At 38.9% G+C, this 144,179-nt stretch overlaps 2 protein-coding genes and 1 long non-coding RNA gene across 5 annotated transcripts in view; 2 read left to right on the forward strand and 1 right to left on the reverse strand.

Moving 5' to 3' along the window:
* Nucleotides 1-15,556: 15,556 nt before the first annotated feature.
* On the reverse strand, nucleotides 15,557-58,958 carry TMCO1 (transmembrane and coiled-coil domains 1). Of its 2 annotated transcripts, XM_069094688.1 has the most exons (7): nucleotides 58,678-58,953; nucleotides 54,860-54,937; nucleotides 44,505-44,564; nucleotides 41,596-41,642; nucleotides 40,582-40,649; nucleotides 28,170-28,314; nucleotides 15,557-16,221 (listed from the first exon to the last, which is right to left on the reverse strand). In XM_069094688.1, exons 1-7 carry the CDS (start codon nucleotides 58,745-58,747, stop codon nucleotides 16,123-16,125), a joined length of 567 nt encoding a protein of 188 aa, XP_068950789.1. In that variant the 5' UTR covers nucleotides 58,748-58,953; the 3' UTR covers nucleotides 15,557-16,122. The 2 variants fall into 2 exon arrangements, with proteins under 2 accessions (XP_068950789.1, XP_068950790.1); XM_069094689.1 differs by lacking the exon at nucleotides 28,170-28,314 and having other exon boundaries at nucleotides 58,678-58,958.
* Nucleotides 58,959-59,052: 94 nt separating this feature from the next.
* On the forward strand, nucleotides 59,053-68,181 carry LOC138166219 (uncharacterized). The gene is made up of 4 exons (XR_011169570.1): nucleotides 59,053-59,288; nucleotides 62,246-62,359; nucleotides 62,787-62,876; nucleotides 67,740-68,181. It is a non-coding gene; the product is annotated as an uncharacterized lncRNA (long non-coding RNA).
* A 25,001-nt stretch (nucleotides 68,182-93,182) lies between these two features.
* The window catches only part of UCK2 (uridine-cytidine kinase 2), a 110,465-nt gene continuing 59,468 nt past the window's right edge, over nucleotides 93,183-144,179 (forward strand). For both annotated transcript variants that reach the window (XM_069094690.1, XM_069094691.1), the window contains exon 1: nucleotides 93,183-93,589. In XM_069094690.1, the coding sequence (XP_068950791.1) occupies nucleotides 93,491-93,589 (99 nt within the window). In that variant the 5' untranslated portion in view covers nucleotides 93,183-93,490. The remainder of the gene's footprint in view (nucleotides 93,590-144,179) is intronic.

Raw genomic sequence — 144,179 nt, forward strand, 5'->3', positions numbered from 1 at the left:
TTAAAACCAAGAGTCACCTACCCAGCAAAACTGAGTATCATGTTTCAGGGGAAAATATGGTCATTCAGTGGAATAGAGGACTTTCAAGCTTTCTTGATGAAAAAATCTGACATCCAGACACAAGAAGCAAGAGAAGAATGAGAAGGTAAACAGGGAAAAGAAATCATAAGGAACCTATCAAAGTTGAACTAATTTACATTCCTACATGGAAAAACGATCATTGAAACTGATGAATCTTTTCTCAGTATAAAAATAGTTGAAGGGAATAGAAATATATATGTCTATATAGGAGGGTATATGGGCATATGAATACATATGTGAATGTGTGTATATATGTTTAAAGGTATACATAGAAGGCACAGGACCAATTTAATAGGAAGGGATGATACTTAAAAGATGAAATTAAGAGGTGACAGATGAATATAATGAGAGGAAATGGGTAGAGACAGAATGGGGTAAACTATCTCATATGGAAGAGGCAAGGGAAAATGGTTACAATGGAGGGGAAGAACGAGAAGGCAAAAGGGAATGGGTCATCCTTTATTCTCATCGAATTTGGCTTGGGGAGGGAGTGAAATACACACTAAATAGGGTATCTCACCCTACAGGATAGTAGCAGGGAAGGGGATGAAAGGGAAGATGATGGAAGGGAGGGTAGGCTGGGGGGGAGGGAAGCTGGAAGCACCCACTTTTGAAAAGGGATGGGATCAAAGTAGAGAATAGAACAAATGGGAGGTGGGATAGGACGGAGGGAAATATAATCAGTCTTTTACAATATATCCACTATGGAAATGTTTTGCATAGCTACACATGTACAACCTATATTGAATTGCTTATCTTCCCAGTAAGGATCGGTGACAAGGGAGGAAGGGAATGAATCTGGAATTCAAAGTTTTAAAATCAAATGTTTAATTGTGTGTGTGCGTGCGTGTGTGTGTGTGTGTATACTATTATATATATAGATAGAATATATATAATAGAATATATATATTATAGAATATATATAATATATACTATTAATACTATTTTACATGTAATTGGGAAATAAGACATACAGGCACTGGGTCATAGAGATCCACCATGCCTTACTGGAAAAGTTGAAGGGGTATGGGAGAGAGCAGATTGGAAGAGAAGATATCCTGTGGGACCTATATTTTTGGGTGGTGGGCAGGGGAAAAACGGGTAGAAAATTTGTAACTCAAAATCCTGAGAAAATGAATGATGTAAACCAGAAGTTAATAAAGCATTTGGGAAAAAAATGAACTTTTTAAGCAGAGTCAGGAAAACAGCAATGATGTAAATGGAAAGAGCATCGGCCACAAAATAACTGAAACTAGGTGTTACAGACTTGTAAAGAACAAATATAGCCCCAAAGAAGAGGTAAAAAGACATTCCTTTCCATTCATTTGCAGAGATGGAGTGGTGTGGAACCATCTATATGTAAAGTCAGAATTTTTCAATGCGTTGGTTAGTTTTGCTGAATTTTCTTCTTTCCCTTTTTCATTTTTTCTTAAAAAAATTCTTTGTAATAGGGAAAGTTTCTCTGGGAGGGTGACAGATACAAGGGGAAATCTAGGCAATGTAAAAACAAAGATAATATAATCTAGTTTTAAAAAAAGTAGTTTCACAAATACATAAAAATATTTTGGTAGAGAAATGATTTAAAAACTGCTCTGGAAAGAAAAAAATTTGTTGTTGTTGTTTTTTTACCTAAAATATTTCTTTAAGTCAGTGCTGTGATATGGCAGACAAAATAAAGTAATCTTAATATGATCTTGGGCTTCGTTGAGAGGCATAGGTTCCAGAAATAAGAATTCTGTATTCTATCTCTATATTCTGTCTTCATCAAACTTCATCTGGACTATTGTGTTAAAAACTGGTGGTACAGTTTAAGAAAGGCATTGATAAGTGAGAGCATCCAAAGAAGGGGTACCGGAATAGTCAATGGCTTTGAGTCCATGTCATAAAAAGATTGACTTTAAGAACTGGTGATGTTTAGTATGGACAAGACTCAGAGTGGGGGGCAGAAGGGGAATATGATAGCTGCTTTCAAGTGTGTGACAGATTGTCATGTGGAGGAAGAATTTGTGTGTGGCCCCAGAAGGCAGAACTTGGAGCAATTGGTGGCAGTTGCAATGAATCAGATTTAGGTTTTGATGTCAGCAAAAATTTCCCAACAATTAGAACTGTCTTTTTTTTTTTTTGTGGTGGCAAAGAATTGGAAACTAAGGGGATGCCCATCAATTGGGGAATGACTAAACAAGTTGCGCTATATGATTGTGGTGGAATACTATTGTGCTATAAGAAATGATGAGCAAGATGGTTTCAGAAAAACTGGGGAAGACATGAGCTGATGCAAAGGGGAGTGAAAAGAACCAGGAGAACATTGTACATAGTAACAATAATATTGTAATGATAATCAATTGAGAAAGACTTAGTAACTGATCGATACAATGATCCATCACAACTCCAAAGGACTCATGATGAAAAATGCTACTAATTTCCAGAGAGAAAGAACTTATGAATTCTGAGTGCAAATTGAAGCACATTTTTTCACTTTATTTTTCTTGCTTTTTTTTGTAATATGACTAATATGTAAATGTGCTTTACATGACTTTATATATATATGTGTGTGTGTGTGTGTGTGTGTGTGTGTGTGTGTGTGTTGTATTTCTTGCTTTTACAATAGCTGGTAGAGGGGATGGAGAGAAGAGAATTTAGAACTGAAAATAAATTTTTTAAATGAGATAAAAATGCAATTAGAGTTGCTGAGGACCTCAAGTCATTCCCAAAGTTTACTCCTTATGCATCAATGCCTAAACTGACTGAAAAGTCCAGACAGAGACATCTGGAGGTTTTGTTTTCAAAACTCACAAGGCAGAAATCTCCAAACCCTTCACCTAGAATGGAAAAGAATACATACTGAGGTTAACAACCAAAACCTATTTCATGGGGTTGTGAGAAAAAAATTATTTATTATATTGTTTAGGAAAAATCAGTATATTGTTTACAACCAACTTTGTGATTCAAGGTTGTTCACACTCAGAATGTCTCCAGACCTCAGTAGTTCTCTAGGAATGCTGGAGATGACAACAAGGTATATTGGGTTCCCCAGGTCCTAGATCTACCTCCAGAGCATTTTTGTTTTTGGTCCCCACACCCCAAGTCTTGGTTTGGTTCCACTCAAACTTGGGTTTAGGGTTCCCCTGTGCTTTGGCTTCACTCAAATTTTGCTGAATGAATTTATAGTTACTCATATCTATTTCAATTTACCTTGCTTTCAAGTTGACTTGGCAACTTTGCTTAACTGTGTACATATGGTTTATGTGTGGGCACCCTTGTCTGTAATGTAATGTAAAGCTTTGTAATGGTATCCCTGCCCCTTGGCCCCTTGATTGGCTTAAGTGACTCTGAGAACCTTCCCTGATTTAAAAATATACTCTGCTTCCTAATAGGCTGAATGTGGTCACATGGAGCCTTTGGCAGGAGGCTTGTTTTTCAGGAATGCCCACACCTTGTTGCTTTGTGATTGGGCAGTGGGTCAAGAGGGCTGTGACATTCTCTGAGCCAGGAGAAGGCTATATATACCCTGATGTGAGGTTTTGCTTTGGGGCTCACTTTGGGAAGAATTGTGTGATTTGTCCAGAAAAGACTCTGGGCAACCATTGAGCCCACCCCCCCCCACCGCCCCCCCCCCCAGCTTTGAAAATCCAGGTGTTAGTGCTTCCCTCTCTGATAACTGACTAGGTATGGATATAATGGTCAGACAGCTGGAAGCCTGTCTACTGATCTGTTTCTCTGTATTTTTTTTTTTGTCTGCTTGTAACTTCTGTTTGTATTTTCTGAAGTTCAGGGTGCTGACTTCCCCCTGAACCAGGTAAATGATATATGTTTGATTGAAGTAAGCTTGTTAACCCATTTTGAGTTGCTTTCTTTCCTTTAGAAAAGCAGATCTAAGAACCTGTGTTGGCAGCCACTCTGGATATGCTAGGGTGCTTGCTGCTACAAGCTTCCAGAGCCTTTTTAGCTCCCTCTCATCTACCAAGTGGCCTAATAAATTTCTTCATAAAACCATTTCAGATTCATGGGTGTGTTCTCATGAATAACATGCATTGCTTTCCCCTGAAATCCACCTGGCATGCTGGCTTCCCTGTTTCTGTAGAAGACACCACCATTCTCTCTGTCACTCAGGTTCACAACTTCAGAATCACCCTGACTTCTCACTCATCCTTCTCCAATATCCAATCAGTTGCCAAATCTGCATCCACAACAACTCTCATGTCCATCCTCTTCTCTCCACTCACGAAGCCACAACCCTATTCCTGGCCCTTATCATCTCTGATCTGGACTGTTCCAGTAGCTTCCTTATTGGTCTCTCTGGTTCCAATATCTCTTCACTCCCATCCATCCTCATCACCAATGCCAAACTGATATTCCTAAAGCACAGAGCTGACCATGTCACTCCACTGCTCAATAAACCACAGTGGCCTCTTATTGCCCCTTCTCGACATTTAAATGTCAGTGTAATAGAAGGTCACCAATGGAGCATCCCAGGGATCTGCCCTCAACACTGTGTTGTGTAATAGTTTTGTCAATGATATAGATAAAGGCATACATGGCCTTTTCACTGAGTGTGAAAGGACTGAGTCCTTTTCAGCCTAGCTCTGACCTACCTCCACAGGCTGATTTCACATTACTTCCCCTCATATGCTCCATACTCCAGCCAGATTGGCCTACTGCAATGTTCTTTCTCCTTGCCTCTGCTTCTTAGAATCCCTAATATAATTCAAGTGTCAACCCAAGTGCCACCTACTACATAACTGCCACTGTTCCCTCACCAAATTACTTATATTAATAAGTAGTTATTTGTATGGTGCTTTAAGTTTGATAAAGCAACAAATATCTTTTTATCTTTGCATTAATCTTGGGAGGTAGGTGCTATAATTACCATCCCCATTTTGCAGTTGAGGAAACTGAGATAGACAGAGATTAAGTGACACGCCCAAGGTCACACAGTGCCTGAGGCCACACTTGAACTCAGGCCTTTCTGAGTCCTGGTGCAGTGGTCTAGGTACTGTGGTGTCACCTAAAGGTAGGTATCTATAAATATTGTTTCCTCTCAGTAGACCATAGGTTCCTTCAGATCAGAAACTATTATTTATTATTTTTGTACCATGCCTAGCACAGTACCTTATGCACACAGAAGATGAGTTTTTAAAACTTGAATTGAGTGAATAGCTGGTATAACAAAAAGATCTCTGGACCGGGGTGGATTCTGATGATTTCTAGTTGTGTGATCCTGGATCAGTCATTACACCTGTCTCAGCCTCCCTCAGTTCCCTTGGATATAACAATGGAATGATACTATTTGTCTGTTTCATAGGCTAATATAGGGAAAAAATTTTTAAACCTTATTGTTATAAAAAAAAAACAGTGAATAATTATTATCTTTCAGTATATTAATTAGCCCTGAGGCAAAGCCTGTGTTTCATGCTTGGGATACTGCTTTAATTGCTATTTCTGGCTTCTTTGTCCCATCACAATTCAAGGAATGTATATTTTAAGTTAGGTGATACCAAAAGCTATTTTTTACTATCTAATGATTAACTGAGGGAATGACGAAGGTCCTGCTCTTCCAAGCATCACTAGAAAGTTTCCTGTATATTAATAGCTCCTATCAGGAACTGCTGGTGGGAACAGCTTCTGTTTGTTTTGCTCTACTCAAAGCAATCCCTTGTTACCCTGTGAAAACTCCATCACACCTGTGAAAATTCCCTCTGTAACTATGGAATTAAGCTCCCAATACTTTAATTCTACCATATTATGACAAATAATTTGTTTCCACCAGATTTCCCTGATGGCCTAGTGTCCCCTTCCTGTGGTGCTCATTGTGTTCTTGGCTGGTATTTCCCAAATTTCCGGAGATTTATATAATGCCAGGCATATCTAGGAGGACTTGGCAAAATTTCCTTTGGGACATGTGATAAGAGTGGAAAAGGCATTAGATTGAGTCAGAAGTTCTGACTCTACAAATCGCTTGCTATCTGACCTATGCAAGTGTTAAATCTTTCTGAATCTCATTCCTCTCATCTACATGAATAAATGAAAAAGTGTTTGTAGCACATGCTCTGGAGCTTACTTTCCCAATTCCACTCCAATTACTAAGTAGAGTCCTCAGTACTGGGCTACTTCTCCCTTCAGTGTTTTAGAGTTAACCCTGAGGGAGGGAGAGATGATTTTCTGGTTCCAAAGTGCATGAGTCCCCACTGGAGTGCTTTATATGATATATATATTGACATCAATTAGACAGATTTAATTAGCTTTTAGAAAAGATTATTTACTAAAGTGGTATAACAAGAATAGTTAGCATAAAAGATCCCCCAAAAGTCTGTGGCACACTCTCCTACAAATGTAGGCGGAATGTAAGCTTCCAGAGGAAGCTTAGAGTTCTCTTGTTGTAAAGGGGTTACTCACAGGTCCCGGTTGTCAGAAGTCTTTTCTCTCCTGATGATGTCTCCCCTAGGCATGGTCAAAATTTCAGCAGGAATCATTGGCACCTTGAAACTTTTTTTCCTCAGTGCATCTAACCTGTCCTTGGCTCCCAATGACACAAGCTTTTACTGTCCCAGGATGGTGCTTTGATGCCAGTGAAGCCAAAAGGTTCACAAGGTCATTCTCTAGTCAAGAGAGGGGAAAGACAGAGACTTTTTCTCTTCTACTGCCCACCCCCAAACAATCCAGTCTAGTCAAGAACTTGACTAGACTGCTGTGTTCTCCAACTTCCTACACAATCAAATGCTAGACTGAACCAGCTATTTTATAGATGATCCATAGGCTATAAAGAAGTTTCTTCAGCTAATCCTAACATAATTCCTCTCCATCTAGCTGAGATTATTTTGACTGACTGACTTAATCAATAAAGATGATGGAGGCCTTGTTCACATCTAGCTCATAACTACAACTGACTCAAGATCTGGTTCCCTCTCACATTAAGTGCTATGTGGTAGGTCTGTTCTAAATATTGGGAACATAAATACAAAAAGATACCTTCAGTTCATGCCCTCTGAGGCTAAACTGATGTTTAGAGAAGTCAACCGATATTCCAGAAGCAAAGATACCACTGATTTTATCATTGAGCTAAGAAGAAAAGGTGGAAATTAGTGTTGATTGGGAGAGAGTATACATGTGAAAGCAAACATGGGGCAAGATGGCCTAAGTGGATAGCTGGATAAACTGTGAAGTTAAAGTATGGTATGAGGTCTGGGGACAGATAGATATAGTAGATTAAGTGGAGTAGTTTGTACTCAGTAACCAATCTCTTGAAGGAGAACTAGGGTCCAGAATGGGAGCACCCCCGCAAAATGTGTATAATAATTTTCCTACTTCTTTACAACTGAAGACCTGCAATGAATATTTTTATACATATGGGATCTTTTCTTCTTTTCTGTATCTCCTTGGGGTATAGGTCTTGAAGTGGTATTGCTGGAACAACGAATATGCACAATTTAATGACACATTAGGCTTAATTCCAATTTACTTTCCAGAATTGATGGACCAATTTATAGCTCCACCAGCAGTGCATAAATGTGCCAGTTTTTCTGTAGTTCCTTCAATATTTGTCATTCCCTTTCATTATCAATGTTGGACATCTGAGGGGTATGAGGTGTAACCTCAAAGTTGCTTTAATTTGCATTTATCTAAATATTTTGTAATTTGGAGCATTTTTTTACATGGCTATTGATAGCTTGTTTTCTTCCCTTAAGAATTTCCTATTCATAATCCTTTGACCATTTACCAATTGGGGAATGGCTCTTATTCTTACAAATTTCAATCAGCTTCTTATATAGCTTAGAAATAAGACCTTTGTAAGAGAAACTTTCTGCAAAGATTTTTCCCCCCAGTTAACTGTTTTCCTTCTAATCATAGTTACATTGTATTTTATTTGTGGAAAACCTTTTTCACTTTATGTAATTGAAACTGTCTGGTCCTCTCTATTACCTATTTAGTCATGACTCTTACCCTATCCATAGATTTCAAAGGTAATTTCTTCCTTGTTCTTCTAATTTATTTAAGATATGTCTTTTTACATCTAGGTCATGTGTTCATTTGGAGTGAATGAACACTTATCTAGGTGTATAGTGTGAGCTGTTAGTCTGAATCTAATTTCTGCCAGATTGTTGTCCAGATTTCACAGAAAGTGTCATCAAATAATGAGTCTTTGTCCCAATAGCTAGGTTCTTTGGGTTTGTCAGATCCTAGGCTACATAAGGTCCATTTGCTTCTTCCCTTCTCAACTTTTCTATTTTTTAGCCAGTAATGAATTGTTTTGATGATTTGTAATAGAGATTGAGATCTGTTACTGTTAAGCCCTCTTCCTATAGGGACCTTCACAGGGTCTGTGGTTAGATTTTGGACAGTCTGAATTTGAATGGGAAAAAAAATTGCATCTTTATCTAAATATAGTTGTTTTTTTATAACCCTGTATATTTTAATTTATACATTAAAAAACATTATTCTGAGAAGAGGTCCATATGGGCTTCACCAGACAATAGTCACTTAAAATAGTCAGATCAATATTTGCTAAAATTTATATATGTATTTTAGATAACACCATGAAAGCAAAACAGAAAGGGAAAAAAAAACCCAACTTCTCCCCACCTTCCCTCTCCATCTTCCAGTTGCTTTATTTAGTAACAACTGAGGAGGGCAAGAAGTAAGAAAATGGCATAAAGAGGAACTGCTTCTCCCTCAGGAAATAAAAAAAGGGGGCAGAACAGAATTATTTGGGTTAAGGTCCCTTAATGTCCAGGGGACTTAAGGTCACCATTTCTGTTCCTACCATAATGAGTCTCATTAGGGAGCTGAGTTCCATCTTTAACTTATGGATACCACCACCAAATCCTGTTCCTGCTCATTTCTCTGCCCCATGTTTCCTTAGCTTCTCATGGTGCTTCCCCTGAAGCTGTTAATCTTGCTTCAGCCTTTTTAGAAGTTCATTAAATATTTCCAGGTCACATGACGTACAATAGGGAGCACTATTTTCTCCAATGTTCATGACCTCTCACACATTGCCAAAATCAGAAAAATGCATAGGAGATAAAGCAACAGAGATAAATGTTTTAGTTATCGTCATGGCCTTTGATACCAAGAACCCAAATGAAATCTAAGCCCAATGAACTAAGAACAAAGAAGACCAGTGATCCCTAAACCCTAATGCATTCACTCAGTACCCCTTCCCCAATTACTCCCTATGCTCCAGCAGCAGACATGTACAAGTAGACTCAAAGGCTTACAAGAAAATTCAATTGTGGGGGGCGGAATCAAGATGGTGGAGACTTCCGCGGGGCTCTGGCTCCCACCTCCTCCAATTCATGTAAAAGGTAACTCTGAACAAACTTTGGAGCTACAGAACCCACAAAATGACACAGAGAAGCTGACCTCCCACTGAGGACAGCCCGGAGCAGCGCTGAGAGCCAACCCTGGCCAGGCGCCTGCCTGATCAACCACCAGCTGGAGGGGCTTCAGATCACCAGCAGCTGTGGCGGTTTCCAGAATTATCAACACATAGATGAGACACAGTGAGAGGTCAGTGCAGTGCGGACTTTGGGATCCAGTAGTTGGGAGTGTGGTTGACCTCTGACCCCAGAGTAAGGAGCCACTGACCCACCTCCACGTGGAAGTTTCAGCTCCTGGCCTGCAGAGTGTAGGGGGACCAAGCCACCAGTTTGAGGGGTAATCGCTCTTGCTTTAACCTACTTGGATCTTGATTGCTGTCTAGGGTGGAGGTCCTAGGATGTGTGACCAGCTTGCCAGAGCATGTAGAGGCTTCAGAGAGGGCACCCAACTAATACCTCTGGCAGCTGAGAAAACCCCAGCATTTGGGAAAAAAGCTCCCCTCTCTGGTGGCAGAGTCCTACTGTGGCAAAAAGCCCAAAAGTCAAGTAATTGAGTGGCAACATGAGCAAATGAGGGAAGCAAAGTAAACAGAGCAACCCAACTTTACACTCCTATTTTGGGGACAAAAAGGATCAAAGCATGGAACAGGAGGAAGACATCAAAGTCAGAACTCCTGCACCAAAAGCTTCTAAGAAAAATACGAACTGGTTACAGGCCATAGAGGAGCTTCAGAAGGATTTTGAAAATCAAGTAAGAGAAGTGGAGGAAAAATTGGGAAGAGAAATGAGAATGATGCAAGAAAATTATGAAATGAGAGTCAACAGCCTGACTGAAGAAAAGAACACCTTAAAAAATAGACTAACTCAAATGGCAAAAGAGGCTCAAAAAGGCAATGAGGAGAAGAATGCCTTAAAAAGACGTATTTGCCAGATGGAAAAAGAATCTCAAAAGCTCACTGAGGAGAATCATTCCTTCAGAATTAGATTGGAGCAAATGGAAGCTAGTGACTTTATGAAAAGTCAAGATACTATTAAACAAATGAAAGAATAGAAGGAAATGTGAAATATCTCATTGGGAAAACCACTGACCTGGAAAATAGATCCAGGAGAGATAATTTTAAAATTACTGGACTACCTGAAAGCAGAACCTAGAAATCATCCTCCAAGAAATTCTCAAGGAAAATTGCCCTGATGTTTTAGAACCAGAGGGCAAAATAGAGGTTGAAAGAATCCACCAATCACCTCCTATAAAAGACCCCAAAAAGAAAACTCCTAGGAATATTATAGCCAGACTCTGAAATTCCCAGATCAAGGAGAAAATATTACAAGCAGCCAGGAAGAAACCAATTGGAATATTGTGGAAACACAATCAGGATAACCCAGGATCTGGCAGCTTCTACACTGAGGGGTCAAAGGGCTTGGAATACGATATTCCAGAGGTCAAAGGAGCTGGGATTAAAACCAAGAGTCACCTACCCAGCAAAACTGAGTATCATGTTTCAGGGGAAAATATGGTCGTTCAGTGGAATAGAGGACTTTCAAGCATTCTTGATGAATAAATCAGAGTTGAATAGAAAATAGGACATTCAGATACAAGAAGCAAGAGAAGCATGAGAAGGTAAACAGGGAAAAGAAATCATAAGGAACTTATCAAAGTTGAACTATTTACATCCCTACATGGAAAAAAGATAATTGTAACTTATGAAACTTTTCTCAGTATAAGAATAGTTGAAGGGAATAGAATAAATATATATGTCTATATGGGAGGGTATATGAATACATAAGTGAATGTGTGTATATATGTGTACAGGTATACATAGAGGGCACAGGACCAATTTAATAGAAATGGATGATACTTAAAAAGTGAAATTAAGAGGTGAGAGAGGAATGTAATGAGAGGAGATGGGGAGAGACAGAATGGGGTAAACTACCTCATATAGAAGAGGCAAGGGAAAATGGTTACAATGGAGGGGAAGAATAGGAAGGCAAAAGGGAATGGGTCAACCTTATAACAAAGGGAATTTGGCTTGGGGAGGGAATGAAATACACACTAAATAGGGTCTCTCACCCTACAGGAGAGTAGGGGGGAAGGGGATAAGAGGGGGGATGATGGAAGGGAGGGCAGGCTGGGGGTGGGGGGAGTTGGAAGCACCCACTTTTGAAAAGGTACAGGATCCAAGTAGAGAATGAACAAGTGGGAGGTGGGATATGAGGGAAGGAAATATAGTCAGCAATATATCCACTACAGAAATGTTTTGCATAGCTACACTTGTACAACCTAGACTGAATTGCTTACCTTCCCAGTAAGGGTGGGTGACAAGGGAGGAAGGGAATGAATCTGTAATTCAAAGTTTTAAAATCAAATGTTTAAAAAATATATATATATATATACTATATTAATATTATTTTACATGTAACTGGGAAATAAAACATACAGGCACTGGGGCATAGAGATCCACCGTGCCCTACTGGAAAGTCAGAGGGGGTATAGGAGAAGATATGGGAGAGAACAGATTGGAGGAGGGGATATTTTGGGGTAGTGGGTAGGGGGAAAACAGGGAGAAAATTTGTAATTCAAAATCTTGCAGAAATGAATGATGTAAACTAGAAGTTAATAAAGCATTTGATTAAAAAAAAAAAGAAAAAAAGAAAATTCAATTCTATTCCTCTCTAGTGGCACAGAAATCCAAAAGGTAGAATCTTGCTCAGGCTGTGTGAAAGCAATGCACCAGTGCAACATGTCCCCAAGGGGTGTGGAGGGGGGGGGGGCGGAGGAAGCTGAACAGGACATATTTGTGGCTATGTGACACTCCACTAAGCCTAAGGGAAAGAGCCCCGGATAGAGTTGGGGCCAGTTCTGTCTCCTTGGAAGTCATCTTGGTGCAGAGACTGAGACTGAACCTTGCCCAGTGTTGTAGGAAGTTGAGACAGCTTTGAGATCCAGCCCCCAGGGAAGGAAGAATGTCAGAAAGTGAATAATAGGGGGGAAATGAAATTACTAAAGATCACAGGAGGAAGAAAACTCAATTAAAAACCTTAAACATAAGAAGATAAACCAAGGGGCGGCCAGGTGGCACAGTGAGTAAGAGTGCCAGTCCCAGCATCAGGAGACCTGGGATCAGTTCCGGCCTCAGATACTCAGCACCCACACAAAAAATAACTGGCTGTGTAACCTTGAACAAGTTACTTAACCCCGATTGCTTTAAAAAAAAAAATAAACCAACAGTGAAGATATTAATAACAGAAAGGAAGATGGTCTATAGAGTCTAGAAATTTGTGAATAAATATTGAAGACAAAGGATCAACTACCTGATGAAGCAAAGGACCTTGTGGAATAACAAGAGGTTAGAACCATGGCAACATGCTCCTGAATGATTTAAAAATAAATACAAATTTTGAAAGGAGAATTTATGGCCTGCACAGCAGAAATAACTTGCTGAATAGAAAAACTCAATCCAAAGTGGTAAGCCACTCCAAAAAAAAACAGGAGAAAATAATTGAGTGGGAATGCAAATACATAGAATTAAAAGAATCTCAAAAGAGAAGCAAAAAGCAATAAAGTTAAAAGAAAGTGTGATCCCTATTAAAACAAAACATTTGTATCAAAGACAGACTGTAAAGAGAAAACCTGAAGATTACTGGGTTCCCCCCAAAACATGACAAGTCAAAAAACCTAAATACTATAATGTGTGGAAGAATACAAGTGTTTAAAACTTCTGAACACAAGAAACAAATTGTCGATTCAAAGAATCCACAGATCATTTCCAGGAAGAAAAAAATCAAATGCTTGTAAATGCCAAGACACACAGTGGTTAAATTTAGCAATTCCACTGACAGTCAATAAATCCTTCAAGCAATTAGGAGAAAGACCTTTAAATATTAAGGAAACTCAAAGGACACAAAACTATTCTGCGCCCACCAGAAACTGCAGGGGAGAATAGAAAAAGGTGTTTTGAAGAGGCATAGAGCTTAAGATTCAATCCAGATGTACCTTCTTTGAAAACTGATTCCAGCTATTAACAGAAAATATGATTTATTTTCTTTTAAAGAGGTATTTGAAATGTTCCTAGAAAGAAAAGCAAATTTGAAGAAACGATTTGCTTCTCAAACACCTCAGACAACAGAAATACAAGAAGGGTAAGCAAATACAGAAATCAAGGGAGAAGGGAGGGAATGGGGGAGAAAGGAAGGAAAGAAAACATTCCTTCAAATTAGCCTTTCTCACTTGAGAAGGTCTATTTAAAGTGGAAGAGGCTGATTGCATAAAGCTCTCCTGCTGGCTCTAATAGCTTCTTCCTCCTTACAAATCCCCCATTAATGATCTCTTGAATTGATTTTTGAAAACTCTAGTCACACAAATCAGCATGTACTCAGTAAGATCAAAAAGACAGCCTCTGCTTTCAAGCTAAAAAAAAATCATATCAATGCGAATTTTAAAACAATTAGACAGTATGATTTAATTAGCTTGTAAATATGACCCAAAACAGAAAATGGTTTAGTGATCTTGTAGCACTGTACTTGAACACAGGAAACCTGGGTTCATATCTTGGCTCTGCCATTTGCTAGATGTGTAACCTCGGGAGAACTGTAGAATATGAATTAGTTTTGGAAGAGAACTTAGAAATCATCTAGTTCAATGCTCATGTTGGGGAAATACTCCTACTAATCAAATACTTACCCATAATGGCTCCTGAGTCCCAACTGGTATGTTTTGCATTTACACAAAATCAGTCACCACGAAGCTATTAACAATTAAACACAAAGTATTTGCCAAAGGCAAACGCAATAATAATCACAACATTTACTCAATAGAAGGTAAAAGCAGGAATAATCAAAATGTCAATTCTTCCCACCAACTCATTAGGTCCTATGTTCTTACAACTTTGCTGACTTGATTTTGGAGTAATATGTTTTGCTTCAACATTGGAATTTGGGGTTCTGTCTCTTTCACTCTACTTTTTGCCCTAAGAATGCTAACTGATCCACCCTATGAGGTGGGGGAAAAAATGTGTCAATTGACTGCCACAATGTTCCACTCACAATCTTTGTGACTTCTCAGACTGGCTACTACTATGTGTAATCTCCCTTACAGAACCCATAAGCTCTAAATAGGCAGGGCCTAGTTCCCTTTTGCATTTGTATCTCAGTTTGCCTTCCAGGAAGGTCTATGTGGTATTGATGCAAAAGCCACCTAATCAGATTCAGGGGAGGAGATCTTAGTGGCACTAGAGAAATGAGACTGGCATTCATAGATTGTGTACTGCATAGGATCACTCTTAGAACCTAGATGATGTGCTCAGGTTCCTGTTTATATGTCTTATAATACCGATAGAGTCATCAATTCAAATTCTCAAACCTTTGCTCTTCAAATCTGCCCTACTCATTCCTATCAGCTTTCTCACGTGAAATAGCATTCTACATGAGTTAGGTTTCATAAAAGCCTTACTGGCATGGCTTCTCCTTACAAGGTATAAAAGTATTAAAATAAATGAAATCAGATGGTGACATTGAAACATTCTTTATCCTCAGCTAGTTGTTCTTTGAGAAGATGATAAAGATATTTTTTCTGAGATTTAAAACCTAAGCTCTGTCAGATGTTAGCATTTTAAAACTAGTCTTCTAGGTTGTTTACATGCACAGAATGTAACTTCCTCCTTAAGAATTACAACGCAAATACAATTGGCAGAAAAGTCCATTTTAATACTAAGAGGGTCAAGTCAAGCACCCTGCCCCTTATCTAACTATGACTCTATTCAGTTTCAAGAATGAAAGGGGGACTTCCAAAGAGGGATTTTCCTAAATTAAAAGACCACAGCTCAGTAGAAACTTTGAAACACAATCATAAGAATCAAAAGAAACAAAAAAGGGGGTACATATAGTTCTACGAAATGGGGAAAATCTCCTTCATGAAAATCCAGCAATTTGCAATTAGGCTTGAAGGCATGAGTGGTACCCTTTAAAGCCTGCTAGGTTATAAACCATTTGACCTGATGCTCATCCTCACAAACTCCCATACTGTGCCTGCTCAGTATGGTGTTCAAAAGAGGGGAAATGTCATAAAGGTTAGGACAAACCAGTCAATTTGTTTTATTCCTTTTATACCAGGATTCCCACTATATGCAGTTATGCATATGCATTATTAAAGATGACATACATTCATAAACATGCCAAAACAAGGTGTATTTATTAGACTATAAGATTATCTTATGCATGAAGTGATACAAACTAGGTTCTCCTTAAGATTGGTAATCACCTAACATCACAGCTGTGGAAAAAAATTATCATAAACCCAATTCTTTCTTTGAGTGTGCTTAAATGTAACTGATTGTTTTCCGTTCCTCTCCCCATGACTTCATGTCTAGCCCATTTCCATGGCATATGGCACATATCAGAACTATGAACTGGCCATACCAAAAATATTCTTAGAATATGACAAGCGTAACATGAAAGATTCCTTGTTTCTCAATCACACACATAGTACTTAAACTTATCTAACCAACATACACATATTTTAAAATTTTCAACTCTAACAGACAAGTATAATTATTAATCTTGTCTGCTGAATGATCTTGTCATTCCAATCATGTACAGAGGCCTTAGATTAGCTCAGAAAGCTGGGATGCGGCCTTTGAGACTAACAGTGCCTGCTGCTCAGGACGAAATAGGAGCAGTTTGATTTGAGTGTCTGAGTAAGTAGGAAAGGAATGAAAAAGCTTTGGGCTTGGTCTCAGGAGAATTTTCCAGCCGGAGTTGGGGGACCCAGAAAGCCCCCTGCTTGCTTGGTGGCAGCCCGAGAAGGAGCAAGGCCAAGCATCTTTTGAATGTTCTGTGGAGATAAACAAAAAAACAAGAAATTAGGTTTGAGAATGATACTTTTGGAGGCTGAGTACTACATTATATACTTGATTTCCAGATGTAGTCAAAGATTGTCTGTAGCTAGCACAGAATGTGTTCAAATGTAGGCAAAACCCTTAGCATCCCCACTATGAAGTTTCTGCAATGGGCCTAAAGTAAAAATGCCCTAGAAAATACAGTACTTCCTAGAGTGAAGAATGGCTGTTTCCAGTACCAACTAGTCCCATGCTGTTCAGATTTTAAATACACATCTCCTGAAGCTTCCACAGATCACATATTTATAACTGGAAACCATGGACCTCTAGAGCTAAACCCCCTCATTTTACAGAGGGGGAAAACAGAGGCCCAGGCTAAGTGACTTGCCAAAGGTCACACGGGTGCTAAACTGTAGAGCTGGGATTAGAAGCAGGGCCTCTGGCTTCTAATTTGATGTTTTTTCCCCCACACACTAATTGGCTACATCTCGTCTTACGTTTATGCTTTCAACTCATACAGACAAGTACCTGAATATGAAATATTTCCTGAGGTGCTTATTTAAATACTATGTAAAGTGAGTTCCCTCTTTCACACATATATGCATTACTTTAGAGTTGAATAATGCTTTTAATGTTTTTTATTTGGCTGTTCATAAATGGTAGTGTGTGTTATAATAGATTCCTTTCATGTATGGGTTGGCCACTGAGGTCCCTTGCAACTCTCCAAATATTGTGACCATGAAGCTCTTAAGAAGAAATTTTAAAGGGAGGTACAAGAGTAAAAGGAATAATCACTGTGAGAACCCAAGCTACCTGTCTCTAGCAAAGGTGTACACAACACTCTAAACAACAAAAAGCCTACGATGTATGCCTTTCCCTTAACTTCTCTTCGTCAACTGTTAACTCTCCCCAGTGCCTATTTTGTACCTAGCACATGCAAGAAAACTATAGAGCATGGTCCCTTATTCTCATAGTTTACAGTTTAGTTAAGAAATGTTCACTTAAGGAGCAGCTAGGTGGCGCAGTGAGTAAAGCGCTGGCCCCAGAGTCAAGGGGACCTGAGTTGAGTTTGGTTCCAGCCTCAGAAACTTAACACCCACACACAAAAAAAAAACTATCCGTGTAACCTTGGGTAAGTTACTTAACCCCAACTGCCCTCCAAAAGGCAAAAAAAAAATGTTCACTTAAGAAATAAAGTAAATTTTTAAAAGACATTTAAGCGTAAGACACAATGAAATGCAGCCTCTAATTTTGTAAAAAAGGTACCAGAACAAAACAATTCTCTAAACACAACTCTGCTACCCTCTAAATCGTAGGGTCAATGAACTTAAGGAAGTGGAGGGCAAAGGATAAAGGAAAAAATATTTTCAAGACCCAAGACTCTAATAGTAGGTGACTGACCAGTTACTAAAGAAAGTAGCAGATGATTGGGAGAGCACAGCATTGTCTTTTCTTGCTGTCACTTCCCCAGAGATCAGTACTACTCTCAATAACTGGAATGTCCCCAGAAATTATAACTCAAGCTGCAGTTCACTTACACATTACAATTTTATCCTTTAGAACAAAGCTTGTCTTGAATTTCTCATAAAATAGCCTAATAAAAACCCAGGCTTCTGCCAATGCCATGATGCTTGTGCCTTTGCTGAAAGCAAATTTCTTCACACTTGCCAGTCATTAGTGATTTTTTTCTGTCATGCAGAGATCCAGAGGAGATCTTATCTGATTTCACAGTAGTAGACATAGCTCTTACTAAAAAAGTACCTTGCAGGGTACACAGTACAAGCAGCACCCCCTGAATGAGCTTGCCTAAATTCAAATCAATAATGCCAGTGGCCTGACACTAGAGTTAGGGAAGAAAAGAGCTCAGAATCTGCAAATATGGAAAATATTTGGGGTTTAAATTTTAAATCACCCAGATCATCTCATTCCTATATGACTGCTGTGCTAGCTCTTCAAAATGCTTTCTGAGATGAATTTTTCAGTTTTCTGAATAGGTAGATTGAGGTTAGTCCAAAAAGACAAATGGAAGGAAAAAAAACTATTATTGATATCAAACTTATAAAAATAAGCTTTCTTTTTCACATAAGAAAGATGATAAAATAGAGAACTTAAAGCTAATTAATTAAAAGACAGGTGAAAAATGATAAGGTAAAGATGTTAGGGCTCTAAAATGACATTAAGGCAAAGTTTATTTTGAATTATAAGGAGACCTATGCCTATTTCTGCGTTTTCAGAGAGGCCATCTATAATCACTAGCAAATAAAGCTTTTCTGACCAGGAAAAAACAAAGGGAAAAAGACTTCCTGATGATCAACCCTTCCACTAAGTAGGAAATCTAGACACACTCCTCAACAGGATTTACGTTCCTTCCTCTCTTGTGAAGGGTGAGAACAAGTTACCAACAAAAGGAAGCTATTAGTTGCAAACTGGGATATTTTGGGAAGACACTGTAACCCAGGTCATGGGCGATAAATACATTTCATTCTTTTATTTTTTAGTCATTTAGATAATATTCATCTCTTACAACTTTCAGTTCTACTTGTTAATGCAAAGCTCTCTGGCGCTGTGGTCTTCTCTAGCATTTAGCAGTCAGCTTTTGCTTCTAATTAATTATCCTTCCTTAGTGGTTTCATATAACATATACATATAACTTTATTTTCCATGTCATACTCACTTTCAACCTACAGTTTTCCATGTGTCAAAATATTAACCATATCTTCCACAAGCTTCCTGTGGAATCAAATAACCTGGAATCTCAACTCAGTTGGAGCCACCTTGTTAAATCAATAATTAAACTACATTTTTATCAGCTATTACTATCATCTGTTTTCATCAGTTGTCTTGCAGACAAAATGCTCAGTTATTCATGATCATTTCAATATACTTCATGAGATAGATTTCAACATTTTTTGGTTCTCTAGGAAGGAACAAGAGATCAGTATGAAGAACAGGTACACCGACCTGTACTTCCTAAGCACCACTAAGGCTACGCTCAAAGTAACCACCATCCACCTCCAGTTACATTCCTACTAAGTAATAAAGGCCTCTAAGCCGTACCCAGGATTATTCAAAGAACTAATGTATCTGTCTCCTTTGCTATTATGTGATATTTGAGACCATCTTCAATACCATGGTAGCCCACACACTGAATAAAACCCAGAAAAAGGAACTCAAACCTTCAAACTCATTATCATTATGACTTCAAGAATTACTTAGACTCAAATTATCTGTCTCCTGAATAGGCACTAAACTCTCAAACCTGAATGCTTTTCCTTCTTCCCCATCTTCACCTCCTAATTTCTTACATATCTTTTAAAATCCAACTCAAATTCCACTTTCTCCAGGAAGCCTTCCCTGATCTCTCCAGACAATGCAGAAGATAGACTGAACTTAGAGCTCTGGTATGCAGGTTCAAATCTCTCTACCTTGATGGGAAAAGGAAGGCAAGAAAAATGAGAATGTGATCTGCCTCTCAAACTTCACATAGCACTAGGTCTTATGGCTCTTTAATGGGGTTATTCATGTTGATGTCTTATCCCTTAATGAAATATAAGCTCCTAGAGGGTAGGACCTATATATCTCATTTAAACTGTGAATATTCTTGGTGGCTGGCACAGTACTTTGCACAGAGAAATCATTTAGTATTTATTATACTCAGCAAGTCTACATCTATGTTCTGAACTCTTTGTATCTAAATGAAATTTGAATAGTTTAAATTTTTAAAAATTATCTATCTGTATCTATATATCTGTCTACCTAGGAAGACAGACAGACAGACACACATACGTGCTTGCACACACTGTTGTAGCAGACACATACTGAAATTGATGATTTAGGACTGAAATCTTGAACTGAAGAATATGTGATTTCCTGGGACAGGCATTAATAGCACCTCTACCATTAACTTGATGGCTGAAAGATGTGATAATATTCTCAAGAGAAGAGATCTCTTTACGTATACTGGTGTCTTATGAACATGTTCTGTTAAAAATCAGCCTAATCTCAAAGAATATAAGTTTACTTATTTCTAGGAAATAGCTGTTGAAAGCTACTTCACCAATATAATAAAAATACTACCTTAATTAGTTGACAGATTTAATGCTATATCATTGAAATGCCGAAAGAGTACTTTTATAAACCTAGACCAAAAAATTTTTAAATTAAATTTATTTTAATAAATTTAAATACTGGGGCGGCTAGGTGGTGCAGTGAATAGAGCACCGGCCCTGGAGTCAGGAGGACCTGAGTTCAAATACGGCCTCAGACACTTAACACAATTACTAGCCCTTCAGACTGTGGGCAAGTCACTTAATCCCAATTGCCCTCCAAAAAGCAAAAAATAAAATTAAAAAATACTGAAAAAAAACAGGAATTATAGGAAGTGTGTAGCACTTCTAGACTGAAATTATACTATAAATGTATATTTCTATACTATAATAAGGTTTTTATCTGTCATTTCATTTGAGCAACGAAACTATGAGGAGCTAGCTAGAAAAACAAATCAGGGAACAAAGTATGTAAGGATGATAAGAAACAATATTTGATATCTGATAAAGCCAAGAACTTAATTGGGAAAGACTCCCTATTTTAAAAGAAATAATGGGAACACTGGAAAGAGATTTGAAAGAAAATAGGTTTAGTTTAGATCACTATCCTACATTACAACCACAAAAAGATCAAAATGGGTACATGATCTGAATGCTAAAGATCTTACTGTAAAAAACAAAATCCCTAGATATATCAGATATTTTTCATTGTCATGGCTTGAAGACAATCCTCAAATAAATAAGATATACAGATGATCACAAAAAATAAACTGGAATTTTAATTACATGAAATTGAAAAGCTTTTACAAAACTAAATCAACAAAATCAGGATATAGAAAGCAGTCAATTACAGAAAAAAAAACCTCTGAATCAAATGTCTTTGATAAGGGACTTATAGCCAAAATACAGACAGAGAGGTAAGGTAAGATAGATAGATAGAAAGATAGACAGCCAGATGGACATTAAACCACCACCACCAATACATACATACATGTGTGTATGTATACGAAAATCATTCCCAATTGACAAATTATCAAAGGCTATAAGAAATTTCAAGAAAGCTGTATACAAAAGATTGCTCTCAATCACTAGTACTGAGAAGCAAATTGAAATAATTCTGAAGTTTCACGGCAAGGATGACAAAGGATGATAACATTTAGTGTTGGAGGGACTGTGGAAAGAGAGACATACTGTTGGTGGACTAACACTTTCTAACACTGGTCCAACCATTCTGGAAAGCAATTGGGAATTATTCTGAGAAACTGACTAAAATGTCCCTACCCTTTGACCCAGAGAGCCCACTACTAAATATATACCCTTAAGTAGACAAAGAAAGAAAGGCCCTGAATACACCAAAATATTCCTAGCAAGATATTTTGTGGTAGCAAATTACTGCAAACAAAGTAGATAACCACTGACTGGGGAATGGGTAATAAATTATGCTTTGTGAATTTAATGGATTATTACCTTGCTACAAGAAATAATGACTTTGGAGAACGAGAAAAGTATAGATATAGGAAGACGATGAAAAATGATGTAAAGAAAACCAAGAAAATAACAAACACTGAGTACTCTAAGAGCAGCAACAACAAAAATTGAAAATGAATACTGTATAATTGGCAGTTAAGTGGCACAATGGATTGAGCTCTGGGTCTAAAGCAGGAAAATCTCAGTTCAAATTCAGCTAGATGTGCAACCCTGGGACTGAACCTCTATTGGTCTTCATTTCCTCAATTTTAAAATGAGGACAAATATAGTACCTACCTCACAGGCTTTTGTCAATCAATGCAGTGATTTGTTTTGCTGACTGAATATTACAAATCTATTATAATAATTTCCACAAATGGATGCCATTAATCCCACTTAAGCTAAAGTAAAATCACATAGCAAAAAAAACAAAAAGAAGAAAGCCTCTTAATTCAAAAGTCTTGAGAAAATAGGTCTCTTTTATTCGAGATTTTTTATAACTGCCCTGAGACTGACTTAACACCTCTAATGGAAACTGGCATAGCTACCATATCCTTGAGAGGTCTCTTAAATTGACAAAAGGAAAACAGTCATTATCTGAAGGTCAAGGCAAGTTAATCACTGAACTTTAAGGAAGTAAACAAAAGCCAAGGAGAAAAATAAACTAAGAAAAGGTAATTAGGTTTATTTTTATATGAAATGTTACCATCTCCCAAAATATAAGAATAACCTTCCTGTTCTGCACTCAGCCAAACAAAACCAGCTAGCCTTTTAACTGTCAAAAAACAAGGAAAGAAAGAAAAAGATGCAAAAAAACCATTAGCAATTCTAGATTCAAAAATCACTATTTTTTTACAGGTTTTAGTCACTTAGGAAACTCTACCTTAATAAAGGAACTACTGGCTTTGGGTGAAAAGAAGGATTTCTTTAGTGTGAAACCTTAGTCTGCATTTGTTTTTGAGCTTTAGTTAATTCTCCTGTAAATGAATACTCTGATAAAAAAAAAAAGTTTTGAATGTCTTAAGCCTCGCCTCCAAATCTGCTGTTTTTAAAAAGTAACTGTGCTATGGGTAGGATAAAACTGTGATTTCAGAATGGGCCTTTTCATATGAGCCTATCAAAGAATTACTACCACCAGAATGGTGATGTTTCTGAACTTTAGAAAAAAAAAAGTCCCATTAAAACCACTTGCCTCCCATAAAAGCTACTAGTAATGAAGATGCCAGTCTAGTTTACATTACAATTTCATCAAGTAAACAAGCAAATAGCATTTATTGATTACTATGTCCCACACATTCACCCCAACCTTAGGGGTTATTTGGTGAGCCCTGTGTTCCAGAGAGCCTCAAGACCTACAGAATAGTACCATCAATGCCCAGAAATGAAAGAAAAGAGAACTCCAAATCAATGCCTTGGTTCTCAGGACTAAAGCACTTTGTAAACTTAAAAACTCTAAAGAAACACAAGCTGTTATTATATTTAGCTGAGCATGATGCATAGCAGTTTTATCTACTTTTAGTTTTTGGAGAGATCATACAACATCAGGAAGATGAAGCACATTATCTTAGCTACATTTCATTATAATTTGTTAAAAAGTATTAGGTTAGGGGCAGCCAGGTGGCTCAGCAAGTAAGAGCACCGGCTCCAGTGTTGAGATGACCTGGATCAAATCCGGGTTCAGATACTTAGCACCACACCCAGAAATAATAACTGGACGTGTAACCTTGAGCAAGTTACTTAACCCCTATTGCTTTAAAAAAAAAAAAAGTATTAGGTTATAAGTCACGTACCCCAAGACCTTCATTTTAATACAGCCTCCACCTCCCATTGTGTAACCAATCCAAGCTGACTGCCATCCCTTGGGAACACCTACTCTTCAAAGTGCATATAAACTGAATCCTCCACCATTAGGGATCTCTGTTCTAAAAGATGGCCAAATGACTATCCTTTTATAAATAACATGCTGGCCTTATTAATAAAATGATTAAATTACCCAGAAAAAAAAGTATTATGTTACTGTTTCAGGATCTGCTTTAAGATCTGTACCTAGAATCATCACAGATCTAGAGCTGGCAGAGACTTCAAAGGATATTAGGATCAAGTCTATCATTTTTAATAATAGCATTCTGTCACACTTCAACATTTACAAAGAGTTTTACATGTCAGCTTATCTAATCTTTTCAACAACCCTGGAAGGTAGGTTCTATTATAACCTCATTTTACAGATGATGAAGATGAAACAGACAAAGGTTAAGTGTGTTGCTCAGGATCATGGAAGTAGTAAGGGTCTGAGGCTACATCTGAACCCAGATCTTCCTATCTCCAAATCCAATGCTCTAACCACTGCATTACCTGAAACTGAGACCCAAGGAGGCTGGTCACATATTATTATCAAGGAAGGATTTGAATCCAGATCTTCAAACTCCAGAGCCAGTGCTCTTTCCAGTGTACCTCACTGCCTCCTAATTGTACTAAATTTTTGAACCTAAGTGTAAGACTTTACATCTATTTCTAATTAAATTTCATCTTACTAGATTCAGTTCTTCTAGTCTGTCAAGACCTCCTTGGATCCTAATTCTATCATTCATGGTCTTGGTTATTCCGTTCAAGCTTTTTGTCACATTTTATCAATGTCTTCATCCAAGTTATTGATAAAAATATTGAACTAAATAGAATTTAGTATTTAGTATCCAGAATCTAGTAACACTTAGAAATCTGTTTACAGTGGCATCAACCTAGTAATATCTATGCACTGGGCCTAGTAATTCAACTGGTTCAAAATCCACTTATCAGAATTATGGTATGCAACAACACAATGTTGGACTTCAAATGTCTTGATGAAATTCAGATACACTACATTTCCTGGACCTACTAATTTGGCAACTGTTTCACTGAAGGAAGTGAAGTTGATTTATGGGATCCCAAAATTTCAGAGTTGAAAGATCCTCAATAGCCATCTAGTTCAAACTCTACTCTAAAGGAATTTCCATTTTATCAGCTGGACAAGTGATCATATATCAACTGTCCAAAGACACCCAAGAAGAAACCAGCCACCTACAAATGCAATCCATTCCACTTTTAGACAGCTCTAATTGTAAGACAGTTTTTCTTGAAGTAGAACCTGAATTTGCTTCTTTGAAATTTCTTCTCATTGCTCCTGGTCCTGCCTTCTAGGTTTAAATAAAATTAAGACTAATCTTTCTTCCACAATATCCTTCCAAATACCTGAAGATAGCTATTATGGTGCTACTCCCCCCAATTCTTTTCTTATGCAGGCTAAAAATCCCATCTTCTTCCAATTGATTCTCAATAACACTGAGTCACAGCCTACTATCATTCTGGTTGCCCTCCTCTAGATGCTCTTGACCTTCTTAAACTGTGCTGCCCAGATAGGGAGAGGAACTGTGACTTCACTGGTACAAGAAATTGTCACCTGAGGCAACTTTCTCTACCTAATGCAGGCTGGCAACTTCTCTGCAACTTACAGTCCTAAAGAATTGCCCAGGTCACTGAGAGGCTGTGACTTTGCAGGTAACTTATAGCCAGCATGTGTAAGAGGCAGGATACAACAGGTTTTGGTGGCTTCACAGGCCAACTCTATCTACTGTGCCAAGCTGCCTCTGTATTACCAGAACAGAATGCCATTCTCTAGATGTTGTGGGACCAGGACAGAGTACAACGGGACAGTATTGGGGGGGGGGGGGGGGGGCTGGGGGGGTAGGGGGGGGTGGCTGCCAGTTCATTCTACTAACTCATACTAAGTTTTTGTCCACTATAATTCCCAACTCTTTTACACATGTCTAAGCAAGGCTGCCCCATCCTATAGTTGGATGGTCTGATGTTAGTGAAGTCATGCTGGCTCTTAGGGTTTGTGACTTTTCTTGTCTAAGGGTTCACAAACTATTCAAATAGCACTCTAGCTGATAGGGCCAGAGATTCACATCATGCTTATCAGGTGTACAGTTTGTGGAATCCACTGTGCTCTTCTGCAAAAATTGAGAAAGCATTTGTTCATCTCCAGGATTACTCAAAGATAAACTACCCAAGGTCCTTTAACAACCTGGGATGTAACTTTAGTGTAAAGCCAACTGGATCTAGCATCAGGAGAGAACTGAGCTCAAATTTGACTTCTGACACTAGTGAGCTGTGCAACTGTGGGTAAATCATTTAAATTTCATAAGCCTCATCATCTTCATCTGTAAAGTGGGGGGACCTTCCTCATTAGGTTACTGGAAAGATCAAATGTGACTGTGTGTGATAGTAATGGAATATAAAGTTCCCCCTGCATTGGCTTGGTTTTCAAATTGATTGTGTTAAAACCCAGAGCTTGTTAATCCCACCTGTGGGATGGACTTGACTTGAAAAGAGAGACACGAACTGGGAGGAGCTGGGGACGTAGATTTAGAGAGACAAGAGAGAGGCAGAAGAACTTTTTGGAAGCAGCACCTCCTGGAGGCAGAGAGAGAGACTAAGAGAATTGCTGGGGGCCACCTTGAATTGCCCTGGACTTTTGAGACCTGCCCCCTGAGCTGCCAAGGACTGAGGAGACATGGCTGTTTTGCTGGTACTTTGTCTGTTTTGATGTTATTTTGCCAGATTTGTCCACTGGTAAAAGACAGTCCTCCTGTTGAAGAAGTCCTGGAACCTGGCTGTTGGGTAAGAAGCCCTGAGACTGTCCGGCAGACAGAGAGTGAATACTGTCCACTGGTGAAGGACAGTGCTGTTGTAGCAGGGGTCTGGGAACTTTTCTGTTGGTTCAGAAGCCCTGAAGAAGGATTTTCTTGTTGTATGTTTACAGAAATCCTGGGAGAGGGTTTTGCTAATGTTTTCAGGGGTTCTAGGACTGTTCTACAGACAGAGGATGAATTCATGAAGGGACTGGCAATGTATCTTGTGGCCTTGCTAAGCCTTGTCTCCCCAGGAACTAAGATTGCTGAGAACTTGCCTCCTGTCGAGATGAAGAAAAGACCTCCATTTGGGTATTAAGTGCTGTGCTTAAACTTGATGAAACTCTGGGGTAGATTCAATTGTGATCCAGGGGTGGGGAACTTTTGACCTTTTTGTGTTCTATGGTTGAACAAATGAATGTACTTTACTTAGATTGGAAACTAATCTCCATTTGAGAAGAGGGGCTTTGTGGTGGACTAAATGAAGGTACAGCCTAGGGGTGTAATGGTATTTAGAACAGGGACTTTGTAATTGATTGAATGATTGGAAGGTCCTGGGGGTGGGGTAGTACTTGGAGATTATTTAATCACATTTAGTAAATGCAGTATTTTGAATGATGTCATGTTTTGACCTTCTCTGTTCTTGGTTTGTCACTGAATAAAATGGAGAGCACCTATGCTGGTATTCTGAACCTCGGGAAGTTGCCTTTCCTTGGCATTACATTACATTGTGTGTATTAAGTGCTCTGTAAACCTCAAAGTATAGCACCTCAAAGTGCTACACAAAGGAGGAAACAACAATTACAGATTAATTAAGCCTTCTTATATTATACAGAAAGTACCATCTAAGGCATGGGGGACAATAATTTATTTATTTGGAAGGAACAGGATCATAAGCTCATAGCTCATTTTGTAGATGAGGAAACTGGGGATAAAGAAGATTAAGTGACCAGCTCATGGTCATAGAGGTAGTAAGAATCAAAAATAGAATATGAAATCAAGTTCTCTGACTCCAGAACTGGAGCTCTTTACATCTTATTATGCCACTTTTGACTTTAAGAGGCATATAATCTGGTTGGGGAAATGAGGAAGGCATGTGCACAATTGCAATATGTGTTAGAACAAGATAAACGTGCAAAGTCAAACCAAGAGGTATAACAGACTTAGAGGACAGGAAAGAAGTAAATCAAGAAAAAGGCTTCATGGTGGAAGCTAGGTCTTAAAGGAAAGGAAGGACTTAAATATACAATCAAAATACAGTTTCACAATATTAACCTAGAATTCCACATACTGTTGCACATCTAGGTCTGTAGCAATGAGGTACACACTGCTAAACACAGAAAAATCAAAAGGCAATTGGAGGTATGAGTTATTTTATTTTTCTTTTTGGAGGGGGGAAGGCAGGACAATTAGGGTTAAGTGACTTGCCCAAGGTCACAAGGCTAGTAAGTGTTAGGTGTCTGAGGCCAAATTTGAACTCAGGTCCTCCTGATTACAGGGCCAGTGCTCTATTCACTGCACCACCTAGCTGCCCTGATGTGAATTCTTATTACGGATTCAGAATTCTTTAAGGACTTTAGAGGTCATCATATCCAACATCATCATTTTATAGATGAGGAAAAGTTACGCCAAGAGAAGACAAATGACTTGCCCAAAGTCACTAGGATTAAATTCTGAGCTGGGATTTGATCTGAGTTCCTCTTACTCCAAATCCTCTTTTCCCACATCAAAATGCCTCCAATAATGTAAGTAGTAAATGCTCACCTGTCTAATAGACATGGTACAGAGGATATAAAGGAAGATGAAGGAACAGTCTGTATAATCTTCTCCCAAAAGATTTCGATGAGATAATCCTTGGATGTAGGAAAGAGGAGTGAAAGGAAGCTTGGCCACCACCCTGCCATCAAATCTAAGAAGGAAAAAACAAATTATTGTTATTTTTGGATGACAGATGAGATTCCCAGTTCAGATAAATTTTTGGGACAGGAATAACACTTAGGTTCTTTGATCTGTGAAATACAAAAAAAAAGGTGACCAGAGGTAAGGACCTAAATAAATGCAAAGATAAAAGGAAGGGTTTGGATTATTCCCATCACCCATTCCCTCAACCATGAAATGAAGCAGTTCATGAAAATCTATTCCTTCAGAGCGTTATCCAGCACAAATTATATTTTCCAAGTCCTACAGATCAGTGTTACAAATGTACTCCAAGAGAAGAAGAATATCAGTCCTAAGGATAGATATTTCAGGTACTATATGTATTCCTGAGACAAACAGTACATAAATGACAGTGGTTATCAGGCAGGGGAAAGAAGAGAAAAACAAAAAAATACCAATGGGAAGTTGCTGCTCATGGATGAGGTATTTTTGCTAGCAGGAAACTAACAGATGTTAATAGTAGCTGCAAAAAACACACACATTGCATCTTAGAACTAGAAGTAACTTAATTGAAACTTCTTTATTTTGATAATGAAGATGAGGGATGGAGCTAAACAAACTGAAAGTGTCCTTTGGAGAAAACCAACTCCAAATTATAAAGCTAGAAAGGATTATAGGTATTATTTAGTCCACTAACTTCATCATTTGACAGATGAAAAAACTGAGGTCCAAACAATTCATTCCTGGCCACAGAGACAGGTAGCACAGCCTGGTCTGGATCCCAGGTCTCCTGATCCCTAGTTCAAAGTTTTTTCTACCACACTACAGTATATAAAATTAGGAAAAGAAATAAAACATTCCAAGATAATTAAAAAACTTATTAAGGAAAACCACTACAAGTCAAAATCCCTGGTTTAGGTTGTAGGCTTATTATCACATTAAGTAAGCTATTCTAGAACTCTACACCCCATTTTGTTTTCATGTAAAGTAGGTCATTCTTCTACTATATTTCCCAGGAATGATGAGAGAATTAATACTCAGAAAATATATTTTCCACCTCGTCTCCACTTTTTGCTTTGCTAAGTGTGGCAGTAAACAAGGTGGTCGATTTAGAAATGGATAGGCTTTTAAAAAAAAAAGTCAGCTAGTCCAATCCCTCATCTAATGGACAGGGGTTAAAAAGTTGAAGCAACTTGGTGGAGCTCACACAGGTAGTAAAATGGAAGATAGACTGAGATTTGGACCTGGGGCCTCTAACTGTAACTGCTTCTAGTCATCAAATGGAAGAAACATCCTTCCCCAAATGCTCCATTTTATAGCAATATGATAAATGGAGTATCAAGTACTAAACAAAACTACCCAATTTTAGGAACGAGAATTCATGGAAATCAAAGATGGCAAGGAGTAGAATGATTTTTCCTGGTCTGAAGTAACAATAGAGGAAAATACAGAAGTTAGCAGCTTCATTACACATACCAAGAGTTTGTTTTCCCTCAGAATAGTTTGGAGTAGCTCTCAAAAACACTACATATTGAGGCAGTAGGTGTAGAGGAGGAAGAAAGGAAATAAGGAACAGCAATATAATCCTCCTTCTCAGAGACAAAAAAAAAGGAAGATGACCTTGCTGGTCTTTGTTACCACTGCAATTTAATAGAATCACAAAAACGTGTACTTTTGCTTATAAAATTATTACCTTTGAATAACCATCAAAAAACTATTTCAATGAAAAGTGGCACACATTCAGTCTGGGATGTTTTTCCTATTGCATTTTCTAGTTATCGTTTCTAAATCGCTAGAGATCCCTCATACATGTTCCTTTCTTACACAAAGAAAAGCAGTTCACTTATGAAGTACCCTCTCTTACATATAGCAAGCAATTTGGTAGATGAAGTTAAAATGATTATTACCTTCTCTTTATAAGAACTTTACCACAGGGACGGCCAGGTGGCGCAGTGAGTAAGAGTGCCAGCCCCGGCATAGGGAGACCCGGGATCGGTTCTGGCCTCAGATACTTGGCACCCACACAAAATAACTGGCCCTGTAACCTTGAGCAAGTTACTTAACCCCAACTGCTTTAAAAAAAAAAAAAGAACTTTACCATAAAAAGTATTACTTTCTCTAGGAGGGAATATTTAGATAGTACTACAAGTAAGAAACAAATCCCAGCACCAATTACACAAAGAAGTTTCTAACTGAATGTCCCTTTCCTAACTATGGCTTGGCTCAACAACAGAATGGGGGAGATGGAGAAGATACAGTGGAAGAACATCTCTATCCTTTCCATACAATTAATCACCCTGCATAGGGATAATAATATTTACTATAGCTTCCAAATTTGTCCACATAATCCTATTTAAGAAAAGGAATAGCTGTAGGATATGCTTCTACAACACACTCTACTGTATTCTACTCAACATTCCTCACACAAAGATAGGGAGAAGAGTTCAGTGTCCACAATCCATCTGGTCTATGACTTTCTCTCTAGAGATTATAAAACGGATAAAAAATAGCAGTAGTTGTGGTGTTAACAGGGACATAGTTGCCTGGAAAGTGCTCTGCAAACCATAAAGCTGCACATAAATGTTAGCTATTATTGTTGTGACTATTATTGAATAGTATAGCTGAGATTTGAACCCATGATCTCTAATTTTAAATCCCTACACAAAATAAATTTCTTGCCACTTTGGAAGGTGAAGGGAGATGTTGCAGAGGAGATCCAGGCTTTTCATAAACAAGATGGCATCTGAGGTGTTTTGTAACCCTCTCAAATTCTATGAAAACTTAAATTTATGTAGGAAAAGTACAGAACAGTAGGTAGACCAGGAGGCTCCAGTGAAATTATGATGATTCACAAGATTACAAAGCCCAAAATGTAACATATTAACAGCCTTATTTCTTAGGCTGTGGGAACGACTGAAGAGGAAATAATTTATTCTCCTTGTAACTTCCTATCTCAAAATTAATAAAGTTTTTGGTCAATGTGACAGCACTGTCTACACAGGTCAAATAGATTTTCTATTTCACTTTACCTACGTGAGTTTTAGTCACCTCATCTGTAAAATGACATGGCTGAACTAAAGGATCTCAATAATTCCTTCAAACCCTGAGATTCGATGTTCTGTGATGCTCAGACCCCTTCCAGATTTAACATCCTGTTGTTCTAATTATAAGATTCTTTTCTACTGGACGGGACATAAGACACAGGACGGACATTACACTTGGTCAAAATAGACAGGTGACTACAGATTGAAAGGCTTTGCAAAGTTGTCCTTGGTCACAAAATTTTCTCTTTCTCTCTAGACAATCTTCCTTCAAATTCCCACAAAATCAAATTTTTTTAAAATCATAAAGATATTAAATAAAATATAATCATTTTCTGTTAAGATCCTTAGCTACTAAACCTAAACTCAAATTAGTTTATAAATTTAGCCTCCAAGGCAGGGCAGTGAGAGAATAAGACACTAACAAATGATCTCATTTGATCATCACAACAACCCTAGAAGGCAGATGCTATTATTATTCCCATTTCACAACTGAGGAAACTAAGGCAAACAGAGATTAAATTATTTGTCCAGGGTCACACAGCTAGTACGTAAAGCTGAATTTGAACAAGTATTCCCAACTCCAGGGCCAATGCTCTAACCACCTATCTGCTTCTCAAAAAATTAAGCAAATAGTTAACACCTGTAAAATAATTTTAAGTTTTACAAAGCATTTTACATATATTATCTTATTGGATCCTCACAACAGCCCTGTGTGGTAGGTGTTATTATTTTTTCCATTTTATAGAGGAAGAAACTGAGATAGACTCCCAATTTATCCAGCTTTTATACCAGTACTTGCAAGAAAGAAAAGTCAGATATATAAGAAAGCTCATCATGTGATTTTCCCCTCAAAGTATGACATCTGTGCTGCTCTAAAACTCCCACTGCCATCAGATTTGTTCCATACAATTTATTTCCTTATGGCTTACCTTCTTTCAATGGACTGCATAAGATCTGTTGTTTTAATATTGGTCCAACAACCAAACCAACCAATAATTCACTTAATTCCTCTTAACGTGGCTTAAAATCATTTTAAGTGCTCTGGACCACACAAAAATGTGATTGATGACTCAAAAACATTGATTAAGCTTATTACCTCATGCCTACACTATCACACCTGGGTATTCTCACCATCCAATATAGTCCACCCTTCACTCAACTACCAAAGTAATCTTTCTAAAAGCACAGGCCTGACCATTACCTCCTTATCCAACAAACTCCAGGAGCTCCCAAATACAGAATCCTCTGCTCGGCTTTTAAAGTTCTTCATAACCTGGTTCCCGCCTGCTTTTCCAGTTTTCTCACACCTTATTCTCCCTCAAGTTCTCTTCAATTCAGTGACAATGGCCTCCTTGCTATTCCCTTGCATACAACACTGAATCTCCTAACTATATTTTCACTGGCTATCTCCCATGCTTAGGAAGCTCTCCCTCTTCATCTCTAACTCCCTGGCTGCCTTCAAATATCAGCTGAAGTCACTTGCATCTTCTTCAATCTTAGTGACTTTCCTCTGAGACTGCCTCCAGTTTATCCTCTGTATATCTTGTTTGTATATAGTTATTTGCATGTTGTCTCTCCCAATTAGACTGAATTCTTAAGAGACCCAGGACTAGTTTTTGTCTTCCTCTGAATCTTCACATAGTGCAGTGTCTGGCTTATATAGGCATTTAATAAATGCTGACAAATTTTATGTTGCATTAGCTGATAATTCTTCCTAGTTTTTTAATGAAATTATGTATTTCACCATTTCATATGGCACAATAACGTTCTATTGCATTCATACAGCATAATTTGTTGAGTCATTCCTCAATAAAATACTTCCTTAGTTTCCCTTTTTTTGGTTACCACAAAAAGAGCTTCTATCGTTTTTGAACATAGATCCTTTTCCTCTCTGATTTCTTTAGGATACAGGCCTAACACACAATTTGCTAATTTTCTGGTCAAAGTTCCAAACTGCTTTCTAGAATGGCTGGACCAATCCATAGCTCCACTAGCACAGCAGGTTCAATAGTATACCTGTTTTTACAACAATCCCTCCATCATGTCATCTTCCTCTTCTTCCCACCTTTGTCAATCTAATGGGTATAAGGTAGAATCTCAAAGCTGATTAAGTGTACATTATTTAATCATTAGTGTTTTAGAACATTTTTTCATACAATTGTTAAATGCTTAAGATTTCTTCCCCCTTCAAAAAATGCTAGTTTATATCTCTTGACCATTTATCTACTGGAAAATGGCTCTTAGTTTTATGAATTTTAATTAATTTTTCCTGTATCTTGGAAATAAGACCTTTATTAGAGAAACTCATTTCTTGCTGTCCTCATCTTTTTCTTTTTTTCTCCAACACTTAGCATAAGATCCAGCACATAATAGGCATTTAACAAATGGTTATTTATTGCAATATTATTTTTCAGTAAATTATGATTATGAGAAATTTGGAGAAATAAGGGAATATTTTTGAGAACAGATGCAGCATGGAAATAAGCAGAACCAAAAGCGCAATATATACACAGTAACTGGAAGTAAACGGAAAGCTCACTAAAAGGGAGCCAAAGAGAGTTAATTGAAAAATCAATATTGCTTCAAAGTGACAGAAAAGAAACAAACCTATATAGTCTTCCTCAAAGCAGAGTCAGGGGACTACCCAAGCAAAATGTCATAAATGTTTTCTAACATATCTAATGTTTTGGATGCTTGCCTAACTGCTTTTCTTATTTATGAGAGAGTTCAAATGGAGAAGGGAGGATCTCCAGAAATGACTGTGATATAAAAGCAAAAATAATTAATTTTATACACACACACAGGATCACAAATTTAAAGCTGAGGAGCTTTAGAAGCCATTTAGATAAAATCTCTTCTTTTACTGAGGAAGACATTAAGGCACCAAGAAGTTACATGAACTGCCCAATGTCATACAGGGAGGTAACAGAGGTAAATCTTGAACTCAATTCTCTGACTACAAATTCAGCACCCTTTACCCTGCACCTCCTCACAGTATGATGTAGGTGAGATTGTAATTTGAACTAATTTGATAGATGCCTGCCCTGAGAGGGGGCCTATAAAGTAAATGCTTCACTTCAGGTCATGATTTGATGCAGTTCAAGGTCTTGTATCAGAATAGGTCGTACAGTATCATGATTCAAAGGTGGTTTTGGATATTTTCTTAAGGTTATAAATAGCACAAAGTACATAACATTGTTTGAATTTTCCAAAAATAACTTAAATGAGGTATATGGCGTTAACCTTTGGATCTACTCAATAATTAGATACCCAATCATCTACTAACCTACAGTTCCCACAATTAATGTGTCCTAATAGATTAGGAACGATGTAGATGAAGTATCTTGCATTTACTATGGAGTAAAAGTTTATTAGGTTTTACTTTTCTGGACTGAGAATGGAAAGGGTAGAGAATGGAAATGACTTATCCAATGCCACAAAATGAGAGCCAGGATTCAAACTTGGAACCTTGATTCCCCAACTAGCATCATTTCTATTATACCCAAGTGTCTGCCCAGATGACTGGCCACAATCACAAGCTTACACATCCAAAACGTGTTTTTAGGAAATTCCATTCTCAGGCCATATCTAAAATATCACATTTAGTTCTGGAGGCCATATTTTATTTTATTTTATTTGCTTTTTTGGAGGGGGGAAGGCAGGGCAATTAGGGTTAAGTGACCTGCCCAAGGTCACATGGCTAGTAAGTGGTAAGTTTCTGAGGCCACATTTGAACTCAGATCCTCCTGACTCCAGGGCCCCTGCTCTATTCACCGCACCACCTAGTGCCCCCAGAGGCCATAGTTTAGAAAAAAGTGATAAGGGAGATCATACCATTTAAGGGTTGGCTCAAGGAATTAGGGATGCTTAATATGCAAAAAAAGATTATTTAAGTTAGACAAAACAGACATATCTTCAAGTTTTAAAGTTTTAAAATGTGGAAGGAATTAAGACTTGTTTTGCATGGTCACAAGCAGAGAAGCAGACTTGGAGTAAATGTAAGGAAAACATTTCTAACAACACGAGCTTTCCCAACATGGAATGAACTGCTTCAGGACATAGTGGGTTCCCCTCAGTAGATATCTTCAAGCAAAACTTGGATGGCCACTTGTCAAGTACATTGTTTAGGCACAGGTCAGAACAGAAGGCCTCTTAAGACTTCTTCTTGTGACATTTTTCCTCTGAAATTCTTCTTCCTTTCTTCCAAAATTCTGTGATTCTGCAAAAGGTCCCAACCTACCTATCCGATATTAATTAAGACTATTCAAGACACCTTCCAGTTCAGTAAGACTGGTGCTTTCACACCCTATGTTTATTCTTACCCTTTATTCATGCTATTTCTTCCATCTGGAATGCTCTCTAGTTAGGCAAATTCTACCCATCTTCCAGGTCCCTCTTCCTCCAAGCCTTCCCCTAATTATCAGAGACAGACACTCTCTTTCTCCTACCATAACTCTTAGAATTCCAAAGAAATTTAATTTCTTTGTAGTCCTCATAAAAACTGTGCAGTTCTGAATAAATAAAATTTGTTTCCTAATTGTTTCATGTTTTCAATCTTCTTTCCCCAACTAAATTTATAAGCTTCATCAGGACAGAAACCATATCTTATTGATTGTCTGGTATCCCCTCTGTATCACCCAGAACAATTTCAGGTATAGTAAGGACTTGATAAATTTGTATTGTTGATTGATAAATGTCAATGTAAGTGTCAGCAACAAAGTATAAATAAACTAAGTGGACCAAAAATACTTCAAAGAGCACCGAAGTGACTTTAAAACTTTGAAATACAAGTAATATGGGAAGCTGGCTCAAGAATCATTTTGATGATGAGAAAAGGAAAATACACTCCAGGATGAAGTGATTTAATAGAGATTAAATAGGAGAGAGTCTAAGCAGGACCCAAGTCATTACAGAACAGCTAGGCATTTCCATAAAAGATAAACTGATGTAATCAGTGATATGAGATAGGTTCACTGGGAGAATGGTATCAAAGCAAAAATCATTCTTTACTAGAATTCTCTAAGCTCAGATATAAATACATGGAAAAGGTTTTGCAGAGATTACATGGCTGTCACGAACATGGAAATAGCTTAGAAAGAAAAAACAAAAAGAACAGATAAGTGGATATTTCATTGATTGGAAAAGCAAAACAAAAGGGTTCCTAAGGGATTGATGACAAAGCTCATCTTAAAACAACTGATAAAGAATATGAATTTTCCAGGTCTTTAGATAAAAATAATTTCTTCCATATAAATGAAATGTTCAATCAATGGAGATGAAACATGGTCAAAGCTTTCAAGGTCAGGTGCTTCATTGTTTCCAAGAGTGAGATAACAAATACATAGAAATAAAAATTAATTCAAACTACATTCGTAGAAGGACATCTGAGAACCTATCAGTTACTATCTAAAAATGAAACCTGAGTAATTCACTAGATCTGATGATACATGCTTAACAGGCTACCAGTTAAGAAAAAAACAATAGGATAATAACAGCAGCTCATATTTACATAGTGTTTAAGGTTTGTGAGACACTTTCCCAATATCAAGAATGGACAAGTATTGGGGCAACCAGGTGGCTCAGCGAGTAAGAGCACCGGCCCCAGCGTCAGGATGACCTGGGGATCAAATCCGGGCTCAGACACTTAGCACCCACCCAGAAACACCTGGCCGTGTAACCTTGAGCAAGTTACTTAACCCCAACTGCTTTAAAAAAAAAAAAAAGGATGGAGAAGTATTGGGGCAGCTAGGTGGCGCAGTAAATAGAGCACCAGCTGTGGAGTCAGGAGGACCTGAGCTCAAATGTGACCTCAGACACAACACAAAAACTAGTGGTGTCACCTTGGGCAAGACACAACCCCAACTGTCCCTCCAAAAAGCAAAAAAAAAGGAATGGAGAAGTAGATAGTGAAATATTATTATCCGCATTTCATGAGGAAACTAAGACCAAGAGGGGTTAAGTGACTTCTTTAGAGTGACACAACTGGGAATCAAACCCTAATCTCCCATACTCCCAAGTTTCATTACAAAGGTGACTGAAAATAAAACAGAACATTTTGTAACAAGTGTTACAAAGTGATACATCTGTATCCAAAACACTTTAAGTGACTGTGGTTGTTCCACTTCAACAGAGGTATAATACACCTAAAGAAACTAAAAATAATGGCTTAACATTTATATAGCCCTTTAAAGTCTGCAAAGTGCTTTTCACCAAAATACTATGTAATCTTATCTTCACAACCCTGGAAGGCAGATGTTATTATTATAGTCCCTATTTTAAAGATGAAATAGCTAAGAGAGAGACAGAGGTTAAATGATTTGTCCCTGGCAAGGGGTTGATTACTTTAGAAAAGAGACTAGCAATGAGGATTCATCAATTTGCAAGGGGATCAGAACCTATAAAAATGGTGAAGTCTGTGTATATGCTGAATAAAGACTTATTTACAAACCTGTAAAATACCAGAACTAGAGGAGTACACCTTAAAACTTGAAAGATAAATACAACAAAAAAGTGGCAGAAAAATATAATCCAAACTATACTAATATAATGTTGGACTGAGATAATATAATAATATAACATATATAAAAAGCATAATTATAATATATAATTGATGGTAAACTCCTAGAACTCGATGCGCTAAGAAGTGGTCAGGCCTGAAGATACAAATAAGTTCGCAACCAGTTTTTAAAAATTCAGAGCGCTGAGTCACAGATAGAGTAGTTAAGGAAACTATGTTTAAGAGATATAATCCTAACCATTTGAGGCTGTCATTATGGGGAACAAGTTATCCCTTGGTACCACTGATGGACACAGAATACTGAACTCTCTTAGAGATCATGGTCTGGATCTGCATGAAAATTATTATTCTTTGTAACATAACTACAAAAGGGATGTTATTCTTGTCTCTAGACAGAACTTGATTATTACACAGAAACAGAAGTTTAAAGGTGATGTATACTATAGAAAATCTGAAATTATAAAAAGAAGAAAAAGGTGACAGGCATTCATTTAGAGCTCAACTTCCTAAGAATACCACCAGCCAACTACAACACTATTTTTACTGTACTGGCTTGGAAAAGGTATGGTAGTATCATTGGAAAAACAGATCTCTGCTTCCAACCAAGATGTTATCCAGTTCCTATATCCCCACTCCAGCAAAAACCTAAAAAATCAGACCAGAATGAATAATGATCCAGAAATCCAATGAAAAATTACAGTTCGTGAGAACTTCCACTCCAGAACTGCAGGAAAAATCAGCCAGGTGCTCATGGACAAGAAGTAAGGGAGCTGTCAGCAAAGCCGGTGCCAGCACTGCCCCCCCATGTACCCAGAGATGGAACAAAGACATTTGTAGACTCTTTATCTTTAAGTCAGCAAGTATGTATGTGTAAGGGTGGGTGGGGAGTCTTTTAAAGAAAGCTCCAGGAGAGTAATGAACTCACAGTGGAGACCATGGAAGCACAGGGAATAAGTGATATACTAGTGTTCATATAAAGACAGCTCAGACCCAAGGGCTCAGGTCCCTATAACTCTGGCCTAAGTAACCACAGAGGGTCCTGAAGATTCAGTGTTCTGAACCTCAAAGATTCACAGGGGTCTATACTCAGAAGGTGGAGGTCAGAATAGAAATCCAGTTGACCCAAGTAAGGTCAACCATGCCACACAAAAGGGCATCAGAATGCTGAACCCAGCCCTGGCACAAAGTCCAGTGCAGACTGGAGAGAGGAACAAACATTCTAAGATACAGACCACTATAAAAAATAATTAGAACAGATCCAAAAATCTAGCCTGGAAGAAAATAATACTAAAACACAATTGTAAATAGAGATTCAAAGGAAAAATAAAATAGATTTTCTATAAGGACTACATGAATACCTAGAAGAAATTAAACAAGAGATTTTTTAAAATGAAATGAAAGTTCTAAAGGAAAGAGAGATCACAGAAGAGAATATTTCAATGGGCAAAAAATCTACCTTATAAGCAAGAATAACTTACTCTGAAAAGCTAAGTATAATCCTACATGGAAAAATTTAATGGAATACAGGGCTTTCGGGCATATCTAATGAAAAGACTCGGGCTGGGAAGGAACTCATATAAAAACACGAGAGTCCAGAAAACCCCAGAAAGGTAAATTTATTTGAGCAAATTGGAAGAGGCTATATGATGATGAAGGGCTAACATTTTAATAGAGGGACACCACCAAGTGTCTTTTCAGAACTATGTCTTCAAAGGATATTTAGAAATTAAGAAAAACAGAGGACCAGGATGTAGACTGTGTTTTGAGAGCTTTTAGCAGGGAAAAAGGCTGGTAAGAAGAAGGAGGGAGGTTGGGCACTACCTCATCTCTGACCTAGACAAAGGACATTTAAACATATGTATCCAGAGTGTGGTGTAGAACTAGGTGAAATTCAGCAGGGAGAGAAAGAAGGTGGTTTGAGAGAGAAGATAATACCAGGGAGAGAATAGCTGCCAGTAAAATCTACTTCCAGATCCTGAAGTGAATGGAGCAGCTAGGTGGCCCAGTGAATACAGCACTGGCCCTGGAGTCAGGAGGACCTGAGTTCAAATCCAGCCTCAGACACTTAACACAAAAACTAGCTGTGGGACCTTGGGCAAGTCACTTAACCCCAACTGCTCTCCAAAAAAAAAAAAAATCCCCAAGTGGAGATGAATAGAAAACAAAAAGAACTGGAAATGAAAAAGACGCCCATCAACTTGAAGAATGACCGAACAAATTATGGTACTGAATGTAATGGAATATTATTACACTGTATGAAATAAGGAAAGAGATGATTTCAGAGAAAATAGTTTTTTTTTCTTTTGGTTTTAATTGGGATGGGAAAAGTATCAATGGTGATTTTTTTTTTAAAAAAGAAGAAGAAAAAGGGGGCTATTGAAACCTTTTTAAGTGCATGGAGAAGAGAAATTCAGAAGGAAGCAAAGACACACTAGACAATTATGAAAGTAACATGTTGGATTTATTATATGCTTAAAAAGGCAAGCAGTATGAGAAAAGAAATTCAAGGTTTCATATACAATCCTCTCTTTGTCTCCTGATTTGTATACAGAAATGCTCATTTTTTTGAGTGTTTAAGTTCAGAATAAAAAATCATAAAAAAAAAACAGTTCTGTGCCCCTGTTTATATTAACATGGCTTTATTACTGTTGAATAAAATGGAAAAGTTAAAAAAAAAAAAGGAAATGCATTTATTTCCATACAGTTAGGCAAAAACACTTAGAGAAGGATTACTTACATGGAGTTAAACATTCCCATCAGGGCAGTAAAACAAAAGCCAATAGCAAACATAGATTTCATTCGAACCTGCAATGAGAAATGTCACAAACAGTTATGTACCCTGTGGGCAATCACCAAGGAAAAAAATACTACAACTGCAATGAGCACAAATTTCAGTTTGACAAGGTTTCAACTGTCCATTAAATAATGGATCTCTCTCATCTAAAATAACATGAATTTCAAGCAAAAGGAGAATAAGAAAGCTGGTAAGGGTTCTTCAGCAAGTTAATGAGAGCTGGCATCGCAGCTCAGATTTCTTCTCTTAAAATCATATTAAAACCAGATTAGAAAATCAAGCATACAACAGAACTATTTAATAGCCACTATGTTCATCGTATAAAGAAAGGCTTAAACATGCTTCTCCTTAAATAAAGGATAAATGGGTGATGGAATCATCCTTCTTATCATCCTGGAAATGTTAGACCAAAAAAAAAATCAATGAGAACAAAGACACCTATAGTAATGGTCCTCAATAGGCATCAGTGAAGAATGAAACTATAACATTCTCCAATTCTCATACTGACAGGACATGAGGGCAAGGAGGTACGAAGTTCAGACAGACAAGAGTGCTTCACTATTTGATAACACAAGGAGTCTATGGGAAAAAGAGGCAAGAATCATGCAAGGAGAACAACTGATGAACCGTGAGATGGACTAAAAAGAATACTATTCAGTAACATATCTTCCATTTTGAACTAAATGACCAAAAGCATGAAAAAATTTACAAAACTGCCATTGCAGACTGAAAAAACAACATAATCCAATCATTAAAATATAAATTGATAGATAGATGAATGAACGAATAAATACATAAATAAATGAATGAATGAATAAATAAGGTAGCTGTAGAAACCTGCATAAAAGGCAAGGAAGAGTGGGGTTCATGATGTGGCATGAAGCCCATGAGTAATATTTTTATGTACGTACATACATACATACACACACACACATTTTTAAAATATTTATATCTTACCATTGACAGATCCCTGTTGTTATTCTTCAGTTTCTCCTCCTGCCTCTCTGCAAAGAATCAAGGTTAAAGTTTAGACACACCACATATAGTATGTTCTCAAATACTTCATCAGGAACATATAGTAGTAACTTGGCCTGGTTTCCAAAACTACAGAACCATAAAAGCAAACTCCTTTTTTACAACACAAAGTGCTTATCCTAACTCTGTTGATCTCCTTTTTCTCCCTGATACTTTCCCCTCTTAGTTTTTCATGATAGGTTCTCTTTCTACAGACATATGACCACTTCTTCTCAGTCTCCTTTGCTGGATCTTCACCCAGGTCTCATCCACTAATGTTGGTGACCCACAGAGCTCTCTTCTCTTCCCTCTCTACTGCTTCACTAAGTGATCTCATCAGCTCCCATAGATTAAATTATCATCTCTAAGCAAGTAACTCTCAGGATCAATTTATCCAGCCCCAACCTCTTTGCTGACTTCTAATAACCCATCTCCAACTGCCCAATGGACATCTTGTCCCTGACATCTTAAACTTAACATGTCTAAAACTGAACTCATTTTCTCTTCCCACAAACCCTCTCCTCTACCTAACTCTTCTCTGTTACTGTCAAAGCCACTACCATCCATTCACTCACCCAGGTTCATAATCTAAGTGTCATGCTTAACTCCTCATTCTTTCTCACCCACAATATTCAATATGTTGCTAAGAACTGTCAACTTTTACCTTCAAAACAACTCTTGAATATGATCCCCTCCCTCTTCTGATATTGCCACTACCCTGGTACAAGCCCTCATCACTCACACTTGGACTAATGCAACAGCCTACTGTTTGGTTTCCCTGACTCAAATTTTAGTTATTATAGTCCAGCCTCTATTTAGCTGCCAAAGTCAGCTTTCTAAAGTGCATGTCATCTCCTCACTCAACAAAATCCACTGGTCCCTATCACTTCTAGGATAGAATATAAAATCCTGTTCGGCATTAAAAGCCTTTCATAACCTGGCCCAAACCTTGCCTTTCCAATCTTCTTACACCTCACACCCTCCAACATATGCTGTGAAACAGTGACCCTGGTCTCTGCTGTTACACAAAACATTCTTTCTCCTGACTCTAGGAACATTTTTTTTCTTTGAAAAGTTTCCAGTTTCAAATGCTCTCCCTCCTTCTACCCCTTCTCCCAGCATTGAAAAAGCAAGAAAAACAAGGCCCATTATACATATGGCATGAAAAACACTTTCACATCTGACAGCTCATGATATCTTCTACAAGAGGCCTTTCCCAACTCCCTTAATTCTGCTTCCTTCTCATGACACTGCTCTTCCTCAGTGCTCTTCTTAATGTGTGACTGCTGGAAATTTCTCAGTCCCTTCTCCTGCATCATCCACATGCTAGTTCCTCATGGGGAGGTACAAGAGAGAAAACTCTAGGATCTGCACAGAGCCTCTTTCTCTTCTTTCTTGATGACCGCATCAGCTCCCATGTGTTTAATTATCATTATCTCCACCTCTTGGATTCTCTGTATGGCTTCAGGTCCCAGCTAAGATCCTACCTTCTACAAAAAGCCTTTCCCAATCCCCCTCAATTCTAATGCCTTCTCTCTGCCAATTATCCTGTCTATAACTTGCTTGTACATAGTGGTTTGCAATCTGTCTCCCCCATCAGACTTCTTGAGAATAAGGGCTATTTTTTGTCATTCTTTGTATCCTCAGTGCTCAGCACAGTGTACTTACTAGGTTCTCAATACTTAGTGACAGATTTGAGTATATTTTCTTGAAATACAAGAGCTTAGGGCTAATCCAAATTAGTTACAACTACTGGAATGGGTATTCCCCACAATGATTCAGGTCATAAACCTTTTACCCCTTGGCTGGTAATCTTTATGAATCATGTAACCAAAAAAAAAAAAATTCATCACCTAGAAACCAAACCTTTCAGAAACAAGGCTATTCACAGAAAAAAGATATTCAGTCTATCACTGGGTCCATAACTGAAACCATTCTCTTGGTAAGACTCACTAGAACCTGCACTCCTCACTGAATGCCACCAAGTCCAATGTGAATGGGTCTTTGCTACATATAGTATGCAGTCTTTCATTAAATTATATGACTTTACTCATAAGAGGCAATAAGGATAAAATACACAAGAAAGAAAGAATAGATATGTGTTCAAATTCTGGCTGGGTAGGTTTTTAAGTTATTATGAGAAGAGCATTAGAACCTGCTTTTATTGGACCTGGGGGCTTCAAAGTTATCACCTATAACTACTGTCATTTAAAATACTGATTAGCCATTCTTTATAGTTGTTTAAACTACCCTATATCTTAAACCTCTGGACTTTAAAACATGCATCCTCAACAGAAGCATTGAGTCACTCACCAATTTCAGTTTTATCAAGTTCTCCAACCCAGGCAGTGAGTGACCTGCACTGTTAGCAATATTCAAACACATCCAGCTTCCCTTAGCCAGCCCCACTCCCAAGTATCATACTTCAGGAATATCACAGATAGGAAAAGGCTGGGGCCTTTGTTCTGAATAAGACAATCCAAGCAACTTGCTATGGCTGAACTGGAGAGGCAGTAGTAATGAGTGCAACACCACTTGTTGGGCAAGATGAAGCCTCCAGGACAGCTTTCACCTCTGGCTCAATCCCATCATTAGTTAAGGACTATAGAGAGCACATTAGTATTTCAGCAAAACCAAATTAGAAGTGACTACAAATCACAATTTCAAAGATAAATGAAATTTACTTGAAGCAATCCTATAAAGAATTTTCAACCACATGCAAAAACCAAAACTAACACCTTTTCTTCATTAAGATTTTAAATTTTAATGGTCAGAACAATTCTGTTCATGTATCTTCCCTCCCTTTTCATCTCTGAAGCATTCACTGTGCCCAGACCTTGGTCTAATCTTACCTATTTTCTTCTTTTGCTGACGGCCAGCAGATTCTGTTATTGTTTCCTTCTTCTTTTCCACTGTAATCAACAAAGTAAGAGTGATTAATACAGAAAAGCAAAGACAGCTTACGATACCAAAGTAAACTATTAACTCTTCATAATCCTAATGACTAAAGAAATGGACAAAACAGCATTAATGACCAGACCATCATTTAATGGCTTCAGCTATAGTCATGAGTAAGTCAGTTTTCTTGCCACAGACAGTAATAATTTTGTAAGAATGAAAATAATTCCACAAATGAAAGTATTAGGAATAAATTAGTATCTTCATAGAAGTGACCATTATAATTAAAGTCCAAGTTTTGGGATAGTTTTCAGATGTCATGGCTAATCAGAGGAATTGTGATCAATCTACTGGAAAAAGCAATGAATTTGGAATCAGGCAAAAGTTCTAATTAGAGTTCTACCTTCTACTTGCTATGTCAAATAAACAACAGAGGTCTAACTGAAACAGATAGGACCCTTATCTTCTATCTCTATTTTCAAAACAGTCAGTGGCTCCAAACTGTCTACAGGATAAGATCCAAATTCCTTGTCATTCAAAGCCCTGCACAATATGATGCAAATCTACAATTCTAGCCTACTCTCTTTCATCCACAGTATGTTCTCATTCTCCCAGGCCTACTAGTCATTGCTCAATCTGATTCTACATTCTCTAAATCCCATACATTTGCATAGATGGTCAATTCAACTCAACACACCAGTCCCATCTTACCAATTGCCTACTAAACATCTCTAACTCTATGCTCTGTAGGCACCTTAAACTTGATATGTCTAAAATAGAATTTACTATCTTTTCTCCCAAACCCTCCCCTCTCCCTAGCTTCCCTGTTTTTATTGATGAGATCATTATCCTTCCAGTCACTCAGGTTTATAACTCTGAAGGCATCTCTGAATTTTCCTTTTCCCTCACATACAATCATTTTCCACATCTAGTAATTTTCCCTCAGCAGCCTATCGGACATCCATCCCCTCCCTTCTCTCCATTCACATGGCCACCACCTTTTGTTAGGCACTCCACCTCTGGCCTTGAACTAACTTCCTAACCAGTCTCTCGGTCTCTAGGCTCTTCTCTTTCCAATCCAACCTCAGCCTGGCTGCTGAATTGATATTCTTAAAGCATGTGTCTGATAATATCATTTTTTTTAATCAAGAAGTTCCAGGGGAAACTTTTGCTTCCGAGATAAAATACACACTCCTCCATCTTTTAAAAACCTGTCACTATCTGGCCCCACCCTCGCTTTCCAGACTGACTGCATTATCACTTTACAGGCTCTGCATTCCCACCAAGCTGGCCGGACTGCTATCTCCTCTACATATTAATCTACCTCCCGCCTTCGGGTCTCTGCACAATCCCTGGTCAGACTCCAGAGTCTCCTCCAAAACTCAGGTCCTACTGTCCCCTCCCGAAGGAAGACTGTCCCGACCCTCCCAGTTGCTAGTGACGTGGGCTCTTTCACCGTAGCAGAGTATGGATCCCTCGAGGACGTACTGTTTCCTTCTCATCTTTGTATCCCCACTGCCTGACATATGGTAAGTACTTAGTAACATTTACTGAATTAAATTCATTAAGGGTACATTATACAGGGCGGCCAGGCGGCTCAGCGAGTAGGAGCACCGGCTCCAGTGTCGGAACCACCTGGGGATCGAATCCGGGCTCAGACGCTCAGCACCACACCCCACCCAGAAACACCTGGCCCTGTAACCTGGAGCAAGTGACTTAACCCCGATTGCTTAGGGGCGGCCAGGCGGCTCAGCGAGTAAGAGCACTGGCTCCAGTGTCGGGACCACCTGGGGATCGAATCCGGGCTCAGATACTCAGCACCACACCCAGAAATAACTGGCCCTGTAGCCTGGAGCAAGTGACTTAACCCCGATTGCTTTAAAAAAAAAAAAAGAATACATTATATATTAGGTCTGATCCTAGGTTGCCTGCGTGCCAGGAATAGACACCATTCTACAACTCTCAGCTGAAACCCCCCTTTTCTTTGCACTCCACTCTGCATCTGCAGTTATGCATGGTTTCAATCCACGGTACAAGAGCCCCCACACAGGGAACACCTCCTGGTGGCCACTTGGTCCCTCCTTTCTGGGCTCATTTCATGTGTTGTCTTCCCCCATGAGATTATAAACTCCTTGAGGTGAGGGATTGTCTTTCTTTTTCTTATTCATTGTTTTCCTGTGCTTAGCAAAGTACCTGGCACATAGTAGGTGCTTGACAAATGTTTACTGAACTGAACGTTCAGCTCAGGTACAGCCACCTCCTTCCTCATTCCACTGCAGACTCTAACTAGCTACAAAAAACGATCTCTCCACCTTCTAATTTCTTAAAACACTCAGTTTGGATCTCTCCTTTGGACTTATTACTTTCTGCCCTGTTTTTGCGGCTGTTCAGGCGTTTTAACTGTGTCTGACATTGTGATGCTATTTGGGTTTTTCTTGTCAAAGATACTGGAGTGGTTTGCCATTTTGTTCTCCACTTCATTTTACAGATGAGGAAACTGAGATAAACATGATTAAGTGACTTGCCTGGGGTCACACAGACAGTAATTATCTGGGGTCAGATGTGAACTCAGGAAAATGAGTCTTTCTGAGTTTAGGTCCAACACTCTATCTACTAAAACACCTACCGTAGCTGCTCCTAGAGTTAACTGCACACTGGATTATACTGGCTCTTGTTTACCGTTTCTTGTTGAAGACAGAAATACTTAAGCAAGCTAAATTCAAAACTTTTGAGTTATGCCTTAACTGATCTGAAGACAGGTTAACACATGGGGCTGTAAGTTTGTACCGTATATGTGAAAATTTCAAATCAGTAGTAACTGTGATAAGTTTAGTAAAAGTAGTGTCCAAAAAAAGGTCTTGTCTCATTTCATTTAACACTGATTCCCATGTTTTCTTATTCATAGCTACTTCACTTGTACAATATAATTTCAAATAACTGTATTGAATCTAGAAAGTTTCAGCTAAGCCCTATCTTCTGAATGGAAAAGTAAAAATTCTGATTACAAGATTCCTAATTTGCTGTTCTAATTGCAAGATTTGTCTCAGTACTTATGGAAAAATGTATATCCCTTAAATGTGTATATCAATAATAGAGAGAAGGAGTAGATCAATGGGCGTACAACTAAAAAAAAGCTGGAAAAAGAATAGATTTAAAATCCCCTAATAAGTACAAAAAAATGAAAATCCTGAAAATCAAAGAAGAGATTAATAAAACTGAAAGAAAACCACTCAACTAACAAATAAAATGAGGAGCTGGTTTTATGAAGACAATAAAATAGATAAATCATTGATTAATTTTTAAAAATAGGAAAAAGAAACAGAAAAAGGAAAAAAAAGTATTATAAAAAATTAAAAGGGTGAATGAACCAACAATGAAGATGGAATTTAAGCAATTATTAGGAGTTATTTTGTCCATTATATGCCAATAAAACTGACAATCTAAGTGAAATGAATGAATGCTTAGAAAAATATAAATTGCCCAGATTAACAGAAAAGGAAATAGAATACTTAACTCTTGAAAAAAGATACTGAACAAGCAATCAATGAGCCCCCTAAGAAAAAATCCCCAGGACCAGATGTATTTACAAATGAATTATACCAATAATATATAAACTATTTGAAAAAACAGGTAAAGAATGAGTCCTACACTAAATTGTTTATATAACACAAATAAGGTATTGATACCTAAACCAAGGGGAGCAAAATCAGAGAAAGAAAACTACAGGTTGGTTTCCTTAATGAACAGCAATGCAAAAATTTTTAATAAAATAATAACAAGGAAATTATAGTAATATATCACCATCATCATACACTATGACCAGGTAAGATTTATATCAGGAGTACAAGGCTGGTTCAATATTAGGAAAACTATCAGCATAATAGAACATATCAATAACAAAATCAACAAAAATCATATGATTATATCAATAAATGGAGAAAAAGCCCTTGACAAAAAACAATACACATTCCTATTAAAAACACTAGAAAGCATAGGAATTAATGTAGCCTTTCTTAAAATGATTAGTATCTATCCAAAACCAAGAGTAAGCATTATCTGTAACAGAGATAAAATGAAGTCTTTCCAATAAGATCAGGATGTCCATTAGCACTACAATTATTCAATATTGTACTAGAATTGCTAACTATAGCAGTAAGACAAGAAAAAGAAATTAAAGGAATAAAAATAAGCAACGAGGAAACAAAACTTTCACTTTTTGTAGATGATATGATGGTATACTTGAAGAATCCTTAAAGAATCAACTAAAAAACTAGTTGAAACAATTAACAACTTGAGCAAAGTTGAAGGACAAAAAATTTTTTTAAAACCCCACGTAAGTCATTAGCATTTCTATATACTACCAACAAAACCCAGCAGCAAGAGAGAGAAATTCCATTTGAAATAACTGCAGATGATATAAAAACTTGGGAATCTATCTGCCAAGACAAATCCAGAGTTACGTGAACACAATTACAAAACTCTTTACAAACAAATAAAGACAGATATAAACTGGAGAAACACCAAAAGTTCATGTGTAGGCTGAGCCAATGGTAAGTGACAATTCTACCTAAATTAATTTACTTATTCAGTGATATACCAATCAAACTACGAAAGAATTACTTTAGAGAGGTAGAAAAAATAGTAACAAAATTCATCTAGAAGACCAAAAAGACCATCAAGGCAATCAATGAAAAAGATTTTTAAGGATTTTTAAGAACTGTTATCAGTTCCAGATTTCAAACTATATTGTTATTATTGTTGTTGTACACAGTAGTAAATAACCAGAGTAATCTAGTGTTGATAAACCCAAAGATCCAAGATTTTGGGGTAAGAACTCATTTGACAAAAATTGCTGGGAAAACTGGAAAGCAGTTGGGAAGAAACTAGGCATATACCAATATTTCATACTAGATACCAAGAGATAAGGTCAAAATGGATAAATGATTTAGATATAAAAGGTGATGTCATAAGTAACTCTGGGGAGCAGGGAAAAAGATACCTGTCAGATTAATGGCTAAAGGAAGAGACAAGAGAGGATTATGGGAATTAAGATAATTTTGATGACATGAATTAAAAATCTTTTGTACAAACAAAACTAATTCAGCAAAAATCAGAAGAAAAACAGGAAACTGGGGGGAAAATTTTACAGCAAGTTTTTCTGATAAAGGTCTTATTTCTGAAATATATAGAAAACAGCCAAATCAGTTACATTAAAAATGTTTTAAATCATTACTGATTAGAGAAATGAAAATTAAAATACTTCTGACACCACCTCTCACCTATCTGATTCATTAATGTGACACAAAAGGAAAATGGCAAATGCTGTGGGGATGTGGAAAAGTTGGGATACAAATTCACTGCTGGCAGGGCTGTGAACTAGTCCAACCATTCTGGAGAACAATTTGGAACCACACCCAAAGGGCTATAAAACTGAATATAACCTTTGACCCAGCAATACCACTGGTCTGTATCCCAAAGAGATCAAAGAAAAGGGAAAAGAACCAAATGTACAAAAATATTTATAGCAGCTCTTTTTGTGGTGGTGGCCAACGAACTGGAAATCGAAGAGACGCCCATCACTTGGGGAATGACTGAACAAGTTGCAGCATGTGACTGTGATGGAATACTATTGTGCTATAAGAAATGATGAACAGGATGATTTCAGAAAAAAAACTGGTGAGATTTATTTGATCTCATGCAAAATGAAACAGGCAAAAACAGGAGAACATTATACACTATAACAGCAAAACTGTAAGGATGATCAGCAGTGAAAGACTTAGGTACTCTGTTCAAGACAATTCCAAAGGATCCAAGATGTAAGATGCTATGCACCTCCAGAGAGAAAACAGAACTCTGGATGCAAAGTGAAGCATACTTTTTCACTTTATTTTTATTGTTTTGTTTTCCTTTTCTTTTGCAATGTGGTTAATATGTAAATATATTTTGCATGACTTCACATGTAAAATTGATATCAAATTGTTTGCTTTCTCAAAGAGGGAAAAGGATGGGAAGAAGAAAATTTGGAACGCAAGATTTTTTTTAAATATGTTAAATTTTTTTTACAGATAATTGGATAATATTTAATGAAAGAATAAGTTTTTTAAAGTTTTAGAATACACTAGCTGAACAGAGAAAACATGAAGAGAAATTAAGTTAGATCTCTTCAAGTCATTTCTATAGAAGCAACATCACTAATTATAAACATAATTAAAACCTTCAAATTTTTGTTCTACATAATTATTACTTTCAAGAGAAAAGCAAGAATACAATTACCCAGAATTTATCTTGGCTGCCTAAAAAAAACAGATTGAAAAAGGAGACTAAGGATTAAAAAAAATAACGATGCCATAAACCTTGTCTTCTAGCAAAACCAAGATCCTGAAAAAATCTTATTTTCAGGGATGAGTTCAATTAGCCCAGTGACTTTCAGATTCTGAGATCATGCTACCCTTCTAGTTAGGTGTTTATATGCTAGAACCCCAACCAGTACCTTGGATAGGCCTAATTAAGATGGAATGGACAAAATGAATATGAAAAAGAACCATTCTTTCTTTCACAAATGCGATCTAATACTTCTTGGAATCTTAAGGCTCCAGAGAACAATTTGAAAACTAGTCTAACAACATTATCTTGGCTCACTGTAGTTAAGAAAGTATATGTAGTGTCTCCTCATCTGACAAACAGTTCTACCCATAGTCAAACTACCACATGATCTGTTTTATAAGAATAATACAATTGATGAGACGTAGCATAGCATGCTAGATAGAGGGAATGCCATGAAGTCAAGAAGACATAGGTTCAAGTCCTGCCTTGGTTACACTATTAGCTGTGTGATCATGGACAAGTCACAAACTCTCAAAGCCCTAGAAGCCTTTCTAAGGCTACAAATTACTGACAGTTACCCGTATGTGTTGGTTTTTAATGGAGTTACCTAGATTAAAGAAATGATCAGGTATAAAGAAATTAATATAAAAGCAATCCTTCAATATTGTGGGACCTCATGTGAAATCCTGGAGATGATCCAAAGCAGGTAAATCTCGATCTCTTAACTTAGTATACTACCAGAAATGCCACAACTGTAATTACCAAAGGTGCTATACTAAAACAAGACAGTGGAAGCTCCAAATGTCTCTTGGGTACCCTAGTATTCAGTGAGGACTGATAAGCAGAAGGAAAAGAAAACTAAGTGCTGTTCCCACCTCTCAAACCTGGCCATATTTTGTGTAAGCTCCACATGCCGAATACTGACCTGTTTTCCTGTCTGGATTCAAAACTCTTTGTGATAAAAAAGATTAAAATGAGATAAACAGGTTTGTTACAGTAAGCTACATACCTAGATGAAAGACATTTGTTTAAAAGGGTTGTTAGTTTACCTTATATTGGTCCAATATGTATTTTCCTTATGTTAGATTTGTCTATTAATTCACACATCTCTTAAAGGAGAAAGAATTTTGTCTACTCAATTCTCTTCTCTTTAAATAATACTGGAAACAATTTTTTTAGAGCACCTAGCTCTACTCAATTAGTTTAGATATTCAGGCTTGGATAACCTACACCCCAATAGACTGAAAGCGCTTGTGGATACGACTGCTCAGATCAGCCAAAAGAGGTATTGTAGAACCAGAACTAGACCTGGATAAATGTGGTCCTCCTTTCAAAGAGGAGGACATGGATTCATCACTTTCTATATTGGGGGCTTGACTTCAATGCCCATACACTATTCATTTTAGTATTCATTATTAAAGGGCTGATTTATGAGCACCTAGAAAGAAAAGCTGTAACTATGATAGCCAGCACAAATTTGATAAGAACAAGATGTGCTTTGTGCTGCACGAACATAAGAAACATTACTGTGCCATAAGAAGAAAAATACAAGTTCAGAGAAGCACAGGAAACTAAAATAAATTAATACAGTGAAGTAATAAGCAAAATCAAAACTAGGACAGCAAAATATACAATGATTACAACAATGTAAACAGAACAATAACGAACAAAACTGAATGCTATGTAACTTCAGAGAACATAACAGCTAGCATTTATATAGTGTTTACTCTGTAAAGCAGGTGCTATTATTATTCCCATTTTACAGATGAGGAAACTGAGGCAAACAGCAGTTAAGTGAGTTTCCCAGTGTCGTACAACTATTAAGTGTCTGAGGCCAGATACGAAGTAACTCCAGGTCCAGAGTTAGCTATATTTATGACCCTTGTAATAAAGATAAAAAAGTAGAAGGGTAACAGTTAAGCAAACCAACTAACTGATGCTGCAGCATTGGCTGTAGCATTGTGGCATTGGTTGATTTGCTTAACTGTTGCACCAATTCTATTTTATCTTTATTACAAGGGGTGGCTTGCCAGAGTGGCCAGGGGAAGAGATATAATTGGAAATGAATGCAATGTAAAAAGCAACAGGTATCAATAAAAAATAAAGTTAATTTAACAATAAAAAAGGAACAAGGCAGACTCACCTCACTTTTTGGGGACAGGTTTTCTAAACTGGTAGACAAGGAGAAAGCAACACGTGATCTAATTTGATTTCTCTTAGGCATTTGCCAAAGTCTTTCCCAATATCTTCACAGAGAATCTGGAGAGATGTGGGTTAGGTAGTACAATGGACTCTGGACAAGGTAAGTGACAAGATCCAAAGAATGATGATAAATGGACTAACATCACCCTGCCAGGAAATTTCTAGTGCAGTACAAGGTTATGGTCCTGACCTTGTTCAGTTCAACACTTTAATCAAGGACCCAGTTAAAAGTATAAATGGTATCCTTATTAAATTTGTGGATGGCACTATGCTTAAAATAATAGCTGATATAGTAGATGAAAGAATGAAGATCCAATAACAGCGTCAAAGTAAAACAAGTAAGATGTAATTTAGTAAGGAAAAATTTTAAAGCCTACTCTTGGGTTCCAAACAACCAATTACCCAAGCGAAGTCCACATTAGGCATGCTTACACAACAGCTCATATAAAAAAGCCATGGGACTCTGAATGGACTACATGCTCAACAAGTCAAGAGTGTCCTTTGACAGAGGATCATCATATATTAATAATTAGAACAAGAAACGCCATACACCAATTAAAGATTTGCAAAGTATTTTTACTATACAATTTCATTTGAGCCTCATCCCAATACTACTAAAGGTTTTATCACCATTTTACAGATGAGGAAATGAAGACTGAGAGGTGAAGTAGTCTGCCATTAAAATAAAAGTGATTTACCCCTTGTCACAAAGACAAGCAACAGAGGTGAGATAAACTCTGATCCTGAGCCAGACGCTAACCCCTATACAACATCTCTGAATTTTGTTTGGACAGATATTACAACATAGACTGCAACCCTCCTATCACTTGGTGAACAGCCTTCGGAAGTACTTGAGCCAAAATTCATCAGTTGTACCCCGCCACAGTGTCAGATATCTTGCCAGAAACTGGAAAACAAAGAATGTCAGGCAAAAGTTTAGTACTGTAGCAGGACTCAGAAGACTGGAACCGCAAGGAAGGACTAATACTTGCCTGTCTGAACCTGGGCCTGAGACATCAGGCTAAGCATACGCTTGACATATTATGTCTTCTCATCTTCCACCATCCTGGGAATACAACTACTAAAGCTGGCATCACACTCAACTGAGACCATGGGAAAGCAGACCTCCTGCCTAAACTACCTGCAACCACACTTGTTAACTCCCTAGCATTTGGAGAGGGAAGAGCACACCAGAATACCTTTATTACAGTTCTCTAGATGGCAAATTTTCTAGGAAATGTAAACTTCCGGCTCCCCTAAGCCATGTTTCAGATTCTAAAAGCCCCCATCTCCTTCTTGATCTACTTCTCTGCCCATTCCACTCCATTTTCACCTCTCCTCTATCCTTTTCCTTCTCTGCCCCTCCTCTACTATACTGTCTGGAACCTCGACTCTATAACAGACTTCTTGGTGCACTTCCTCTGCACCTACATTGGCTGCTTCAGATCATCTCCATTGTTTGTTTTCCTTCAGACTTTTCTGTGTGTCTTAAGAATTTCATTCTTGGGGAGGCCAGGTGGCACAGTGAGTAAGAGCACCAGCCTCGGCATTGGGAGGACCCGGGATCGGTTCAGGCCTCACATACTTAACACCCACACAAAATAACTGGCTGTGTAACCTTGGGCAAGTTACTTAACCCTAATTGCTTTACCAAAAAAAAAAAAAACTTGTAGCAAGAAAATGGTTGACGGAACTTTTCTTACATATATAGTAGATGCTATGACATACATTCTATGAGCATTTAATACATTTTGAATGGAATCAAATAAGTAATGATACTCACATTTTTTGCTTTGCTTTTCCACTTCAGCTTTTAATCTCTTATACTTGTCCGTCCTGTAAACCAGCACCCAAGTTATGCCTGAAAACATCAAAAATAATACATTAAAACAATCATTAAACCTGTTAAAGCAACTTAACAGGATGTGTTGTCAGGATAAGTATCCATTTAGTTCAAACCTGGTAGGAGAAAAACATTGCAATACAAAGAGGAATGAGTTAATTTCTTTTGGGGGGGGAGGGCAATTGGGGTTAAGTGACTTGGCCAAAGTCACACAGCTAGTATGTCAAATGTCTGAGGCCGGATTTTAACTCAGGTCCTCCTGACTCCAGGGCCATTGCTCTATTCATTGCACCACCTAGCCACCCCAGAATGAATTAATTTTGCGTTGAGAACTTGTACTTCACAAGATATATATCCTTCCTACTTAGTAAAACCCTTAGTCTGAGGCCTCTCCTATTAAAAAAAAAAAAAGGGAAATGAACTAGAGAAGAACTGGACCATAAAAGACTAAACCATGGAACACGCATCTAAGTAATCTGGTTAAAGAGAGAATGGTAAGGGGAAATTCCACCTGTCAGGCTTGCCAGAGTTATGAGAAGACAGGAGAGAAGTTACTAGAAGACCCTTCTAAACCAATGACAAATTCCATTCCCCTCCTCACAAAAATAAAAAAAATTGTATGGTGGAAAAAAAGGACTAGAATTTGGTCCAGGGCCTGGGTTCTGGACGTAGGCCCGTTTATGAGCTGTGTGATGCTGGTGTAACACACTTACACTTCCCACCCTACCAAGTATATGAGTGCTTTTTTTTGCCACCATAAAAAGAGCTGCAATAAATATTTTTGTACACAAAGGACCTTTTCCTTTTTGATTCCTTTTATGTATAGGCTAGCAGCGACATAGCTAAGTCAAAGGATATGGACTATTCTAGTAACTCTTTGTGAATAGTTCAAGTCACTTCCAGAAGGGTTGTACCCATTCACACAGATTCACCAAGAAGTTATCAATGTGTCCATTTTCCTCACAATTTTTTCAACATTTGCCAGTTTCATTTTTTTTGGTCATCATTGCTACTCTGATAGGTAAGAGATAGAATCTGAGTTGCTTTAATTTAGATTTCTCTAATTATAAAAATATATATATATATATATATATATATATAGAGAGAGAGAGAGAGAGAGAGAGAGAGAGAGAGAGAGAGAGAGAGAGATGGCATGGATTTCCTTTAACTGCCTGATTCTGTCCTTGGCTCATTTATTAATTAGAAAATCTCTATTTTTTTTTTTTTGCAACAATTGCTTATATATCTTGGAAATGAAATTTTTTTCCACTTAACTGTTTCCCTTTTAATCTTAAAATCACTGTATCTTTTAGTGCAAAAACTTAAAGTCTATGTAATCTTCTGTGATCCTTTCTATTCCTTGTCTGATAATGAACTTTTCTACCATCCATAGATCTGATAAGTAATTTTTTCCATGTTTCTCTATTTTGTTTATTATATGACCTTTCATATCTAGATCCCATTCATTTGGAGCTTATCTCTGAATAGGTTTTAAGACGATGGTCTAAATCCAATTTCTTCCATACAGCAGTTGAATTTTCCCAGCAGTATTTGCTATATAGTGAGTTGTTAAGCCAGTAGCTGTGGTCTTTATGTTGTTTTTTTTTTTAAGCAATCAGGGTTAAGTAACTTGTTCAAGGTTACACGGCCAGTTATTTCTGGGTGTGGTGCTGAGTGTCTGAGCTCGGGATTCAATCCTTACTCACTGAGCCACCTGGCCGCCCCTAAGCAATTGTGGGTTAAGTAACTTGTTCAAGGTTACACGGCCAGGTGTTTCTGAGTGGGTGCTAAGTGTCTGAGCCCGGGGTTCAATCTCCAGGTCGTCCTGACACTGGAGCCGGTGCTCTTACTCTGGGTCTTTATGTTTATGGAATACTAGAGCACATGACTCCCAAGTGTAGCTGGAACCAGATTAGAAATGTCATTGGGAATTATTTAACAAAATAAATAAAAATACAATGGAAGATAATGTTAATAAATGGTTTTCAAAGTCAGTATGCAGGCAGCAGTATATATGGTTTAGTGGCCCTCAATTGTTTGACACCACTATAGCAGAATATTAGATACATTTGCTTCTGTATGTTATATATCTATATATAATTCAACTGATTGATCTATTTTTTAACCAGTAACAAACTTTTAATAATTTCCACTTTGTAGTATAGTTTTTTCTTTGGCAAAATAGTAACTAAGGGGATACCCATCAACTGAGGAATGGCTATGTAAGTTATGTCATATGAATATGATAGAATACTATTGTGCTTTAAGAAATGAGGAAACAAGATATGGAAAGATTTATACAAACTGAGGCAAAGTAAAGTAAGTAGAACCATAAGAACAATTTATACTATACTCATATTACAAAAATGAAAAATGTTGACAATTTTTTTAAATTGATAGAATTAAATGGATAGAACCAAAATAATTTCTATAACACTATAAAAGCAAACTTAAAGTTGTAAAAATTATAATAGATACAATAACCATTCATGATTCCATAGGACCTATGAAGAAATAAGTTATCCATTACAGAGAGGTGATGGATTTAAGGTGCAAAATTATATTTTTATGCAACTGCTGAGGTAATTTATTTTGCTTAATATAATAATATATTTGCATATTTGTTACATGAAATTTGTTTTTCTTTTCTTTTTTTTCCTAGTGGGGCTGGATGAGGGGAGGGGGTGCTACAGATGCAAAAAGTTGCATGCACTTTCAAATGAGGTCACTGAATTATCTGAATTTCTACTTTGTTACAAGAGACCTCCCAAAGTGAGGGTAATCTCTAAATGCAACGTAATAACAAAATACATCAACAGAACTTCAGAAAGAAAAAAAATAGCGGTTAGAGCATTAGATGAATCATAGATACAAATTACATTTCTCCTTCTTTTATATCCCCCTTAGCACACCCTTGTTCCATCTAACCTGGACTACTCATATTCTCAGAATTTCATTTCTTGCCTCATACAATCCTCTGTACCTAGAATTTATTATTATGGGTGATCCTGATGAAGATGTCCTATCGGAAACTAGAAACACCAGATTAAGACATAAGAGGCTGGAGCTAAAGATCATCTGTGCGTTGATATTAAATGCCTACACAAACGTAGAAACTCGGCCTCTCTGAATCCTTATCTTCCTTCCAGGCTCAGCTATTACCTTCTCCACAAAAATCTTTCCTCATCTCCTCCCTCCCTCCGGTTGTAAACGAGTTCTCTTCCTCTTAGATATTTCTAGCGCCCTTAAGTTGCTGGCCACCCATCACTTCCTACCTGTATTAAACTAATCTGGGTGTACGTAGTGACCTGCCAGTGATCGATCAATGGGCATCTGTTAGTCACCTACCATGTATCACATTCATAAACAGCATTAACATAACTCAGGCACTTTCGTACGTAAATTCCGTGGGAAGCTGACGCTCCCAAGACGAGAAACTGAGACAGGTTAAGTGACGTGCCCACGATCACACAGCTATTAGGTGTCGGAGTCAGGGGTCAGGCCTAAAGGTCTGACATCCGACCCTCGTACCCCATTTCATACATACTGTGCGGGTAAACCGTGCTCTCGAGGGAAAGTTAGTGTTGTGCACACAGTAGGCGCTTAGTAAGCCGTTAGTTAAACTGAACCCAACCGGTGAGGAGCCCCCTGCGCCGCTGAGGAGAAAAAGAGACCGAAGGGAGCTCTAGGTCCCAAGGCGCGGGGCAGGGGAGCCCCAAGAGAGCAGAGTGCGGCCCCCGTCCCCGTCCCGCCCTCACCCTCGGCCAGAAGCGCCGTGCAGACGGAGATGAAAACGATGAGGAGGGTGTCCGCGAACATGGTGCTCATCCTGCGCCACGGCTCCCACTTTCTGAGCCGCCCCCCCCCCCGGGGGGCGTGGAAACACCTGCGGTGGCTCAGGCACGGAGGCAGGTGAAGCGGGATCTCCAAGTGACCGCGACCCCCCGCGCGAATACAGCGACACCCCTTGAAACGGGAAGACGCACTTCCGCTTCCGGCTCACGGACCCGGATCCACGCGGAAGGACGGGAAAAAAGGAGACCTGGGCAGAGGAAAGGTAGGAAAAGGGAAGGGAGGGGAGGCTGGGCTTGAAAGGCAGCCAATCAGGGAGCGTTTTGTGCCGCAAGTCTGGCTGGAGAGATCTCGCGGGACTTCAGAAGGCTTAGGCCGCTTCCGGTACCAGTGAGGGGGCGGGGGGTTTCGGCTGCGTTCGTCTTCTTTTCCGTGACTCCCGTCCCCCTCCCACTGGTGACTCCTCCCTTTGCTCAGTTTCTCTTGCTGACTTCCACGTCACTGAGCTCAATCCTGCTTCCGGTTCCCCCAGTCATACCCTTTAGAGACCAGGGAGTCCCTTCCTCTCACTTTACAGGTGAGGAAACCGAGGCTCTCCAAGGAGGAGTACACACAGGAAGTTATTGACTGAGCGGGGCTAGAGCCCGGGGCACCTTGATTCTTGATTTGTGAAGCGCTTAGCGTGTGCCTTGGACCCCTTTTAGCAGTCAGTCTGGGGAAGCTTATGGACCCTTCTCGGAATAATTGTTAAATGCATAAGAAAACGGTATTACAGAAGAAACCAATTACATAGAATTAGTGATATGCATGTATATACATGTATACATATCCATTCATATCGATATATACGTATAGATGGTTCAAACCCAGGTTAAGAACTCTTGGCTGGCAATGAATAGTCAAGGTTTTTGAACAGGAGACGGGTGTGATGTTTTAGATGTGTGGCAGCCTCATTTATGGCAGATTGTAGATCTTGTAGTCGAGGAGGCCAGTGAGGGTATCATTTCACTTGATACGGGTAGGAAGTTATGAAAGCATAATGTAGTAGGTTGTTGGGGGGAGAAACACTTAAGAAAGAAATGGATCTCGGTAACAATGGATCTAGAAGAGGAAGGGGCGAAATGACAAGGCTTTTTCAAGGGAGGTGAAGAAAGGTGACACACCACTGCAAGCAAGTACTTGGGAAATGTAGTTGGTTTGGGAGGAGAATGGGAAGAAAAAGAATTATGTTTGCTACATAATTATTATATTTTGGTCATCCCGATGAAGATGTCCTGTTGGTAATAAAAGACTTGGGCATAAAGAGTTTAGAACTAGAGACCATCTTTTGTGTTGATATTTGTATTAATATTAAATGATTACACAAATGCAGAAAGTATGGGTAGCAAGCATCAAGATCTTAACACAAAAGCAAATTTGACCTTGATGGGATGAGAGAGACCCATGACTGACATATGATTCTTGTACTTTACCGTATTGAAAAGGAGGAGAAGGTTTTAAATAGGGGATAGGATAGAGATTAGCATTGTACATATAAAAATACACATACACCTATGAGAATCGTCAAGGAGAAGGGGAAACAGAAGTGATATTGTTACTGAAACATATATATTAATGATCAACTGCACAAGAAATTTAGGAAACAGCTTACAAGCCTGTCGTGGATATGACCTAATAGTGAGAAGGCATTCCATTTATGCACACACTGCAGGAATATTCTCTCTGGTAAGAGCAGAGCAGCTAATAATTTCTTGACTTGCTTAGCTTCCTCACCTTTCAAAAAGATAGAGAAAAAAAGGAAGAAGTGGTATCTGGATTGGGAATTATGACAATTTTGGAAGGGATGAACATTCCAGCTCTGAATTTGTGATGACAAAGAGGATGAAAACTAGACATAACTCGCTTGTGCATCCTAAGTTTTAGGTAAAACAGATTTTTAAAGGATTTATTATCATTCCCCATTAGTACAGTGGTTATACGTAGTGGGTACTTAATAAATGCTTTTTACTTTGAATTGAGTTATGAGAAAAGATATGTTTTGTTGGCCACCATTTGGATGTTTGGGGTGAGGAAGAATGCACCTAACCTCAAGTTTCTCCCTATCAGCTGTCTCATTCCCTGCTGCATACAAGTTGAAAGGACTGCATAATGACACTAGGACCCAAGACTTTTGATTTTAACTGTAGTTTTTGACTGCATGAGTGTTGTTTAAAGGTACCAGTGAATGAGTTCCCAGAGGGAGTCACTGTGCCATGTGATATAGCTCATTATCCTGCTGTCAACAGGATCTGGTTCCACATCTTCCTCCACCCCACTTCTAGCTAGACATCCTGTTCCACTCAGCTTTGCTATCTCAGTTCCCTCTGATGTCCCTTCCTATTGCTCACTGTTTCTGATCCCAAACCATAAAATTTTATAGTAGAAAAGGATTTCATAGATTATCCAATCCAACCCTTACCTGAACTCCCTTTACAATCTTTTATACTTGGAAAACTAGTTAAAGATCTCTAGGGGTTGATAGCAATCTCATTCTACTTTTCAGATCAATTTTTAAAAGAAAAAAGTAATTGATTTTATTATGTTTTAGGCATTTTCAGAAATTCTTAGGTTTCATAAATCCAATATTAAAATTTTTTTATCAAATTATTTCTCATTCAGAATAAGCCTAATTTCCTTTTGTGGAACAACACTTCAAACATTTGAAAACAGAAAATGATAACTGTACTAAGTCCTTTCTTTTCCAGGCTAAACATCCCCAGATTCTAACTGGTAGTATAACCAGTAGTGAATGGTCATCTATAGTTAGCTGATTGGAAGGCCCTCACAGTAAAAGAGATCAGTCAGAAGTTGCTTGATAAGCATAGAATCAGAAAAGAAAAAAAAAGGAAATTGTGTGTTGCCAAAAGATTTTTAGATCAATCAGATAGAGCATGTTTTTGTCATCCTTTTCTACACTAGGGCTAGTTTTTTCCATCTTACATTGCTATCAGCTAGTATATATATATATATATACACATACATATATATATATATACACATATAATGAAGGCTCATTATATGTAGAGTATTACCATAGACTTTGAGCTAATATTGAATTAGAAAATGTAGATTCATGTTCCTGCTTTGTCATTTTCCTCTCTGACCTTGGGGAAATCCCTTAACCTTTTGGGGCCTCAGTTGTCTCAGCTGTAAAATAAAGAGTCTGAACTAAATGAATTCTAAGATCTCTTACAATTCAAAATACATGATTCTATGAACTTGTTTAAAACAATATTTCCCGTTTGATAACTATGGGTTGTCACTACTAATAGTCAAGTACTAAGGTGCTAAGCACCTTCTTCTTTGGTCAGTGCTATAGGAACTATGCCATTCTTATTCTCCATATCCCTTTTTCTAGCTCTTTTCACTGCTCAGCAGAAAATCCTTCCATTACATCATTTATTTCATATATTATGATGTTACAATTTCTAATACTATTGCTCAGTTTATATTAATTTACATTTAGATGACTGTCTCCTTGATTTTTTTTTATAGAATCTCAAAATTAGAAAGGCCTTCAAGGGTCAGCTAATCCATGCTTGCCTGAATAGGAATTCCTGTTTCAGTATAGCTAACAAGTCATCCTGCAACCTCACTCTAGGACCTCAGGTAAGGGTGAAAATGTGACTTCTGAGGCAGTTCATTTCATTTTTGGCTAGCTCTAATTATTAGGAACTTTTTTCCTTATGTTGAACCAAAATTTTTTTGCTATTTTTTTTTTGGAGGGCAATTGGGGTTAAGTTACTTGCCCAAGGTTACATGGCTAGGTTTTTTTTGGTGTGTGTTAAGAGTCTGAGGTCGGATCCAAACCCAGGTCCTCCTGACTCCAGGGCCGGTGCTCTATTCACTGCACCACCTAGCTGCCCCTTTCTTTGCTATTTCTATCCATTGTTCCTAATTCTGCAAAATCAGATTAGGCAGAATTCAAATTTCTTTTTATGTAACAGTTCTTTAGCTACTTGAAAACAGCTGTCATGTGCCTGCTAGTATCATCCTGGTATAACTAAATATGCCCTATTCCTTTACCTGACCCTAGTGTGATACAGGCTCTCTCATAGGATCTGGAAAGGCCATTTCCCAGACAGAAAAATATGTGAGATCATGTCTACCCTCAAAAGACTTACAGGTAAGTTAGGGGAGATAAGACATACAAATAACTGTAATACAAAGCAGAATATTGGTGGTATAAATATTTTGGCATAGGACTTCAGAGGAAGCAGGAATCATTTCTAATGGATGTAACCAGGGGAATCTTCATAGAGGAGATGGCATTTGTGTTTGGACGTGAAAGTTGTATAGAATTTCTATTGTTGAAGATGGAATACTCATTCTAATTAGAGGGAATCAATAAAACAAACACTAAGTGCCTAATACTCTTGGCAGTCTGTCAGTTGAGGAGAATACAGATACAAAAATGTGGCAGTCCTTAAGGAGTATACATTTTACTGGAGGCAATATAGCGTGTTTATAGATGAGTAAATACAAAATATATACAAAACAGTTTGACAAAGGCACTAAAATGGGGGGGGGGTGAGGGTCGAGAAAGACCTCTTAAAGGAATTGGCACTTAAGTCAGTCTTGAGGTGAGCTTAAAGGTTTCAAAAGATGGAACTGAGGAGAGAGAAGATCCCAGAGACTGGGGGACAGCCTGTGCAAAGGCACATAGGTGACAGGTTATTGAATGTGGGTAAAGGGTAAATAGGCCGGTTTGGCTGACATGTAGAGTGTATTAGTGACAGTGATATGTACTTAGCCTGGAAAGATAGGCTGGAGCTAGTTCAGTTTTAATCTAGACATATTGAATTTCAGGAGTTACAGTAGGACTTCCAAGTAGAAATGTCCATCAAGAGGTTGGCAGGGTGATAGCACTGAAGTTTGGAAGAAAGGTCAAGGCTGGAGAGACATGAGTAAGAGTCATCTGTAAATCATATCTTAAGGACATTTACTTCTTGGAAGTTATCTTCAGGTCATGAATTCTACCTACTGTATACGTATTCTTTTTGCTGTATGGATTACTTTTTTTTTAAAACTGCCTATAAAAATAACTCACACTTAGAGATTATAATTTTCAAAATACTTTCTTCAGGCCAATAGTTTTATTATTTCATTTCAAAAAATTTATTATTTCATTCAAAAAACAGGCTTACAGAGGTTATGACTTACCCACAGTCTAATAAGTGATAATTTTTATGGAACTGAGCCTCATACACATACTTCTAGCTTTGGGCAGAACCACAAGTTCTATGAGTACTTTGCTACTACTTCACTGCCTCTTTATGCACTTACCATACTATGGTAATAGTTAGAACTGAAAAAAGTACAAGAGAAATCATCAGTATACGGACAGAGATTTAGGAGTTGAAGTTCTCTAAAAATGTCCAAGTATTATGCTTTTTTATGAATTTTCTGGGCTGAGAGAGAGGGAAGGAATAGAACAGCGTCCTCTTTCCCCTGAAAAATATCTGGTGACCTGACAGCATGGTAGTTTACTCTGCCTGTTTTGTGGCATTGCTTTTTATTCATTGGATTTCACAATTTACAGATAGACCAAATATATCATGTTTACTGAACCTACTTTAATCAGCCCTATTGCTCAAATATGAGTAGGCAGTTTTGTGTAAATTCTGTACAGATCTACAACCACCTTATATAATATTAATAATCTGCCGGTTTAGACATAATCTTTTGGATGATGATAAGGTCTCAGAATGAACTGGGAAAATAAATCGAATGCTTTTGATTCCAAGGTAACTGATGCCATTTATTGATGAATGCTTCAGCAACACTACCTTCAATCCCTATGGGTGAAATTTTGTCTGCTTTCCCACAGCTATGGTCTGAAAAAAGGATAAATTTATACATCATTCTGTCATTTAGATGCATTTAGGTAGCATTAGTCTTTCTCCATTCCTTATATGGAAGACTCAAGTGTCTAGCTATAGCCTAATATCTGTTGATAGATATTCCTAAACCTTCATAAGCACCCCTCTAGGCTCACTTTCCCATTTCCTCCTTGCATTGGCAGGTTGAATCCTCAGGAAACAAAACCCTGAGGGGTTGTTGCTTCTAATACTACCACTCATAATAATGTAATGGCTACTAAGAGCTAACATATGAAATTTACTATGTGCCAGACACTATGCTAAATGCTTTACACTTATGATGATCCTTATATCAACCCTGGGAAGGAGGTGCTATGATTATCTACATTTTATAGATAAAGAAACTGAGGCAGAGCAGTGATTTGCCCAGGGTCACACAGTTAGTGAGTATCAGAGGCCATATTTAAACTCTTGTCTTCCTGCTTCCAGGGCTGGTGCTCTGCCCACTCTGCCACCTTGCTGCCCCACAAACACCTTTTCAATATCCATCAACCAGTTGATATCAATTAGCTTTTACAAAAAGGAATTTACTAAGAAGGTATAATAAAGAGAGAAGTTGTAAAAATATTCCCTTCCCCACCACAGGCATACATTCTCTGCTTTAAACATAATCCCTGGAAAGAGTGGATACCATGTAAAAGCACAAAGATAGTGAAGCACAGGTAGGGACCATGTGGAACCAAGGGCTGCCTTGGGAGACCTTTAATTTCCTTGAGGAGCTTCCACCAAGTTCACCTCTAGCTAGCTCAGCTGAGCTGGCTTCATATAAGGTGAGTGTCTCACCTGGTGCTTGCCAGGCTTCTAACTACTCAGCTTCATGAATTCCTTCACACTGCTACTGAGTCTGGTAGCTGAGAACCCCTCCCATGGCTCTTCAGGCCTTTCAAAGTTCACATGCTCCTAATCTGGTTATTACCCTCTAGATCCTCATTCATGTATGTTGAGGAGGAAAAGCCAAAAAGAATAAATACAAAAGAACAGAGGTGCCATGTTTTCATGGATATATGGCAGCCAGTTGGGATAAAACCTTAGCTACTGCTGCTCCTCCCCCACCCCCACTTCACAGTTTTATTCCCCACTTGAAAGGTGCCTGGAAAGAGAGATCATCTGATGACACCTTTTGTATGTACCCTCGATTCCAACTCAGCAGCCAATTTAAAAGACTTTTTGTCACTTAACATGCAATAGTGGGTAGAGTTCTGGCCTTGGAATGAAGAGGACATGCTTCAGACTCCTGTCCAGTACTAACCATTTGACACCTGGACAAGTGAAAGCCTTTCTGAAGCTTAATTTCCTCATCTGTAAATTGAGGGGTAATGGAAGGAGGATAGCTTCAGTGGCCTCTAAGGTATCTTCTAGCTCTAAATCCATGATCCTACAATCTAAAAACATTCAGTAAGTAAACTCTCAGCTAAATCTAATTTGGGATTTCACAGCCAATGTATGGCAAAGGCAGCACTTGAACCCTGGGTTCTCTCTCTCTCTCTCTTTCCCCTCTCTCTCTCTCCCTCTCCCTCTCCCTCCTTCCCCCTCTCTCTCTCCCTCTCCCTCTCTCTATCTTTCCCTCCCTCACCCTCCCTCTCCTTTCTCTCCCTCCCTCCTATTCTCTCTTTTCTCTCTCTCCTTCCCTCTCCCTCCCCCTTTCTTTTTCCCCCTTCTGTCTGCCCCTTGTCCCCTCTCTTATCTCCCCTCTTCTTGCCCCACTCTCTCTTCCCCATTTTTCTCATTTACTTTTTCAATGTACATTCTTTCTTATAAGTAATTAAATGCACATAAACCTAAGGCCTTATTTTGTGCCACAAATTTAAGTGGACTGAGCATTAAAAATGAATTAAAGGACAGAGAGGTGATGGACTTAGAGTGCAGACTTAGACCCTTTTGGAAATGACCAGTGCAGGAATTTATTTAGCTTGATGATAAATGTATATATTTATAGCTATAGAGAAACATATCTAAACTTTATTCAGGCCTTGGGGGGGGGGCGGGTATTGGGGTAGGGAAAAAAAAAGAACAAAATAATAAAGGGCACAGCAGAGAACAAAAGAAAACTCACAAGAAAGCAAAGAATAGATGAATAATTCTCAACACGAATATTATTTATCATAAGCTTTCTCAAAATGAAATTTTTTTGTTCCATATTTTGAATCCTCTCTTATGTTCTGCTATGCACATGACATGCTTTTTTTTTTCTAACTTTGTATTTAAGTTCCAATATTTAAGTTTATGGAATGTTTTTGTTTATTTTCTCTATTTTTGTTCTGGCGTTTGAGTCTAAAATAAAATTTAGGTAATAAATAAATAAATAAATGTTTGTAGGGGCAGCTAAGAGGGGCAGTGAATAGAGCACAGGCCCTAAAGTCAAGAGGAATGAGTTCAAATCCCACCTCAGACACTTGACACTTAACTAACTGTGTGACTTTGGGCAAGTCATTTAACCCCAATTGCCTTGCCTTCTCCAAAAAAGAAAGAAAAAGAAAAAAACGATGATAAGTGTTTGTAAGGGTTGTTTTTTCTTCTTTCCCAGACGATGGAGAGTGGAGTTAGTGGGACAGAGATTAAAGGAATTTTTGTTGATTAAAAAAATAAAATTGTATTTTAAAAAGCATGAATAAAGGCACTATCATTTAAGAGGTAGGTAAAGTTGCATTAAGAGAAGCATGTGGACACTTCTGGGTCATGTGACCAACAAGATGGAGGCCTAGACATTTTCTCCAATCTTCATGACCTCTCAAAACTTCCAAAATAAGAATTATTCTCAAGAGGAAAAGTAATTGCAGAGATCTCCACAGACTAAAACACTAAGAACACTAATAAGGTACCACCCAGATGAACCAATGAGAGAAAAAACTAATCTCTAATCCTTAATGTGCTCACTCAACATCCCCTCTTTTACCAGTGCCCACTCTCTTAGAGGCTGCACAGTGGGACCCAAAATGTTTTTGTTTCATAGTCTGCTAAACAAATAATTCCCTTGCTGATGCTAGAATCCCTAACTTTGTTCTCATCTCATCATTTTGTGGCATGCAACAGATTTCAACTCTGTCCCTTCCCTCTTTTCCTCTCCTCGCAGTTGATAGGCATTTATTTATTTATTTTTTGTTTTTCAGTTCTTGGCCATCACAAAAAATGCTGCTATACGTATTTTGGAGAATGAGGACTTTTTTCTTATGATGACTTCCTTGAAGTATAAGCCCCAAAATGGAGTGTCTAGTTCAAAGGGTGTGGACATGTTACTTACTTCATTTGCATAGTTCCATTTTTTACCAATTTGCAGGCTGTGAGGTGAAATATTAGTTATTTTAATTTATATTTCTCTTATTAGTAATTTTTTCATATGCTTGTAAATACTTTGCAGTTCTCCATGTCCTTTGACTATTTATGTTTATTGTTGTTTTCATATCTTATATACCAAATCCTCATCAAAGAAATCTGATATGAATAATTTTTCATATTTGACCACTTCCCTTCCCCTCCTAAATGCATTAATGTTGTTTGTAAAGAAATTTTTTGATTTCAAGTAATAAAAATGATCTCTTTTGTGTTTTGTAATTGCCTCTCTGTCATTTGGTTAAGAATACTGTCACTATGTCTTAATATCTTCCTGGCTTTATCATTGCTATCTCTCTATTCCCTCCAGAGTCTGGGGAACTGTCATTACTTGTTCATGGGCCATACAGATACCTGGGCCTTTCTACTTATCCTAAGACTGAACTCTCTTTCATGTGCTACCTTCTAGCCTTACTTTCTTCTCCCCTAACCCTCCAGGCCATTCTGGAATATCTAGAAAGACCCACTACTACTATGGGTTTTCTTTCCCTTTTGTCTTCTCTCTTTGCTCCTTTCCCTAGCTGTGGCCACCTAGAACCCATTTGAAAAGGAACTGAGCAGTTCCTTGACTAATTACATAGCTTGGATAAGTTAGGGCTTACCATCTCTATTCCATCTGGTAAAATGAAGGACCACCAGGCCTTACCAGTTGCCCTGCCTCTATACCCTGCAGACCCCTGGTACATCTTCAGAACTTCTAGACCTTATCATCATCTCTGTTGCTTAATCCTTAGGGGTTATGGGCCTTCCTATCTGCCCTGCAACAGAACTTTCATTTATGTATTGTCTCCTCTTAATAGATTGTGAGCTCTTTGGGAGTAAGGATTGTCTAGCTTTTGCTTTTTCTATCCCCAGTACTTAGCACAAATGCTTGGCACAAAGTAAATACACATCAAATGCTTTTTTCATTTATTCATTCCTTTATTCATTTGTCCCAGACACCATCTGACGTAGATCTGACATAAGACCTTCTTTGGCTTGTCATGAATGTGAATTTTGAGCCAGAACAAAAGGTTATCTAAGGAGGTAAAGTCATTATTCTCTATATATCTGACCCACTTTTCTGAATTTATTACATATATCTGTCCACAGCAAAATCTTGTAGCTTTGATAACTTATTTAGGATAATAAAAAAAACCTCACTGTCTCCTTAGATTATTATGATTTTAGATGGCATTAAGTCAACATTATTTGTTACTGTTATTATGTAGAAAGAAGGACAAGGAATGATTACTGTGAATCACTTAATTCTAAATCAGCAGTGTAATTGTTAAGGTAAGCTCAAAAGTGATTTGAACATCCACAGGTTTGAGATTTGGTGGCCAGACTCCCAAGAGAGAATAATGCAGGATAGGGAATACAACTTACAACTTGCCTTACATGGTATTTGTCTAGCTATATCTAAATAGCTATTTTTAGTATTTATATCTAGATTCCTTACAATCATAGAAACTCTGTAGTTTGAAGGACGTTAAAGAAACTGTGATTGGTAGTCTGATTTCAAGAAAACAAAGTACTAAGGGGGCAGAGCCAAGATGGAAGTATAGAAGCAAGAAAACTCCTCCCCCCATAACCACCTCAAATACCTATAAAATTTGACTCTAAACAAACTTTAGAGCTACAGAACCCACAAAATGACAGAGAGAAACAAATCTACTGCTGAAGGCAGCCCAGCAGGCGGACAGGAAGGGTCCATTGCAGCACGCTGGGAGCAGAGCCCAGTCCCATGTGAGCCCTTGGTTTTATATTCAGGGTGGCCCTGAAAAGCCATGGCTGGAGGGACTTCTGGAGAATGGATCACCAGCAGCTATGGCAGTTTCCAGAATTATCAATCCATAAGTGCCAAAGGCAAAGTAAAAGGTCAGTGTGGATTTTGGGAACAGGGGGACCAAGAGTACGGTCTGGCCTCTGCCCCCAGAGGGAGAAGCAGCTGAAGTGTGGCATCCATGCAACTGCCACTGTGGGTCTTCTTCAGAGCTCCTGGCCTGCAGGTTGTGGGGGGACCAAGTAATCATTCTGAGGGGTGATCTCTCTTGCTTTAACCTGCTTGGATCTGGATCACTGTCTAGGGTGGAGGTCCTGGGGGTATGACCAGATGCCAGAGCCTGTGGAGGCTTCAGGGAGGACACCCAAGTAATAGCTCCACCAACTGCAAAAACCCTAGCAATTTGGGACAAAGCTATCTTTTCTGGAAGCAGAGTTTGATTTTTTTTTTAAGCAATTGGGGTTAAGTAACTTGCTCAAGGTTACCCGGCCAGTTATTTCTGGGTGTGGTGCTAAGTATCTGAGGACGGATTTGATCCCCAGGTCATCCCGACACTGGAGCTGGTGCTCTTACTTGCTGAGCCACCTGGCCTCCCCTGGAAGCAGAGTTCTACTGTGGCAAAAAGCTCAAAAGTCAAGTAATTGAGTGGCAACATGAGCAAGCAAAGGAAGAACAGCAATCCAACTTTGTATTCCTTTTTGGGAGACAAAAAGGATCAAATCATGGAATGGCAGGAAGACAATGAAGTCAGAACTCCTGCACCAAAACCTTCTAAGAAAAATATGAATTTGTTACAGGACATAGAGGAGCTTAAGAAGAATTTTCAAAACCAAATAAGAGAAGTAGAGGAAAAATTGGGAAGAGAAATGAGAATGATGCAAGAAAATCATGAAAAGAGTCAACAACCTGACTGAAGAAAATAACATCTTAAAAAATAGATGAATTGAAATGGCAAAAGAGGTCCAGAAAGTCAATGAGGAGAAGAATGCCTTAAAAAGCCAAATTTGCGAGATGGAAAAAGAATTTCAAAAGCTCACTGAAGAGAATAATTTCTTCAGAATTATATTGGAGCAAATGGAAGCCAATGACTTTATGAGAAATCAAGATACCATTAAACAGATCCAAACAAATGAAAAAATAGAAGACAATGTGAAATATCACATTGGGAAAACCACTAACCTAGAAAATAGATCCAAGAGAGATAATTTTAAAATTATTGGACTACCTGAAAGCCATGGTCAAAAAAATAACCTAGAAATCATCCTTCAAGAAATTCTTAAGGAAAATTGCCCTGATGTTTTAGAACCAGAGGGCAGAATAGAGGTTGAAAGAATTCACCAATCACCTCTTGAAAAAGATCCCAAAAAGAAAACTCCTAGGAATATTATAGCCAGGTTCCAGAGTTCCCAGATAAGGAGAAAATATTACAAGCAGCCAAGAAGAAACCATTTAAATATTGTGGAAACACAATAAGGATAACACAGGATCTGGCAGATTCTACATTGAGGGACTGAAGGGCTTGGAATATGATATTCCAGAGTTCAAAGCAGCTGAGATTAAAACCAAGAATCACCTTCCCAGCAAAACTGAGTATCATGTTTCAGGGGAAAATATGGTCATTCAATGAAATAGAGGACTTTCAAGCTTTCTTGAGCTTTCAACCAGAGTTGAATAGAAAATTTGACATTCAGATACAAGAAGCAAGAGAAGTATGAGAATGTAAACAACAGGGAAAAGAAATCATAAGAAACTTATCAAAGTTGAACTATTAACATTCCTACATGGAAAAACGATAATTGTAATTTATTGAAACTCTTCTCAGTATGAGAATAGTTGAAGGGAATATAAATGTGTATATGTGTGTGTATACATACATATATATGTCTATATAGGAGGGTATATGGGCATATCAATACATATCTGAGTGTATATATGTGTACAAGTATACGTAGACAGAGGGCACAGGACCAATTTAATAGGAAGGGATGATACTTAAAAGGTGAAATTGAGAGGTGAGAGAGGAATATAATGAGAAGAGATAGGGAGCAACAGAATGGGGTAAATTATCTCATATAGAAGAGGCAAAGGAAAACAGTTACAATGGAGGGAAAGAACAGGAAGGCAAAAGGGAACTTTACTCTTCAATGAATTTGGCTTAGGGAGGAAATGACATACACGCTACATAGGGTATCTTGCCCTACAGGAGAGTAGAAGGGAAGGAGATGCGAGGGAGGGATGATGGAGGGGAGGGCAGGTTAAGGGGAGGGTAGTTAGAAGTACACACTTTTGAAAAGGAACAGGGTCAAAGTTGAGAATAGAACAAGTGGGAGGCAGGATAGGATGGAGGGAAATGTAGTCAGTCTTTCACAATATATCCACTATGAAAATGTTTTACATAGCTCCACATGTACAACCTATATTGAATTGCTCATCTTCCCAGAAAGGGTGGGTAATGAGGGAGGAAGGGAAAGAATCTGGAATTCAAAGTTTTAAAATCAAATGTTTAAAAATATTATTATTATTATTATTATTATTACATGCATCTGGGAAATAAGATTTACAGGCATGAGGCATGGAGATCCATCTTGCCCTACCAGAAAGTTGGAGGGGGGGGAGTGGGGAAGATAAAGGAGAAAGCAGATTGAGGGAGGGGGTATACAGTGGGATCACTGTTTTGGGGTGGTGGGTAGGGGAAAGATGGGGAGAAAATTTGTAACTCAAAATCTTGTGGAAATGAATGATGTAAACTAAAAATAAAATTTAATTTAAAAAAAGAACAGTACTTTACACAAGGACTGGCAAGAAATATGTTTTATCAAATGACATGTATGATTCTTGGTTTAGGCATATATAAAGATAGGGATAAGTAGAGTTGCCAGATGTATAGGTAAGCAGAGCATGTCAGATGGAAAGCAACCTTGAAGTCAGTATTCTATTAACATGGTCACTCCACTAAGATCTTTCAGCACCCTCAAGTGACTCTTTAGAGTCTTAAGTTACAGATACTGCTGATCTCCAATCTTGAAGGGAATCCCCACAGCAAGAGTTTATCACACCAAGAAAATCCTAGGTCTGAACCCCCTTTTCCCATGAAAAGTTAATCTACAGATCACCCAAACTTTGCTTTGAATTATTTGAATGAACACTTTCATTTCTTCCCTATTTCTCCCAAATATTAGAGGAAGGAATTAGTGATAAGAAAGTGAAAACAAACATATTATAGGATCATAATACAGTTAGGTATGGATAAAACCTTAAAGGCCATGGAGTCCATCCCTTACCATTTTAAAGATGAGGAAACTGAGGCACAGAGAAGTTGTGACTTGCCTGGAATCCCACAGCTAAAAAACAAGGTGATTTTTGAATCCAGGTCTTCCTGATTCCAAACCTAGCATTCTAATCCAACTATATTATACTGCCTACATAGACCCAACATATAATAGTGGCTTTTCAAAGCACTTTTGGATTTATTAACTCAGCCCTGGAATAGGTAGGTAGATCTGGTATTATCATCTTCATGTGATAGATAGGGTGACTAAAACTTATGGAGATTAAATGATTGATTAGAGTCCAAATTATCTATAGAGCAAGATAAATACATTGTACAAAGGGGAAAAGTTGATTCTTGAGAGGTAGTAGCATCTATGTAATTGGAGGTGCATCTAGAGCCAGACCTCAGATAATTTTAAAATTGATACTTCTTATCATTAGTCCCTATCTATCTCTCCCAAGTGCCCAATGATCCATACCCCTCTGAAGCATTGGATCTTATGTTCTAACCCTGTGTTTTTCAGACTAAAACATACTATGGGTTAGTAAAATATGCAAATGCTCTACAGTGGACCACTACAATTACATATATTCTGTACTTCAGTAGATCTGTGATTTCATTGATATAAATGTTTCTCCATCGATGCAGATCACAACATATCCATATTTTTTTTGGGTTCTCTGCCCTTAATGTTCTCAAAGATCCTTCATAGAGGAACTATTCAATGTACTGAAGGCCTTCTACAGATGTTTATAGTTTGTAGGTAAAAGTGTACATAAGACTTTTACTGTTTGTCCATTAAAAAAAAAACAATTATACAAGGGATCACATATTTTGAAGAATGGACCACTAAAGTCATCTAGTCCAGTTCCCTTATTTTACAGATGAAGAAATTAAATCCTAGATAGGTTTATTAATGACTTGCCTGTTTTCACATAGGTAGTAAATGGAAGAACCAGGGTTGAAACATAGTTTCTCTGAGTTCAGATCCAGGATGCTTTCTATGACACCATGCTACTCTGTCTCTTTAGAAATATCTATTACACACTTCTTGTGTAATTTTTCATTGGTAATGTGTTGCAGCATACTTAATGCTTATCATGTACCTTTTCATTACACTTAAATTTAATTCTTCAGAACCTATTATTCCATGAATCACAACCATAAAACATTATTGGAAGAATATTGTTGGAAAGATGGGCCATTGACATTTTGTAGTGTTGGTGGAGCTATGAAATGGTACAGCCGTTCTGGGAAGTAATTTGTAGCTATGCCCCTAAATTCATTAAATTGTGTGTATCCTGTGACCCAACAATACTACTACAAGGCATGTACCCCCAAAATATCAAAGAAAATAAAGGACACACACCTACAAAAAATATTTTAGTCACCCTTTTTTGTAGTAGAAAAGAACTGGAAAGTAAAGGAATTCCCATCTTTTGTAGAATGCCTGAACAAACTATGACATGTGAATGTAATAGAATACTATTGTACCATTAAAAAATATGAGAAATCAGTTTCAGATGAACCTAGGAATACTTTTATGAACTAATTCATAAAGAAGTGATCAGAAAAGGAGATAAATTTATATAATAACTACAACAGCACTGTGAAAACAAAGAACATTGAAAGACAGGAACTGTGATGAATGTAATGACCAACATCTAGAGGACCATTGGTAAAGTATGTTATCCGCTTCTGACCAAGAGGTGATGGACTCAGGGTACAGAATATGTGTGTGTGTGTGTGTGTGTGTGTGTGTGTGTGTGTGTTTGTGTGTGTGTAGGACATGGCCAATGAAGAAATTTTATTTTGCTTGACTGTGGACATTTGTTACAGGTTTTAGTTTTATGTTTTCATTTTTGTTTTTCTCCCCATGGGAGGGGAGTAGGAAGGAGAGAAAATAGATTTTTGTTAATTGAAAAAATAAAATTTAATTTTATAAAAATAAGATGAATCTTTGTTTCAGAGAGAAGTTTAGGGTTATTAAAAGCACTCTACAATTGGCAGTAGTGTCAAAGGATGGGAATAGTCAATGTTGGAGGGATTATAGAAAGAAAAGAATACTAATGCTTGTTGGTGGAACTGTTTATTGGCACTACCATTCTGGAAAGTATTTTGGAATTAAAGAAATTTAATTAAAGAATTAAATTAAAATTAAAGAAAATGACTCAGATGTCCTTACCTTTTGATATTGAGATTTCACTGCTAAGCATATACCCCAAGGAAGTCAATCCTTCCTCCCCCAAAAAAGAAGCTACATAGATGACTAAATATTTTTTTTTGCTTTTTTTGGGGGAGGGCAATTGGGGTTAAGTGACTTGCCCAAGGTCACACAGCTAGTTTTTGTGTTAAGTGTCTGAGGTCGGATTTGAACTCAGGTCCTCCTGACTCCAGGGCTGGTGCTCTACTCACTGTGCCACCTAGTGGCCCCTGATGATTAAATATGTAAAGCAGCATTCTTTGTGTTAGAAAAGAAACAGAAACCAAGTAGAATGCCATCAATTGGCATATGGTCAGTCAGCTCAATAAACATTTATTAAACTCCTACTATGTGCCAGGCATTGAGCTGGAAATGCAGAGAAAAGCAAAAGACACTCCTTGCTCTCAAGGACCTCAAAATCTAATAGGGAAGACAACAAACAAAAACGGACAAACCTACAAACAACCTATATATGGGATGCATAAGGAATAAGGCGCAGAGGGAAGACACTAGGATTAAGAGGGACTGAAGAAGAATTTGTGTGGAAAGGGGATGTTTGCTGGGATTTGAAGAAAGCCAGGGAAGCCAGGAGGTGGAAATGAGAAGGGAGAGCATTCCAGGAATGGGAAACAGCAAATTCCTGGAGCTGAAAGTGTCTTGTTTTCAGGGGAGGTAAGGGAAATAAACATTTATAACGTCTGCTCTGTGCCAAGCACTGTGCAAGGTGTTTGTTTATTTTAACAAATATTATCTCATTTGAGCTTCACAAAAAAACCTCCAGGGTCGATGTTATTATCCCCTTTTTACAGTAGAAGAAACTAGAACAACAAATAAGCCAGTATCATTGGATGGAAGAGTCCCTGGGGAAGGGGTTAGGTATAGGTATAAGAAAATTAAATGGATAAACAAATTGTGATACATGAATGTAATGAAATATGACTGTACTTAAGAAACAGAGAATATTGGGGCAGCCAGGTAGCACAGCAAGTAAGAGCACCGGCTCCACTTGTCGGGATGACTTGTGGATCAAATCCAGGCTCAGATACTTAGCACCCACCCAGAAACACCTGGCTGTGTAACCTTGAGCAAGTTATTTAACCCCAATTGCTTAGGAGTGGCCAGGTGGCTCAGCAAGTAAGAGCATTGGCTCCAGTGCCAGGAAGACCTGGGTTCAAATCCAAGCTCAGATATTTAGCACCACACCCAGAAATAACTGGCTGTGTAACCTTGAGCAAGTTACTTAACCCCAATTGCTTAAAAAAAAAAAAGCAGAGAATATAATCAATACAGAGCAACATGAAGAGACTTATATAATACAAAATGAAATAAACAGAATAACGAAACCAGTATACACAGTAACTATAATATTAATAATAAAAGAAAAACAGCATAACAATCAAAACTGTTGTGAAATTATAATGACTAAACTTTGCCCCAAAAAAGAGATATGAGAAAATACCTTGCCTCCCTCCTCTGCAAATTAATTAAGGTTTTCTGTATATGGAACAATGCATACAATGCCAGATTTTTTCTAATATTTTGATTAGTTTCCTGAATTTTTGTCTTTTTTTTTATTATAAGGGATGGCTCTCTGGGAAAGGAGAAGAGAAATGTGTAGTGGAAAATGTAGGTAATGTAAAAACAAAGCATCTAAATCTTTTTTTTAATCACTGCACAATTTACCAAAGGCAATCCAACCTTTTGGATTGTTCAATTTTGGGTCCAGCTAATTGACTACCTGCAGTATCAATCCAAGTTATCTATCAATCAATAGATATATAGAGAAATCTATATGTATCACTATATGTGTATATGTGTGTGTATACATATATAGTATGTTTAATATAGTAAAAAAAAAATAACTGAGGCCAATCTGTTAGTTTAGGCTCAATATCATGGCAAAAATGACACTCTTATAGGTCATTCAACAAATGGAGGAAATTTATTTAACCATGTTAGGATAAAGGTATTTATCAAGGATGGACATTTAGACCTAGAAAGACTTACATGAACGGATGCTGAGTGAAGTGAGCAGAACCAGGAGAACATTGTACACAGTAACAGCAGCATTGTGTAATGACCAACTTTGATAGACATAGATCTTCTCAGCAATGCAATGATCTAAGACAATTCCAAAGGACTCATGATAGAAAATGCTATCCTCATCCAGAGAAATGGAATCTGAATGCAGATTGACACATACTATTTTCACTTTTTTGTATTTTTGTTTTTTCTTTCTCATGGCTTTTCTTTTTTGTTCTTCTTTCACAACATGACTAATACGGAAATACATTTAATGTGATTATACATGTATAGCCTATATCATGATGATTGCATGCCATCTTGGGGAGGGTGGAGGAGAGAGAGGGAAAAAATTTAGAACTCACAATCTTATAAAGTTGAATGTTGAAAATTAAAAATAATGAATCTTTTTGTTTTGTTTTTGGGTTTTTTTGGAGGGGGGGAGGTAGGGCAATTGGGGTTAAGTGACTTGTCCAAGGTCATATGGCTAGTAAGTGTTAAGTGTCTGAGACCACATTTGAAGTCAGGTCCTCCTGACTCCAGGGCTGGTGCTCTATTCACTACGCCACCTAGCCACCCCTGGGATGTCAGTTCTTAAACCCCAATTGTTTGTTGTTCAGAATTTTCAGTCATGTCTGACTCTCCATGACCTGATTTGGGATTTTCTTGGCAGAGATACTGCCATTTCCTTCTCCATTTTATTTTACAGATGAGGAAACTGAGGCAAACAGGGTTAAGTGACTTACCCACAGTCACTCAACTAGTAAGTATCTCAGGTCAGATTTGAACTCAGATTTTTGAATGAAAACTCTGAAAACTCAGATTTTCTTAACTCCAGGCCTAGCACTCTATTCACTGTTCCATCTAGCTGCCCCAAATACATATGGATAAAAATACGAAATAAATTGGGGATGATATCAGATTACAGAGAGCACTGAATGCTAGACAGAACCTTAGAGAAATAAGCCCACATACTTATAAGAAAGATTATTCTAAATTAAATTCAATCGAATTCAACAAATACTTTTTAGTGGCTACTATGTGCAAGGTATTATACTGGGTATTGGGAACATAAAGAGAGATATTGACTCTGGTCTTAGGGAGTTTAAAATCTAAGAAAAAGAAAGATGTTCAATAAATAACAGTGCTACATGGGTGAGTGTGATAAGTATCCCAGAGAGGTCCAAAATACATGCAGTGAGAAATCTGAGAATGGAGAGAGCACATTGAGCTTGTTGGAGGAGAGGAGAAAGGAAAAAGGGAAAGGAAGAATGTTGGAGAAGACTTTCTGGGAGAATTCAATCCATTTTTATTACCCAGTCAAGATGCTGGGGAATGTTCTATGTTAACCTTCAAAACATCCTTTGTTCCTCAATGATTCAGCACCTGGCTCACAGTCTTTCCTTTGTCCCTAACTCCTGCCCTCATTCTAGTTTTGAAATGCATATTGATACTCCCTTAAATACCTCAACTTCCCTTTTCCTCAGCTTACTCATTTTCCATTCCCTACTTACCTGTTCCTTCATTGATGTATACAAGTAGCCTCCAATTCTCCCTAATTTAAATTTTTTTTTACTTGAGACTGCCAAGTATAAGAACTGAGAAAAGAGCATCAGATGAAGCAGTTTAGAGGTCCTTTTCTCACCCTCTGTGTGAGTGTTCTGCAAGGCTCTGCCCTAGGTCCTCATCTATTTTCTCTCCATATTCTCTCACTCGGTGATCTCACCAGTTCATGTGGATTCAGTGGCCATACCACCCCTACACCCAGCATTCCGACCCTTACTTCTAAATGTTTACTGGATGTTTATACCTGATTAGATCTCATCTGTACCTCAGTATCAACATATCCCAACCTTAATTCATTATTTTTTCCTTAAAATCTTTCTTTCCTTTATATTTGAAGATCTTTCTCCTTGTTGCTTGCAGAATTTGTTATTTGTCATTGGATTTATTAAACTTAACCACTATAGGTCTTAGAGTTTGAAGCATAAGGTTTTGTTGTTGTTTTTCCCAGAGAAAAAAATCTGTGAATTCTTTCAGTTAGTGGTTTGTTTTCTATATTCAGAAGTTCTAGGCAGTCTCCTATTATTTCTTGAGTTATGATGTTTAGACTTTTTTATTCATAATTTTCTGAGAGTCTTACCATCCTTGAGTTATCTCCATGCATCCTATCTTTTAGATCAATTTGTTCTGTTCATGTAAAGATCATGTATTCTTTAAACATCATTGCTTCTTGCTTCTCTTCTTCCAGGTAGTCTTTCATTTTAGTATGTTTATATTCTGAATCTGTTGTTTTCTCTTTTGTTTCTCTGAAGAAACTGGCCATTGTGGATTCATATTGTGGATTCACTGGGGATTTTCTATTGTGTTAATTATTTCTGTTATGGAAGTCATCAGTTTTGCTATGTGTTCCCTTCTTCTTTCAAGATTCTTATTTATCTTTTAAATCATTTTGAAATATCTGTTTGTGGTCCCATACTCTCTTGGGACATTAGGTCTTGGTTCAGTTTCTTTGTCATATAATATTTATTTACAGAAGTTTGTAATCTTATGAATGTTTTGGTATTCATCTCTTCTGATTTTAGTGTCTTCTTTTTTACTTCTCTGCTTGTGCTCTAGGATCTTATTTAAATTTTCTTCCTCCTAAATCTTTGGCATTTTTAGTCTTTTTCCTTATATTTCTTATTTCTTTCCTTATGATGGGTTTATCCCTGAGGCTGGACCATAACCCTTGAGTCTCTCTTAATTCTAATTCATCTTCCCCTCAGTTACTAATCAAAGATGTCTCATACTCATCCCCCATTGCTAAATTTATTTTTCACAGGCCTTGTCTCCTGCCCCAAATTAAATCAAGTAGGTTTAAGTGCCTACAATGAATGAATCAATGAAAAAATGCATTTATTTAGTGCTTATTATGTGCAAAGTACTGTGCCAAGTACTGGGGAATCAAATAGAAAAATCTTTGCTCTCATGTTCTAATGGAGGATACAACATTAAAGGGAAATTTCAGCTGCAGGTCAGTGGAAACATTAACAAAGCAGATGGTCATTCCTCTTCTGGAGGATTGTCATTTCTACTGATAAAATCATGTCAATTTCTTTTTTTAAGGAGGCAACCAGGAGCGCTGGCCCTGGAGTCAGGAGGACCTGAGTTCAAATTTGACCTCAGACACTTGACACACTTACTAGCCATGTGACCTTGGGCAAGTCACTTAACTCCAATTGCCCTGCCTTCCCCTCTCCAAAAAAAAAAAAGGAGGCAATCAGGGCTGAATGACTTTCCCAGGGTCACACAGATAAGCTTCTGAGGTCACATTTGAACTCAGGTCTTCCTGACCCTAGGGCTGTTTCTCTATCCACCATGCCACGTAGCAACTCCAAAATCGTATCAACTTCAAATACTGAACCATTTGACAGGGCCAAGGACTTTGGTGGCAAGAACTTTCCTTTCTGAATCTTTAGTAACTGTGGTTATAGCAACTGCAAGAGCAATTACCAGGTTGCATTTCTACATGGTAGAAGGCTGTAGGTATTGGACTGGAAGCATTGCCTCTTATGTTCTGGGTTCTGGGCTGGCTCCATTGAGGTTTGAGAGGAGATGGTGGTGGTAGTTGTGAAGAGGTTACCCACTTAGAGGGTTAGGGGTGCTCTGGAGACCCCAAAATACCAACACACCAGGTCCTGCCGAATGAATTCAACTCAAGTCTTCTCTCAGCCAAAGAAAAGTAAAGTTTATTAAAAGTTCACTTGTATTGGACAGAGACTAAGTCTGTGCTAAGTCATTCTATGGAACTCTCACTATTCTATGGAGCTCTCACAAACATGAAGACAGGATGGGGTCTTATATACAGAAGGTTGTGGGAGGAATCTAGGGGTGATCTAGGGGAGGAGTTTGGGGAGGGTCTTCAGTAGGAGTTAATGAGGTCAAATTAAGGGTCGGAAGTAGCTGGAGGCTACAGACTATGGTGGGCTGGGCCATTTCAAGGGAATATTGGTATTTTGATAGGCTCAAGGGTGGGCAGTAGATGAACAATGGAGGGCTAGGCTTACTAGCTAAAGTTAGGAGTTAGCAGTTAGTAACTAGGCTAGAGGTCTGGGCTCAGCCACAAAGTAATGCTTATTGCCTCATGCAAATGCCTCATCAAATGGGATGATTTAATCAAGAGTCCAAGGGAGGTTCCCAGAGCCTGTACCTCATCAGTTGAACTTGTCTAGCATATGCCACCTCCCACTTTTCCCTCACGGTGCCTTGCTGCTTCATCTAGGTGACTTACTTGCCCTGTAGGTAGCAAAACTAGCTGGTAGCTGAATGTGATGGCTGGCCTATTCACCACAGGAGATGCTTCTCCACAACTGGGGGATCTAAGGGGCTGCTGGGACTCCTAGGCCTCCTGTCCCTATCTATATAGTAGGCTCTGTAGATACAAAGAAAAGGCAAAAAAGGTAACTCAAACTAAACCTGTCCCTATAAGGAGCCCGAATTCTAATGAAAGAGATAACATACTTAAACGAAATAAAGACATTAAATTAGAGAACCTTAAAGAAGGGATTGGGAAAATTTTCTTGCAGGAGGTGGGATTTTAGAGAGGGCATAAGGCAGTTAGGAGATGGAGATGAGGTTGGAGAGAACTCCAGGCATGGGGCACAACCAGGGAAAATGTATAAATTTGGGAGATAGAGTGTCTTATTTAAGCAAGGAAGTCAATGTCACTCTATCACAGAGTATGTGAAGGGAGTAAGGTATAAGAATTCCAGAAAGATAGGAAGGGGTCAGATTATGAAAAGCTTTAAAAGGCAAATAGAAGAATTTAATTATGTAGCAGTGTGACATGGTCATACTTTTGCTTTAGGAAGATCAACTTAATAGCTGAGTAGAGGATAGACTGACTTGAGATAGGTAGGCAAACCAGAAGGCTATTGCAAAAGTTCAGGCAAGAGGTGATGAGGGCCTGTAGTGGAATGGAGACAGCAGCAGAGGAGAGAAGGGGTTCATAAGAAAGATATTGTGAAGATGGACTTGGCAACAGATTCGATATGGGGTGTGAGAGTGAGGAGTTGAGGATTTGAGGCTCTATCTTTATTCTAGTCTCCTTTTCTTCAGAATTGGAATAGCCTTTACTACTAGTCCTCTGCCTTATTTCCCTTAATTCAACTGCTGCTTTCTGGAGGGTTGTAGGAGGTCAAAATAGGTGTTCTGTGTGGCAGAACTCTGTGGCCTTCAGATTGTCGAAAGTAGGAGGCCACAGATCCAGCAGAATATTAAAGTAAGAGGGGCGGCAAGGGGGTGCAGTGAGTAAAAGCACCAGCCCTGGAGTCAGGAGGACCCCAGTTAGGTTCTGGCCTCAGACACTTAACACCCACACAAAAAAACTAGCTGTTTAACCTTGGGCAAGTTACTTAACCTCAATTGCCCTCCAAAAGGCAAAAAAAAAAAAAAAGAATATTAAAGTAAGGTTCAACATTGTTCTAATTCAGCCCTTCATTCCCTATCAACTGTAGTCTTGCAGTAGCCTCCTAATTGGTCTCTTTGCCCCAGGTCTTTCTCTTTTCTAATTTGTCTTTCACATGGTAGCCAGAAAACAAAATCCTGAAGTACAAATCTGACTATTTTCCTCTCCTGATCAGAAAGTACCTAGTGGCTTGCTACTTGCTTTAGGAGCAAATATCCTTTGACATTTAAAGATCTTCGTTTAACTTCTCCAAAAAATTGAGAGAAAATAGATGGGAATACAGATAAAGTATGCTGAAATAAAGGACAATCTTAAAAAGAGAATCAAAAGGCAATACTTTCCCCCTCTTAATATTTTTTCCAGTTACATGTAAAGATAATTTTCAGCATTTATTTTTATAAGATTTTGAGTTCCAAATTTTCCTTCCTCCATCCCCTCCTCCCTCCCCAAGACAGCAAGCAATCTGATATAGGCTATACATGTACAATCACATTAAACATATTTCCACATTAGTCATGTTGTGAAAGAATCATCAGAACAAAAGGGAAAAACCATGAGAAAGAAAAAAAAAGAGAAAATAGTATGTTTCAATCTACATTCAGACTCCATAGTTCTTTCTTTGGATGTGGCTAGCATTTTCCATCATGAGTCTTTTGGAATTGTCTTGGGTCACTGTATTGCTGAGAAGCACTAAGTCTATCAAAGTTGGTCATTGAACAATGTTGCTGTTACTGTGTACAATGTTCTCCTGGTTCTAAAACAATACTTGTTAAACAACATGCGATCTCTATAAAAGCTAAACAGTTCAATCAATCAATCAACATTCACTTCTAACTCTCTCTCTTTCTCACACACACACACACACACACACACATCACTTTCATGTTGTAATACCAGGTTACAATAATTAGTTCATTTTAAGTCTCAGGACAAGATAATGTCTCCTAAGTTCCAATTAATTCCCTTTTCTGTGGGCATTGATTCTGTGCTGGCTGTAAAACTCATCATGGTCTCAGCTCCTAGACTCTTGGATTTCACTTGGCTCCCTGTCCTGATCATTCAAATCTCATGAGATCATTGTCACCAGATTACTCTCCTTCATATGCAAAAAAAAGCAAAGGATATATTCATGGGCTATATATTGGGCCTTTGTGAACAGGGGCAAAAGCTTCTTCCCTTACATCGTCTCTCCTTTCTCTTCTGAGCACTGGTGGTCCAAGTTAGGATCCCCTCAGAGAAGAGGTTGGTAGCCAAGTTTTTTTTTTTTTTTAAATATATAATTTATTTATTTTTAGTTTTCAACATTCACTTCCATAAGATTTTGAGTTTTGAATTTTCTCCCTCTCCTTTTCCTCTCTCCCATGCAATCTGATACAGGATCTACTTATACATTCATATGAAACATATTTTCACATTAGTCATGATGTAAAGAAGACTTAGAACTAATGGGAGGAACCATGAGAAAGAAGAAACAAAACAAAACAACAAAAGAAAAAGAGAGCAAATAGTATGCTTCCATCTGTATTCAGACTCCCTAGGTTTTTCCCATTTTTATGATCTCTTTGGGATACAGACCTAGAAGTGGTATTGCTGTGACAGAGGGTATGCACAATTTTATAGCCCTTTGGGAATAGTTCCAAATTGCTCTCCAGAAGGTTGGGTCAGTTCACAATTCCACCAATAATGCATTTTCTTTTTTTTTTTTTTTTGCCTTTTGGAGGGCACTTGGGGTTAAGTGACTTGTCCAAGGTTACATGGTTAGTTTTGTGTGTGTGTGTGTTAAGTGTCTGAGGCTGGAACTGAACTCGGGTCCTCCTGACTCCAGGGCCAGCGCTTTACTCACTGCGCCACCTAGCCACCCCTAACAATGTATTTTCATGTTCTAATTTTCCTACATCTTCTCCAACATTTATCATTTTCTTGTTTTGTCATGTTAGCAAATCTGATGAGTGTGATGTTACACCTCACAGTTGTTTTGATTTGCATTTCTTTAATCAATAGTGATTTAGAGCATTTTTTCATATGACTATAGATAACTTTAATTTCTTCCTCTGAAAACTGACTGTTCACATCCTTTGACCATTTATCAGTTGCGGAATGACTTGTATTCTTGTAAATTTGATTCAGTTCTCTATATATTTTAGAAATGAGGCCTTTAGGGGCGGCCAGGTAGCACAGCAAGTAAGAGCACTGGCCCTAGCGTCAGGATGACCTGGAAATCGAATCCGGGCTCAGACACTTAGCACCCACCCAGAAACACCTGGCCGTGTAACCTTGAGCAAGTTACTTAACCCCAATTGCTTAAAGAAAAAAAAAGAAATGGGCCCTTTATCAGATATACTTGTTGCAAAAAATATTTCCCAGCTTTCTACTTCCCTTCTATTCTTGGTTGCATTGGCTTTGTTTATGCAAAAACTTTTTGATTAATGTCAGGATTGCTACCCCTGCTTTTTTTTTTTTTGTTTTTACTTCAACTGAAGCACAATGTATTCTGCTCCAGCCTTTTACCTTTACTCTGTGTGTATCCCTCTGCTTCAAATGTGTTTCTTGTAATCAATATATTATAGGCTTATGGTTCTTAATCTACTCTGCTATCTACTTCCATTTAATGAAAGAGTTCATCCCATTCACATACACAGTTATGCTTACTATCTTTGTCTTTCTCTCCATCCTATTCTCTCCTCCCCCATCCCTGTTTATGCTTTTCTCTCTCTTTTCGCTCTTTGCCTCCTCACTACAGTTTTGCTTTCAACCATTGCCTCCCTCAATCTTCCCTCCCTTTTATCAGCCCTTCACTTTTTTTCTCTTTTAATCTTACTACTTCTTCCCTCCCTTCTATCCACTTCTTCCCTTTTATTTTCCCTTTCCCCTCCTATTTGCTATAGGGTAAGTTAGATTTCTATACCTGACTGATTATGTTATTCCCTCTTTGCACCAAATCTGATGAAAGTAAGGTTCAAATAATGCTTCTCTCTCTCTCTCTCTCTCCCTACTGTAATGGGTTTTTGTGCCTTTTCATGTGATACAATTTATCCTTGTCTACTTCCTCATTTCTTCTTCTCCCAGTACAATCCTTTCTCACCACTTGATTAGATTTTTTATCATCCCTTCAAAGTCATCTTATAGCCATGCACTCTGTCTATGTAAACCCTTTTAAATGGTGAGATAACAATACAGTTCTCAAGAGTTACAGGTGTCATCTTCCTTTGTAGGGATGTAAACAGTTTGCCCTTATTAATAACATATTGTTGTTTTTTCTTTCCAGTTTACCTTTTTATGTCTTGAGTCTTATATTTGAAGATCAAATTTTCCATTGAGCTCTGATCTTTTCATCAGGAAGGTTTGGAAGTTTCCTATTTCTTCGAATATCCATATCTTCCCCTAAGAGATTATGATCGGTTTTTCTGGGTAGTTGATCCTTGGTTGTAATTCAAGGTCCTTTGCCATATACAACATCATATTCCATGCCCTTCAATCTTTTAATATAGAAGCTGCAAGGTCCAGCACAATCCTGTGGTTCCATGATATTTAATTTGTTTCTTTCTGGCTGCTTGCAGTATTTTCTCTTTGACCTGGTAATTTTGGAATTAGACTACAATATTTCTTGATGTTTTCAACTTGAGATCTCTTTCAGGAGGTGATCAGTGGATTCTTTCAATGAGTATTTTATCTTTTGATTCTAGGACCTCAGGGCAGTTTTCCTTGATGATTTTCTGAAAGATGCTTTCCTGGCTCTTTTTTCATCATGGTTTTCAAGTAGACTAATAATTTTTAAACTGTCTCTCCTGGATCCATTTTCCAGGTCAGTTGTTTTATCAGTGGGGTATTTTATGTTTTCTTCTATTTTTTTTCATTCTTTGTTTCTGTTTGACTGATTCTTGATTTCTCATAGTGATTAGTTTCCATTTGCCCAATTCTAATTTTTAAAAAATTGTTTTCTTCTATTGGATTTTGCACCTCCTTTTTGATTTGGTCCATTTTACTTTTTAAGGAGTTCTCGTCAGTGAGTTTTTGTGCCTTCTTTTCCATTTGGCCAATTTACTTTTTAATGACTTGTTTTCTATGGTCAATTTTTGTCTTTCCTTTTCCAAGCTATTGACTCCTTCTTGCATACCTCTCATTTCTTTTCCTAATTTTTCTTCTACCTCTCTTATCTGACTTTTAAAATACTTCTTGAGGGGCGGCTAGGTGGCACAGTGAATAGAACACTGGCCCTGGAGTCAGGAGGACCTGAGTTCAAATCCGGCCTCAGACACTTAATGCTTACTACTAGCCATGTGACCTTGGGCAAGTCACTTAACCCCAATTGCCCTGCCCTCCACCCTCCAAAAAGGAAAAAATAATACTTTTTGATCTCTTCTAAGAAGGCTTTTTGGTCTTGAAACCACTTAATATTCCCCTTTGAGGTTTTGAATATAGATATATTGACAATGTTGTTCTCTTTTGAATTTGTGTTTTGATCTTCCCTATCCCCATAATAAGAATCTATGGTCTTTGTCTGTTTCTGCTTTTTGCCTATGGTGTTTACCTAATTCCTGGCTATTTAGAGTTGAGCTCTCCTGCTGGAGCCTGGGACCTGGTCACTGGCCTTGTGTGCTGGGGCCTCAGATGCTAGCAGCTGGAGGCTGTAGAGGTCTGGCAGCTTACCTGGTGCTAAGCTGGGGTCAGCAACACTGGAGCTCTCGGGGTGGGAGTAGGGCGTCTGGACCCTGGTGGATACCTGTTCACCTGGGTCTTGCACTCTAATGTTTGGCTGCTGCAGGATGTCTGTCAGCCTGGGATTGTGCCTTTGGGAGTTGTGCCTCTTGCAATTGTGCTTTCTGGAGTTGTGCTGAAGTGCCAGGAGATTTGGCTGCTGGAGAATGCTGGCACATGTGGTGGTTTTCTGACCTGGTATCTAATGGTTCCCCTGCCTGTGCTGAGGCACTTAAGGAGGAGGAGGGGGGGGGTTCCTGGTGTTGGTGCTCACCTGCTCTACTACCCTTGGGCTCTAAACTTCCCCCGGTTTGCTTAAGTGGGGCTTGCTGTCCACTTACTGGGATGCCTCCCATCCTGTACCACTTCCCCAGAGCAAGAGGGGTCTTTCCTGTTAATCTTGCAGGCTTCCTTGGCCATAAGACTGCTGTATCCCATCTTTCTTCTGGCTCAGCTATTCCAGGGTTTTTCCTGGGGCAATATTTTCTGGGCTTTTAGAGGTCAATAAGGGAGAGTGAGAGTGACTTACTTTTTACTCTGCTGTCTTGGGTCCTATAGGCAGAAGCCAAGATTACTACCCTATGACTTCTTATCTTAAAGATTTATCCATTTAGTAAGTTTGATTAATTGGCTGATGCCTTTGTGTAGACTTTCTCCCTGGCTTGGAATGCACCCCCTTTTCTCCTTGCTTCCTAGAATCCCTAGCTTCCTTCAAAGGCCAGTTTTAATGCCACATGAGGCCTTTGCTGATCCCCTCAGACAGTAGTACCTCCTTCTACCCCTAAAAAATTACCTTGTGTGTATTTTGTATTCGTCTATATGTGCACATGTTATTACCCACTATAGAATGTAAACATTGGGAAACTTAATCACGAGTTGTCTGTTGTTGTTAAGGTAGAAACAAGTAAGAAATAGGTAAGAAATGAGCACAAGCTGTCTGTAGTCTTCTCCTTCCTTCCTTCTTTCTTTCCTTTCTTCCTTCCTTCTTGCTTAAAATTCCTGTTTCTATATTTTGATTGACTCCCAGATGTATGTTGTAAACTTCTGTGTCTCTTTTTCAAAATAGTTAGCTACGAATTGCATAAGGTTTTTTGTTTTTTAAAGCAATCAGGGTTAAGTAACTTGCTCAAGGTTACACAGCCAGGTGTTTCTGGGTGGGTGCTAAGTGTCTGAGCCCGGGATTCGATCTCCAGGTCTTCTCAACACTGGAGCCGGTGCTCTTACTCACTGTGCTACCTGGCCACCCCTGCATAAGCTTTTAACAAGCATTTCAGTTCTCTTCTAGGCCTGATTGCTGTTCACAAATCACAAAGTCTTATTGCTGTTCAATTTAGGGTCACTGGAACAATAATGTCAAACTCAAATAGAAATGGGGGCCACTGAGCTGTACAGAAGGATTCCTGTAGGCCACATTTTGACTTAGAAAAACCACATATTAACAGTATCTATGTTCTATTGTATTTTTATTTATTTTGTTAAATATTTCCCAATGACATTTTTATCTGATTCAGGCTGCACTTGGGAGAGCTGAGAACCATGAAGCCCAAGTGCATTTGATATCTTTGTCTAAGGGAAAAGGTTTGTAGCCAAGATTATAGATATTTCACTTCTTACCTTAAAAATTTCTCTATTGGCAGCGGCTAGGTGGCACAGTGAACAGAGCACCGACCCTGGAGTCAGGAGGACCTGAGTTCAAATCCAGCCTCAGACACTTCCTGTGTACTAGTGGTGTGACCTTGGACAAGTCACTTAACCCCAATTGCCCTCCAAAAAAAAATTTCTCTACTCACCTTCAATCATAGTAGTCTAGCTGGGTTATTAAGGTTCTAATCACTACCATGATTTTTAAAAGTTATTCTGAATTTAACAAACTCTGAGCATTTCTTGTTTTGTACAGTACAAAAGTTATTTGCATATTGTCTTTTCTGTTAGACTGTGAACTTCTTAAGAGCAGGCTAAGCTCTTTGTTGTTGCTGTTGTTTTCTTTGCTTATCCCTTCTCTGAATTCACTTCTCTTAGTACCAAGCCTACTAAACCAGAAAGTCATCTACCTGAGAGCCAATGTGGCTTCAGAAAAGGTGGAGAAACAGATATGATATTTGCTGCCTGACAACTCCAGGAGAAATGCCGAGAGCAGAACAGAGGTCTGCAGAAAACATTTGTAGATCCAACCAAGACCTTTGATACTGTTATTTGTTAGGGCTTATGGAAAATTATGTCAAAATTTGGTTGCCTGGAGAAGTTCATCAGTATTGTTCATCAGTTCTATGACAGCATGCTTGCCTGGGTTCTAGCTAATAGACAATGCTCTCATGCTTTCCCAGTCACCAGTAGAGGGAAACAAGACTGTGTGCTTGCTCCCATGCTATTTTTAGCTTGATGTTTTCAGCCATGTTGTCAAATGCTTTCAGTGAGGATGAACATGGTATCAAGGTCAGTTACCACACTAATTCTTCAACTTGAAAAGGCTACAAGCATAGACCAATGTGGAAGGAATGTTGGTACATGATTCTCTGTTTGTAGATGATCGTGCACTCAGTGTAGCCTCTGAAGCTGAGATATAACAGAGTATGGATCAATTCTCTGCTGCTTGTGCTAATTTTGGTCTACCAATTAACACCAAGAAAACACAGGTGCTCCATCAGCCACCACCACACCATCCATATGTGGAATCATTGGTTGCAGCAAATGGAGAAGTTTTGAAAGCTGTGGATAAGTTCACTCACCTTGGTAGTGTACTTTCCAGGGATGAACACATTGATAATGAAGTCGACACACTCATTGCCAGAGCTAGCTCAGTGTTTGGGAGGCTCCAAAGGAAGGTATGGGAGAGAAGAAGTATTAGATTGATTACCATGCTGAAGGTCTAGAGAGCCATTGTGCTGACCTCATTATTGTATGGCTTTGAAACCTGCACTATGCCAGGAAACTGAACGCTTACATTTCTGAAGATTACCTGGCAGGATAAGGTTTCAGGAACTGAGATCCTTTCTTGAACTAAACTGCCAAGCATTCAAATTCTGCTTCAGAGAGTGCAACTCTGATGAACTGACCATGTTGTTCAAATGCAAAACTTAAGCTTGTCAAAAAGACTCTTTTTAAATTTATGGGTTTGTGGTTTTTTTTGGAGGGGGGAAGGCAAGGCAATTGGGGTTAAGTGACTTGCCCAAGGTCACACAGCTAGTAAGTGTGTCAAGTGTCTGAGGCCAGATTTGAACTCTGGTTCTCCTGACTCCAGGGCTGATGCTTTATTCACTGTGCCACCTCGTTGCCCTCAAAAGACTGTTTTATGGAGAACTTACACAAGGCAAGGATTCACATGGTAGTCAGAAGAAGTGATACAAGGACACACCCAAGGTCTCTCTTAAGAACTTTGGAATTGATTGTGTGACAAGGGAGACATTGGCACAGGACCACTTAGCATGACATGCCCACATCAGAGAAGGTGCTATGCAAAGCAGAACTGAAGCCAGTTCAAAGGAAATGCAGGATGTGCAAATTTAGAGAATCCAACCCAAATGATCACTAATTGTGTGCGACCTGTTGCAGAACATTCTGAGTTAATATTTGGTCTGATCAGCCACTGTCAGACATGTTGAAACTTGACTAGTATAGTGATGTCATTTTGGTCCTTTTTGAGAGCAAAGGACAACAACCAACCAACCAAGCCTACTTAGCACATAGTAAGTGCTTAATAAATCTTGTTGATTAGAATAGAAAAAAGAAGATTATATATATAACTGTGAATCACTGTTATATGTTATATATACAGCTTGCTTTTCTTTTAAAATATATAATAAACTCAACATGTAATTTTTGAAGCTGTTCAGCTCTTCTGTGATTCTTTCTAGCCTTTCTTCACATCTTTTCTGTTCCAGTTAAGATGTTAATGGATGTCAGTCAGTCAGCTAACATTTATTTAGCCCTGCTCTGTGCTGTGCTTTCTGCTAGGTGCTGGGTAGACAAAGCAAGGCAAAAGACAGTTCCAGCTCTTAGGAGATCAGTCTGATGACTGATAATATGCAAATAACAATGTTTAAACTAGGCTGATAGTAATAATTTATTAAACACCTACTATTTGCCAGACATTGTGCTAAGGACTAGGGATACCAATGTGGAAAAGAAGCCCTGCCCTCAGGGAGTTTACAATCTAATCAGAGAACACAACACTCAAAAGAAAACTGAGAGGGGAGGAGGAGGAGGAGGAGGTAGTAGATTAGGGGAAGGGATGGGCATGGTGGAGAAGCCACAGAAGGTTAAAATGAGTGTAGCCAGGTGCATATCTGAGAAGGTTATGAAGGATTTTAAAAATCAGAGGATTTTATATTTGATCCTGGAAATAATAGAGAGCCACTGCAGTTATGGGGGATGGGATGGGAGAAATACAGTTAGACCTGTGCTTTAAGATCAGTTTGACAGTTTAAGGGACGATAGACCGAAGTGAGGCTAGACTTGAAGCAGGGAGACCAACCAGCAGGATATTACAAATAGTGTAGGCATGAGGTGATGACAGCTTGATCAGGGTGGTTGCAGTGTCAGAGGAGAAAAAGGGATGTATGAGAGAGAGATTGTAAAGGTAAAATTGACAGGATTTCAGGATTTGGCAACAGATTGATGAGTCAAGGATGACACCTAGGTTTCCAGTCTGGGTGACTGGGAGGTGGGTGGTACCCTGTGATAGCAATAGGGAAGTTAAGAAGAGGGAAAGGTTTTGGGGTAAAGATAATCCCTTCAGTTTGGGCTATGTTGGGTTTGAGATGTCTACAGGATGTCTTACAGGTTAGGAGAGATGTTAGGGCTGGACCAGAAGACCTGAATATAATCTGTGTAGAAATAATAATTGAAAGCATGGAAGCTGATGAGATTTACAGGGTGAAATAGTGTCGAAGAAGAAGAGAAGAGGGCCCAGCTCACTGTCATGAAAACGTAGAGAGAGTATCAAAGAAAAGAGGGCCACTGACAGGGGCAGAAGCTTCAGAGTTCAAGAACTAGGATTGAGAAAAGGCCATAAGAGTCTTGGCAGGCCAGCATTGCTATAACCAGAGGAATTTCAATAATGGGAATCCCAGGTAACTAGGTAGATTGGTGGCAAAGTTGTTTTGTTTTGGGTTTTTTTTGGGGTGTGTGTGTGCTAGAGAGTGGAGTTGAGTACTTTAAATGGAACCCTTCCAGAAAGCTTAACCTTCAAAGGGGGATGGGGAAACTGGGAGTTTCTAAGAGTGGGCAAATAAAAAAAGCCAAGAAGTGACATAACTAGAAATAAGCAAATATTTTCAGAAGGCAACTGTGGTTTTGTCCAGGATGCTGCAGGTATTCTTATTAACCCTTTGCTTTGTTTTGTTCTTGTGCATTTGATGTTAATTAGGTCCCAGTAGTTAGAATGGGTTCAGATTAAAGGATGGCTCACTTTTGGAAATACCTGCATTGTTTATTTATTGTAATAATAATAATAATATATGTATGTATGTATGTGTGTGTTACACATTGTAACAGTACTATGTTTACATAATGTCTTTCTGCCTTTTTTTTCTCTTTACATCCAGGTCAGGAAAATAAACATTTATTTCTTTTTCTTGTTCACTCAAGGCGTGGTTAGATGAGGTTAAATTAAATCAGGCTTTCTGATGAGGTGTCAAGCAAACACCTTTCCCAGAGACTTCAGTCAGGTAGAGACCTGGGATGCAGGGGAGGGGTTCGAGACCAGCCCCCAGGGCTGGGAAGCTTTCCTCTGCGGAATAAAGTGATAAGATTTTCTTTTGGATTGGAGCGGCTGTATCGCGATGACCTCTGGCTGAGATGTGAACTAAGTTGGGGCGGGTGGTGGGCGAGGAAGGCTTTTGACTCATCCGATAAAGCCAGCCTAGTTGGAAGGTTCAAAAAGACCTAGGAGAGAGGAGGAGGAGGAGGAAAGGGAGGAGGAGGAGCCGGAGCAGCAGCAGCAATACCAGCAGCTTCTGAAGCTGCAGCAGCAGCAGCCACAGCAGCGGCAGAACAATAACACCAATTAACACTAAGTGGTGGCTGAGAGAATAAGAGGAATCCAGACGTGGAGAGAGGCAGTGGGATAACCAGGCAAGCAACCAGACAGCAGTCAGGCGGGTAGGAAGGAAGGGACTGGCTGGAGCCATGGCCGGGGACAGTGATCAGACCCTCCAGAACCACCAGCAAACCAACGGAGGGGAGCCTTTTCTGATCGGCGTCAGCGGAGGCACAGCCAGCGGCAAAGTAAGGGGCTTCTCGTGTTTACCCCCCCTCCCGCCATATTTCCAGCCCCTTCTTAAGACCCCTTTGGTCTGGCTTCCCCTCCCCCCGGCGGCGCGTGTGGCTGGGGGAGGGGAACTGTGCTGTGTCAGTTGCAGCAGGGACCGCGTGGCTCTTCAGAACGCGGTGTATCTGTTTCCCGGCCACGTTCCAAAAGAGATACTTTGGCTTCCATTTGCATCGGAAGCTCTCTTTTGCGCCCCGGTATCGGGGTGACTTGTGAAGGCTGGGAAAAAGACCCCGGTGCAAGGCTGTGGGCGGTACTGGGGCCACAGAGCACATGCCCTTTTTCCTAACGGCGGTAACTCTTGGCCAGGGTCATTCTTTTTGGGGATGTTGTTGAAATGGACCCATTTTTAGGTTTATATGGTTTTGGAAAGCCGTCGTCGGTGAGGGAGCTCAAGGGGAGATCTGTTTTGGTCCCCCCACACATTCCTTTTCTCGGGCCTTGCGTTAATCCGCGCGCCGGGGCTGTGCAGCCCTGGTGCTGCCATGGGCGGAGTGAGGCAGGAAGCTAGCCTGGGAAAGCTGCTGTGGTGGCGGGAATGGGGGGCAGGGGAGTAGGAAGGCTTGGCTTTTTATCTGGGTGTGATTGCAGATTTTGAGATAAAATACCAACGGAGCCAGATGTGTGCACTCCTGTGTGCAATGGCAGATGAAAAAATGTATTTAGTGGTAACTGTTTCCCCCCCCCCCCCCCTTAATATTACTAATTTGAGGAAGAAATGTGGTGGGCTCTGTGGGTAAAGTTGGACACGCCACTGCTTGGTCTATTTGGGCCGGGAGATGTTCTCGTTTATCACACTGTGGTTGTATTAGGAGGTCATCACTTACATACTTCCTTAAATCCCCGCGAAAAGCCAGCAGCTGGCTTTGTTTTATCCAAAAGGTCTGAGACTTATGGGAAACAGCAATTCCCCAGCCCTGACCACCAGGTTACTTGTCCTGCAGGTGGAGACCAGTGGTTCGTTTACAGTTCCAATCACAGTTTGTACGCCTGTCTTTTAAGATGTGGCTACTAGTTTCCTCCACAATTAACTACCTCCCAACTTCATTTGCAACAATGGAACCCCAGCCTCTTCCCTTTGAGTGCGGTATTCTAGTCTGGGTGGGGGCTGGACGGCGGACTCTGGTTGGCGCCATGTGCTGTGAGCAATGAGAGTGTCACTCTTTGGTATGCTTCACCAGTAACCCCTCCTCCTTCCATTTTGGTCTTTCATTTTTCCTTCCAAACGTGGAGGTAGATTTCTTTGGATTTTGAGCCCCTAGGAATGGGAGCAGTTGCTGTAGAAGAGTTGGGGCGTTCTTCTAGTCTCTGCTCTTCCCCAAGGCAACATTTATTGCAGCCACTCCTTAAGCCAGCCCCGAGGCCCAGGCTCACTAGGTTGAAAGGAACACTTGTACTCTCTTTTCACAGGGTATTTTATAATTATACACAGCCAGACCTAGAAAGGGTCCTTAGAGATCCTCCAGAACAACCCCCACATTTTACAGATGAGGAAATTAAGATTCAGATGGAGGGAATGACCCTTTTCTTTGTTCTGAACCTTCCCCACAAATTTAGTTTTGCTTTTGTGACAGATGATTAGGCCTGGTATAGTGGAAGTGCTGTGTAAAAAGCACTAGACTTGATGTCAAGCAGCTGGTTTGGAGAATCCTGGTTCCAATAGTTATTTCACCTCTCAGCCTCGGTTTTCTTATCTGTAAAATGGGCATAATGATATGTGCCTTACCTCTCTCAGAGGGCTGTTGTCAGGGAAAACATTTTTAAATTAACTTTTATTATTATAATATTATAGAAATGAGAATATTGTTATCATTAGAATATAGTTTTCAATTTGTATTTTAATATTTAGATCTGTAATGGGAGAAGCATCCTAAATAATCCACCAAAAGATTTCATGGAAAACTAGAGGCGGGAACTGTCTTTGTTAAAAGTGCATAGCACATTCTGGGTGCTTTTTAGTGATTAAAGCTAATTCAGGAGCAGAAGATTAGGATTTTTCTAATATATTCTTATAGATTTATCTAATATTTCTTCATTACATTGTATTTTTAATTCCTAGTTTACATTTATTTTTTACCTTTCTGCCAGGGAATTAAAAGATGTTTATAGACTATGAATATTTTGATCTAGTTGGAAGGACATGAGATGGATTTGATGGATCTTATTTGAACTAGGAAGAGTAAGGAAAAAAGTCTGGAAGATAGGCTTCTGGAAGAAAGAAGGCCAAATTGGCTCCTTGGTATAGTTGTATAATTTGGAAGAATAAAGAAGAAGGAAAGCCTCACTCTTAGGGTCTGGTGAAAGGCCTGGCTGCTGGGGGTTATTTGAGAAGGCCTTTGTTAGGCTCCTCTTGTGTATGGAACACTGTGCTAGGCTCAGGGGGAGAGGGAAAGTTTGTGGGCCTGGTATTGCCTTCTTGTAGCATACAATCAAGTGGTCAGTGCAATAAGATACAAACTTGGGCAAGTATAATAATGTTCCATGCTTGTTTTGAGCTCTGGAAAAGTGAGAGGTTACCACAAGAAGGTAGAGAGAGTTGAATAAAAGCAACTGCTGTCTGAGGTCTGAGATGGGATGAGGGACTGGGGAGGAGGTATATGCATGAGGAGGGAGTGAAGGAGGTAGTGGGAGCATTCTAGGGGGGGGGGGGAGGACAAACCTCATTGTGGCTTCCCTGGAGGAGGTTTGAGGGAGGGAGCCTCTTTCTGGCACAGACCTGGGCTGTGAGGAAGTGCCTGCTGTAAAAAAGACCTGGTGAACTATGGAGTTTGGAGTTCCAAGGAAAGTTGCATATGACTAGAAAAAGTCTGATTTGCAACACTGTGGCACTATTTTGTTGGTTCTTATCTTTATCTAGGCCCTGCTGTGAATGGACTTGGTCTTTTTTTGCTTCTGTTGTGGCTGTGGTATCTCAATGTTGTGAATGTCTTTGGTGCAAGTATTTTATCTCAGACTACACTGTTTTGAACTGTGAAAGCAAAAGCAGTGATTTGTGGCTCTCATGTCCTTTAACCTCCTCCAGATTCCCCCCTTATTTTATAAATTAATGAGTCAGAATCCCAAAGTGTCTGTCACCAGATAACAGAGCTCTGTTCAAAAATCCATGAAAAAGTCGTGTTACTGAAGGGGACAAGAATTTAGTTCAGCAAGGTTTTATTTTTATTTTTATTTTTTTGCTTTTTGGAGGGGCAATTGGGGTTGAGTGACTTGCTCAAAGTCACATGGCTAGTAATTGTGTCAAGTGTCTGAATTTAGATTTGAACTCAGGTCCTCCTGACTCCAGGGCCTGTGCTCTATTCACTGCGGGAATGGGGAAATTGAGCTATAGGGAAATGAACCAAATGACCCCCATGGTCAAGTTAGTTTTCAGTAGCAGAGACAGAATTAAAAATCAAGTTTCTTGGGTTCTATCGCTGCTTCTGTTCTTGTGAAACCCCAACTCACAATTACTAGATTCCATCAGCCTCCTTTGCTTCTACTTGTGTGATGTTGAAGAGAACTAGAGGAAATCATAAAATCATGCTGAGTCCACTACAGATTTGTAGTATCTAATTTCAGCTAGACTTTTACTATGGCTAAGTAGTTCTGCTTTTCCATTATTGATTCTCACCATAATAATAATAATGATCACCATAATAACTTCTAAACTTCTTCTCAATCCACCTCACACTTCACTTAGAAAAAAGAGCCCATTCACTGGGAGTTCTCTCCTCATCTTACATCCCCCATTGATGTCTTTTTCATCCTAGCCTTGGAAGAATTGACCTTTCTCCTTCACAGGCCAACCTGTTTACATGTGGCCTTGACCCACCCCCTCCCTCCAATATTCTCCTGGGCAGATTGACCCCAATGTTCAATATTCACTCTGTTTTCCTTCCTTGCTATCTACAAACATGTCCAAGTCACCCCATCATTCAAAACCTCTCCAGATCATGCCATCCCTGCATCCTCCATCTTTCTTCCCCTTCTCAGCTAACCTTGAAAAAGTTGTCTACATGTGGTTTATCCACTTCCTGCCTCTCTTTTCTAAATTCTTTGAAGTCTACCTGTCATTCAAATGAAACATCACTCCAGAGTCAACAATGATCTCTTAATTGCCAAATCTTAGGTTCTTCTCCTGCTTGATTTCTCAAGATTTGTCACTGCTGATCTGATACTCTTTCTCCCATGAGATTTTGTGACACTGCTCTTTTGATTCTCCAGTTTAACTGATTTTTCTTAAATTTCCATTTCTGGATCTTTATGTCATGTTCTCTAACTGTGGGAATTCCTCAAGGTGCTGTCTTAGGCGTCTTTTCTCTCTATATTATCTCACTTGGTAAGTTAATCAGTTCCGGGTGAATTAAATTATTATCTCTGTAGAGGATTCCCATATCTATATATCCAGCCCTCCTTCTGCAGCTCCAGTCCTAACTGGATTTTAGGGCCTATTGTGTACTAGATAAAGTGCCAAGTGCTAGGCATACAAAAAGGGGCAAAAGACTGACTGCCCTATGGAAGTTCACAATGTAATGGGAGAGACTAAAGGACTATATATAAGATAAATTGGAAATAAAAGTGGGAAGGCATTACTAGAATTAAGAGGGGTTGGGAAAGGATTTTTGTGGAAAATAGATTTTAGTTGGAACTTGCAGGAAGCCAGTAGTCTGAGATGGGGTGGGAGAGCATTCCAGTTTTGGGGAACAGCCAGTGAAAATGCCAGAGCTGGGAGATGAAGTCTTGTTTGAGGAAGAGCAAGGAAACCAGTGTCGCTTGGGTTCCAGAGTATGTGGAAAGTATATAAAGTTTAAGATCAGAAAGGTGTAGGGTGGGTATGAGTGGGAAGATAAGTTATAGAGGGTTTTGAATGCCAAACAATTTTGTACTTGATCTTGGTCGCAGTTGGGAGCCTCTAGAGTTTATTGAATTGGGGGAGTTATATGGTTTGACTTTCACTTTAGGAAACTCCATTTGGCAGCTGAATGGAGGATGGATTAGAGTGGGGGGACATTTGAAGCAGGCAAACTCCAGCAACAGGCTCTGTATTGCATGTTCAAAACAGACTTCATTTTCTTTTTCCCCAAACTACGCCTACTACACTCCTCCTAGACCCTCATGTTCCTCTTCTCATCATCCATATCCAATCAGTTTCCAAATCTTGTCATTTATTCCTGCATAATATCTATTTTATATGGCCTCTACATTCCACTAAGCCACCATTCTCAAATTCTCATTACTTCAGAACAGGGATTATTACTCAGTCTCTTAATTGGGCTCCCTGCCTTGAGTTTCTCTTCTCTAATTCATCCTCCCATACAGCTGCCAAAGTATTCTTTATCAATTGCAGGTCTGATCCTGACACCTAGTTTTCACACCCCTACCCCCAAACTCCTCTGTCTGATAGCTAATAGGACTCACAGTTTGGCCCTATCCTCACTTTCACAGTATCCCCTTAATGTGGTTCAGCCATATTAGTCTATTCTTTATTTCTCCAATCTATCTTCCATTTCCATGGCTTTCAATCGGCTGTTTTCCCTGCTTGGAATGCTTTCTCTCCTTATTTCTGGTTACTACTTTCAGGATTCAGCTCAATAAAGGCCTCTTCTGGAGGTCTTTTCAGTTCTCAGCTGCTGTTATTGCTGCCTTTTCTCCTTGTATTTACTTTGTATGTATCTTGTACATGTATATATGTTTGTTGTCATATATATGTATGTATGTTTGTGTGTATATATATGTATATATATACACACATAAAAAATCTCTATATCCTGTATCTATGCTTGTAAGTTTGTTATAAGCTCTTGAGGATTCTTTTTGCTTTTTTCTCTTTATACCCTTGATAACTCAAGTGTTCAGTACATTAAAAACCTTTAATGTTAGTTGATTGTTTTTTAAATTAAAATAGGTTAAGTGTTTGCAGCAGGTCCCTACTAGTTGGGTGGGGGAGGAACCTGGAAGGCTGCCTGGAGGATGTCTCATTTAACCTCCTTTTAAAAGCCTGTGTAGGTCGTAGTAGTGGAATTTTCGGGTGGAGGTAGGTATTCTGGAAGAATAGTATTTTGAGAGGGTGCTTAAGAAGACATTTATATAGTTAAGAGAAACACAATTTGGGATAACCAAGTTACTGTGCTACTGAATCAACAAGGCATTAGTAAGTGCCCTCCAGGTGCTAGGCAAGTCAACTAGGCCATTCCCTCAAGGCAACTAGAAAACCACTTGAATATATGTAGCTAGATGGTATGGTAGAGGTAGTTAGCTTGGTCTGGAGTCAGAAAGACTTTCCTGAGTTCAGATATGGTCTTAGACATTTACTAGCCATGTGCTCCTGGGCAGGTCACTTAACCCTGTTTTCCTCAGTTTCCTAAATGGGCTAGAGAAGAAAATGGAAAACCACTTCAGAAACTTTGCTAAGAAAACCCCAAATGGGGTCATGAAGAGTTGGACAGGACTGAACAACAAAATGAGTACATATGAATATAACACACAATAAAGAATAGATGCCAGATTTTAGGGGTGGGGGAGCAGGGGTCATGGATGTATACATCTCCTACAGAAGATGGTTCTTGTGTTTGACTCCCCAAGGAAACTAGGGATGTTCGAGCTTGAGGAAAATAAGGTGTTCATTTCAGGAATGGATATATCAAAATGAATATCAAAGGCACAGAGATGGAAGATGGAATATTATGTGTGAGGAACAGCAGGGTGGCCAGTTTAGATCATAGTGTTTGGAGAGAGGAGTTGTGTGCAGAAAGATTAGAAAGGTGGAATGTGTCCAGGTTGTAAAAGAGTTTTCAATATCAGAGGAGTAGATACTAGAGGTACTGGGAGCCTCTGGAATATAAGGAGTTAGGAGGGTGGGAGGGGGAAAATGACAGGGTCACACCTGTCTTTTAGGAAAATGACTTTTGCAGCTGCATGGAATTAAATTGAGGGGAACCTTGAGTATATTTATTACTGCAGTATAATACATGAAAGGGTTTTGAACTAGAGGGATTTCTTAATGAGTGAAGAAGAGAGTTGTCACCATTTCCTTCTGCTTATTTTATAGACAAGGAAACCGAGGCAAACAGTGTTCAGTGACTTGCCCAGGGTCAATGACTTGCCCAGGGTCAAGAAATAGCAGTGAAGCTATTACCAAGTAGGATCAATCAATCAATCAATAAACACTTCTTAAGTGTCTCCTATGTGCCAGGCATTGTGCTAAGTGTTGGCTATGCTAAGTATCATATAGAGAATGATAACATTCTCAATATCTCATTTACAGTTTTAGTTCTAGAAAGGACCTAAGTGTCTTATCCTGCCAGGTAATCTTCAGAATCTTCCTAAAATAGTTTAGTATTTAACATTCATTTGAAGAGTTTGCCTTGGATTTTCATTTGAGCCTTTCAGGGTTCTATAGGTATTAATTAATCTATGTTTTATGGATAATAAAAGTAAGACTTAGGGGCTTGCCCCTGGTTATACAACTAGGAGTGGCTAGGCCATGATGAGAAGCTAGACCTTCCCAGCTCCCAGACCAGCCCTCTTTCTGTTAGACCCTGCTGATCTCCCTAAAAGAACTTCAGAGTCTAAGGGATGTGGAAGGCCAAAGAGTTTGCCCTGCCATTTGTAGCATCAATGCAATATTTACAGCACCCATGATCACGATGAAGACCATGACTATAAGTATGACATGACGTTCTAAGGCAAAATATACCAAACTCTCCAGACAGAGGATAGAACTGAAGCATTTATTTAGACACCAGAAAACTGAATCCCAAAACCAGTAAGCTGATTCAATCATAATACCAAAGATATTCAGAAGCCATAATAACACTGAGAGCCACAGCATCCTTCCGCCTTCCCATAAACCAGTACAAGATCAATATTTACTCACAAACCTGTCTATCTCCTTGCCTGAGTGTCCTCTCTCCCCCACCATCTGACTAGCTCTGACTGCCAGCTTCCTATGGACTCTGCTTCCCTTCAGCAAACTCCTCCCACTACAGGCTCCATGTGACTATATTTAACCTATTAGATAGAGTTTATCTTCACAGCAGGGAAGCTTCCGGTGGGCTCTGTTGCACCCTTCAGCAAATTCCCTTCGTCACAGGCTCCATGTGATTATATTCAGCCTATTAGGAGGCAGAGTTTACTTTCAAAGCAGGGGAAGTCTTCAAACTCCCCCCTAGGTTTATTAAAGGGCAGGGAAGATCTTCAAATTCTCGTTCTCATTCTCATTTAGCCTCTGAAGACCTCTAGTGACAGGGACCTGAACACTTTCTGAGCAGCCCCTCTCACTTTTAAACAGTTTCAGTGGTAAGACATTTTTACTTTTCATTCAGTTTGAGTCCTCACTTCCACCTGATATTTCTTGTTCCATTGACTGATGGACTGACTGACTGACTGGTGTTTAGGGCCAAGTAAAATGGTTCTAATCTTTCTTCCATATGGCAAGCTTTGACTTACTTGGAGACAACTTTTATTTTCTCTGAGTTTTTCTTTTCTTCAGGCTAAACATATTCATTTCCTTCAGTTAACCTTGTGAAGTGTGGCTTGGGTTTCCAATCCTGTTGCCAGTCTAGTTACTTTTCTGGATACACTCTATTTTGTCAATATCCTTAAATTTCAGGTCCCAGAATTGGTATATATTAGCTTTGACAAGAAGCAGATTGAAATTGAAGTGTTTCTATTACTGAAGCTTAACACCACGCTCACTTATTTTGGTGGCCGTGTTACCCTCTAGACTTGCTGGGGCTTGCGTGAAAACCCCACTGTCTTTCTCAAGTGCACTTCTGTTTGTTCCCAAATCTGAGTTTTGTAAATAGCAGAGGAAAAGAGGAATCATGTGCAGTCAGTCCACTGATATGTACATTTTGACACTGTCTCCAGGTGACAGTGAATTAGTAGCCACTTCCTGGAGCTCCTTAAGCCAAGAGCCCCTTGGCTCTCTCACTTCCCTATTCCTGGCACCTTGATTCAACTCTCCAGCCCTGACATGATTGCACACTCTATTCACCTTCCGTATTAGGAACTTGCTATATCATATGACTGACCCTTGAAACTATTCCTTGGCCTTCCTTCAGGGAGCTCTCCAGAGAGTTGGTAGTATAGAGTATAAGATTGGTATAAGGCATGAGTTCTTCACCTGGGTTCCACAGGTCATTTAATGGGACCCCACACCCCTAATCCCCCCTCTGATAGATTCTGTGCACCTGTGAACTTAGATGGGAAAAATATTACACCTTTATTTTCATGAACTTCCAACTGAATTTTAGCACTTCCTTCAATGTGGGTCTAGGCAATAAATAATATAAATAATTCACCTGTTTACCAAAGCGGGTTCATGACACAAAAAGAAACTTGCTGTAAGAAGCAAAATGTTGACTGTTGGTTCTAGGAAATGCAGAATAAGGCCAGTGGGACTTGTTGAAAGAGTGGGCTCTCTGGCATTTAGGCAAATTAAATTAAAAGGTGAAGCTCCCCAATTTGCTGGTGTTTCCAGTGCTATCTGGTAGGGACTGAACATAGAATCATCCCTCTTGAGTGGAAAGGGACATTATTCCAACCCCATCATTTCACAGGTGAAAAAACAAATTAAAAGGCTTGCTCAGCCCCACAACACATGGCGGGGACTTCAAATTCAGTGTTCTTTCCGTGATACCGACACTATGTTACTTCCCTGTTTTGGTTTAATGTGAAATAGAATTGTCTGTATGCCAAATCCTCTTGTTTTATGCTACACAGCTGAAGCCCCTTTATAACCTAATTTTTTTAGATTAGTCTGAATCTTGTATTTGTTTGTGTATGTATTATGTGTGCATGTATATATACAGATACATTCAGTTTTTTAATCTTACATGTACTTAAGAAATTGACTTTTCAGGGACTGACTGAATTTCATTTTAATTTCATACTCTTCTGTCTTAAGTGGAATTAGAAAGGTTGAATAGTCATTGCCAGTAAACCCCCTTGCTCCATCCACTGCCTGTGGTCTGACTGCAGACAAATTAGCTATGGAATCTTGTAGACCTGATACCCTAGATCTGTCTGTTGCTTCAACTTGGCAGGCTACTTACAGATCTGGAATTCTAAGTTTTCATCCTTAGATTCCACATAAAATTTTCTAATGTGGCTATGGCATTGTGCCCAAGGATGTTTTTGCCTGGCTTCTGGGTGCCTTTCTGTTGCTTATCCTCATTAGTTCACCCCAGAGAATGATATTATTTTCATCCTTCCCTTTCAGGGAAGGACGTACTTCAGGGCTGGTACACAGGCCAGTGTTGCTCTTAGAGAAACTCTCCCCTTCAGCCTCATGTACTTTGGAGGCTATAGAAGGAGAGTAGGGGATCCAGAGGAGGGTTCCAAAGATTGACCTCCTCCCTTTGTATTTGGGTAGGTCTGACTTTTCATTGTCTCTACAACTGTGGGATCTTGGGCAAGTTACTGGACCTCCATTCCCTATACTTTGACACAGGGTTAATCTTACATGAGCTCCAGGATCTTTCCAGTACTGAATGCATGCTACATTCTTCTTAACTTACTCATGAGTAATTTGGTAGTACTTTAAAAAGATCAGTTTGGACAGGCCTGGGAGCTGCTTCAGATGTCATCTTCTCTGTGACATCTTCATTTCCCATTGGGCTTCTCCACCAGGCCCCCTGGCCAGGTCCCAGCCCCACACTTTTCATCTTTCTTTGGTGTATTGTCTTTCTGTTATGTGTAAGCTGCTTCTTTTAATTAATTTTAGTTTTCAACATTCATTTTTATGATATTTTTGAATTCTAATTTTTTTTCTTCCTCCGTCCCACCTTCCCAAGATGGCATGCAATTTGATATTGGCTATACATGTACACACACTCACATTAGACTTATTTCCACATTAGTCATGTTGTGAAAGAAGAATCAGAACAAAAGGGAAAAATAATGATTATGAGAAAACAAAGAGACAATACTATGCTTCTATCAGCATTCAGACTGCATAGTTCTTTCTCTGGATGTGGATAGTGTTTGCCATCATGAGTCTTTTGGAGTTGTCTTAGATTCTTGCATTGCTGAGAAGAGCTAAGTCTATCAAATTTAGTCATCAAACTGTGGCTGTTACTGTGTATAGTGTTCTCCTGGTTTTTCTTACTTCACTGAGCATCAGTTCATATAAGTCTTTCCAGGTTTTTTTGAAGTCTGCCTGATCATCATTTCTTAAAATGCAATAATATTCCATTACATTCATATGCCACAACTTGTTCAGTCATTTCCCACTTGATGGGTATCCCCTTAATTTCCAATTCTTTACCACCACAAAAAGAGCTGCTATAATGCTAAAAATATTTTATACATGTGGGTTCCCGTTGGACTTCTCCACCAGGCCCCCTAGCAAGGGCTCTGCACCACACTTTTCAGCTTTCTTCGGTGTATTGGCTTTTTGTTGTGTGTAAGCTGCTTCTTTTGATGAATTAATTTTAGTTTTCAACATTCACTTTTATAATATTTTTGAATTCCAAATTTACTTTTTTAATTCTAAACTTACTTTTGCATACAAAAATCTTTCAGTAATTTCCTATCCTACAGGTAGGTAGGACACTGGGAGGGGGAGCATGGTGTAGTAGCAGAACACAGGACTTGGGATCAGGAAGGACCTAGTTTCACATTCCATCTCTGGCATATTACCTGAATTGACTGGCTAAGTCATTTAAACTCATGCATTATTTTTCCAGAAGTACTTCAAAAGCAAAACTGGATTTTATATTTATCTTGGAGGTAATACAGACTTCATAGTATTTGTGGAGGCAGCCAACCCATTCCACTTTTGGGTAGTTTTTTATGATTGTTAGGAAATTTTTCTTTATAAAGAAGAATAGAGACCTGCCATTTCAGTTCAGTCATTTTTCAGATGTGTCCATCTCTTCTGTGCCCCATTTAGGGTTGTCTTCACAAAGATACTGGAGCCATTTTCTTCTCCAGCTCATTTTACAGAGGCAAACAGTTAAGTGACTTGCCCAGGATTACACATCTAGTAAGTGTCTGAGGTTGGATTTGAACTCAGGTCTTACTGACTCCATGTAATGTAATGTAATGCCAAGGAAAGGCAATCTTTCCAGGTTCAAAATACCAGCATAGGTGCTCTCTATTTTATTCAGTGACAAACCAAGAACAGAGAAGATCAAAACATGACATCATTCCAAATACAGCATTTACTAAGTGTGATTAAATAATCTCCCAGGACTACCCCACCCCAGGACCTTCCAATCATTCAATCAATTACAAAGTCTCTGTTCTAAATACTTCTCCACCCCTAGGCTATACCTTAATTAAGTCCACCACAAAGCCCCTCTTCTCAAATGGAGATTAGTTTCCAAACATAAGGTCAAAAGTTCCCCACCCCTGGATCACAATTGAATCTACCCCAGAGTTACATCAAGTTTAAACACAGCACTTAATACCCAAATGGAGGTCTTTTCTTCATCTTGACGCGAGGCAAGTTCTCAGCAATCTTAGTTCCTGGGGAGACAAGGCTTAGCAAGGCCATAAGACACCAGTCCCTTCATGAATTTATCCTCTGTCTGTAGAACAGTCCTAGAACCCCTGAACACATTAGCAAAGCCCTCTCCCAGGATTTCTGTAAACATACAACAAGAAAATCCTTCTTCAGGGCTTCTGAACCAACAGAAAGGCTCCCAGACCCCTGCAACAACAGCACTGTCCTTCACCAGTGGACAGTATTCACTCTGTCTGCAGGACAGTCTCCAGACCCCTGCAACAACAGTACTGTCCCTCACCAGTGGACAGTATTCACTCTCTGTCTGCAGGACAGTCTCAGGGCTTCTTAGCGAACAGCCAGGTTCCAGGACTTCTTCAACAAAAGGACTGTCTTTCACCAGTGGACAAATCTGGCAAAATAACATCAAAACAGACAGACAAAGTACCAGCAAAACAGCCATGTCTCCTCAGTCCTTGGCAGCTCAGGGGGCAGGTCTCAAAAGTCCAGGGCAATTCAAAGCGGCCACCAGCAATTCTCTTAGTCTCTCTCTCTCTCCACGAGGTGCTGCTTCCAAAAAGATCTTCCGCCTCTCTCTAGTGTCTCTCCAAATCTACCTCACCAGCTCCTCCCAGTTCAGGACTTTCTTTTCACATCAACAAGCCCATCCCACAGGTGGGATTAACAAACTCTGGGTTTTAACACAATCAATTTGAAAACCAAGCCAATACAGGGGAATCTTTAATTGCCATTACTATCACACTCCATGGCTGGCGCTCTGTCCACTGTGCCACCTAGCTGCCCCACCTGTACCATAGCATAATCAATAAACATTTATTAAATACCTGCTCTGTGCCAGGCACTGTTCTAAGTACTGAGATTACAAATATGAAAAAGACAGCCCCTTCTTTCAAGGAACTTATGCACAAAGGGGAAAGACAACACAAAAGAAAAGTGAAAAATGGGAGATGGAGAGGCCAAAGAAATACACAATGAATGAAGCTGGATGATTGGAAATGTGAGATGTAGGAATATAGGATACAGATTCTCCACTCCCCATCCCCACCCCCACTTCTGCAACATTACTAAGCTCCTTCTTGGTCATTCATAGACTGGAATGCTTCCAGCCTCATGGTCAGGACTGCCTGGTCTACCTTGATTGTTGCTCTTCCATTTTGATTTCCAAGCTTCCCATTTGCTACTTACTGATCTGAGCTGCTCCTATTACTAGATGATGTCTCAGCTGAGCTGGTGTCACCTGTAGAAATCTGCTCTGAATCTAATCTGCCTGGGTGCTAATCAACCCATGTTTAGCAAGTTTGCTAGTCTGATTTATTTATAGTCTTTACTTTCTCCTCCCCATTTCTTCCCTGGGCACACAAGCTGCTGGCAAAGACTTCTTATCCCCTCCTTGATGAGAATTCCCTAAACCTCATTTCTTACTTGGGTTAGGGCAAATGAATTCTGTTTTCCACCCCCTGGTAACAAAATGAATTGTTTTCAGCTCTTGTTTCTAACAGCTAGCTGTAGGGTCATGCATATTCTTCTTGATAAGCATCTACCGTGTTTCCCCCGATAATAAGACCTATCCTGAAAATAAGCCCTCCCCTTAGTGTGTAAGATTCCTCTAAAATAAGCCCTCCCCCGAAAATAAGCCCTATTGAGGTTGCTACTGTAGTGAAGGTGATCCCCTGCGCTACGTGCTACACACTACATTACGGTACCCTCTGTATGCACCGTCCCCACCCCGGTGAAACGCACACCGCGCTCCAAGCTGCATCCAATCAGAGCTGCAGCAGTGAGCGCGTCATCCTATTCTTCCCCAGTGATTTGCTTATTGAATAAAGGTACATTTTTTTGTTCACATTTACCTGTTTATTAAAATTGCTGTCAATGTTCATTAAAATAAGCCCTCCCCTGAACATAAGCCCTCTGGTGTTTTTCTGTCCAAAAAAAAATAATAAGACAGTGTCTTATTATCGGGGAAACACGGTAGGAGACAAGTTGGCTATAATTAGGTGGGTTGGGTAGAGCTGGCAACTACTGGCATTGCATTCTTTTTTTTTTCTTTGCTTTTTGGGGGGCAGTTGGGGTTAAGTGACTTGCCCAAAGTTACACGGCTAGTGAGTGTTAAGTGTCTGAGGCTGGACACAGGTCCACCTGACTCCAGGGCCGGTGCCCTATTCACTGTACCACCTAGCTGCCCATGGCATTGCATTCTTGCTGATTATAGCAAGGGTCCCAAGCCTGTCTTTTACTTATACAAAACCTACATTTACCTCTTATAACTTCCACTTGTTGCTCAGTTCTGAGGCCAAACCTTTCACATTCTGGCCCCTCAAATACTTGACAAATAGAAATTCCACTATATTCCACTATAGTGCAATGAAGAAAACATTGGATTTAGAGTTAGAAGAACTGGGTTCACATTCCAGTTCTGTCTCTTACTCTTGTGCCTACCATTAACCTCTTTTTGGGGAGGGTGATAGGATCTTTCAAACATTGAAAGTTTTGTAAAGGATGTTGATAAGCTCTTAAAAAAAGCAAACAAGATAGTTAGGGACCTGGGACACTAATAGGTGAAGGACCTATACATTTAGCCTGGAGAAGAGAGGACTTGGGAAAACATAGTTATATCCCCAAATATTTTCAAATGCTGTGAAACACTTAAGAGATTTGATTTATTTTGTACTTTTAGAACCCAAGATCAGTGGTTGGAAATCATAAGGAGGCAGATTTCAGTTCAGTCAGTATAAGGATGTGCTTTTCTATTAATTACAATTATCCAAAAATGAAATGGGCTCTCTTAGTATAATGAATTCCTTATTACTAAAAGTCTTTACACATAGGCTGAAAGACCACTTGTCTTCAAATTGTAGAGTTGAAGGATTTGTCAGCTTGAAGATCCTTCTTTTCTATTTCTTTGATTCTTCAATTTTATGGTAGTTGTAGATTTGCCTCTCCATGATGTGACATGATGTGACCTCTCAAGGAGGATTGGTAACCATTTCTTTAATCAGAGAGAATGGCTTTGTATAGATCTTCATAATGAATACAGATAAACTCAGAGGATTGCTTGACTTGCTAGTTGTAAGCTCTTGAACCTAAATCACAGAAGTATTGATTTCCTTTTCCTCTTTTTGCTCCCCCTGAAGAGGTTACCCATAAAGAGGGTTAGGGTTGCTCTGGAGACCCCAAAATACCAACATGCTGGGTCCTGCTGAATGAATTCTACTCAAGTCTTCTCAGCCAAAGAAAAGTAAAGTTTATTAAAAGTTCTCTTGTGTTACACACAGAGTGAGTCTGTGCTAGGTTATTCTATGGCATTCTCACACACAGAGGAAAGATGGGGTGTTATATACAGAAAGTTGTGGGAGGAATCTAGGGGTGGTCTAGGGGAGGAGTTTGGGGAGGGTCTTCAGGAATTAATGAGATCAATGAGTGATTAAGGGTGGGAAGTTGCTGGAGGCTACCTGGAGCTGACAGACAGTGGTGGGCTAGGTCAATTCAAGGGTGGGAAGTCTGGTAAAGAGGTTTGGGCCCAGCCACAATGTAAGGCTTATAGCCTCATGCAAATGCCTCATCAAATGGGACGGAATTAAATCAGAGTTAAATCAGAATTAAATCAGAGTTCAAGGGGGGTTCCCAGAGCCTATACCTCATCACCCCCATCCACATCTTACCCAGGTTTTAGAGAGGTTAAAGACCTGGTCTCTGGTTTTGCATCTGTGGTAGAGCAGAAACTATAATTTAGGTCTCTTGACTCAGCCCATTGATTCTTCCATTGTTCTGTATGGTCTCTCTTGTTCATTTACTTGTCACAGATTTGTGCTTTCATAAAGGGCATCCTTGAAAATAGAAAGTTCTATCTAATATCCTTGAGCACCTATAACAGTAGTCCATCTGAAAAAGGCACAGATTGAGTATTTAATGAGAGCCTAGGCTTCAGAGATGGAAAAAAAAAAGCCCTTAGAAATGTAGTCCAACTTCTTCATTTTACAGTTGAGGAAAGTACTTGCTCAAGGTCATATTAGGAAGTAAATATTTGGGCTGAAAATAACTCCATTGTTGATCTGTGGAAATCTAGGGGGAAATTCCTTTGCATGTGAGAGAAGGGAAAATGATTCAGGGAGAGGGAGTAGAAAACTTTAGCAGCTTTTTAACCAGCTTTCCTTATAGGAAATTTCAAAGAACCAATTGAAGCTGCATACCCAGTTCAGGTGTGTCTTCCCCTCAAAGCCATCTGTACAGAATCCTGTCAGCTGAAAATGATCTCTCTCTCCTGGAATCTTATCCTACTTCGGATCTCTCCTTTCTGATTTGTCATCTCAATTTGTACTTTATTCATCTACCACCTGTCTTCAGCTACTAGAGCAAGCTCCTTGAGGGCAAAGGTGTTTAATTTCACCTTTATAATCCAAAGCATCTAGTAGGTGTTTAATAAATGCTTAAATGGAACCATGATAGATGTTGAGATGGTAAGGTACCCAGAATATTTCTTTCTTCAGGAGACATTTTCTTGCAGTGTATTTGTTTTTAGAAACTCCCCAGTAGATTGCAAAATTTGATGACCTTTTGTGGTTTTTTTGAAGTTCCCCTGGCTCTTTGCCTTATGGTCACTGTCCAAACCCTATTCTTTACATCCTGACTCCCCCCTCCAGTATTAGTTGTGCCATAGCTTTAATGGAAGTCTTTTGTTGGTCTGCAGATGCCAAAGGGGCATTGTCTCTTTCCCCTAGAGGAAGCCACATTTGTGGGCAAGATTGGTTTTTCCCTGAACCCACTCCATACACAGAATACTCTGTGACAAGTGGTGGTATCAATTTTTGACTACAAATTTACTCACTGACCAGGTGAACCTAAGTCCAAGTGTTGGTAGATGACTTAAATTTGACAGATCTGGGCTGCCATTGGATTCTCTTACAAAATCAATTGTGGTCTATTAAACTAGAGGAATTAAAACCCCTCAGTAACTTCCAGTTTATGTCTATTAATACCTTCTTTAGCCTACTTAGAAAAAGAAAAAAAGACTTTGACAAATTTTCTTTTCTTTCTAAATTTCTGACTTAAGAGATCTCAGTTAATAATCATTTCTTTTTTCCATTGATCCTCAGATGTGGCTGTTTGTTCTTATGTAGGTTTATGCTGTAGCTTTCTCATTCTTTTTGTCAATGCAGTAGACCTCGATCATCTCACAGAGGAAGTTAGGTGGTGCAGTGGATAAAGCTCTGGGCCTAGAGTCAGGAAGACCTAAGTTTGAACCAGGCCTCAGATATTTAGCAGCTCTGTGACCCTGGGCAAAATAATTTAACCTCTATTTGCTTCATTTTCTATAACTGTCCAATGGGGATTATAATAGCACTTATCTTTCAGGGTCGTTGTGAAGCATCCAGTGAGGTGATGTTTGTAAAGGACTTAGCCCAGTGCCTGGGCTAGTAGACACTTTAAGAAAGAGTTTGTGTCTTTGCCATTATAGGATAAATTCCCCAGGTACCAGGTTACTGTGTCACCTTGAATGTTTGAGTTCTTGACCCAAGTCACAGAAGCGTGCTGTGTTCTAAATAGGTCTTGTATTACTATAACTATAACTTTAACTTGAACAGAAGTCCTCAGCACTGGACAGCACCAGCAGCAGTGGGGGACTCACATAGAGCAGAGGTGTCAGACACTAGGCCCACCAACATTCCTAAGTGCAAATTGAACCAGTTTCCATTGAGAAAGACTTAATAGAACAAAACAATGGCCCTGGGTAAAGGGCCCCATGGCATAGAGGGAAGCCAACATCAGGTCCTATCACCTCAAGGAAATTCAGAATTTTATCGGGAAGATATTAACACATGAAAATACAATTAGCAGTAGTGTATACTGAGTGTAAAATGAATGGTGTAAGCTGTAAAGGGACTGAGAAATTTATTCTAGTTTAGACCCTTATTATCATCTGTCCTGAACTGTTTAACAGTTGAGTCTAGTCTTTTCCCCTTTCAAGTTCATTCAACATATAGTTGTGGAAATAATCTAACAAAAGTATAGGTCCAACTGTATCACTCCCTTGAGAATTTGTAGTGGCTCCCTTGAGGATAAAATGCAGACTCCCTGTTTGATATTTAAAACTTGAACAGTCTGTCCCTGGCAGACCCTTCCATATTGGTTCACACCACTCCCCTTTATGCCTGCTAAACTGACCTATTTGCTATTCTTCAAATTTGTAATTTTATCTGTCTTGGTCCTATCTGTCTTTGTACAGGTTGTCACCTATGCCTAAAGAATACTTTTCCTTTATTCTGCCTCTTAAAAAATCCTTAGCTTTCTTCAAGGTTCAAGTTGGGTGCCACCTTCTGGGAGAGGGGACTTATCCCCTTGAGTTAGTTGTTGGTACTCTCCTCAAATTGTCTTGTATTTAATTTGAGTAAGTATATCCCCTGTCCTCCAGAATAGTAATAGAAAAGTTGTCAGCTTGAAGGGCATAAAGGTGGAGTTTTTCATTTTTCCCTTTTGTGGTCAGCGTCTAACAGAGTGCCATGCATATAGTAGACATTTAGTAAATACATCTTGAATTAATGATAATTGTGGACCAAAGGGATTTGAAAAAGATGGCATTGAAATTTGACAGACTTGTGGGGAAAAAAAATGTTGAATTAAAATAGGAAATGTTCCTCAGATTACTAGAGACAGATATTTCTGTTGACTTGTCAATGTTAACTGATCTGCATGAGAATCAAAACAAACAAGAATACGATATTAAGTGTGTGTAGTTTATCTGGGTAACTGCTACTTAGCTATAACCTCTATAAAGGGACCATCATTACAAGGGTAGAACCTTCTATACATATTGTATTTTTTTTATTATTGTTGAAAATGTTGAGTTGTTTCAGTCATGTCCAATTGTCCCATGTCCATGATCCCATTAGAGTTGTTTTTTTTTTTTTTGGCAAAGATACTGAAGTGGTTTGCCATTTCTTTTTACAGTTCATTTTATAGATGAGGAACTGAGTCAAATAGTGTTAATTGACTTTCCCAGGATCACATAGCTATTAAGTATCTGAGGTTGGATTTGAACTCAGGTCCTCCTAACTGTAGGGCTGGCATTCTATCCAATGCACCACCTAACTGCCACTATTATATTTTGGTTCATTGTAATTCTCATTTAAAAGAATCATCATTGCATTTGGAGAAGCAGTTTTCACATATTATATTCTACCAGACATCACCTGGAGAGTTTGGACATGGTAAGGGGACATGTTTATGTTAACTTGCAGGCTTCAACTCTTTGCTCTTGCCTTTGGACCACAAGAGAGACTGGTTTTTAGGAGCTGTGAATAATAATTGTCAGAGGTTTCAAACTACCCAAAGTTTTAGCCAAAATGGAATGCGGAAGTTGGAACCTTTGGTTTGTATGAAACATTTAGTATTTTTAATTGGGTAGGATCCTGTCTTACTGAGCGACTCATCAGACAGATGTGTTTAGATTTGAAGATTCAGTGATGTTGCAATTTCTGATTTAAGAAATTTGCTTTCTTCTCCACCCAAACATGATGTGAAACCGGAAACTGGCTGTTCCCTTCTACCCTTTACAGTTTATCTCTTTGATATTTTAGCAGTGTGTTTAGCAGTTTATAAGGACAGAGGGAGGCCAAACTGGTCATAGAACAGACTATGTTAGGATATATTCCTTTATTGTTTTCCAGGCTGAGGTGCAGTGCTTCTTTTATGTTTTGTATTTGAGAATTTTCTACTGGTGACCAAAAAAAAAAGCTGCTCTAAGTGGCCATAGAGAACTAACTATGCAAATTTGAAATGGGGCAGTCAGAAAAGCCAGGTTCTAGTCCCTGCTTTGTTATGGACTAGCCAGACTTCAGTGTGGGTGTATTGTCTCCCCCTCCCTCTTTTTGAACCAGATTTGGAGTTGTTACCTGATTTGAAGTTGGAACTCCTAAACGTCTGCCATGAACTAGCTATATGACTGTGAGAAACACGCTTGTGGGGATCACAGGACTTCCAAGGTAGGGTCAGGGAGTTAGCCAGGATGAACTTCAGCTGTCTACTGCTTCCCTGGGAACCCTTAGGAAGATCCGAGTGATATACCCCTTAATGTATATTATATATTTGCTGTATAAACGGCAAACCCCTTCTCACTGAAAGAACTCCAAAAGAGGCGTTTATTACACTTCTTGAAGGAGAGCCTGTGTAGTGCTCAGTAGAAACAACCACATGGATATGGAGGCAGGAGTGAGGATTGTTTTACCCTACATTCCCTTGTGTAGATTATGCAGATTATGTAGGTGTGGTAGTGAGGGTACTTGCATGACCCCTTAGGCTTAAACCCATTTTTCCAGTTTAGCCTTTCTAGGACTTCTGGAGCCAGGATGGCCATTGTCTTAGTAAAATAAGACAAGTGAACTTCCCCACAGCTATTAATCGTCTCCCAATAACTTTTGTGGAAGCAAAACAAGATTCCATAATATCCCTTTTTATGTGACCATGAGCAAGTTAATAAGAAGTAATTCTCTAGGTATCAGTTTTTTTTTCATCTGTAAAATAAAGGGATCAGACTTGTTTTCTAAAACTATGCTCCTGTGACAGGTGTTTGTGGAGACTGGGCGGAGTCATGGATTATAAAACATTTGAAAGCAGCCCAACTCTGATTCTGAGGTATTGTGTAAAATTAGTTGGAAAGTTTCTTTTTTAGAATTTTTAATTTGTTTCTAGGAACCACGATCTTGACTAAGCCTGGGGCAAAGAAAATGGAGGGAAGCAATCTTAGTTGTGAAGGAATTATGTATGATGAGTGGGGTTGGGCAGGTGGGGTTATGAGCAGTGCAGTGGAGCTGCTTTCCATAGTGCCTGGGGCTTCCCAAAGAAGTCTTTGTTTCTCCTTTGTTCATCATCAGAAGACCTCTTGAGGGTCCACTAAGTGCAATGACCATAGTATGGTTCTAAGCCATCCCTTCATATGCCAACTGCCAAATGAGTGATACCCAGAAGCAGGTCAAAAGAGAGGAGAGATGGGAGCAGTCAGGTGTTCACTGAGAATGTAGCAGAATGTAGGCCTTGAAGAAAAGGGAAGGTGAAGAGAAATGGGAATGGTGTTTGTGTCCCTTTAACATATACTCAGTTTCGGAGGTGCTGTAAAAGCACCTGAGAAAAGCTGATTTAAAAACAAACAAATTTCCCTTTACTAGAAAAATTTGTAGCATCCACTTATCTATTTAAATGGAGTTTAAAAATTCCCAAGTCAGGTTCTGGGATTATTTGTTTTCAGACTACTCTGATAGTATTGTTGTCATTTTACCCCTCTCTCCGATCTTGAACAGTAGTGCCAGAAGAGCCAGAAGCTGCAGAAAAACAAGTTTTGACCTGGCCAAATAGCCATTTCTTACCTAATCGGGTGAGAGTTGCTTTTCTTCAGTGCTCAATGGAAGGACCAAAGAAAAAAGAAAGATGGCGGGATGCTGGTCAATCACTCTCTGTTGTCAGCCCTCCTCTCTGCATTATACTTGTCTTCTTCTTTGTGGCAGAGAAAAAAAAAACTTAGTGAATCAGACTGGAAGGCAAGGCAGGAGATGGGAATGTTCTTTAGTTACCCGAGAATGAGAAGGGTGGGCAGAACCAGTTAATTAATAGGCTGTGTCACCAGTAAAATTTGGGCATTAAGTAAACAAGGAGAAGGTACAGTGATAGCAGAGAGTCGGGACTTGAGGTAAGTAGACTCAATGGAAACTTGCTCAGGAGGATCCTAAGAGTTGGAGTGTCAGTATTAATTTACTGCCATTTGATAGGATTTATCCAGAGAGAAAGTGCAAAAGAAAAAACAAAACTCAGAGGAGGAGCAGTTGTTATAGTGTATCTCAAATGTTTGCCAAAAGAGGGACATGGAAGAGGCCTCTGGTTCTAGGATTTTAAGTGGAAGAAAGCATCCTAGGTGCTTGTATATTCTCAGCTTCAAGATGAAAATGTCCTAAACCAAGGTGAACAGGAAGGAGCTGTAGTAATTTAATAGCCCTGCAGTGCTCTTCCAAGGGCTTGCCAGCCTTCATGATTCAGAGTATAATAAGCTGCTTGACTGCAAGGATCAGGAAGCATCTTGAACTTGGCCTCCCTTCCAGCATTTGGGAGATACAGTGATGGGCTGGCTTAATGCCATCCCCCTGTTCAGGTTAGATGTTGAGACAAATTATGTTACTTGCAAGTCATTGAACATTTAATAAAAAGATTTCCTTTGCTCTAACTGCACAGAAATGCAACAGTGATGCAGTGACATTTGGTTTTTCTGAATGTGGCCTTCCTTGTTTCTTTGTTGACTACCATGGCATTTAGAAATCCACCAAGTCAGAGGAGGCTGGGTTCCTTTAGGGGACTAGGAAGCTGCCTCTGAAAGAGGAGGGAATGCTTAAGTTGCCTTTAGGAAAAACTAAAATAGGTTGGGGAAAACCTTGTTCAGATCACAGACTGAAGTAAAGATTCTTCTTCCTGAAATAGCAAATGCTTGTGCACTAATTACAGCAAGTTTCTCACTTTAGTGGTCTGGTTTGATCTGGAATGCCCATTCTGATGAGTCAGCAACATTTATTACGCGCCTACTATATGCCAGGCACTCTGCTAAGCATTGGGAAACAAAGAAAAACAAACAATCCTGCATCTCAAGGAGCTCACCCTTTAATGGAGAAGACAACATACAAGATATATACAGGGTAAATTGCAAGTAACCCAGAGGAAATGAACTAGCATTAAAAGGGATTGAGCTGAGACTTGAAGGAAGCCAGGAGGCACATATGGGAAATAGAATTCCAGGCATGGAGGGACAGCCAATAAAAAGGCAAAGTGGTAGGACATAGAGGATCTGGTATGAGGAGAATCAAAAGAGCCAGTGTCCCTTGAATGTAGAGTCCATGTAGGGAAGTAAAGTGTAAGACTAGAAAGTTAGGAAGAGCTGTAAAAGCCAGAATGTTTTATATATTTGATCATGGTGACAATAGGGAGCCATCGAAGGATGGGTGTAGGGCTAGAGTGGAGCTAGGTTTAATGAATTACAAATTCACTGAGCCAGCAGTGTGACTCCTAATGTGCTGACTGACTACATTATTATAAGTTTCATGTTGAGAACAAGCTCAGTGATAATATTGCAGATGTGCTCTATGGCAGATTAACAGTGCAACTGGGTTCAGTTTTGGTGTTACATTTTAAGGATGGTAAGGTTGGTGCTTGGTGCTGCTAGGTAGTGCAGTGGTGAGAGTGATGGGCTTGGAGTCAAGAAGACCCGAGTTCAAATTTGGCCTCAGACACTTACTGGTTGCCCTACCCTGGGCAAGACATGACTAAACAACAAAAGAAAGAATACCACTGATATGAAAACCTCCCCAAAGGTCATAGTGTCCTAAATCTCAAACTAGACCTTTCTAGATTTTAAGGGGTTTCCAGATTCCTCACACAAGAGCAGTTTAAATTCAGCTACAAAAGCTGAAAAGGAACTTGGACGGGTGAGAAAAGGGAAGCACACGATTACAGGCCAAAGAAAAGGATGAGTTTTGCTCTCATATGCCAGACTGATTCTCAGATCTATTTATCCAGTTTTTACCTTTCTCCTAATCTTTAGTCTTGCTACTCCATCTGCCTGTTGAATACCTTTGATTGGATGTCCAGTAGACAGTTTAAACTCAACATGTCCCAAACTGAATTAATTCTCTTCCTTCCCTTCCAGCCAAACCTACTCCCTTCCAAATTTCCCTGTTACTGACAAAGGCTACATCATCCTTTTAGTCACTCAGGTTCATAATCTCAAAATTCTCCCCACTCCCCCTTATCAGTGTGTTGGCAAATATTGTTGATTTTACCTTTACAGCATCTCTCATATGTGACCCCTTCTCTTCTCTGACATTGCCACTTTGGTGTTGGCACTAAGTACCTCACATGTAGATTTCTCTAACCTTCTGGTTGATCCCCTTGTCTTGAGGTCTCCCCATTCCACCATCCTGTCAAATTGATCTTCCTAAAGTACAAGTGTTATAATGTAACTCCTGTACCCCAATTCAATAAACTCCACAGCTTTAGCAATCTCCACATGATTAGCAAAAATCAAGAGTAATAGTCCACAGCAGCCCATAGGCAATTGTGGAATTGCAATCCTACTTGGTTAACACCAGTGAAACATCTCAGCCAAGTTTCTTCTCTAAGGTAATTATGTTAATACCTAGAGATTGGTAGGCTGTAATCAGGGCAAAGTATTTTGAACATTCCAGAAGAGAGAGTGGATATGAGACACTGCCATAACTTTTAGCTACAATTCACCTGTGGAGATCATTCATGCATATATGTACTCTCACTCTCCCTCCCCCCTTCTCTTGTTCAGCACTCCTCCATTTACCTTAGTTCAGAAAACCTGTGTGTTGTTGAATTTAGGGAAATGATGTAGGCAAAGGTATTGTGATTTGGGGACAGAAACTTTAAAATACATTCATGAATTGTTATGTCTTAGGAGAAAGTACAGAGGGATGTGAGGGACCCCTGGGAATCCAGGTGGGAAATTCTTTAATGACTCTGTTATATAAGGAGAATTCTGAAAGTGAGCCCCCTGAGGCTTAGGGAAGGAAGGGTCAGAAATCTTAAAAATATCAATTATTTTTCCTAAAGTTAGTCCTAATGCTTAATGAACCTCTTTCTGCTATAGCTTCTGATTTTTTTCCTCTTCATTCAGTGGATTTTGCTTTTGTTTGTATCTCTTGAAGTGAGTTGTCTTCTCTTGGTCCCAGCTCTAGTAAAAGCTCCCTGGATCCACATGTCCCAGCGACTGAGCCAGGGACCTGCTGTGTCAGGCCTTCCTTCTTCTGCCAAGAGCCACCAGGAGGGACCATCTGCTCTTTCTGCTCTGGCCTTATTTTTTTCCTAGGCCTGGAGGGAGTCTATAGGGAACTGGAAAAATTGGGGTGCCTCCGAGCCCTGTGAGTTGTGCCAGCTCAGTGTTGGCTATTATTTTTAAAGTCTTTTGTTTAAAAAAATAATTTTAAAAAATTGTATTGTTCTTTTTCTCATTGACATGCTGGGCATACTAAGGGTTCTCTCGCTCTTTCCTTAAATACTTTCAACCTTTTTAAAAACACATAGACCTGTACCAAAATCCAAATATATTTTTTAAGTAGGTCAGATGTTGGAACTGCCTCCTATATTTAGTCTTCTTAGCAGGCTTTGCACAAAGAACCTTTTTAAAAAGAATAGTTAGTGTCTATATGATATTTTCCAGACATGAGTTGGCAAAGGTACTTTTTACCCCAGTTGTACCCTGATGGCTGCTCCCAGTGTTTGCTTGTTTGTTTTTTGAAAGGCATCCCTCAGTCTCTAAATGTATTTCATGAGTCCCTTTGACTTGTACTTATTTCAAATATTGAGATTAGAAATTCTCATTTGAGATAAGGTTTGGGAGTCTGGTAGTATGTGGAATTTTATTTCACTTGCTTTTCAACCCATTATTTTTGTCTCTTTCATTTGGTATGCTAGTGATGGTATAATTGGTGACAGATACATCTTAGAGGTCAGGAAAAGGCCTGGAGGACCACTGATTTAAGACTCTGGAAGAATAAATTTCTGGCACATTGGGTTCAATTTGTCTCTAATTCATGTGTCTCTTTTCTTTTTCTAATCAGGCATTTTACCTTTTAGGGTAAAAATTGCTTTTTCTCATCTCCTTTAGCAAGTTGAATTTTTCATAGGGTTTAAAACTGTAAGGGACATAATCTAAATTGGAAAAGTCCACCTAATGGAACCTATTCCTGTGCAAAAGCTCTCTCTCCAGTATTCAGTACAAGTGGTTATTCAGCTTTTACTTTCAGCCCTCCAAAGAGATGGTGGTCACAACCTTCCAAGGAAGCCCATTGCACTTCTCCATAACTCTAGTTATTAGGAAGTTTTTCCTAATTAAAATGGAACTGAAATTATCTTCTCAGTAACTTTGACCCATTTCTTCTGCCCTGTGGGGTCAAGTATAAGTCTGGTCACTGCCTCAATCCCCCTCCCCCCCCCCCCCCCCCAAGCCCTTACAAATGTCATGTTTTAGGACCATAGATTTAGGGCCAGAATCAATGAGGGAAATTGAGGCTTGGAGAAGTTGTGACTTGCCTAAAGTCCTGTAAGAAATGACAAAAGTTGAGAATTTAACCCAATTCCTCTTACTCCAGATTCTGTATTCTTTCCTTTCTGGTCCTCACTGTCTCCTTCTGTACCACTACCCTTTTTCTAGGTCAGACATTCCCAGCTCCTTTAAGTGGTCCTCATAACATAATTTTAATGCTAGGCTCCATCCTGTTTCTCTTCCTCAGGTTGTGGTTAAGGTCCTCATAAAATTTGACACTGTAGATGTGGCCTTGACCTGGGCAGTTTATATTGTGCTATAACCTCCCCACCCATGTGTACTCTGGCTCTCTTAAAGAGAGCCAAGATAAAACTCTTAATAAAATCTGACAATCGTTGTCTTTTTTTGACTGTCATATTATAGATTGCTTACTCATCAAATCAAAGTTCACTAAGATCCCCAGTTTTTCTTAAGATGAACTGAAGCGTAATCACTTGGTCCCTATTTTGTACTTGTAAACTTGATGTTGATAATCCTGAGTTCTTCCAAACCATTGATAAAAATGTAAAATAACACAGAGACCTGGGATATCATTTAGACTCCAGTACCAGTAATCTCTCCACTTCCACCACGTTGTGGGGTGTCTCTTTTAGAACTCTTGGAAGCCCTGTTCTTCTGTTCACCCTTCTGAAGCCCTTCTGCAGTCATTAAATAGTACTTTAATGCCTAGTGAGAAATTAGGAGTTTGAATTGGAAAGGATTACATTTGCATTGAGTTTAGCTTTAAGGTGAGAAGAAGATTCATGAAAAAGAGGCTCTTTTCTCACTGGATCTCCTTGAGTCTAGAATGCACCCCCTTCTCCTGCTTTCCTTCATTTTGTTTGTATCCCCAGCACCTTAGGTAACTAGGAAGCTGCTTCTAAGGAGGAGGGGACAGTGAGTCCCAGAGTTGCCTGTAGGAAAAACTTGATTTCTGTTTGGAGAAAGGTTGGAGAAAACCCTGGTTCAATCACAGACAGAAAGGAGATTCTGTTTCCCAGACTAGCAAATGCTTGTTCACTAATTACACAAGTTGTAGCATCTGGCAAATAGCAAATGCTTAATAGATACTTCTGGAGGATTCTAAGGAAGATGGCATAGTAGGTCAGAAAATTCCAGGCTCTCAAGATTTTCCCCCACAAAACAGATAAAATAAGCACCTTAAGGAGAACAAAGTGCAGGTAAAAATAAATAAAAATAGGGGTACAACAGGGGTCTTCCTGGGATGATTTGAGAAGATCAAAAGAAAAATCCCAGGATGAGGTTTGGTCCCTGTGAAGAGTAAACACTTCCAGGTTAGGATCCCACTTTAACAGCAGTAAGGCAAGTTCGCGGGTTAGTTGGTTTGAGAGGCTGCCTTAGCCTCAGCCGCAACCACAGGAACAATCCCAAGCCCCTCACCCCCACCATCTGAGCCCAGGAAGATCAATGGAATCTCTGCTGACAAGGAAAACTAGTGAAGGCTGTGTAAAGCAGTTTCTCTATTACTTTCTCTATTAGTTAACATTATAAGAAAGAGAGAGAGGGAGAGAAATAATAATAATTTCAGAGAATGTCAAAGGTAAATCAGTTAAAGATATACCAAAATTTTCTTGCTGTTAAATAGCTTGGGACATAGAAATTTTTTCTCTTGTCTTTTATAACATGCATGCGGCATTGGCTAGTACTGCTCTTTTTTTTTGTTTGTTTGTTTGTTTTTGGAGGGCAATTGGGGTTAAGTGACTTGCCCAACATCGCAGGGCTAGTTTTTGTGTTAAGTGTCTGAGGCCGGATTTGAACTCAGGTCCTCCTGACTCCAGGGCGGGTGCTCTATTCACTGTGCCACCTAGCCGCCCCTTACTGCTCTTTCTTTGGGGATATCTTTGTACCTCTAACTTTCTTCCTTATACTAGTGATAATGCTTCACATTTATACCAGAGCTTTGTGTTTGTATAAAGAAGTTTGCATCCTGTTATTACCTTTCATTCTTATAATCTCCCTTGTGAGGGGCAAAGCACATAGTAGGTGCTATATAAATGCTTATTCCCTTCCCATCTTACAGATGAAGAAACAGACTCAGGGAGGTTGTAGTGACTCATTTCTGTGGTGCCTTGGAGCTTTACAAAATTTTTTCTTTATATAAAGCTGTGAAGTAATTTTATAGATGAGGAAAATGAGACACAAAGTTTAAGTAAGTTGTACACGGTCACACAGATTTCCATGGCTAGATTTCCAACTGTGGTCTTCTGTCTTGAAGGCTAAGGCTTTTTCCCCACCAGACCTGGCTGGCTAAGGAAAGAATATTTCTAAAGTGCCCAACAGAGTAGGTGCTTAATAAATGCTTGTTCCCTTTATCTTCCTTTTCTCTTCCTATTGTTTTCAGTTTCTTCTTTCCTAATGATCATTATACTTTATAATGACTTTTAAAAGTTTAGCTCTCAAACTTTCTTTCCTGCATATCCGTTTTTCTGACCCTACTAAGAGAAAGACATTGGTTTAATTTTGTGTGTGTATCTGTGTATGTGTGTGTGTGTAGGTAAATAGTATGTATCTAAGCAGGCCTATTTTTGATTCCCTTATTGATTTAGGAAAGTTGAATTCTCCATACTCATGTTATGAAAGGATGATCATTTTCATGACTTAATCATAACGCAGAGTAATGTACAGAGTAATGACCTCACATCACTGCAATGCCCTTTTGGGAGAGGAAAAAAATGTAAAAAATGTTACCACTTTCTGTCAGCATAAGCAGTCTCTTAGAGTGGAAAAGATGTTGGGCCTGAAGTCCAGAGGTCTGAATTGAGTCAGAAAGCTTTAACACTAGCATTTGACCTTAAGCCTCAGTTTCCTCATTTGTAAAATGGGGATAATGATAAAACTATTTACAGGGTTTTTGTGGGAAGGCATTTTATGATTGCTTAAAATGCTATAGAAAATGGGGGGCAGCTAGGTGGTGCAGTGAATAGAGTGTGGGCCCTGGAGTCAGGAGGACTGGAGTTCAAATCTGGCCTCAGTCACTTGACACACACTTACTAGCTGTGTGACCTTGGGCAAGTCACTTAACCCCAATTGCCCTGCCCTCTCCCCTCCAGAAAGAAAAAAATGCTATAGAAAATGTTTTTTTGTTATTTTAGAAAAAAATTCCATTCTTTCTCTCATTTCTCTTAAATAGCATTATACATGTATATATGTAGGTATGAATATAAAAATACCATTGTCTAGTTATAAATATATAAATACCATTGTCTAACTTTTACAGGAAAAGCATGTAGCATGTAAAGGAAAGGGGCATTGCTTTATGTTCTCTCAGTATGAAGTGTTAATTTCTAGGTCCAGTCCATAAACAGTTATTTATCAATAAACATTTATCAAGCATAGAGTCAGCCATTATTCTAAATTTTCCAAAGCTATTTCTAATAGATATGGTCCATGTTGGAATTCTCCATTATTTTCTGTAGCAAACACATGTGGTTTACATGTGTGAGAGACTTATAGGAGCAAAGAGTTCCTATTTCAGTGCTTGGTGGAAATATCATTGTACTAGGAGCCTGTTCATTTAGTTTGAGCCCCAGCTTTTACACTAGCTGTGTGATCTTAGCCAAGCAAATCATTTACTTTTTCTGAATCTATTTCCTAGTTTATAAAATGAGGATGTTAGTGTTTGTATTACCCAGCTGACAGGGCTGTTCCTAGAAGAGTACTTTCTAAACTGTTAAAATGCTATATAAATGTGAGCTATCTTTACCCTGAAATCAAGGATACTTGTTAACCACCTTTTGTCTTTACAGATTTTCTGAAAACAGATGTGTTTACTGCCCTCCCCCCCCCACATGTACAGCAGCTCCCATTTTATATCACTTTGCATGCTCATGCATTTGATTCCATATAATAAAGATCCTCTTTTCCCTTTTCTCTTTGTTATTTTGGTCATATCCATCAGTGTCTAGAGGACCTGAGTGGAAGAGAATCCCTAAAGTTAGGCTGATTGTAGATATAGAAAGGAAATCATTGGATTTAAAATTGTGCAAAGCAGTAGATGAAAATACAGAAAAAGCTGAGTTGTCTTGATCCTAGAGAGAATCGTAGTTTGTTGAATAGCGCTATTGATTGATTTTGGTGGTCAGTGACAGACCTAGATCCATAATTATTCTTCTGATTCTCATACTCATGGTCTATTGGTTTACCAGAGTAAGCATCCTCAAGTACTTCAGGTGTGGTGAGTTATTTCCAGCAATAATGTGTGCTGAGAGATGGCTTCAACTTCTACTGGACTTTTGAGGCTTTTGGAGACCTATTATTTTCTCTGTATTTAACCATTCTACCCTTTGTTCTTAATTTTAGGCTTCTTAGGCAGTAACTCTTGGCCCTTCGTATAGGAAAGGGGGAGCCTGAGTTTGTTAGGAATAGGTGCTGAAAGTTATATCAGACTGTGCTGTAGAATATAGGCTTAGTTTTCTGGAGAGGTGGTTTAAATGATTGTATTTTTTCAAGTTCTTGATTAATCTAGTAGAAGGTGGAAAAGCTTAATAGATAAATTAATTTTGACATTCTACCAGAGGAAGAATGTTTTTCTACAGTTGCAAATTTCAGCTAGGATGATATTCAGATTATTTATTAACTACTCACCAACCTTCCATTTCCTTGAAGTTTTCATTTTATTAGACAGTGTCAGGTGAGTGGCACTGGGCATGGATATAGAAAAAAGGGAATTATACTCACATGCCCATATCTTATTCTTGGTTGCATTCTCTTTGGTTTTAGAGTAATAACTAATACCAAGTTACTTTTTTTTTATAGTGCTTTAAGGTTTATAAAGATCATGGCTTCACAACAACCCTCTAGGATATCAAGTGAAAGTGTTATCACCCCCACTTTGCAGATGGAAAACTGATACCCAGAGTGACTGAGTTGCCTATGGCCACACAGGAAATATCAGAGTTAAAAAGAGGCTATGAAATTAGGTCTCCTGACTAGGCTGTTTCCAGTATATGTTGTTGTCTCAGAGTTTGGGGTGGGGTTAGTTGCCCTCTCCATTTAGATTTTAGGAAAGAACATCCCATTCATATTTCAGATACCCACAATATAATTGAATCCCAGAGATATTAATAAGTGATTTGCCATAGATAATCAACTTTTGTCAGGACATGATAAAAAATAATGTCAAGTAAGATAAATGAGATTATAAGGAAGAATTTAGGTTATTTTGATAACTTCAGGTCATCAGATCCAGATAAACTCCAACCCAGGCTTCTGAAAGAACTGGTAAATAGGATTTATTGATTTATTATCAGTGATTTTGCCTATTTTATCCCTCCTAAGTTTTGAACTTCTTGATCAGGGATTGTTTTTACCTTTATATAACCTGACACATGGTACATATTTACTAAATGCTTGTTGATTTGATTGAGGAAGTATAAAAAGGTCTTTTCCAAGTTAAAAAAAAAAAGAAAAAGGAAGGAATTTTAGCATACAGATTATATAAACTTGTGATCTTGATTGATTCCTGGAAAAGCTGTAGAACATTATGAAAGGGATGGTTAATACCTTTCTAGAAAAGGAAGCAGGGTTCAGTTATGAAGAGCCAGCATGGCTTCAAGAACTGGCACTACAACTAATCATATTTGTTGACAGGTTTATTAAAGTGGCAGATGAGAGGAATGATGGTAGCTCTAGTTTACCTAATTTGGTGGGGGGTTTTTTTGGTAACATTTGATAGTCCCTCATGCTGTACTTGTAGAAAAATTGGAGGGAGATGGTCATATAATCAGCTAGATTTGGAACAGATTTAATGACTGGATCCATAGACTATAGATTAATGGTTCAAAGACACTATGGAAGTAAGTCTCTAGTGGAATGCCCAGGCATTTCTGCTTGGTCCTGTGGTCGTTGATATTTTTGTCACTGTCTTGGATAAAGACACAGAGGGAATGTTTATCAAATATGCTGAGGACATCATTCTAGGACGGATGATTAAAATACGTAGGAGATGAGAGTCAAGATTCAACAAGATAAATAGCCTTCTCTGGTCATTACTCTACATGTGGGAGGAAAACTGGACTTCTGTGTTTTTGTTAAGTGTAAGGATAAAATTGATCCAGGCTTTTCTTAACCCCCTTTCCCCCCAATCTCTGGGATTGTTCACCAGTGAAATCTTAAGTCAGAATGTGTCAAGACTTCAAGTGTGTTTGGATAGATGCCTTGGCAAGCTTCATAACTTGGTTCTGCTTCCTAATCCAGCTTGTTGATCTCTCTTCCTGAGTGTATGTGATCTTTTAATGAAAGGAAATTCATTCTGACACGTTGAGGGAGTTGCCTGCCTACCGGGTTATAGAGGCAGGGAAGAACTTATGTTGCAATAGCAACGAGCAGCTAGATGGCCTAGTAGAAAGAGCACTGGGCTTGGAATTAGGAAGATTCATCTTCATGAGTTCAAATCCATCCTCAGACACTTATCAGTGTGTAGAAGGAAATGGCAAACCATTCTAGTATCTTTGCCATTTTGACATCTCCTGTGGCTTGTCTAGAGCCTTGCTGCTGGGTCCTCATCTCACCCTGAGGCTTACAATTTGCATTTCTGTTGCTTAAGTTAGATTTTCATAGGATATTTTCTTATCAATCCTCTGAGATTGGTGTTAACTGGTATTGTTAATGAACATCTTCCTTGTGCTTGTTGATATCTGAGCTGTACACAAGTCCTCATTCCATCTTTGTCACTACAACTGCTCTCAAGATTATTGCTTTTCTCCTGGTTGGAATAAGAACACAATGACATTTAAGTCAAAAAATAATTTTATATCTGTATTCACAACTGCCCATTGAGGGAGATAGAACAAATATTTTTATCCCCATTTTCAGATGAAGAAATAAGAGAGTCAGAGAATGTAAGTAATTTTGGCTGAGGAACTTAACTATGAAATCTTGAACAGAGGTCATCTTATACATAATCATTGCATTTTCCATGTCTCATCAGCTGTGTCTGTATGAATTGGTTGGGGCTCCTGCAAGAAGACAAGCTGAAGAGGCTAAGCAGATCTCTGAGCATCCAGAGTCCAGTGATAGCAGTTGCTGATTGGTTTATTTATCATTCATAGACCTTAAGTGGTTTAGCTAGCCACAAGAGTGACGAAAGGTCTGGGTAAGCCATGAATCATGTTTCGGTAGATTGGCATCTATCTATGAACTAGATGAATCTTTCCACTGAGACTGTTCTCTGTGGCTGCAATATGCCTAGTAACTGTTTTGAAGGGACCAAATGATAAGTTGTAACACTATTATACAGGATACAAAATGTGGTAATTAAATCTATATATATAAAAAGAAGACACTTTGTGAACTTTGGACTTCCCAGGAAAAGTTTTCTGAGCTAGTGTTATTACCCATTACTGAGAATGCTGAAGGAAGCAGAAGAGAGGACTTATTTTCAAATCTCTAACTTTGATTTTTTGGGAGGTAGGGAAGGAGAGAGAGGAAGATTTTTTCCCTCCCCCTCCCCTTCCTCCTCTCAGGCTGTCAGCTCCCCACATATTTCCAAGAGATTGACTCAACAATACTGTTACCTGGCACTAAATGCTGCATTCAGTGATCCCCTGTGGTTTCTCTGTGCTAGCACCCTGGGCAGTGTCTGGTCACCTGCCCACTGTAGGTAGGTGACAGCCATATCTCTGAACCTTATCCCTCAGGAAGGCCAAGGTGCAAGGTCTCTATGTGACCATGTCCATGTTTGAGTGGTTTCTCTATGATCTACTGAATAAAAAGACTTAAAGAAGCCTCCACTATTCTCTTGCCATTAATCCAGTAGGCCGTTAATTGATCTTCTACCATTTCCTTTGTGGTGTCTTTTGTATAGTAGTTTTTATTATTGGTAAAGGGTCTACAATATGGTAGAACACTAAGTTTGCAATCAGAAGACAGGAATCCTAACTCTAATAGTTATGGTACTTTGAGCAAATCATCACTTCATGAACTTTTGGATCTTAATTTTCTCTTCTGTAAAACCCAAGAGGCTTAACCTAAAACCCTTCTAGCTCCAACTCCTGTGGTACCATTAATTCTTTTTTTTTTTTTTTAGAGCAGTCGGGGTTAAGTAACTTGCTCAAAGTTACACAGGCCAGTTATTTCTGGGTGTGGTGCTAAGTATCTGAGCCCGGATTTGATCCCCAGGTCATCCCGACACTGGAGCTGGTGTTCTTACTCGCTGAGCCACCTGGCTGCCCCTGGTACCATTAATTCTGTGGTGTTGGAGCTTTGGTCCGAATTTGGATCATCTCTTACTCAACTTTACTTGTATGACCTTGGTTAAGTCTCTAGACCGTAGGTTTTTTTTCCTGACTGTGGGGGTGGACTTAGATGAACTTACGGTCTCATTATTATGATTCTTCCCTATTCATCCTACTCCTCTAACAACCTACTCCTTTGCTGCCTAAATTGTCTGCTCTACATTGCTTTAGGGAATTCTCTGAATTGACTCTTCTCTCTAAAAAAAAAAAGTAAATGTTTTATTAGAGACTTGACATTGAGCATCAATACAGATGACTAAACTTTTAGTCACTATTTACATTCAAACGAATTCATTCCCTTTGAGTTCCTGTTGACTTTTTTATCCATTATTTTATGACTGTATTTATTACATATGCCATTTTCTTAGACCATTTTTTTTTGTTTTGTATTATGTCACAAAGGAACTTTTCAGTTTGTGTGTGTGTGTTTCTACTTTTTGGTCTTAATAGCATTATGATATTCTGTTACATCAATGCAATTTAACTACTTTCCTAGTGTTGGACATTTAGGTTGCTTTAATGTTTTGTTTTTAAATTGCAAATAATGCTGCTCAGAAACTCTTGGAATTGGTCTTTGTTGTTGTTTGTGCTGGTACTTTTACGTCATGTTGCCTACAGTGGAATCATTGGGTCTTATTAACTCTTCAACTCTCTCAGTTCACCTGTTACCTCTATTACTTATGTCTATATTCCTGGCTGTCTTAACTGCTGCTTCAGAGCGGGAGAAAGAAACCAGGGACAAGAGTATCCTAGGGGGTATGCCTCATTTTATTCTCCGCTGGTGGTGAGGGTAGGTGGGGGAATAGAGCATACATAGTCCCCAAAGTCCTTGGGGAGATTGGCTTTCAGCTTTGTGCAGGAATAGAAGAGAGCAGGTCAGGTCAGTATGTATCAGTAGCTACTTGGGGCAGATAAGGGCATAAGGGGAACCTAAAAAAAGATCATAGGAGTCACCAGGGACAACCCCCTCATTTTACAGTTAAAGTAATGAGGCTCCATTAGCAAGTATTAGAGGCAGGGTATGATTCCAGGCCCTTTCACTGTGCCACACACGCATTGTTTCCTAAGCATCGGCATTCAATATAAATTAAAATGATTTTGGGGGTGGCTAGGTGGCTCAGTGAATAGCCCTGGAATCAGGAGGATCAGGGTTCAGATCTGGCCTCAGACAGTTAAAACACACACACACACACACACACATACACATACACATACACACAAACTAGCCATGTGACCTTGGGCAAGTCACTTACCCCCAGTTGCTCTCCAAAAAGCAAAAAAAATAAATTAAAATGATTTGTTTTTATTTAGGCTTACTTTATCTTATTTTAAAATTGGAGCATATAGTAGAAAGAATCCTGGAATCTGGAGACTTGGATTTGAATCTTGGATCTGAAACACATCACTTTGGTGACAGGCAAGTTTCTGAACTCTTATAGGCCTCAGTTTCCTCATCTGAAAAGAAGGGCTAATAATCCTTAAGACTACCTACCTGACTGGGCAAATGCAGGAGTGGCATGCTTATTAAATCTGTGAATAGTATAAAGCTATAAGGAAGACATACTTTGGATGCTAAAATCTAAATAATCTCAGTAAATGGGAATGATGAATTCCCCAAATCAATGATCCTTACCTTCCTTCAGTGTTTAGCTGAGGTGATACCTCAATGGGACAGAAGCCTTTGTGGGATCCTTGGTTATAGAGGTTCATTGACTCTTCCTCCTGTAACAACTCCCCTCTCCCAAAGTCAGGAAAAATCAAGGAACCTCTTCTCAGGAGAATATTTTTAAATCCATAGACTAAAATGTATTGAATCACAAAGGAAATCAATTATATTGAAATAAAGATGGATTTTTTTTTTCTCCATTTGAGTTCAGGAACCTCCTGAAATCTCTGGATCACAGGTTAAGAAACTTTGCTCAAGGTGTAAGTTCTCTGTATTGTAAAATGATATCTAGATCTGGATCTAGAAGGACCCTTATAGGCAATCTAATTCCATTTCTTAATTTTTTTTCTCATGAGATGGTATTGTATTTATCTGTTAAATGATGTACCTCGGGCGGCTAAGTGGCACAATGAACAGAGCACCTGCCCTGGAGTCAGGAGGACCTGAGTTCAAATTCAGCCTCAGACACTTAACACTTACTAGCCATGTGACCTTGGGCAAGTCACTTAACCCAACTGCCCTTCATTCTCGCCTCCAAAAAGATAAATGAATGAATGAATGATGCACCTTACCTGTAAACTCCATGAGGACAGGGACTTCCATTTTTTTTTCTGTAGACTCAATACTAGCATACTACCTTGAACAGAGTAGGTACTTAGTAAATGCTTGTTGAATTGAATAAGATGAAACAGGCAAATATTTTGATTTTACACTTAGGTTAAGACAAAAATACTAGGTATTGGAATGGGGAGAAGGGAGGGAGGGTTTAAGGTTTATTTCATGTGAGAAAGATTTAAAGATTTTGTTTTTTAATTGTTTCTGTTTCAGACATTAAGTATTTTCTCTCACTCCCAAAGGAAAAAAGACAAAATAAAACTCTCATAACAAATGAAACAAAATCCTGTATTTTTTTTTTCCTGTCCAGAAATGTGTATCTCAATCTGCATGAGGAGTCACTTTCTTCAGCAGTTTTTTGGGATCGTTGTGCTGGTCATTTATTTCATTGATCAGAATTTGACTTCAAGGTTTTAAAAAAGTTGACTGTTAAGTTTAATAAGAATCAGCAGGGTGACTTGGCTGCCCCCAAAGCTTATGTGATTGTCACATTAGTAGATGCATAGTACCCAGAACAAAGGAGATAACAGTACCACTGTACTCTGCACTAGACAGATTACATCTTCAGTGTTGTGTGCAGCTTTGGTCTCTACTTGTTAGAAAGATAAACTGGGCTCTGTCCAGAGGCAAGTTCTCCTGATATTGAAGAGGTCTTGAAATAATGTCATATGAATAATAGTTAAAATGGGGATGTTTAATCTGAAGAAAAGTGTTGGAGTGGTAAGGGACATTAAATATGTGGAAGACTGTCATGTGGAAGGAGGGGATTAGACTAGTTCTGTCTAATTAAAGGACAAAATTAAGACCAATGAATGGAAGTCAACAGAAGAATTTCTCTTCTTCCATATAAGAAACAATTCCCTAGCAATTGAGTCATTAGAGGTGAGAGTTTGCCTTGTAATAAAATCAGAAGTCCTAGGATCATAGATTTAGTCAAATATTCCAGACACTTCTGTTAAGCCCTGGGGACATAGAATAGGGCAGAAGATAGTCTCTACTTTCAAAGAATTCAGTCTAATGGGGGAGGGGAGTGAAGACAGATAACATAAACAATTCTGTACAAACAAGTTGTTTGTAGATAGTCTTAGAGAAGGCACTAAAGTTCAGGAAGATCAGAAAAAAAATTCAGAAAAAATAAAAAAAATCAGAAAATTCAGAAAAAAAATAATATGGGACTTTAGTTGAGACTTGAATGAAGCCAGGGAATGCAGGAGGTGGGAGACATCCAGTGAAATAGGGAGGTGTGTGAGGACCAGCAAGGTTGCCAGTGACACTGTATTGCAGAGTACTTAGAAAGGAGTAAGGTGTGAGAAGCCTAGAAAGGAAAGAAGGGTACAGGTTAGGAAAGGCATTAAAAACCAAATAAAAGCTATTATGTTTTAGCCTGTAGGTAATAGGGAGCCACTGGAGTTTATTTAATAGGGCAATGACTTAGATTTAGAGTTGGAATGGACTGAAGAGATCATCTGATCCACCCTTCTCATTTTATAATGAAATCAAATGACTCAGGGAAGTGAGGGTATTTGCCCAAGGGCACTAAGGACCTCTGCCAAATCCATCATTTTTCCACCTTGATGCACTGCATCTTTCTTTATTATTAAAGGATTCAAATAGTGCCTGAACAATTAATTACTTGTTAGGGATAATATAGAGGGGATTCAGTCTTGGAATTGGCAGTTGAATTAGATCAATCAGTGAGCATTTATTAAGCTCCTACTATGTAGTGGGCAATGGCTACAAAGACAAAAAGGAAATAGTTCCTATTTCTAAATGGTACTACCTGCTGAAAGCCCTCTGAGGAATGCAAAGATATAAATGGTAATGTGCCCTCAAGAATAGGGGGGTAGAGAGTTTTATACTACTTGTATTTAAATCAAACATATATAATTTCAATGCCCTCAATGAGAATTCAGTTCAGCAAAGTTCTGTGTATACCATGTGCAAAGGATTGGGCTATCTTCTGGATATTAGATAAGAAACTACCAAGTTCTCAAGCAACCGAACAGCCTAATGTGGTTGACTGGGGTGGGAGAATACGTTATATACACCAAATAAGGGAGAGTGAGATTAGTTTGGATAAGTCCAAGCAAAGCTATGAGATATTTAAGGAGGGAAATAGTGCTTGACCCAGGGGTGGTGGTCTTCAGTTGGAAATTAGAATTGGTATTGAGGACAGTTTGTATTTATCCATGTTTGTCTAGTTTACTGTGTCTACCACTGGGTTAGCCTGACAGTATATGTAAACATGTGTTTTTCCTAGCTCTTAACTCCATTCTCCCCGTCTCCCCTCTTCCCAATAATCTGTTATTACTCTTCTGCTTGCCTGGCACGGCTGTTATTTCATGGGGTGCAGAATTCTTGACTTCTGTCCTAGAGAGAACTATTGGAGATCCTCTCAGGCCAGCTGCTGCACAGGTGCAGTTTGTGTTCAGTTGGGGGGTGTGGGTGGGGGAAGGGAGACTTGGCTGTGCTGTGCCAGAAAGGGAAATGGCTCCCTTGGGAGGTGTGGTATGTGTTGGCACAAAGTATAGCAGTTAAAGAACTAACGGTTATTCCAAGTTTAATCTTATTCTCCTTCCTTCCCCCCTACTCTCTGCCTCAAGACAGTTGGTATCTCATTCATTTAACCCTCTATTTAGATTTTTCCTTTAGCTTTCTTCCCAGAGAATAATTTTTTTATTTTCTTAGCAAAGAGGTGTTTTGTGAAAGTCAGAATTTTATAGATTATCCCTAATTTTTGTTTTAAACTTCTGAAATTTGAGTGTGGAGGCAAGTTTGGACTGAGGCTACTTCTTGCTTCAGCCTAGTAGTTAATCCAATATCAGCTGAATAAATTTATTATTCAAATAAATCTTCCACAAAGCTATAAGAATTCTAGGACTCAGCTCTTGAGTTTAGGCAGTATTTCTAAATGAAATTTCTACAATTATCTATTTTGAGACAATGAAAAAAAACCGAAAGGGTAGAGGATTCTCTTGTACTGTGTGACGTTAGACAAATTATTCAAGCTATGTGGTCCTCATGGAAAGTACCTTTAGAGGTCTTACCCACAGGGCAGAAGAAATCCTTTCTGCAGAGTCCCAGAAGATGCAACATTCTTGCTGATGGGCAACAGTTCTAGAGACTTGCTAATGTCTTTTGAATTAGCTGTTAGTTCAATCTGTGACAGATCTGAGGGCCCAGAAGTTGGACATATTCTTATTTAGACAGTGAAATTCACAACTGGTACCAGAAGAAGTATTCATGGTTACTAATGCCATTCTTGTTGTGGTCTTAAAACTGGCTTAGCCACTGATTAGCTGTGCTAACTAACTCTTGTGCAACTCACACACAGGGCATTACTTTCTAAATCTATAAATGATATGTTGAACTCAAAGCCTCAGCTCTAAAATTTTGATATTTTCCATAGCCAAATGCCTAGGAGTTAAGAGTTAGAAGAAGGGATCTTTAACAATTCCCTAGGGTAAGCAGTTCTGAACCTGGGGTCTTTGATCTTTTTTGACAATAATTGCATCTCAATGTAATTGGTTTCCTTTGAAATCCTATGTATTTTATTCTGTGTGTTTAAAAACATGATTCTGAGAATAGGTCCATAGGCTTCACCAGATTGATCACCAAAGGGGTTCAGGACACTAAACCATGAACTGCTCTGATCTAAATCCCTTATTTGTTAAAGGAGGAAACCAATCAACCTAGCCCTAGCCTGTTTTCCCCTTCCCTTTTTTGTTCATCATATCCATCAGAGAGCAAGATGACTAATAAAATGTGTGCAAAAGGGAAGATACTCTTGCCTCAATCTTTGATTCCCTAAAAGTGAAAAAGATGCACCAATTGGGGGGGGGGGAGATCACTCTCAACTAGCCTGTGTTTTGCATGTAATTTTCTTCCTACTCTCTAGACACTGGGGTTTGAGGGATAGGGGTGGGTGCTGCTGCTACTCATTCAGAGGATGAGGGAAGGGGGAGGAAGGACAGAGACCAGATGGAACAAGCTTTTTTGGGTCTATCTAACTGAATATTGAGTACTCACTGTACAGAAAACCTTGTATTAATACCTCTATATATAGTTTAAAAAGTTCTAGCTCTAAATTGTCCCAGATTGTCAACAGTGGGTACACCATAAGCACTCATAGGACATGACTTTATTTCTTTGGAAAATCAAGGTGATAGGTGAGTAATGATGATTTTGAGAATCTGAATGAAACTGAAGGTGACATCCACCCCCTACCTCAGCCTACATGCTGTATCTGGAAACATTAATGCATTCCTTGGAGGTATTGCTTAGGACTAATTTTTCTGGGATATTTGCTGAAATGGGAATTATTGTGGTGTTTTTCTTCATCTTCCTCCAGTTTCCTTGGCAGGAGGTTTTATGCTTTCCCCCTCCAGAATGAGAATAGAAGCAGTTTTTCAAAACGTTCCCTTCATTTGGGTTAGACTAGAGGAAGTTGTTCTGAGGCAAGTGTGTGTATGTTTGTGTCACCTGTATGCTCCTACACCATTTTGAATTCAGTTGTCACCAGTGTGATTCTAGATTAGAAACACATGATATTTAATATAAAGTATTTTCAAATTCCTGTCTTGAGAGTTCTTGCCACCCCAAATCCTTTTAAGCTGAAATTTCCCAACCTGCTTTTCTGTTTGTTTAATTCCTCATCCTCCCTTTCCTTCTTTCCTTTCTAAGCTTTCGGTTTCAGCTATATGATTGAAAAGAATGATCACCCTTAAGAGAATGCCTCTAATTTACTTTGTAGAAAAGTAACTTAAAACTGCTTTTTGCATCTAGAAAAAAATCTTAGGATTTTTTGTTAAGCTTGTCACCTCCCTATGTACCAAAATATTGAATGCAGGTCTTCTTTACCATTATAAATTCACTGTCACAATCATTTTTGTAGTTTCTTGAGCTTCCTCGTGAGATCCAATGAAATTAATTCCAATAGAACTCTTTTCCTTCCTGCTCCTCCCTGTTCTTTGTGAACTCAAGATATCAGACATGTCTGCCATTTGATAAAGTAGAGACCGCCTTCCTTGCTGTTCTTTTTTTTTTAATTTTTTCACCCATTTTTAAAAATTAAATTTTGTTATTTTTAGTTTACATCATTCATTTCCACAAGATTTTGAGTTACAGATTTTCTCCCCGTCTTTTCCCTACCCACCACCCCAAAATAGCTATCCAACTGTATACCCCCTCCACCAAATCTGCTTTCTCCTATATCCTCCCCCATCTCCCCTCTGACTTTCCAGTAGGGCAAAATGGATCTCCGTACCCTAGTGCCTGTATATCTTATTTCCCAGTTACATGTGAAAAACCCCCAATTATAATAATATATATTTTTGAACATTTGATTTTAAAATGTTGACTTCCAGATTATTTCTCTTCCTCCCTTGTCACCCACCCTTACTGGGAAGAAAAGCAATTCAGTATAGGTTGTACATGTGTAGCTATGCAAAACATTATCATAGTAGATATATTGTAAAGGACTGACTATATTTCCCTGCCCCCCTATCCCACCTCCCACTTGTTCTATTCTCTACTTTGATCCTGTCCCTTTTCAAAAGTGGTTGCTTCCAAATTCCCTCCCCACCAGCCTACCCTCTCTTCCATCATCCCCCCTCTCATCCCCTTCCCCCCTACTCTCCTGTAGGGTGAGCTACCCTATTTAGTGTGTATGTCATTCCCTCCCTGAGCCAAATTCAATGAGAATAAGGTTGACCCATTCCCTTTTGCCTTCCTGTTCTTCCCCTCCATTGTAACTATTTTCCCTTGCCTCTTCTATATGAGATAGTTTACCCCATTCTGTCTCTCCCCATCTCCTCTCATTATATTCCTCTCTCCCCTCTTAATTTCACCTTTTAAGTATCATCCCTTCCTATTAAATTGGTCCTGTGCCCTCTATCTATGTATACCTGTAAACATATATACACACATTCACATATGTATTCATATGCCCATATGCCCTCCTTTATAGACATATATTTCTATTCCCTTCAATTATTTTCATACTGAGAAAAGTTTCATCAGTTATAATTATCGTTTTTCCATGTAGGAATGTAAATAGTTCAACTTTGATAAGTTCCTTATGATTTCTTTTCCCTGTTTACCTTCTCATGCTTCTCTTGTTCCTTGTATCTGAATGTCAAATTTTCTATTCAACTCTGGTTTTTTCATCAAGAATACTTGAAAGTCCTCTATTCCATTGAATGACCATATTTTCCCCTGAAACATGATACTCAGTTTTAATGGGTAGGTGATTCTTGGTTTTAATCCCAGCTCCTTTGACCTCTGGAATATCATATTCCAAGCCCTTCAATCCCTCAGTGTAGAAGCTGCCAGATCTTGTCTTATCCTGATTGTGTTTCCACAATATTCAAATTGTTTCTTCCTGGCTGCTTGTAATATTCTCTCCTTGATCTGGGAATTTCAGAACCTGGCTATAATATTCCTAGGAGTCTTCTTTTTGGGATCTTTTTCAGGAGGTGATCGGTGGATTCTTTCAACCTCTATTTTGCCCTCTGCTTCTAAAACATTAGGGCAATTTTCCTCAAGAATTTCTTGGAGGATGATTTCTAGGTTCTGTTTTTGATCATGGCTTTCAGGTAGTCCAGTAATTTTTAAATTATCCCTCCCGGATCTATTTTCAAGATCATTGGTTTTCCCAGTGAAATATTTTACATTGTCTTCTATTGTTTCATTTGTTTGGATCTGTTTAACAGCATCTTGCTTTCTCATAAAGTCACTAGCTTCCATTTCCTCCAGTCTAATTCTGAAGAAATGATTCTCTTCAATGAGCTTTTGAGATTCTTTTTCCATCTGACAAATTTGACTTTTTAAGGCATTCTTCTCCTCATTGCCTTTTTGAGCCTCTTTTGCCATTTGTCAGTCTGTTTTTTAAGGTGTTATTTTCTCCAATTAGGTTGTTGACTCTCATTTCATAATTTTCTTGCATTGTTCTCATTTCTCTTCCCTATTTTTCCTACATTTCTCTTATTTGGTTTTCAAAAACCTTCTTAAGGTGCTCTATGGCCTGTAACCAGTTCATATTTTTCTTGGAGGCTTTTGGTGCAGAAGTTCTGACTTGGCTGTCTTCCTCCTGTTCCATGCTTTGATCTGTTTTGTCCCCAAAATAGGAGTGTAAAGTTGGATTAGTCTGCTTACTTTGCTTCCTTACTCATGTTGCCACTCAGTTACTTGACTTCTGAGCTTTTTGACACAGTAGGACTCTGCTAAAAGAGCAGGGAGCTTTGTCCCAAGTTGCTGGGGTTTTCTAAGCTGCTGGAGCTGTTAGTTGGGTGCCCTCTCTGAAGCCTCTCCATTTTCTGGCAAGCTGGTCACGCATCCCAGGAACTCCACCCTAGACCGCAATCCAGATCCAAGCAGGTTAAAGCAAGAGAGATTACCTCGCAGACTGGTGGCTTGGTCCCCCTACAGTCTGTAAGCCAGGAGCTGAAGCTGCCACTTGGCAGTGGTGCCTCAGCGGCTTCTCCCTCAAGGGTGTAAGGGCCAGACCTCACTCCCGAACTACTGGATCCCAAATTCCACACTGCACTGACCTCTCACTTTGTCCTTAGCATCTATACATTGATAATTCTGGAGACTGTCACAGCTGCTGGTGATCTAAAGCTGGGGGCTGGTTGTGGCCTCCCTGAGGCTAAAACCTCAGGCTTGGGGGGAAAGGTGCCTTTCCTTGGCTCCCAGAGTGCTGTGCTGGCCCCTTCCTGCCATCCTGCTGGACTGTCCTCACTGGGAGGTTAGCTTCTATGTGTCATTTTGTGGGTTCTGTAGCTGCAAAGTTTGTCTATAGAGTAATTTTTTACATGAATTGGAGGAGATGAGAGCCGGAGCCCCATGGAAGTCCAGTTTCTACTCCCCCATCTTGACTCTGTCCCAACATCTGTATGTTTTAGAAAATGTGGATCACTTTTGGGACTCCATTAGATCACATAACTAATAAGCTTCAGTCAGGATTTGAACCCAAGTTTCCTGGGTCCAAATCCATGAGACTTCCTGCTCATTCACTTATTGACAGAAAGAGAAGAAACAGATTGATTCTTCCTTCAAGTCTGAAGAGGATGGGAATTTCATATCCTTAATAACTTTTGACTATCAGAATGAAATGAGAGAGGCCATAAAGATTAAGCCTTTGAAAAACACTAAAGAGAAAATAATAAAGCATAACGTCTTTCTATAGAAGAAAAGTCAGGTCAATGTGTCTGTTTCATCATTTAGCAAGAGGAAGGAAATTTAGGGCAGAATGGAGGCTTTATTTATGGCTTTCCTCCTGGTAAGAGTGAATCAGCCCTAATCATTTATGAAACCTCTGTATGTAGAGGATTCACCGGCTTTTATGAATAAACTTCTTGTTTCTGGAGCAGGTCTGTGTGAGAGAGGGCCTTAGAGCTGAAGTGAAGACCACTAATCTTCACAATTCCAAGAGGAAATGTTTCAGTGTAGGAAGAAATAATTAGTGAGAAGCTTGAGGTAGAGTTGAAGAAGGGAAAAAAGCCAAGAGGATTGAGGCAGATATAGAGGGATGAAATCAGTAAAGAAGGGAGGAATGAGAGGAATACTTTTTTCAAAGACTTGAATTTTTTTGAAAGACTTGAAAGAAGTTCACAAAGAATGCCACTGCTCCTCTGTTGAGTATTGTTAGGCAGGCTGAGGGCAGAAGAGGAGACTGGGGAGGAAGGACATCTATCTCAGGGAGCCACAGTTTTATGCTTAGTAGGATTTGTTTTGGTTTGGTTTGGGTTTTTCAGTAGCTCTCTCCCCTATTCTCTGTCTCAAAAAAAAAGTTCTTAACCTGTGAAGCTTATGTACCCCTTCTCAGGATGTTTTGTTGAAATCCATAGGATTATACAGGAACATTGTGCTATGACCAGCTTTGATAGATTTAGCTTTTCTCAACAGTACAATGGTCTAAGATAATCCCAAAAGACTTATGATGGAAAATGTCGTCCACATCCAGAAAAAGAACTATGAAGTCTGAATGCAGATCGAAACATACTATTTTATGTCTTTTTCCTTTCTTATGTTGTTCTGATTCTTTCACAACATGACTAATGTGGAAATATGTTTAATATGATTATACATATGTAGCTTATATCAGATTGCATGTCCTGTTGGGGAGAGTCGGGGAAAAATTTAGAACTCAAAATCTTATAAAAGTGAATGTTAAACTACAAACAAATTTAATTTAAAAATACATAGGATTTTAAAGGAAACTTAACTATATTGAAATACAGTTTTCAACAAATACATTTTTTCAACAAATACATTTTTAACGATTCTCAGACCACAAGTTAAGTACCCTTGTATTCGGGGAATATGACATGCTGACAAATCAGTAAAAAGAATGTATATACAAAGTAAATTTCTGGAGGAAGAAAATGCTAATAACTGGAAAGAAGGAGAGCAGTTAGGATTTCATTGGACCTTTACTTACCTCTCTGGAAAAATTCATTGGATTTCTGACTGGTACATTGTGGGTTCTTCATTACAGTTTTATCCACTCACTTAAAAGAAAAACAATGATTTAATCCCACACAAAAAAACTAGCCATATAACCTTGGGCAAGTTACTTAACCCCAATTGCCCTCCAAAATGCCAAAAAAAAACCAAACCCCAAAACAAAACAATGAAAACAGCACACATGTGGTCAGATCTGTTTGATAGCCAAGCGTTGGGGAGGGAAAAGACTGGAAGGAGACCAGTGAAAAGGCTTTTGCAGTAGTCTAGGCCAGAAGTGATAAGCCTGAACTGGGAGTAGTGGCTGAGAGAGTGGAGAGAAGGGGAAAGATGGAAGAAAAGTTTGGGAGGCAGGATCAACTAACTACATTGGACAATTGACTGAGCCATAAAGTCACCCATTAAATGTCAATTATTACTAAGAAGTCTTACTTCCTGTTAATACTATATAGTGTTCTGATCAACAAGTATTTATTAAGTGCCTACCGGGCAATAGGTATCTTAAGTGCTAGGGATACAAGTAAGAAGGAATGACTATATCTCATTGGATCCTCACAACAACCCTGGAAGCAAGGTACTGTTATCCCTATTTTATAGTAGGGATGAAATGGAGTCAGACAGAGGTGAAGTGACTTGCCCAGGGTCATATGATTTAGGAAGTGTCTGAGTTGTGGATTTGTATCTTCCTGACACAAGCACAGTGCTCTATTCATGGCACCAGTTAGCTGCCTGTTAGGTGAGTCTGTTGTTGGGTTTCCTAGGAGTCTGGAGAATACTTTTGGTACAAGAGACCTGTATAAATGTCAGCTATTATTACTGAGCGGTCTAGAGTTTGAAGCTTCAGAATCAGTAGGTTTAATTGTTTTGGGGATCTCTCCATGTATATATTTAGCAGAATTCTGTAGGCTTCCCTACCCATCCAAGTCATGGATATTGCATTAAAAGATCAGGGTATAGCATAAGCCCATGTACTGAAAGTGGATATTGAATTCAACACTGTAGGCACTTTGAAAATATTGACCTACTTGGGAACCTCCTACTGTTCTTAGGTTTTTTTTTTTTTTTGATAGGAAGAAAAGGAGTCCTTACTGGAAGATGTGAAAGCTGGTTTCTGTAGACCTAGTAAATAGCATTGGGCATGGTGAGCAAGGCAGGCAGTGAACATTAGGTCTGGCCTCAGGAATAGAAGTACACACTTATGACTTGCTTGGAGTTAATTTAGGTGTGATTCTGGTGTGATGACATTTCACCAGTTGGGTCTGGTCATGGTGGCAGGGCAATCCATCTCTGCCACTGATTGCAGCAGCAGTTATTCTTCTTTAGTAACAGAGTTGTGGAGTGAGGGGATGAATGGGGTCTAGGTAATAATGGAACATAATCTGAAGAAGGGGAAGGAGGTTTTTCTTATTGGACCCACCCATCTCTTGTAACTAAGATAAGGAGCACCTCCCTAGTTCATAAGGTTGATCCAGATCGTAGCACCTGTGACTTATGCTTCCTTCTGATATTTTACCCATTCCATGCCTGTATCCTAATTGTTCTTACTCTTTGGACTGCCGCATAAAACAAAGAAAGATAATGTAAGGGAAGCTCTTATATAGCTTTAACTCATTACCATTGCCAGTGAATAACTCCTTTTACCTGTTTAAATTATGACCAACTAAAGGATTGTGGCGTATCTGAGATGGAAGAATCTTAGAAATAATTTGGTTCATTATAGAATTATAGAATGAAATTAAGGCCTAGAGAGGTTAAGTAATTTGTCCAAATTTATTTGACTAGTTCTTCCTTCTTGGTAGAATTTATGTACCACATGGTAGACCTCTCCAAACTCTAGAGCTATTGTTCTGTGATGATTCAATGACATCTTACTGTACCTGCTATGGACAAATCTATACATCATCCATGCTGATGTGAAAAACAGTTTTAAACAAGATTGAGTCATCTTAGCATTGGCCAAACAGTTGCATGAATACAAACCTGAATCAATTCTGATTGCCTTTAAGGTCCCTTCCAGTTAGTTACCTCCTATATAAGGTAATTGTAGGCCAGAGAGGTTTAGTTACTGCCCTAAGAAAACTTAGCAGGTGATGGATGGATGAATGGATTAATGGATGGATGGATGGATGGATGCAAGGAAGGAAGGAAGATTGATTTCCATGTGTCAAACACAGGGCAATAGGTATCTGTTAAGTGCTAGGGTTTGTAATCATTACAAAGGTTGTAATTGCTTACAAAGATCATATCATCTGATCCTCACAACAATCCTGGGAGATATCCCCATTTTGTAGTTAGCAAAACTGTACAGATGTGAAGTGACTTGCTGATGATCATGTAGGTAGGTTTTTGAATCTATATTTGAGCTCAGGTCTTCCAAACTCTACACCTAGCGCTACATCCCAGATGCCAACTAATTATTGCAAGGTGTAAAGGCCTGTGATAAATTCTGTTCTCTAGGTTGTGTTGTCAAGTTCAAATAGGATGGGGATAGGGGAAGTGGTGGAAAACCATACACAAGGTTCCCTGCATGTTGACTTAGAAAACAAATTATTAACATTATCTGTGTTTTGTTGCACTTTTTAATTTTAAGTATTTCCCAATTACATTTTCATCTGGTTCTGGCCCCCTTGGGAGTGGGCTGCATGTTTGACACCTTTGCTCTAATGGATGGATTTTTTTTTTTTAATATTGGTGTTTCTTTTTAAATTTTTATTTTCAGTTCCAAATTCTGTCTCTCTACCCCATTCCCACACATTAAGAAGGCAAGAAATATCATACCCATTATATATATGAATTCATTTCCCTATTAGCTACGTTGTGAGAAAAAGAAATAAGAAAAATAAATTAAAAAGCACTTCATTATGCACTAAGAGTATCAGTTCTCTTTCTGGAGGTGTATAGCATTTTTATCATGGTCTTTTGCAATTTTCATGGAATATTGTATTGATCATTATTACAATATTGTTCCTACTGTGTATACTATTGCCTGGTTCTGTTCATTTTACTTTGCATCAATTCATACATGTCTTCCTTGGGTTTTTCTGAAACTATCCTCCTCTTAATATTGATGTTTCCATGGCAGTTGCAGTTCCTGTGAACCATTTTGATTGGACCCATAGCTGGTAATTTACCAATTGCCCAGTGAGTAATTTGCAGCTCATTGAACAGTAGCCATAGCAATATTTCCCAAAGGAAACATTCTTAAGAAGCACCATCCTATTTCCAGATACCCAGTATGTATTCCCAATTTAATTAGTAGTTTGAGATTCTGGGCTTTGTTCTCAGCCTCAGGTGAATTGTACACATTATGGGTGCCTCAGTTTCCCTGTGTCTATAAAACATTTTCACCCAAGTCCTTCATAGCCCATCTTTGCCAGAATGAAGTGATGTCTGGGAAGCATGGCTTGAGTTTCCTTTGCGATAGTGACTGTATAAATTATTTACTTAAGGAAAGAGGGTGCTAATTTGCACAAACTTATCCCTTCATTTGCAGAACCTATAAAGTTAAGTGGGTATCTGTCTACATGGGACAGGGGGAGGAAAGTGGAAGAGGAAGCTGCTTTTTAGAGAATTGCCTTCTGGGTTACTCAACTGCAAGATAAAGGTAGCATCTAGAATGAACCTACATTTCCAATAGCAAGACAGATGATGGGGTTAAAGAAGGAGGCTGCCTAGCCATTGTAGGTGCATGATCCAGCATTTCAAACTGAAATCTGTGGCATAAGGAACCAGTGTGAGACAACGACACTGGCTGGCTATTTTAAGCCCTGAGCCATGCAAGGTTTTTCTTCATCAGATAGAGCTCCTGCCTCTGATCCAGCTCCTTCTGGGTGTATCAGCCAAACAGAATCCTGAAAATGCCTCCTCAAAGGAGAAACTGGCCCTTGCCCTAGATAGCTCTCACCCTGCCCCTATTCCTGTTGCCCATGGGAAATGCCAGCTCAGTTCTTCCATAGCCAGACTCAGTCTACAATTCCCTGAAAGCCTGATCCATGAGCTGGTTTAGCTTTTCCCTTGT

Source organism: Petaurus breviceps, unplaced genomic scaffold, assembly GCF_028583685.1.
Source record: "Petaurus breviceps papuanus isolate PSGF00001 unplaced genomic scaffold, PetGlider_PUasm1.0 220, whole genome shotgun sequence".
NCBI lineage: Eukaryota > Metazoa > Chordata > Mammalia > Diprotodontia > Petauridae > Petaurus > Petaurus breviceps.

Coding starts and splice junctions, on each gene's coding strand:
- TMCO1 (XM_069094688.1), bottom strand. CDS start 58,747: ATGAGCACCATGTTCGCGGACACCCTCCTCATCGTTTTCATCTCCGTC. Junction 54,938..58,677: donor CACGGCGCTTCTGGCCGAGG/GTGAGGGCGGGA, acceptor TGATGTTTTCAG/GCATAACTTGGGTGCTGGTT. Junction 44,565..54,859: donor GGAAAAGCAAAGCAAAAAAT/GTGAGTATCATT, acceptor TGTTGATTACAG/TGGAAAAGAAGAAGGAAACA.